Here is a 137,355-nt window from a genome sequence, read left to right as displayed (position 1 = left end):
AGAGACCTGGGTCTGTTCAGCCTGGAGAAGAGAAGACTGAGAGGGGATCTCATCAATGTGTACAAATACCTGAGGTGTGGGAGACAGAGGGATTTGGCCAACCTCTTTTCAGTGCTCTGTGGGGACAGGACAAGGGGCGATGGCCACAAAATGGAGCCCAGGCAGTTCAGCACCAACACACGAAAGAACTTCTTCACGGGGAGGGTGACGGAGCACTGGGACAGGCTGCCCAGGGAGGTTGTGGGGTCTCCTTCTCTGGAGATATTCAAGGCCTGTCTGGACGCCTACCTGGGCAGCCTGCTGTAGGGACCCTGCTTTGGCAGGGGGGTTGGACCTGATGATCTCTGGAGGTCCCTTCCAGCCCCTACAGTTCTGTGATTCTGCGATTTGGATTTTATTTCCCTCTAAATGCCATGTGGTACTGCCTCACTGTATCACTGAGAAGTAAACATTGGCCTTATCCTCGGTATATGTATGGTACACTGATGGGTCAAGAGAATGATCATGTAGAAGTTAAAGGAGTTATCAAAACTTCGAAAGGGATTTTGTGTCCCCAGAATAACCCTGGGTTTCCTAAGTCACAAGACTATCCCCCCTGCGATAACCAAGCTTGGAAAAGTCTGACCAAGGGCTGGAAGTCCCTGGCTGGAGCTCAGCTTGCAGCAGTCTGTGCTCCTGAGATGATCCCAGTGTCAATAAAGGAAATTGGTATGACTGAAAATAATACCTTTAGAGTGTGTCCAAATTGCAGCTCCTTTCTGTTTCCTCTTGTAAACAGAGGAATGGAAAGAGAAGGGTAGAGGTGAGCAGGAGGGACCTGTGGGAACTTGAGAAAGACATTACAGAAGAAAGCAATGAATGCAAAGGCATCTTTGGCACAGGTAATGGAGGAGGGAGTCGGAGAAGACACATTAAAGGTAGGAAGATAACGAAAGACAGAAGCTTCTAGTACAGAAACCTGATTTTTCCTGTCCTTCCCTCAGATCCTAATGCCAGTTGCACCATTTATGCCAACAGATTGGTAATGGGATTAGAACCTGAAATGTATGTATAAGCTGTGTGTCCAAAACTGCTTGTGGCTGCACTACTAACGTCACCTACATGCCTAAGCACATCCATGATTGCTTTCCAGACCAGATGTCATGCCATGGACACAACAGGACAGACGCACACGAGTTCTGTTTATCTTTACTGAAGCAGTTAATGCTCCTTCCAGTTGTAAGTGAACCTGCGTGGAAACTGGAAATGGCTTGGCAGAAGTTTGTGGCAGCCAGCAGTGGATGTTGAGGAGTGAAAAGCGCTCCTCTGCCTGCTCTTTGTGTGTTTTCTGGTGGCATCCGTAGTTAATGGGGAGCCATGAGGTTGCTCTGAGGTTGAGTGAGCTGAGAGATGGGGCTAACAACCTGCTCCTAAAGAAAATGAAGGCTGCCCCACTTGTTATGGCAGTTCTGTAAATAAATGAGAGCTTTAACATGCTTGCTGTCTCTTAAAAGTGGGATTGTGGAGGGGAGCACTGACACCAGCACAGCCTGGCCTCAGGGAGCGAGTGGAATTTGTCAGCCCTCTGAAAACCAGACCTGCCACAGGGAGAGCAGCTGTCAGAGCGGTGTGACGTGAGCTCGCCCAAGTTACTCCTGTGCTGAGAGCTCCCAGGCAGGCAGCCCGAGAGGCTGGAGAGCAAAAATAACTCTGTCCGCAGCGGGCTGACTGCAGGGAAACCACGGAGATTACGGCAAAAAAGCAGCAACATCTGTGAAGTATTTAGAGTGGAACCGAGCGTCTCTATCGAACAACAGGCTGTTTTGTGGCTGGTTAATAGTATATACTCTAAAATGTCCCTGGGGGGGGAGGGAAGAAGGATGAGAGAGCTCCTTTTAATTATCTTGTGCGTGTTCTGACTTAATTATCAGGAAGTTAAGCTCCAAGGAGACGGCAGCTGCGGGACCTGTGATCTTCTCCAGCCTGAGGACGCGGATGGGGTCAGTGGATGCCCAGGAAAGCTCTGGGGAGAGCCTGGCTGTGGAGAGACGTGGACAGCAGTCCACCAGGTGGCACTTCCCTCCTGATTTTCAAAAATTTACTTTTCCCTAAGAAAACATGAAATTTTGCAGTCCCGCTGGAGGTGTTGACGTTCTGCTGATGGCAAACTTCTATCCCCTTCGCTTGCCTTCATGAAAGCATCCAGGTTATATATAGATATATGCATAAAGAGGGGCTCCTCAGACTCCTTGCCTAAATCCCCAGAAGTGGTTACACCATTGTTATTCCTTGCACTGCTTACCACCCCCAAACTGCTGGGTTTTGGGCTGGAGGATGCAGATGACTTCAGGGTTTTCTTTAACACTTGCCACCCACTACAAAGGGCACACAAAAAAGTTGATTCCGGTGTCCTCATTGCTTCATAATCCCAGTAGCCAAGTGAGAAAGCAAGTTTGGTTAGTGGATCAGATGAATTAAATACTTGTCTTAATATTTAACAAGCTGAACAAAATGTTTTTATGGGTTGAAGGTCTGACTGCTCTCGAGTCATTCACTGCAGTCCAAAAAAAAAAAAAAAAAAAAAAAAAAAAAAAAAAAAGAAAAAAAGAACATATTTGGCAGAAAAAGTACACTGAAAGCTTGGCAGGCCGATCTGTTGAAAGGCTGGTATTAATGCCTGTAGGTGGCATCAACGCAGCATGTAATTGCAATGCTACAACTCATCTGCAACGCTGAGCCAGCTTGGCAGCTCGGCAGTTTGGGAGTAAAGTTGAAGCCAGATTTTTTTTTCTTTTTACTTACAGCAGAGTGCTTGTTAGAGAGTATCCCAAGAAAATTTTTATATTGTAGGTGACATAAAGCATCTTACACAACTATTTGTTTTTGCTTGTAAGTCAAGAAGGTCAGTTTTCTTCCTCTTCTTGAAAAAGCTTTGGGTGCCTGCAAAATAACCCATCCCTTATTGCACTCCACGTCACAAGCTTGATCGCAAAGTGGGCAAAATGTGGTTGCCTTCTGACCTGAACCACCCAAACCCTGGGTCATTGAGCGGTGTTCAAGCGGTGAGTGGTCAAAACACGCTGCAGTTCCTGAGGGATTTGGTGAGTGACTCCAGCAGGCTGTCTGAAAGCAACCTTGTCCTCTACAAACCTCTTCCAAGTTACCCTGACACATGTAGAGTGTCTTCTCATGGAAGAGATGCTCTTCCAAGTTCTCTGCCAGCATTCATCCAATTGCAGATTATCCTTGCGAGGAACAAGAAGGCACCGATGGCTAATTAAACATGGCAAATATACGTCCTAGCTAGAACTGAGAACTCCCACAAGTCGCCTTTGCAAAGGCTTTGTTGATGATTATGAAAGTCAAACACGTATGATTTTCTTCAGAGCAAGAATAAGCCCGTGCTACAGATAACTGCATGAAGTCTATGCTAATAAAACCAGAAATGGGCAATATGCGCATTGCTGTTTTGGGAATTGCTGTAGATTGTGTTAGGCACTGTCATCTCTAGGCACACTGATGATGGTCATGGTTGCCCAAAAGATTTTATCACTTACGTTGAGTCTGAGAACTTTCAAACATACTTTTTTTTTTTTTTTTTTTCTTTTTAATTCCCCAAGGAAAATAATAGAAAATCTCCAGATTTTTTAACATTTTTAACATCTTCCTTTTAACATTTTGGCCCTTTTCCTCTCCATGTCCCAGTTTTTCCATCTCCTAAACGATGCCAAAATCACTTTACAGGAACGTTGGAAGTCTTTAATAACAGATCAGAAGTGTGCTGAGCTCCTTGCTGGAGGGTGCCATGTGTTATGGTTAATAATGCAGACCCAAGTGACAACAGGAATTACAAAGGGTGCTGTGGTGCCATCCCAGAGCTCTGCAGGCACGTTCCAAGGTATGACATTCACATTTGTGCTCTGGTGGAAAACCTGGTGTTCTCTGAGCTCTGGGGTGAGTTTTGTGCTCTGTAGCACCACTTCCCTACAAAACCGAACAGCGTCTAATCCTTAAGATTAGGCAGTTTAAGAACTGACCACCAAAAAGGATCATGCTCAGCATCAGGTCGGTATCAGGACAGATACCTCAATTTGGGGCATAAAAACCGATTTAGGGGTGGGGGTCCCAGCTGGAAACAAGAAGTTAGTTCTGTGTGCTGTCAGAGATTTACTGCATGACCTCGAGGAAGTCATTTAATTTTACTGTTTCCTGAGTCCTGCATCTGAAAAAGAAACCCGAAGTAGCATTTTCCCTTCCACCTAAGGATAACAACGTTAATTAGTTGCCTGCTTAGAGGTGAGTGTTATAGGATGGGGTAGCTGGAACATCACTCTTGCTTATCTCTGCTGGCCAGTCCTGGTCAGTATCATGTCACCTAAATTGATTTTTGCAGACGGTGATTAAACACAATTAAATGTCCATGTTAAAACCGGCTCTGAGATTAGCTTTATTGAGCTGAGATGAAAGTGTTGATAGATTCTGAGCTCCTTTTATTAAAAAAAAGTGTTAACGGGATCCATACAGAGCCCACAGAACAAATTCCTTTCCCACAAACCCACCATTATCTGTAGAAGATGAAATTAGAGTTCTTTTTTTAAGCTACAGAGCCGTCTTATTTTCAATTTGCTTTGTTTTGTTTGTAAGTGTTAACGATCCCTGTCTTTAGCTAACTTGCTAACATTCCTTTGGCAGCTTTTCCAGTTTCTGCTGTTCGACTTAAGGTTTTTATTTTCCTGGTGCAGTATGTAAATTCATTTTTTGGACGGATTTTTACATTTCACTTAAAAGAAATTCAGATTTTGCTGTGGACGCCGTAGCTGGTCAGCAGCTGTGGGGCTGCCAAAGGAGCAGAGCAGCATCTGGACCCGTTCTTTATTTTTTTTTTTTTGTTTCAAGTTCTGAGCAAGTCCTCCCTGCGTGCCAGCATTTCTGATAGATATAAATCTCCGTCCATCTGCATTCAGGGGCATTCATTCAAATCCTGTAGTGACAATAATAACGATAATTGCTAGTACCAGAGGACAGTCCTGCGGCCCAGCGTGGAACGAATTTGGAGGGGTCTGCGTTTAATTTTCGGCGTACATGGCTCCGTGGTGTTGGACAGCCTCTGAAATAGGTGGGATGCTTTCCAGCAGCTTCCCCGGTCGTTGCCTGGGACCCCAAAAGGTCCATGGCAGTGGGGGAAAATCAGCATAGCTGCTGGCTGGTGGCTGAGCAGATACACCAAAATCCCCTTTTGCCTTTCCAGGCTGAACCAGGGGGTGCAGAGAAGGGGAGCACTTTAGGGCCGAAGTATTTCAAGCACCTGATATTTTTTTATGGTGTGATGTCCTTGTATTACCCACCCAGGTCCAGAGGGCTGCACATAAAGAAGTAGCTGTCATATCTGTGGGAAGCTCCCCGTGCTTTAGGACTCCAATTTTGGGGCAGAGGTGAGGTCAGTGCCGTTGGGACAGGCCATATCAGCTGGTCCTACTGCAGGAGCTTTGTGCAGCCATGGGGTTTATGGTGTGAAGGCTCTCTCTGCTCTGATGTTAATCTGTCTTTCTGCAGGGACTCCTCCCGTCTTTGGATGTCTCTTCCAGCACAGCAGACGCCACCTGCAGCATCCCTCCCAAGGAGCTCCGCTTTCAAGAAATGCACACGCGAGGTTCTCAGCTCTGGATTTTCCCGAGATACCATTGGGGGATTTTCCCGGGTTGTTCTCCTGCCCAGATGTTATTCTTCAGAGTTCTGTTCTGCCGCTAGAGCGAAAACACAAGGTCTTGAAGAACTCGCAGCCATAACAAAGGCGAGAAGCAAAGAAGAGAGCCAAACCAGCAGAAGGTCCCTGGGGAGCAGAGCAGCGCTGAATCAGCCTGGCCAGGGGATGTGCAGAGCTCTCAGCGGCTCAGCCTCCAGCTCCTGCCCTGAGAAGTGCTCCTTCTCCACGGGTCCAGTGGGACGGGTTAAAAGGGGAAAAGGCAGAAGGCTCTCACCCTCGATTTAAAACATCAATTCATTTAATTGCACGTTCATTATATCAATAGTCCTGTTCTCCCTCCCTCTCTGTTCAGACTACGCCGGGAGAAGCAGAGTTTGGGGTTTTAATTCTCACCACTCTCTGTCCGGACCCAACGTGCTGACGGGCACCTTCCCAGCTCTTCAGTGAAGCCGGGGAGGTGCTGAATCCTTGAAAGAGAGGCTGCCTGTTCCAGCTGAGCAGCTGCTAACAAAGGCTGAGGAGTTTTAAATAATCTTGATAAATGCAATCTCTGCTTCCCCTTCATTTAATTAGGCCTTGCTTGCTTTGCGTGTCAAAAACTGGCTTGCTTTCCTCTTCCCTGGACAGTTTGGTGGGACAAACTGGCTGTGGGACAAAACCAGCCAGTGCAGGGAGTTGGTGAAACCCATTTCATGTGGCTTCGTGTCCTGTGGTTCTGCTGCTTTTGTCCTAGCAAAGCACAAGGGCAGGCGTGAGCCCTTCTCCCAGCTGCTGGCTGATAGGGTTTGCTCTCCAGCCTTCCTCCTGGGGCTAGGAAGGCTGCGGGGAGCCCAAACCGTGGGGAGTGAAGGCAGACAAAGGAATTGGTGCCACCAGCATGGGGACACCGTGGGCCAATGAAGCACTGGGTCTAGGCTTTGAATATTTGGAGCACAGAAGGCTGGAGGGATGAGGGCTGCAAGGAACGGGGTGGCTTTTTCCTCTCTGGCAGCACAGAGGAGCTAAGGACAATACGAGGAGTTACGTGCTCTCCAAGACATCTCTCGCATTCTTTCCTCTCGCAGAAAGGAAACTGGACGTGAAATCCTTGGAGCTCTCCAGGCTGAGCGAGGCTGAGGTTGCTGGCAGGCTGGGAAGGAGCAGAGCCTGCGAGGAGGAAGCAGATCTCGTGAGCCTCGTTAGGGAGCCGGCCCCTATGTGTCCACGCAGAAACCCCAGGTCACACTTTCAGCTGGCGCCCGTACCAAGCCCATACCACTCCCAGATCCTGTCTAAAGGAATTGTTCAGGGATTTATCCCAAATTGCCTTTGTGACACTCCAGCAGTGCATGACATTTTCTCAAACACTTTCCAAAAAGCTCCCTAGCAGACGTGCAGCCATTAATTATTTACCTTGCAGTAGGTGAGCAGAGGACCCAGTATGCCATGACCTGGACACACACACACAGGCTGGTTTCCTACCTTAATTTCTGATGCCGTCCTGCCATCATAAAGCCACAGGAGAAATCCATAAATAAATAAAATTCGAGGGCTCTGCCCTATTACTGCCAAAGTCAAAGGTCTCCCACTGATGACACCGAGGGCAGATGTAGCCACGGGGTTTTTCTGGAGCACGCGGTGCTGTGGGATGGAGGTGGGAAGGAGGGAAGGGAAGCAGAAGGAGGTGAAAGCTGCAGTCCCTGCAGCTTGAGGTCCAGACCTGAGCTCGTCACACGTGGCAGGAGCGAGCACCTCGAGAACTGCGGGCAGCCCAGCGGTGTTAGGAGCGCTACCGAGTCCCTCGCAAGCAGACATCTCTCTTCCAGACATCTGCTTTAGCACAGACGGATCCCAGCCCATGTCCTCTGTTGTTTTTTGGCATATTGGGCAAATGAACAGCAGAGAAGTGCGGCTACTAGCCAGAGAAGGCTACCCAAAACTGCCCCCATAAGGCCCATGCTGCCAGGAGACATCTGCCCCACTCTGTGCCTCATCACTGCTTGCATGCACATACTCTCCTGATTTTCTTCTTCTTCTTTGCCTCAGACCCAGTAAGAAATCTCTGCTGGAAGCTGTCAGTGAACCTGTTCCTCCCCAGGTCCGTGGGCTGATGTAAACCCTGGGATCAGGCCCCTGGGGACGTCTGACCTTTGGAGGAGCAGGCGGTGTGTCCCACCTCCTGCTCTGCCAGCCTTTTGGGGAGGTTTCTTCCTTTCAGCAACACTGTTTTCCCTTAAATATCTTAAGGAACCAACTCACCTGCTTGTGCTAGTCCAACCTTGCCTATGAGGAAACCTGGGCAAAAAATTAATCCTGCTGAAATGATTTTTCTTCGGACAAGCTACGCGATGAAAGTACCTCTAACCTGGGTTTCTGTGTCAGTGCTGGGGAGCTCCATTGATTTACCATACCTGAATTTAAGTCAATGGAGCTCGATCAATACCCAAGCGGAGCGGAGATTAGGTTCCCCATTGATTTGCAGCGTGGCTGACACCGGCAGAGTTTGTAATTTACAAGCAGGAGATACATCGATGTGAGCAGGGCTTAAATCACTGCGGCCATGGGGCAGGAGCCACGTCCAAGCTCGGCTGCGGTCCGGGCTGGGAGTTGGAGGGGTTTTAACACTGATGAGTTCCCAGTCTGCTGGTGGCTGTCGGTACGTGAATTCTCCTGACGTGTATCTGCTTCCTTGTGCGCTGCAAGTTGAGCAAAAATCACCTTGGAATCTCATGCAGGGTGTGTGGCACCATAAATCTGTCTTGGCTTTCCTGGAAGCCTCGTGGCTTTCGTCTTGGTGGGGAAGGAAGAAGAGAGGGACCCTGCAGGAGACCTTTTTTATTATATATTACTGAATGAGGCCGAATCCTGGAAAAGAAACCAACAGCCTGACTGTGTTTGTGAAGTCTGACCACAGAACTAAGGTGTTCCCCTTTGCCCCTGGAATCTTATAACGGGCAGCAGGATCGATGTGGCATAAATACGTGCAACGCTCTAATTAAAACAAAGGTTTCCTACACCAGGGTGACAATGTGATACGCTCTGCAGCTGTGCAGCAGAAGCACAGACCAGTTTGAAGATGAGGACCTGTTTGATTTACTGGATTGCTCCTGCCAGTTCCTGCCTGATCTGTATTTGTGATTTACCTCGTGGGGATTATCCCATACTCTGTAGGTTTTTCCAGTTGGGGAATATTTCTTGAACAAGCCTGCATTTTATTTTACGTGTTGTCTTTGCAGCAGCTTGCCACAAATACCCAGTCTAATGCACTTTAGAAGCCATCATAAATTAAACCAGAAACTATTTAACCTCTTTTGATCCATCACAGAACTCTTTTAATCCATCTCTGTCCACCTTGGTGCATTATATTTCCCCCAAATCCATAGATATCCAGGGATTTTGCGACCTCATTTTACTCTGCTAAACTGAAGTTTTCAGAGGATTTCAATGTATTTTGAGCTCTCATCTCTCTTATTTTATTGGGGCTCTACCCCAACGTGCCCATCTTTGTGGGCATGTTTTCTGTCTCAGTGCATCAGGGTTAAAGAGCTCATTGTGCTGCTGTAACTTCCATCAGGCAATGATGCGGCCTCGGAGCAGCCCCACGAGCAGGCTTCATGCCTGTGCTCTCCTCAGAGGCTGGGCCAAACATCAGGATCCTTTTCCTATTTTTTATTTATTTTTTTCTTACATGTACCCCAAAGCAAAGTCGCTAAGATTTTTCAAAGGCCAGGGAAAGAATAAGAAGAGAATCAGGGTGCACCCCTGTAGCATAACCAGAAGGGAATAAAAGCATCTTGGCTCTATTCCCAGGAGCAACAAGCAAACTTCTAATGTGTTACAAATTAAGAAACGCCTGCAATCTCACATCTGAACCTTGGCAGCCTTGCACTGTCTGGAAGAGATGGAGAAATTGATAGAGATGGATAGAAAATTATACGTATATATTTGTAAGATATTTTGGTATATCTGCCCTAAACAAGGAGGTGCAGAACTGCACGGAAATTAATCTTTCAAATGTGTCTGAAGTACTCCAAGAAGCAGGTAAAGATGCTCAGTAGATGTTACAATGCCCTATATCTTTATTACAGACCACTTGGCTCATCCTTACCTAACCGGAGGGCCAAACCCACCTGCCCACTGGTGCTGTTCTTGCACGAAGGAGCGAGGCGTTGTGTTCACAGGGACAACTCTCCGGTCTCCCAGCTGGGAGAGGAAGGTCGTGGATGTCAAGGGTTACATTATCAGGGGCCATCAGCAAATCCATCCCCCTGAAATGATGATCTGTTATAATTCTGTGGTCTTCAGCATCAACATAGTTGTCCATCGGTTTCATTGAAATCAATTATAGCCCAACATTTGCAAATCTGCTTAAGATGGTTCACCCAGTTAGGGGTCTTCTGCTGTCCTCCTCTCCTTTCAGATTTCCCAAGGTAACCTAGAGAAGATGACAACTGCACTGAACTGGAAAAGAGGTTAAAAATACAAATTTCTCCTCTCTGAGAAAGAGACCAAGGAAACATCATTAATATAACATGGATTTTTCCATTCTGTGTAGGCTGAAGAAAAGCAAAGCGAGGCACTGAGAAGCACCAGGTTTCTTCTCTTCACTCATTAATTATCAGTTATCAATTAAGCTGCTTTCCTGATGAGATCTGCCTGCACCTTAGCAGGTGAGCAGTCACATCACCTGGTCTGGGACACGGCTTGGGGGGGCTTGGTGGGTTCTGCTGCACAGTAAGCACAATACCAAGAAACTGAGTAGGATTTACAGGCTGATGTGTGAAATCTTAGGTTTTGGGGTGTCAGAGCCGAGGGCTCTGTTTCTCAGCAGGCCACGTGCTGGTGGCCAGGGCAGCTCTGAGGTGTTGAAGCAGAGGAGGTGCTGGGATGGTGCCAGCCAGCTGCTGTGTGAGCACTCCTGCATCGAGGTGGCAGCACAACCCCACGATAATACTCCTATTAGTCGTGTTTTGGAGGGGACGGGGTAGCAACTCAGTATTGGCCAGACCGTGTAATGCAATCTTCATGCTGGTAAAGATAACTTTGGCGACGAATTGCTCCTACCACATCAGTAACGAGCCAAGGCCCCGCTTTACTGTTGGTGTTACTCGTCTCTCAGACATGCTCTGTTGCAGAAGTTAAACCCACGTCCCCCATCCTTCCAGCTTGTTAAAGCTTCCTAGAACTTTGTAAAAGAGCAGTTAATACTCTTACGTTAATACTACTCTGGGGACCTGGCCAAACACACCTTAAACCCTCCTGCCTACCTCCATTCTCCTCCCAGGTACATCTGGGTAAGATATTCTTCATTTCCTATCCAAAATGACAATATCATTTTGCAGTGAGGTAAAGCTAGGTACAAAACACACAAATGTGTATTTCCTTGCCAAAGCATTTCAAGCAATGAATGAAACTCTTTGTCTAAAGTTTGCAAAGGACCAGTTTTCCTTGTGGCCAAGAACATGTATTTATTTGGGGGTAAATATTTAGATCTCAGTTCAAGATGTCTTGTCTGCTCAGCCGTGACTTGATTTGCCTGAGGACTGATTGTGGAGCCAGGTGTGCACACAAGGATAAAATCACTGCTGCCACGAGTCAAACGAGCTCAGCAGAGCCCCCACATTTCCATTGTCCCGTGGCTCCGATGCAAAATGATTCAGTGGGAAAGGCACTCATCACGTACATGCTTAAATAGCAGTTTTAAAATTAGGGGGGGAAAGCAAATGTTTGCTCTGGAAATGTTTTGTGTACCAGGTGGGACTCCCGTGCCCAATTAAGTGATGCAGAAAGAGCTGCCATCAGCCTGCAGCGCCCCGGGGCAGCCGTGCTCTGTAAGCCGACATTTGCTGATGCCAGCAAATTCAGCGGCCCGAAAACGCATGTATTTTTTCCCCTGCTGCTGAGACCACCATTTCGGAGAGTCTGGCAAAAGAGATGCCTTCTGTCTCCCGGCATCCCGTGGCGAGAGCAAGGCTTTTGTCCACCTGCAGAGGGGCTGGTGGTGGGGAGGGGAGTTGGGAAGCACTGGTTAATGTGGCTGGCAAGTGAGCCGTGAAGGAGGATTCTGTCCAAAGGACACAGGCTGGGATCTGCCCTCCCCACTGTGCTCGTGGCTGTGGAAATCAGAGGTGGAGCAGCCTCCTGGTGGGAGCGATGGAGGCGTGCTGGGCTGAGCCAAGAGCTCCTCGGATGTGAAACTGTTGTCAGTGCCCCTGCAGAGGTCTGGGTCTGGGTTGGAAACACTGATAGTGCTTCCCTGCAGTCGTTTCTCTGAGGGGTTTTTGCAATTTGGGCAATTATTGTGGACCTCAGCTATGAAATTGGTAGCTATCCTAAAATAACTAATATCCTGGGAGAGGGGGCTTGGAGCAGAGGATGGATGCAGGACCGGGCAGCTTTCAGGCCAGCTGAGTTTGGCATCTGTTTTATTTCCTAGAATCCATCTTCTTAACAGCCCCTGTCTGTGCCTGCCCTCTCTGTCTGCATGCCAGCAGCTCCAGAGGGTCAGAGCAGTGGCTTTTAGGATGTTTGGGTGTAGGAGACGTGGTGCATTAATTCTCTCTGGAGCCCAGGAAGCTCAGCTGCTCCTCTCCCACCGAGTCACCCTTGCTCAATGCAGACAGACCCAGCGGGACATTGATGGGGTGGCCTTTTGCATCTGCTGTGGGGGGCACAAAGCACAGGTGACATCTCTTTGCAGCATGGGACAGCCCCATAGCACAGCAGCAGCAGGATGACAGCCCTACACCCGCTTGACTCAGCTCTTCCACACCTAAATCACTCCGGGTGGCCCTCACATCACATCTTTGGAAAACACATTGCTGCAATAACAGAGTTACTGCTTTTTTGGTTGTTATTTTCCTATTTGAGGCATGCAAGGAAATGGATTTTCCAAGATTTTCCAAGCCTGAAGCACCTGGAGTGTGCCAGTCAGTGACTTTTATTCTTGCCAAATATTTGTTCCTGAAGGTAGAGCAAAACACACCCGTGCTGTGGTTTATCATGACCTGATTATACCACTGTGAAGTTGAAAGTGAGGGGGAAACAGCTATTTCAAGCCATTTTCGTAGAAATCAGAGCAGTCTGTGAGATGAAGACAGCTGTTTGATGCGATTTGGGCACTGACATGGAAGTTCCTGCCTGGTCAGTCGGGCAGCCCACTGCAGGCAACAAAACCCACCCCGGGAAGTCAGGCGTTGGAAAGCTGCACCTGCAAGCTGTGTGTGTAAGAAAATAGGAGATTTTAAGAGTGGAACTCGATCAAACAAATGAAACCTGGAGGGTGGAAGTGGCATGGAGGTGAAATAGCAACAGCTCTGTCTCGTGGTGAGGAGCCATCTGTGCTTAGGCAAATTTCCTAAAAAAATCTGTAAAACCGACAACCCTCTGTTAAAACTTGTGTAGAAGGGTTACCGTGCCCACTGCCTGAAGTTCTGGATAATTAGTTTTTTATGAATATTACAATGATGTCTTTGGATCGTTGCCCGTGAGGGTTAAAAAAAGAACCGAGTCAGCAAAATGCCTGCCGAGGCATGAGCAAAACCCACCGTCTGCATTTTGTTCCAGCATGGTTAGCAAATGTTAAGCAAGTGCATTGCCTAAAAATATGTCTTTAACATCGTGGGTCCAATACTGCCTGCATTGCCCAGGCAGCCAGCACAGCCTCAAAGGGCAGCCCCAGCGATCAGGACCCAAATTTTGCTCTGGGAGATGAGGCCATCCATCCAGTGGTTGATTGCGGTGGGTCCTGGACTTGATGGATGAAGTTTGTTAAGTCTCCTGCTTCTACTTGAGATGAATTTTGGGCAGGCACTGGATGCTGTGCCTTGATGAAACAGAGAATCCAGCCAATGGCTCAGCTCTCCGTTGTCCAAGCATCAAGCATGGATGTTGTAAACTGAACAAAACCAAGCAATGTACAGCCGAAATTAAATCACAAGCACAATGGTTGTGGACCCTGTTTGGAGTCCTGGCTCTGGTCAAAGCCATTGGCATAATTTTTTTTTTAATTTTTTTTCCCCCCATAAAAATGCTTTTAGCAAGAAAGATGACTTCTTTATACAGAGGAAATAGAGAAGGTGTTTTTCTTTAAATATTGAAGAAAAGGTTGAATGGGGCTTTGGGCAGCCTGGGCTGGTGGGAGGTGTCCCTGCCCATGGCAGGAGAGTTGGAACTGGATGGGCTTTAAGGTCCCTTCGATCCCAAACCATTCTGGGATTCTGTGATAAATGAAACATCAACATTTTTGAAGTGTTTCTATAAGGCACCCAAAGGTTTACAGGAAAATACAAACCAAAAGGCAATTATACGTTCTAAAAATATCTCATTACGTTGCCCTTTTGATTTTATTTTTATGACTTACAAATCGTTACTGCGTTGAGATGAAGGTCAGGATTTGTTCAGTGAGCATACAGGATGCAAGGATCAACATATGGCTGATGTCCTACATGAGGGTGTCTTTTCAAGCCTAAATGAGGGAAAAAGGGGAATACAAACACTTCTCCCTGCATCAGGAATTTCAGAGGGTGATTTCGTCCCTGTATGAGGCACATCTGTGATTCCTGGTGGCTCCCAGACGTATTGGTTAAATCCCAGACCTATTGGCCATGGAGACTTGGTTGAAGATGGGATCTCAATGTCAAATTAATTGGGTGAATTTACATGGAGAGCTAATTGGCACAGTGTAATTAGCATAGTCAAGCAGCAAGAGGCAAGGAAGGGTCAGAGACAGTGACGATGCCTTGAGATGGCACTAATGGTATTTTTCAGGTGGATACGGGTAGGATTCAAAGAAGAGGTCAGTGGGGATGAAAAGATGCTGGAAACCAAATGTTCATGCCAGGGGAAATCCTCTGTGGGGATTGAGGAGTGAGAGGAAGGTGAAAAAAAATGGAAAGGGCATCCAGCAAGGGCAGCTATTGCCTTGGTGTCCTCCTCGGGACCCTTCATCCATGCCCTCAAAGGCAGATGCTCCTGGACCTCATTCCCTCCTTTTGCACACCCAATTTCTCTGCATCCTCCATGCCCGAATCCAGCTCACCAGAACTCAAGGACAGGACTGAGCCACAGTCCCCCCGTGCCTGTATTTGCATGCTGTGAGGGCAGAATGCGTTACGCCGATGGATGTCAGCTGCGTAACCATGAGCCCGCTCCCGGCACAGAAGGCCCCGAGCAGCTTTCCTCTCCCCATGACCCTAATTAGCCATCTGTTGTGTGAGGCTGGAAGGGGTTTGGCTCAGCCAGCAGTGCAGGAAGGGGCAGCCAGAGGAGGAAGCCCCAACCTCAGCTTGCTGGGTGTTGCTGCTGACACCGGAGTCTGCCCGTTGCTGCAGGGAGCAGGAGCATGCTCTCCAAGGGAAGGGTGAGACCCCCTTCCATGTGCCACTTGTGCAAAAGCTGTGAAAATCAGATCTATTTGGGAAAATCCCTGCTGTGAAAGCAGACATTGGTGTGTGTATTTCCAAAAGGGCTTCTGGTAACCTGCTGCAGCCTTATGCCAAGCCGTGCAAGCAGCACATCACCCCGCAGCCAGCTGGGGACTATTTGCCTCCACAGATCCTGATCCAGGAGTCACAGCAAGGTGCTTTGTGGACTGCTTGGGTGCTGGATCAGCCACGAGGGCCCCCAAATTCCCCTGCTGCATCTCAGATCCATCTCCAGTCTGAGGAAGTGGCAAACAACACAACCACCTTTCTGTTGCTCCTTGAGGGTGGGCTGCCTTTTGGATAAAGACTGATAAAAAATTAGTCACCAGGCAGGCCTGTGTTATTTTAAAAGGGCTGCACCGAGGCTGGCATGCTTGTTTGTAAATTCATGAGGAATCTTGCTCTAATATAAAACAATTGAAGCTAAGGAAGTGTTTTGCCATTGCTCTTTTGTTTTACATAATGCACTGATTTGCTGCATGGTCACAGCACGTTAACATTAGTGGGTGACAGTAAAACATGGAAAATTGCTAGAGATGTATCAAGTCGTGAAAGCTGGCTGTGTCGCTGAGGAAAGGGCAGAACATAAATGAACCTGATCGTTTACAAAGCATCAGTTATATTAAAATGTTCTTCTGCCTCAGAAGCTTCAAGTGTCAACAGTGCCTGAAAGGCCACTTAAAAACAATAAGTTTTTTAATCTTGAGTCCTTTAAACTACAGACAGAAGAGTTTCTGCTCCTGTCTCAAGGACAACCTGCACTCAGATGGAAGTTTTATTTCATTTGCTGTTAAACCAGCTGAATTTACACAGATAACTTCAAGAATGAGGCTCTAAGCCCACCTCAGAAACTACTAAAGCTTGGTATAGAAGAACTCACATATTAAGCACCCTTCAGATTTTCTCAGGTCTCGCTGATGGGAGCAAGCTGCCCAGCTGGAAGATGGCTAAGGAAACATTATCATCTCGCTCGGACCCATTTCAGCAGCAGAGCCAGGACCTGGGTCACAAGAGCTGCTGGCTTCTGGGCCCAGGACTTCCATCTGGATGAGTATGAACATTATTTGTGTGGCTGGAAATTGGAAATCTGAACAAGGATTCTCTATTGTTATTAAAAGTATACGCATGCATCCATCACACTGTTGCTGTCATCCTGCTTTTTGTTCAGTAATGCAGGATGGCACAATTTGTTGAGAAGGATTTAAGTTCAGCCCTTCATTGCCAGCTGGAATCCCACCAGCTGCTTTTGGCAGCTTTTTTTTTTTTTTTTTTTTTTTTTTTTCTTTCTTTCTTCCAGCTACACAGTGTCCAGCATGAATCCTTTAACAGGATGAGCATCTTCATAGCCCCTCAGCATGATGGCCCATCCCAGGAAGACAGAGAGGAGGTATATTTGGTGCCTACCTCCAGCTGCTCATGTAGTCTTATAGAGTTTTAAGTGCAGCAAGGAATATGAGGTTTTCACAACTTCCCAGGAGGAAGATTTTGGGGGTCACTAAACAGACCTGCTCAAGACTTTCAGAATTCAATGGATCAGTATTCACTTTAGGCGTGAAAAATGACCATTTTTTCTTGAATCCTTGACCTGTAGAGAATTAGGATTCTTTGAGCATTAGAAATTTCAGAAAATAGTCAAGAAAACTAATAAAGCTTCCTGCAATTTTCCTGCAATAGTAACTATGTTACTATTAACTTTTTTTTTTTTTTTTTTTTTTTTTTTCCTACTTGGCCTCATTTTTACCTGTCTAGAAACATGAACTGCCGTAACTGGATGAGATGAACGGTCCCTCTAACCCAGTCACCTATCCCCAGTGATCCCCAATAGCAGGCGTTATTGTTGAAAAGAAGTTGAAAGAAACACTGAAGATCTTAGGGAGTGTTTTGGCTACCATAATGAGCTTAAAAAACCTCAATCCTCACTCTTTCCAGATAAATATAGTGCATATTGCTTTTTTGTTGCATGTCCAGCGAAGCTCTTTAAACCTTCCCTTGGAGCTGGATGCTCTGACGTCCACATGGCTCTTCTCTGATCTCCCTTCCATTAAGCTCCAGCTAAGTAGTGCCAGGTTGTTCCTAGCTGTATTTCATGGTTTTGATACACTCTTTTCACATCCTACTCATCTTTTTCTATAGAACATAAATATTATGTATATATAGGAAATATATATTCAGGAGGGGAAGCCAGAACCTCGACCGACTTTCATCTAAAGCTTGGGTAGCCTACAAAAGTGGATCAGTGGGAGGCTGGATTCAATTCCTCTGAACATTGTTTCTGACCCCCATGCTTTGAACACAGTGGATCTGTACTGGTCATGAATAGCTCAGATTTAACCTAAAACATGCTTTGGCACAATGAACATTTTGTTTCTCCAAGCAGCACGGTGAGAGAAGATACAGGCTGGGGCTTAGAGCAGGATGAGGAAGAGGAGCAGCTGGGGAACACCAGGCTGTGGACAACCCCCGGCAGACAGACATGGCTGTGGGAGATGGCTGGAGAATCAGCGCTACTGTAAGGGCACAATGGTGTGGAAAGAAGGACAGCATTTGAACCTGCAAACAGGATGACGTGCTGTAAAACAGGCTCCTCCAAGGTAACTGAACAAACTTAATCCTTGCTGGAAGCATGAGATGCCTGAGCCAAATCTAGCCCAATGTCTCCTGCTAAGAGTATAATATCAACCACGGGAAGGAAAATTTTCTGTTGAAGGAATGATACTGAAGAAGGGTCAAGAGTTGGCTGAAATTCACCTTCTCCATTTACTCAAAATGTCCAACTTGCTGAGGCGTTAAGCCAGTACATTTTAGCTCATCAGTAATTTATGAGCACACTCAAGAGAAATAAAGCAAGTCTTGTCACTTGCCCTAATAATATCTCCTCACACGTAAAACTGTGGTTAGCACACTGCTCGATTGGTACAGGGAGATCTGTTCAAATGAAATGAACCTTGAATCATGTCTTCAGAGATAGCTAGAGTGATGGGCTCAAGCCAAAAACAAATAACCTCAAATTGGGAGAAGACTGGGGTGGGGGGGGAGGGGGGTGACTGCTGGAGCTCATGGCTGTCACCTATTTCCAGGTATGGGGCCCCCAGCACAAGAAGAATGTGGATCTGTGGGTCCAGAGAAGGGCCACAAAGTTGAACAGAGGGCTGGAGCACCTCTCCTATAAAGACAGGGTGAGAGAGCTGGGGTTATTCAGCCTGGAGAATAGAAGGCTCCAGGGAGACCCTATTGCATCTTTTCAATTCTTAAATAGAGCTTGTAAAAGAGATGGAGAGCAACTTTTTTCTTGGGCTGACAATGACAGGAAAAAGAGTGATGGTTTTAAACTGAAAGAGAGAGATTTAGATTAGAGGTTAGGAGGAAATTCTTCACTCAGGGGGTGGTGAGGCACTGGAACAGGTTGCCCAGAGAGGCTGTGGATGCCCCATCCCTGAGGTGTTCAAGACCAGGCCCTGAGCAACCTGATGCAGTGGGTGGCATCCCTGCCCATGGCAGGGGGATTGGAAATAGGTGATCTTTGAGGTCCTTTCCAGCTCAAGCCATTCTATGGTTCTATGATATGATTCTGTTAGATGCTATTACCACTTCATTTTGGAAGCTCTCCACTTGTGGTGATTTCTTATACTGTCTTTAAACTCAAGGCAAAACTCACAGGTTAATTACACATACCACTTCTGTATTCACCTATGAGAAAGGAGTACTTTGTCCTTTTTAATGACTGAAAAAGCAATTGATATCCTCTCTCCTCAGAGGTAATACAGGCAGACATCTTATTTTTAAAACAACCCCTCTTCACAAAGGTGTATATACATGTAGCATGGTGATCATGACTCATTTTTGTATCTAGCTTTCACAGAGCCTAGTGTCCCTATAAACTCACAAGGATCTGAGAAAAGGTGAAGAAAGGTGTTTGTAGGGCCAACTAAAGGGTTGGAAAGAACTGAATTGTAAGTTGTTGGCTGACTTGCTGATATAATTATTTTAAATCCAGGGACACCTTACTGTGTTATTAAAGATGTGTCAGATTGCCTGAAGTCTTGCTTCAGTATCACCAAAATTAAAGTTTATATCTAAACATCAAATGCTGTTCCCATAAAAGGAGCTGTTCCTTTGGTCGAAAATATCATATCTTTGGTAGAAATACCATATCTAGCAAAATCAAGGAAAAAACACTCATAAATGTAGAGCTAAGCTTAGAAGATAACACAGAAAAAACTCCTAGAGGACTTTACTAATTTCTTTCAGACATTTTTATGAAGCCTAAGGATTAGTAAAGGGAAATGTCCTTATAGGGTATTTGCTTTACAAGAAATGAGACAGTCTCTAAACTTGTTTATGTTTAAGCTCAAACTGAACTTCTTCTGAGGTTCTGAATATTTGAGCAATTTCTTGAAAACATTTTGCCTGTGCCCTTTGTCCTGCAGGGGCCCAGGAATGAGTGGAGGCACCAGAAATCCCATGAGAAAGTTTGTTTGTAGACATAGGGCCACTCTCACATCCTCAACAAGTCTGTAAAACTCAAATAAATAACCAGGCTTCTGAGTGCTTCCTCAGCTTCTGAAGTTCCCTGATACATGAGATTGATTCTGCCAGGCTTTCAGCTCTGCAATATTTGAACAACTCACAATTCTTAATGTCCTACTCCTCTGAGATAGATCAGTATTTATTTACCTTTGGTAAATTAGAAACTGAGGGACAGAAGCATCCAAAGCCAGAACTAATAAAAGGATAAAGGTTAGGAGAAAAAAACCTGCTGAACTTTCATCTACCTGCAACCCAAAGCAAAGCCCAAAACTTTCAGGCAGGGACCTATGGTGCCATGCAGAACAGGGCATCCAGATGGGTGCTGAACAGATCCATCTGCAATAGCTCTGCTCCCAGATGGATCCGTGTCCTTCCTGGGGGATGCAAAACAAGGGGAAGATGCTTCATATCACACAACCAGTTTTTTATCTCCTGGCACTCACTGAAGGGGAATACTGAGATTGCTGCTGCTGCCATCTCCTGCTGATGAGAGAAGCAAGATGGGTCTGAGCCAAAGTAATTTTATTCCGTGTAATACTGTCAGTATGTGACACTTCACTTAAAGAAATTCCAGTTTTGCAGCAGTATTTACAAATCAAGGCATGTGACACAGATCAGCAAGAGCCCCAGATTGCACTCAGATTGCACTTTGGGCCTTTCTAAAACCAAACTCTGGACAATTAGACAAGCTGATGTAAAGAGAATGGTCCCACCTAAGAGTTATGGGACCTGGGGGTTCTGTTTGACTTCAAGTTGAACACAGCCAGCAGTGTGCCCTGGCAGCCAGGAGAGCCAACAGCACCCTGGGGTGCCTCAGGCACAGCATGGCCAGCTGGGCGAGGGGAGGGATTGTCCTGCTCTGCTCTGCACTGGGGCAGCCTCACCTCGAGCACTGTGTGTGGGTTTGGGTGCCACGGTATAAAAAGGACATAAAACTGTTAGAGAGTGCCCAAAGTGCTACAAAGATGGGGTAGTGTCTAGAGGACAAGACTGAATGACTCAGGTCCCTTGGTGTGTTCAGCCCTGAGCAGAGCAGGCCGAGGGGGGGCCTCATGGCGGCCTGCAGCTCCCTTACAAGGGGAGCGGAGGGGCAGGCGCTGAGCTCTGCTCTCTGGGGACAGCGACAGGACCCGAAGGAATGGCATGGAGCTGGGATGGGGAGGGCCAGGCTGGGGGTTAGGGAAAGGTTTTTCATTGTGTGTGTGGCTGGGTACTGGGGCAGGCCCCCCAGGGCAGTGGTCAAGGCACCGAGCCTGGAGTTCAAGAAGTACTTGAAAAAACAGACCCATGGCTTGATTTTTGGGTGGTCCTGTGTGGAGCTAGGAGTTGGACGTGGTGATCCTCATGGGTCCCTTCCAACTAAGGATATTCTGTGATTCTGAGAGTAATACAAATACAATTATCAAATGGAAACGTAATGCCAAGCCTCATATCTGCCTCTATATCTCGTGACGGTTATATGTAGTGCTCCATTGCAGTGGGTTTTCAGGAGTTCTGTTAAGCATCAGAGTGTCTGACAGATCTCTTTAGTGGCACTCATCTTTTTCATTAAGACAGCTGGAATTAATGTGTGCGATAAGGAGTGAGGAAATCAGGACACGCTGATGGGTGAAGACAAGCTGCTGGATGAGGGACTTGAGATTGTTCTGTTGCTCTGGGAGCCTCAGGCACTAACAATTGACAAAATGGGAATTTAACCCTCAACCTTCTGTAGTGCAGTTCCTCATGATCTACTGGAAACATGAGTTTCTCTTCATATATCATATTTTTGCTCAATGTCAAGCCTTACAGTACGATCAAAGGCCCAGTTACATGGAGGCTCTGACAAAAACAACAAAAAAAAAACACCACCACCACCAAAAATAAACAACAAACAACCCACTAACAACACATCAGGAGTAAATGGAAAAGTACAGTTTTCTTGGGAAAAACCAAAATTCCAGATTTCACATTAGGTGCTATTAGCAGGTAGATGCCACATTGGAATTTGGAGACCTCGTATACCAGCAGCTTGAAAACAAATAAGAGCTGTTTCCCTCAAGAGTTTATAACCTTTTACAAAGAGACAGGAGCTGTATAGCATGTGGAAAAAAAGAGGAGTGATTACTCTCGTCCTTTATACAAAGGGAGATAGAGATTGAATAACATCATCTCTATCACACAGGAAGCCTCTGGCAGCACACAAAGGAAAAGACCAGGGATTTTCTGGAAGCAGATGCCCTAACTATGAACAATTCCTCCCTCCTTCCTTCCTTCCTTCCCTTGTATTCTTGTTTTAGCAGCCGGCCTCAAGCCACTGCATGCTGCAAAAGGAAACATCTCCTCTTACACCAACCCGACACTGAGTTTCAGTAGGATGCTGCCCTGGTTTTCCCCATGGAGTGGAGGATCAGGAGAGCTGTGGGTGTTGATGGAGAAGAGCTGGGAGCAGCGGTGCTGCATGGTGATGAAGGAGCTCCCATTTGTCAAACCAAAGGAGAGGGGCTGTGTGCTGGACATGAGCATGGGATGCCCGCATCTTTTCTTCTCCCCAGGTAGAGCCACTTCTCAGCTTCCCTTCTCAACAGCGAATGACCCCTCCAACAGCCTGAAAAGTACATTTTTGAGCTAAGTCATTGATAGATGAACAATTTTAGTGTTTCTGGCTAAAAATATCTGAGTGGTGTAACTGGAGCCAGTTATACTATTGTTATGATGACACTGATACACATGATGTTGCTATTATGGCTGGAGAGCTCGGGCTACATTATCTTTTTGCCTCCTTCACCAGGTAACTTGAGGCTGCAGCGCTATTGACTGAAGACTGCCTGATGCCGTAGCCTCCGCTTCTGTAACCGTAGCCCGCCGGGGTTATGGGGCTATTGTGAGGGCTTTGTTTAGCTGCTGACAGCTCAGAGGAAGAGCATGCAACTGTTGCAAACATTTTCATTGTGTCGGCACTTCTTTGGCTCGCAGACAATAGGAGCAGACGGCCGCGAGGAGGTAGCAGGCTGACTGCAGCAGAGGGGGATGCGCAGCACCCCGCTTCTGGGTGCACCCGACAGCCGAAAAGGGGGTGCTTGCTCTGGGAAGGCTGGAATGACATTGTGCCTGGGTGTAAATTCGGGGCTCTCTTCTGGATGTGAATGCAGCCTGTTGATTATGCTGATGTGGAAAGCAGGCTAAGCGGATCCGATAACCTGTCATCCAAGATGCATCCTTTCCCTTGCTCAGCCCTGCTCACCTGCTTCGGAAATGCACACGAAAACACCCCGTTTGACCAGCCCAACACGAGCCCTCTAGCCATGGACGAGCAGAAGACCGAGGCGACCTCAGCAGTGTGCCTGCAGCCAGCTCCAAGGGCAGCCAGCAGCCTCAGGCAGGCAGGAGAGAAAGGCAGCGAGGAGATGTTCAAGGCTTTTAGACACTCCGAAAAACACAGCCGCACAAACAGCAGTTCTAGCAACCATACTGCTGTTCAGTCAGCGTCTGCTATCACAGAGTCATCAGTGTTTGCTGCTAACGAGCTGAGCCAAGATGCTATTGTACTCTGTACCCACATCCCCAGACCATCCATCATCCATGTGCCAAAGGTGAGTGCTCTAGAAGTCGCTGTGTAACAAGGTAAGAGAATTGGCTCACTTTAACAAGGTACAAAAAAAAAGGGAGAAAAAAAATCCATAGGAGCATTTATCTTGTATTGATTGGAATGCAGTCAAGATGGGACTAATGGCTATTCTTACCAAAATAATACAATATGACAGCTATTGCTTTCCTGCACTCTTATGAGAAGCCTTGGGGGATGTTTGTAATAATACTGGGCACTTTTACTGCACTTTTCGTTCCCAGGCTTCTTCCTATCTTTTGGTGACCCTTACTTGTTTTGGACCTGATCTCAAATCCCTTGAAAGGAACAGGCATTTTTTCCACTGACTGGAGTGAACACTGCATGTTTGCCACTTCAGCCAGGTGTCCTGACGCTGCAGCAACAGTGGTTGCAGAATCCCTTTTTCCATCTTATTTTAAGCTTGTATGTGCATGGAGGCAACAGTAAGGTTTTGAGGACACTTGGTGAATTCAATTTGTTCTTGACTAAATACATAGATCTCAAAGCAGGGTACTTTGCCATTGGTACTACTGAAATAATGAATAGTGATAGGCAAATAGCGCTGTTCTCATTTTCTCTTGGTTAGGTAATTTGAGATCAGGTACTTTTTTTCCCCTCCTGATAACAGGAATAGAAGCCACATGCATGACTCAACTTCTTTATACCACAGCTTTTATTTTAATAGCCCATTCCTCTGGCAAGTTCCCTGCCAGATGACATGTACAGACTGCTTCTCCGTGTTTCCTCTTCCCTGTCAAGTAATATCATGCTTGGCAAAGATACCTATCTTTCTTGTAGAAGTTTTAGGAATACTTTTAATATGAAATAGAGCTGCTGGAATGAAGAAAATAAACAGAACCAGGTGACCTGCTGGCTTTTCAGGTAGTTTATGGTGTTGTTACGAGGACTGGGGGCTCTGTAGACCACTCTTTCAGTCCTGTTACCATCAACTGCAGCCCCTACATAGAATATAAGGAACAACTCTGTCTGACAGAGCAATAATTTGCTTCAGTGTAAAAGGAAGGGCTAGCCTTGGAGGTGCTGGGACCCCTCTCTCACAGGAGATTTTGGGAAAGAGCTAGCTGGCTGTTTTTTGGGGAGGGACTAAATGCATTCGGTGCTGCTGTCAGCCAAGCCAGAGGATGTCAAGGTCTCCTTCAGCAGCCCATTTCTGCAGCTTCACTTGTCCTGTCCTGTGGTTGGGCTGCTTCAGTCCACTGCTTCAGCAGTGGAAGGTGACCTAGCAGCAGCCTGAAACTGGTAGAAGGGCACTTCTAAAGCAGATCATCCCCAACGCTTCTCAGCAGCACCAAATAATAACGATAGGGGCAGTGGTTATAAATTTTGGCTTGGGGATTCATGCTGGGTGTTGGGAAAGACTTTCCCATCCAGAGGGTAGCACAGCATAGGAATAGGTGACCCAGAAGTGATGGGTGTGCTCTGCTTGGAGGATTTCAAGGCTTGGCTGGCAGAGCCAGAGCTGACCTGATGTAGGCAGAAGTCCTGCTTTGGGCAGAAAGCTGAAACAAGCAGAAAGCTGAACAAGAAGTCTCAGGAGGCCCCTTCCAACAAACATTTCTGTGATTCTGATGCATGGATTTTGATGCTTGTATGCTGCTTATACACACAAGGAAACGGGATCAGACTGACAAATCTCTTTGCTGTCACTGAGACAGCAACACAGCTGGTTCTGTGGATTTTACAACATTTTGGTGATAATTTCTCCCCTTCTGCCCCTGCTCCCTTCCAACCACTTCACATTGCTTTTGCTCACCTGCTGCTCTTCTCTGTGCTGTCAGTACCACCTCCAATACTTGTCTCATCCCATGTTTGTCTGCTATAGCAGAAGAGATATGCTGTGTTGGGAGCAGACATCGCTAACCTCCATGGGTCGGTGGTGGTGGAGCAGGCAGTGCTGAAGGGCTGAGGCTGTCCTGAACCAAAGATGTGTCCATCACTTTTATTTTTTTGAAGGACAAGCTACAAAAACATCTGTCAGGATGACGTGTGGTCCTGCCCTGAGGTCCTGCTGTCCTGCTGAACCTCTTCTTCTATGTGCCTTGATGTTTTCCTGTATTTGGGAGAAGAAACTCCTTGACACAGCTAGGAACTGGGTTTTATGCTGCCCTTTAGAATTGAGATCTTCCTGCTAAGGTCTGTGGGGTCTATGGAATGGGTGGTGGTGGCATGCAGGAGAGAAACAAGACCCACAAAGGTCTCAGTGTCTGAGTGCCTGCTTCCAGCTTTTCTGCAGGGGTCTAAATGTTGGAGACTTGCTTAGTGGCAGCTCTCTGCACAGCAGTAACTCTGCACAACAGTATCTCTGTGCCTTTCTACACAACAGTATCCTATTTCTTATCTCTGCACATCAACACAACTAGTTTTAAAATGTTAGTACCTTAAGTGATCGCCTTCCCAGGCAAAAAGACAAGAGAAGTGAAGCAAAATAAGAAAACAGAAATATTCACGGGGGCTCTGTGGTGGAAGCAGGAGTGCAGTGGGTGGAAGATGGCATGCAGAGTGTGTACAGCCTCTGATGGGCTGAGAATAAAAGCATGGACAATGGAGGTACCGGGGGATTTGGACTCTGCCACTGAAGGGAAAGAAGAGTGGTAAATTTTAGGAGGCAGAAGAGGGTGCCAGCAGTGGCACTGCAGCACAGAAGGGGGATGAGCCCTGTAACGAAGGGACAGAGAGGTCACGGTCGTGGTGCCTGGTGGGACGGAGGCCACCCACAGCTGCTGGCATGGGAAGGAGGAAGAAGATGTAGAGAAAAGGTGGTGGGAGGCACACAGGACATCTGGTATACATCTAGGGGAAGGGACTGGAACGTGGGACTGAGGGAAAATATGGGCCATGGGGTGGGAAAGAGGAGCACAGGGTCCTCCGTGAGCAGGGCGTGGGTGGCCTTGGTGGGAGGACAGAGAGGAAGGGGAAAGAGAAATCCTGGGGCAGCCTGAGAATAGGGGATGGAAGATCCCTGCAGGAGAGAGTTCATGCCTGTCCTAAAACTCGTTCCCTCAGCCCACCTCCTCCCCTCCCACCCCAGGAAACCTGAGCAAGCACATCGGTGGCTGATGGGCTGTGGGGGCAGCCCCCGAGGTCCTGCTGCCTGAGGAGTGTGTGTGTAGTGAAATACCACACCAAGCATTTACTGACCGAAAATACCTACTGCTTCAGCACTGATATTGCCACTGAACACATTTTTAATTTTCAGCATGACTGGTACACACATAAATAATCTCCAGGGATGGCTAAAGGACCCAGTGAAGCCCAGTGGAGAAGACACAAATTTCTGTCCCTCTTGGCACTGCCGACCTTCCTCTTGTATCACAGTTTCTCCAGCTGTGAAAGGGACAAGATCTGTTCTCTGTCCTACCCAGCCAGACTGAAACCATTGCATGAAAATAACATCTAACTGCTAAGTGGTGAAAAGCAAACGTTACAGGAATCTCACCGTACTGTTCAGGAGACTTTTAATTCATGATCTTGCATGAAATCCTTGAAAAGAAGTTGAAGTTATATCAAGAAAAATGCACGTATTGTTCTATCTCATTTTCAAAATGACATCAGCAAGGCTAAGGACAAAAATAGTGAGAACCTCCAAGAGACCTGCTGTCTACCTGTCAGCATAATCCCGTTCAGACAGAGGATCAGTCCAGTTTTAACTAATAGCAGCATAAAATTCTAATTTGAGCACATAATACACTAATTAACGAGTTCTTCCAGCTGACCCTCCCCACTGGGACATGTGGTCACACGTTTTGGAATGCAATGGAGTCGCACGCATGTAACCAAATCCAGAATTTGATCAATTATTCCTTTTATGAGGAGACTGCATCTGCTCCAGATGGAGCCAACCGTAAATCCGATATAAACATGATTCCGACAAAAATTAGATTTGAATATAATTACCAAAGAGATTGAGTTAGACCCTTTGATCACAAATTACTGTGGCAGCAATGTGCTTGTAAATACCTGACCGTCATTTTAATATTTAGAGATTGCCTCGGTAATAAAGCCTGATTAAATGTCAATGAAGTTCTTCACATTGAGCATCTTTGTCCCTAATCTGGCATGTAAAGAATTAATTCTTTTGTGTTTTCTGTGCTGCCTGGAGGGTCTTTATCAGCCTTTGCAAGGCCATAAATCAAAGCTGCCAGAACTACACACTGAAACTTGCTTGCTTAGTCTTTCAGCCCCTGCTACAACATCAAAAATTTTCCTATCTTTTATTTCCTAATCCAATTTTAGCCACTGATAAACTCGGGGGTGGAAACTTAGAAGAAAGGCTTCATTGTTCTGAACCAACAACTGTGGTATGACTCCGATAAATGTTTCATGTCAACGAAAGCATATTAGTGATTGCTTTATAACTAGTGATGGCATTCACCTGGCTTGAACTTTGTTGACCTCTGGACTTCAGCTTATTTTTCTTCCAAAACAAAAGAAACCCAATTTCTAATGCATCATTGCTGCTATCTTAAGCTCTCTGGGACTCCAAGAAACTCAGGATTTGTGACCTTAAATGAGAGATCCTGGGAACAATACATCTGGCGAAGCAAGCTGTGCTTCCCATTGCACCTGGGGAGCCTCACTGAGGTCAAATGCCCTCACCTGTGATTTCCTATAAAGTGTCAGTCATAGCTCTAGGGTAGGTAGATTTAATTAGAGATGTTTATGGTTCATTTCAAGCCTTGACTATGTAGCTATGTCTCTTTATCCCCTGTCCCTTTTTGTTGCCTAGGTAAGTTGTTTGCTAGAGAATCTAGAGAGGGGCTCCAACCCAACGAGGCTCATTTTCAAGTCCTTGGAAGTGAAGAGAGAGGTTGTTGATGCAATATTGACTCACATTGAGCAGGTTTTGGATCAGAACTGATCTGAGAGGCAAGATAATGATGACAGATTCCCAAATTTACAGATACAATTGCAGCTGTCTGGGAAATTGGAAAGAAATCTCATGAATATACCTTCCCCTTTAGAAGAAGATAAATTTCTGTTATCGTCCCTGTTTTGTTCTGTGGATCTTCCTCTGGGCAATTTGTAGCTTTTTGCCTAAGAGGATCAGGTGATGCACTACACTGAGGATTCAAAAGTTGAGTCCAACTGCTGAAGGGTGCATTTCAAGTACACTCTCCCAGATTTTGTGAGTGGTTAAGTGCTTTGATGACTAGTCAACAGCCAAAGATCTGCAGGAAATGAGCAGCAGTACTTGGTGATCTAGTTGATGCTGTTTCCTTTGCTTACATCCGTGAAGGCTTCCCTCCACCCTCCAGCAGAGAAGCATTACCACAATTTTATCATGGGAGTTGCATGTGGACAGCCTTTCCTCCATTGGAACAAGCAAAAACTCTACCTTTATTTTTTCCAAACTTACTCTGGTGCAAATTAGCTTTGATTTAAGCAAATTAAATGCCGAGGGTGAATCCCATCCCTTTAAAGTGCTCAGGCTGGGCTCTTGGCTATGCACTCTGCTTGCCAGAGAAACATTAACACCCTTGACTTCTCCAGTAGCTTAGCACCTCAAAAATGTTGCCATTTATTTAAACGATGTTTATATTTTAACACTTTGGCAAATTCAGCTGGGAGTTTATGATCTTGGCTAGTTGGGCAGAGCTTCCACGGAACCTGAAAGAGTCCTTGGATAGGATTCAGTTTTTGTGACTCTGCTTTTTTTGTGCTTTACCACCAAAACTGCTCTTAGTAGCACAGGCTACTGTAAAATTTTCCCTGCATCTCTTCCTCTTAATCTTTATTCTGTAGCTGTGCGTGTGGGCTGGGAGGTCTTGACTCTGTATATAAACAACACCTAAATGAAACCAGACATTCTCATTACATTTTTGCTTTGCTTTCCACTCCCACATAAATACAGAGGTAATGGCACTGGACGGCGCAGAGCCTTTCATCCTGACCAAGGCACAACTCGATTACTTCCGTGGCCTGCACATAGACAAAACCCATCCTGCTAATAGAAGAAGCAAGTTCTGATCAAAGGGAGCCTGGGCTGGTGTGCAGCAGGGCTGCTAGCACTCGGCTGGTACATCTCTGCGCTGCCACCCCTCTCCTGCCCACAGGACTCCCCATCCAGCCTCTCCCCTTTCATCTTTCACATGAAATTGCTTTAGTTGATCCATAACTACTCCAGCTCTGACCCTGACCAAAATGGTGCCGTTTCTTCTATTTGTCAAGAAACACTCTCCCCATCTCTCTCCCTCTCTCTCTTTTTTTCCTTTCTCTGCACCTAGCTCCTACCCCCTCGTTTCTCAGCTCCCATCAGCTGTGTTATTTTCGCAGAGGGGTCAGGCAGTTTTCAGCTGCTGCTCTGTGACAGCTCCTGCACACCCGAGTGATGAGGGACAGCCTGAGAGCTTCTTTCATGCCCCCTCTCACCCTGAAACCTATTCCAGCAGCTCTGGGTAGTAATGAGCCTCCCGTGTGCCAACAATAATAATAGAAATAGTAAAGCTTTCCGGGAGCTCTTGGGAGTCATGAGAGCCTCATTTAAAGGGGATTAAGGAGGAGAATTTGTAAAGTTTTCATGAAAGTACTTCTGAAAACAAGGTAATGCAACATGAGCTCTTTGAAACCTCCATGTGGAAACTGGAGACCGCATGAAACTTGGCAGGTTTTGGGTTTCATCACCGGCACAGGATAACCCAGGGTCACTGAGGGGTTCGTACACCTTCTACTCTTTGCGTGAGCATGAGGGTCTTGGGATTTTGCAGTGGAAGTAAATACTGGCATCCCATTAGCATCTGTTTTGCTTTTGCAGAGTTTAGCACCTGCAGAATTGGTGATTTTTAGCCTTCATAGGCTTTCATTCCCCGCTTTTGTGTGCTCCATAGCCCTGCTCTGCACACACCATGGCTGTCATGTCAGCATTCTCTTTCTTCCTGCCTCTTGGTAAATGAAAGAGTATTAGCGGCTCTCGGAGGGGAGATAAGATGCAGTTTGAATCAACAGAGTAATTACAGAAGAATATGATACTAATGGAGCTGATCTGAATGCGTATCTAAGGATGAGTGCTGTGGCTCCATGCCCAGGTGGCGCACCCTTTCCTCACGATGAGTTATTTATGACTTGACACATCATTGCTCGGCAGTTTTGTGGCTCAGTTCATGTCACTGATAAAGCAAACTCTGTCAATATTTTGCTTTTTTACTGATTCAGGCTTGGCTGCTGAGCAGCCTTCCCAACTGATACAGCCACGGCCACCCCCTTCCTGGCAGCAAGAGCTAAAGAGAAGGGCTGATGCTCTGGGGGCATCTTTCCTTGCTAAAGAAGAAGGGCTGAGCTCAGGATACCTAAAAGCACACATGGCTTCCCAGAAACCTTCAGAGAGCTTGGGAATGTGCAAGTCTTGACTGCTCTCCTAGCCAGAGGTCTCAGGTAAGACAAATCCAGCCAGGGAGCCTAGTGACATGCTTGGCTTGCACAGGAGCTTGAGGGTCTAGCTCCAACCACAAGGCTCTTTTTTCCCCTATCAGCTGCAGCAGCCTCCTGCTCCAGGTCCTTAGAGCAGCTAAAGGCAAGAAGACGATCAAGAGTCTGGCTCAGTTTTGATTGCAGTAGCTTGACAGCAGCCCAGCTGCACAGTGATGCAAGCATTCAGCCTCTTCCCAGCCAGCGTGCCTACACAGTGATGTTTAGAAAAGTCATATCTTAAACCATAAGAAGAAAGTTCAGATTTCTTGATTGCTTTTAATGGAAGCATTGAAACCACGAAATAAGTGTGCCAATGGTGGCAAAAATAAAAATAAAAATCATCTGAGCCACTAGTTCCCCTAATGAAACAACTGGGCACAGACAGACCCAGGTGTTTGATGTGGCCGGTCCTTTGCAAGAGGCATCATTGTTGACTTCAGTGCCTGAGCCGCAGACACAAAATGCTGTTTTTTTGAACTTTGCAGGCTTCAGAAAGCCTCAGAATGTGCACAGGGAGCTTTATTTTGGGTAAGGATTGTACCGAGAGACCAAAAGCCCTCCAGGAGTAATGGTAGGTTCCTATAATTTGGGATCAACCATACATTTTGAATGTAGTCTTCCTCTGTCACCTTCTCTTCCATACACTGGTGGTCACGGCTCTCCAGCTGCTCTGTTCAAACCAGTGCTTTTTTGTAACTCTTTAATTAAGCGCGACAATGTCACAGCAATAGCAGAAGGGACCCTTAGCTTTGCTGCCCTGACACAAAGCAGACGTGCCCTGGCTAACAAGATGATGCCTTCTCTGGGGACAAGACAGTCTTTTCACCTCTACACGTTCACTGCTGCCTCCACTCCTGCTGTTTTTCCAGCTCTGAGAAGAGAAGCTAAGCAAAGGTGTGTAACAGACTCTACAAATAATTCAGAGGGTAAAAGTTGTTGAATAATATTTATACCCACATATCATAAAACATATATTCTTTGCTCTTCAGTTTCAAATAATAATGGTGGAAATGGGTAAAAAGGCTTGCTTTCTTCTAAACTGTTTAATCATGGAATTTGTGCCTGTCCCTTGGCTTATTATGAACCATAGTTGGATGCCAAAATATTCAATTCATTTTTAGATACCTAAAGTGAAACTTGGACAGATATTTATTGCTGTTGAGGAACATTAGACCTTCACTCAACATCTGTAGGAAGCAACCCCAGGTAATCAAAATCGGGCATCTGAAACTAGTCATAGTAAAGGACCTTGTTGGCTGTTAACTTAATTTATCTAAAATCTAAAAAAATAAAATAAAATACAGAGTTCAAGCTTTACTTCTTCCTGTCTCTTATCATGGCTGATAAGAGTGATCTAGATACTTCTAAGGAATAATCAAAAATAGTTAAATGCAGTGTGGCTGCTGTCCAGGCTTCGTCTCAATGAGATTTCAAGCAGCTCCAATACAATTTCTTGCTTTCTGGTGTCTTCACTGGGAAGAGCAAGTGCTGAAGCACAGACTCAAACAGGTTTTGGCACCCACATGGGATGAGGCCCATCTCCCACCACAGAGGGGTATTTTTCAGGCCAGAATTTACTTGTGTGAGCACAAATTTGCCCTCTTCCCCATCAGCAGTGAGCACAGCCACGTGTGCACCTGCATAACCCAGTTGGAAGTATTCAGCTTTTCTGGCTGATTTTTTTTCTTTCTTTCTTCTTCCTGTTCCAGTGACAACCCCAACTTTTCCTCTGTTTCCACAAACCTCCCTGTGTGCTCTTCTGGCTGCTACCAGCCTCCTCTGTGCACCCACCTCTCTTAATATGTCAAAACTTCTTGGTACCAGCTGCCTCTTCTGCAAAGTTATGTGGCCTCGAAGAAGTTAAAATCAATCAAAAGTCCTGTACTGAAAAAAATATTATAATAAAAAAAAATCAGTTCTGCTTCTCTTTACACAACTGCAAAACCTAAGTGAACTTCAGTCCCTCATGTTGCCTTTTACTCCTCTCTCTGGAGTATGTAAGATTTTTTTTCCCAATGTCCTGGTTTCAGTACTGAAACCAGGACACCCAATTTGTCTGCAATTGTTCAATCAGAGATGATCCACAGACATATGTCCTCTTTGACAGACGATTCTAATATTCATTAAACTGTTACCACAGAGTTCCTCTTGTATACAGCCTCCACCCTTTGCAGCTTCTCTTCATCGTGGCATTTGTAAATGAATAATTAAAAACACAATAAACCAACCAAACAACAACAAAACCAGCAATAACAACAACACACACCAAAAAGAAAAAAAACAAAATGAAGAGATGTTTCTTGTTTCAGGCAAATATAATCATGTCCTCCATGTGGAGTGTCTCAGTCTCACAATTTTCAAGACAAGGCTGCTTCCCTTGCACAAGAATTCTGCAGCATGTCATCTGGTTTGTTCAGCAGAGAGGCATATGAAATCAAGTCCTAGATCTTGAAATCCTCTGCTCTGAAATCATGTAAACTTCAGAAAGGAAACAGTGGCAGTCCCATCTCTTGGGAAGGTCAAACAATTAACTCAAGCTGTAAGTGAAAATTATTTATAATGAGCCGTCATCTACTGGCAGAAGATTAATGGTAGTTTCACAAGCAGGATTGTGTCTTTTTGCACTTAACTCAGAATAGGGAGTGTTTGAAGTCCAAAAATGGTCACAAGGTGATACATGATGCATAGGTAAGGTAGGAGGGCAGGAGAAGAACATTTCTGTATCCACAAAATCTCTTAAAAGCCATGATAAGTGCTGACATACATCTTGACATGACTCTTCCTTGCTGGAGATGGGTATTTCTGGGCATCTTTCTTTACCTTAGAAATGGTGTCACAAAACCAAGCAGTTTCACCTTGGAAGTCTTCTCCTGCTCTTGGTTGTCACCCTGCCAAGCTGTGGCTGGCCCAAACTCAACAGCAGAAGTCATCCAGCATCACAACGTGTTGGGACGTTTCTCAGACTCTTCAAAAACAGCTGTGGCCTTTCTCGTCTCCCCACTCAAATCAGACTCTTCCAGCTCACAAGAGCATGTTTCAAGTCCTTGTGGATGCTGAGAAAAGCAGGAGGACCCCAGAGAGGCAGAAAGCAAATAAAATTAACATTGTTTTAGTATGAAAGCAAATATTATTCTGAGCATGCCTGGCTTTTCATTTGAGCATCCCTGGAGTCGAGCACATGTGCACACATGCGGAGAGCAGCGTTTGGAGGCCTCCTGGGAAGAGAACCCAGGTTGCATTTTGTCATCCTCAGCCCCTCAGGAAAGGGAGAGAAAACCCCCAGAGAGTAAAGGTGCCTGCTGCCCTGATCCTAATGCTTCTCCAGGGACAGCACGGGCCAGACTCAGCTTTCCAGGCTCCAGCTGAAGCTCGTGGCCTTCAGCAACTGCTCACCAAGAGCCTGTTCTTACAGCTTTAATTTTTGGTGGGCTTTCCAGTTTCCAGAGGGATTTGTCTTCTCCACAGGAGGATTCTCCCAGTGGGCTTTGCTTGTACGTGTGAGGGAAGAAAGCTGACACAAGCAGATTTTAATTAAACCATGCTTGCAGCTCCCCAGGCTGGCGTAATTTAATGTTTTCTCAGAGCTAATATTAACACTTGCGTCATTTTTCATCATCACTAGTTCTGCTCGTGGAGCTGCATTGGAGAGAACCCCCTGGATGCAAGCACTGGTTGAATCCCATTGTTTCAGTTTTTTTTTTTCATCCATTATTTCCCAGCCTGAGAACAAAAGTTACCAGCGGCAGGGAGGAGCTTCATTTTCCAACAAAATCAGCAGAATCACACATACGCAGCGCGGGCATAATTTCTCAGTAAGATCTGCCTGGTTAGGTCTTAAACCCCGAGAGGGAGAAATGCACAAATTCAGATGGAAAGGAGCATCTGGAGCCCAGCTTGCTTTAACGCTGATCCTAGGAGACTTACTCTGGGTGCTAGACAGAGCCATGTAGTTCCTGCTGACGTTATGAAGCCGTGCCTTGCTCTGCCCATAGGGGTATGTAACCAAAGGGGCTGTGCTGGAGCTCCTCCGTGTTACAGAGGGAAATTTGGGGGGTTTGGGGGTAGCCCTGGGCTCCCATTCCCCCTTCACACCCTGCCTCAAGAGGCTGGGGCAGCAGGAGCAGCCAGGATCCCTGTGTTTGATTTCCATCTCCTCACCCTAAACTTACACCCTAAATTTCCCGATCGTGCCCCAGCCTTTACCTGCCCTTGCTGTGCTCCAGCTGAGAGGGAGATATTTCAGACCAGGCTGTTTTAGCTCGTCCTGAACACTCCGTAACCTGCAGGACCCATGGAAATAATGCAGATTATTAAAAGAAATGAGGCAATTTCCCTGGGCAGGCTGCTGAAGGTTGCCCTGCTTGAGCAGGGAGCTTGGGGCAGAGGACCTCCAGCAGTCCCTGCCAGCCTCAGTCATACTGTGACTGTGGTTCTGGGATGTACCAGATTACAAGAAAGAAGTCTATACAACCTCAAATAATGAATTTCTTTTCTAATCTATAGTGTCATTAATTTAATCCTGCCTCTGCTCTCTTATCTCTTGCAGTAGGTGGATCTGGCCCCTTGGTGCTTTCCCACACGCCTTGCCTTCCCCTCCTCTCAGCCTGCCTTTCATCATTTATTTCTTCACATCTCTCCCTTAAGCACACTTGTTTCACAAGAGTCATAAACCCTAACCTGGCAAAGCTGTGCAATATCCAACAAGAAATGCTGACCAAGGTATCTGGAGGGCTGGGGCTCCTGGCGTGCTGGAAGCCTCCAGCTCTGCAGGGTGCAGCTCCTTGGGCTGCTACCAGCCCTGCTCATCCCCTCCAGAAGAGACCCAAAAACAAAGTAGGTTTGGGGCTGATGAGCTCCAGGAGCTGTTTTTTGCTCACAGCTTTAGAGCCAGTGGAGTTGGATCAAACACAAGGATGGAGGGTTTAGATAGGAAGGGAAGGGCTGAGAGGTGAATGCAGGGGGGTGTGAGCCTCTTAAGTCAGTGGGAGGGAGAGAGAAACTCCCTTAGTGCTGAAACCTGGAAATGAGGCAAGGTTTGGGAGGTTACTGAAACTGGTCCTGATCCTGCTTCCCCTCCTGCTCCTCCCAAAGACAACGTGGTTTGGTCAGGAGCAGCATGGAGACCTGAATATGGACTTTGCAGTTTCAGTTCTTTATTCATTTCCCCAATGCACAAGCATACATCATGTCTGAAATGATTTCTGGTTTTAATAAAGAATTTCTTGTTTGCTTGTTCTTTTTGGCAAACAAAACCAAACAAAAAGCCAAGATGGAAAACTTCGATCAGCTCTGATAAGATTATTAATATTCGCCATGGCAGTACATCCAGACCCTCTAATTTCATAATACAGCTTCAAAAAGTATTGGTGCCTGAAACCAGCATGAATATTTCATCTCCCTGCCTACATTTCTTGGTTGTATCGTAAAATGCAATGTGGCACCTGCTAACCTCGAGAAATACCCAACTGCAATGATGCTGGTGATTTTCTGTAAATGATTGGTTCGAAAGCTTTTAATGTGTTTTGGGCCTCAGTCATTATGGATTTCTGGAGATGGCAAAGGGTAATAAGATAATAGATATGTATCTGCTGCTGCTGTGCTTCACTCGTAGTGCCAGCCTGCTCTGCGCAGGTGGGACTGGAGGGCACGTACCCAAAGCTGGTGTCTTTCACATCGAGTTTGCAAGTGGTACAATGAGGAGAGGCTTTGCAGAGCTCCTGAACTGGTGTAGGAATTTGGCATCAGGTAGACTTTCTCACCTAAGCAGAGCGTGGTGTACATGTGCAACTAATGTTCTGGATCTTTCTGGGGATATGGGCAATTTAATATGGCATTTACATTTTTTTTTCGGGAATAAATTAGAGATGAACTACTCTGCTTTCCTTTTTAATTTGTCGTTGTCCTTCAGCTGGCTTGAAAACAGGGAGGGGATATTTGGGAAGGAATGCCCGAGGTAAGCAGGATGCTGGGGTGCGTGAGGCTCTACAACCTCATACGCTTCCAGGGCTGGCCTAGGAGCATTGAAAGTTTAGCTGTGATTTCAAAGGGAGATATTTAGCCAATAATCCTTTTCAGGCTGGCACAGGAAGGTGGAGGGGAGGTGTCTCTTCATGGAGGGACTGACAGATTTCTCACCCTTCTACAAAGCCCAATTTCTCCCCCATCTTTGGCTTGCAGATGGACACATGGCTCAATCTTACACGCCTCTAAAGTCCTGCTCTGTCCTCTTGTCTGTTCTGCTCCCCATGCCCCAGATTTCCTGGCACAACATGGGACCGAGGAGGTCTGGGGCAGGTTTTGGTGAGGCAGGGCACAGTCTTACTGTAGTAATCCATAACCAGAAGTTGCTGGTGTTGCAACAGAGCTCTGCTCCACCCTGTGCAAACACTGGGGTCACTGTGGTCATCGGTACTGTTTCTACAGGTTCTATAACAATAAGGTTCTATAACAATAAGGTTCTAGGACAGTAAGATGTCCTAAAGCAACGTAGGGGCAAATGGCTTCCCTGCTGAGTAGCCTTATAGCATTTGTGCAATACGGGTGAATCCCACCCACCTGGGAGGACTGGCCCATCCTTTTATTTCTGCCTTCCTGCCTTAATCCAGGATACGCAGGTCCTGCAGATGGTCTCCAGACTCGGATGATCCCGTTGGCCTCAGTCCACAGCTTGCACAAACTCTGCCAGGAAGTCTGTCAATAATAAATCGCCAAGTAATGAATCTGTAGCGAGTCCCTTTGATCTCTCATAGGATACCTGAAATCAGAGTGCTGTTGGCTGTTAAAGGTTTGTCCACTTCATGTTCTTGGGGAAGGAACTGCCTTCCTTTACATCTCGCACATCGGGAGTCCCTGATGTATGGCAATCCCACATCCCTGTGGGGTAAAATTGTTCATTTCTGCTGGTGTGGCCACGTGAAATCCTCTGCAGAATTAGAAATCACTGCCTCTCTCCAGAATCTTGATGTAACAAATAGAAGCACTCTAAAAGAAATCCATATGACAAAGTGAACAGCCTTTAAGGGCAGGAGGAATCTTTACGCTCATCTAATCCAATCTCTCAAAGAGCAAAGCCATTGACAATTGCATAGTGATAACCCTACAAAGATCAACAGGAATATTCAGCATAATTTCAGCTTGGTTTTGAAAGAGATGCCCATTTTGTTCTATTGGTTTTGAAAGGGGCATTGCTTAAAGCTAAGGATTTGCTTCTGGTACCGATAAAAAAAAAAAAAAAAGAGAAAGAGAGAGAAGAAAGGAGAGGCAGCCTTCTTCTCACTGCTGATGACTTGAGTTTAATTTTCTTCCTTGTCCAATTTTTTTGTTTTTTAGCCTCCTGTAGGCATTTTTTGCTTGGTTAACTCCCAGGAATTGGTTCCTTGGTAATGACGGATACATTTTTAGCAGCATCCTAACCAACACATTCCTGAAGGGACTTTGAACTCAGGGGAAGGTAACACCTTTTCTGGAAAGCAATTCTCCTGAACTGCAAGGAGCTGAAGGTTATTTGTGTTTGGAAAGTAGAATACGTTTGACAGGAATGCAGCCGCTTGTTCCCAGCCAAAAATCACACCTGTAAGCCTTTGATTCAGGGAATCCTATTGTGATGAAAAAGGATTTGTAAAATAGAAGTGCGGTCTCCCCCTGTGAAATAAAAGATTAAATCTTGATCACCCTGCTGTTGACTCAACTGTTAGCAGCTGAAATATTATTTGCTCAACACACTTAACTGGGTTATGATCTGCAGAAAGATGCTGTGGTTAGAGAGGCTCCAAAACACAATGAGGCCTCACAGCTTCCCCATTAAAAGCGAATTATTCATCTTTACCAAAGGGCAAAATTAAAAGCAGGTTTTCACGAGTAGCTCGAGCCAGCCCAAGTCTGCCTGGCTGCCAAAAGGGGCAGTCCTGCTTCCCCTGCCCCATCCCACCCCACCCCACCCCTGGCTGTGCATTCCTGTCACCACCCCGCTCACGACACCACCTGGTGAGGCAGGGCAGCCCATTAATCTGGCTGAAAAATGACCCACCGAGCTGATCCGACTCGCTGCGTAGCTGCACGGCACAAGGGAGCGTTATGTTGACACAAGGGAGCGGCCAGGAAGAGGTGGCCAGGACAAGGAGGAGGCAGGAGCACACCTTTTGGTGACAACGTGGCCTTCGGTTGACTTAACCTGGCTGTGAACTGGTGGAGCTGATAGGGCATACAGGTTTTGGTCCTGGTTTGGGGCAGCGAGGTTCTGTTTCGCTCAGGTTTATAACAGACCAGAACATCTCTTGAAGGAGGTCATGAGGAGGGACGGTGTTGACTGCAACCATGGGGAACATGGGCTGAGCGTGACGGGACCCAAACCCAGCACCCAAGTGTGGGATCACATCACCAGCTCTGCCCTGCCGAGGCTTGTCGTGGCCAGGAGCTGCTTGATAAAGCCCTGACCCTTTTCATTGATGTGGCCATAAAGTCATAAATCCCCTTGGCAGAGCTGTTGGTGTCTCCCTCCCAGTGGTGCATGTGCAAGAAGGAACACAGGGAGGCCCCATCCCCTTTCCTCTCATAAACTGCCTCTATTTCTGCACGCAGACACCAAAGGTGGGTTTCCTGGGGAAATAAATGAGGTGGCAACCCCTCTCCCCATTACTACTACCCAGCATAACACGCATTTAATGAGTCGTGCAATGCTAATGACTCCGTTCCCGTTGCAGCTGTGCCCTCCCCCACCACGCACACCACAGGGGCTGTTCCTGGCTCCCAGGCTTTTTTTTTTTTTTTTCCCCACACACCCTGAGTGTGGGGATGCCTTTCTCCAGATATCATTTCTCTGGTCTGCATTTTTGCACGCCCCGTGCCGTAACGCGTGCTGCGCTCAGCCCCCAGCTCTGCGGCTGGCGTCCTACGGCTCAGCACCCCGCGTGCCACCTGCACAGGAGGGGGCAGGAGCAAAAAAGGGAACAAATTGCTGAGAAGGAACTTGCCTGCCAACGGGGGACGTGACAAAGCCCGGCACTAAGATGCTGTGAGGCTGTGCATGTCGTTTGCATCTTTTTGGATGGTATTTCTACCAACACATCTGATGATTAAAGATGAAGGAGTTTTTCAAGGATGTTTCCCTTGTGCACATGCCCTCATGTTGTTCCCAAACCATTAGTGGGGCTTTTCCACTTGGCAAATCCCAGCTGGAAGTATGGGAGCCCCCATTCAGAGATGCAGGGACAGAGCCACAATGAAGCAAGGGAGCAGGCAGAGTGCTTGAGGCCAAGAAGCCATCCTTCAAGGCTCCCACCAGCATCAATCAGGTCAAGATCGAATTTACTCTTGTAAATAGCACCAGGAGGGGCAGTCCATGCCCTCTCCACCCTCTGTTTTCTCCTCATATCCCAAAATTGTCTGTGCTGGGACAAAGACCATTGCATTTATACCATGACCTGGAGCAGGGAACTCTTTTCTGGCACTGTCAGAGGGTTGCAAGGCTGCAAACGACAGCAGCAGAGAAATCCTTCACTCCAACCCGATTCGCTCCCCTGAAGCTCATCCTGTGGCTTTTAGTATGGGAGGAAAAGAGTGCATCCATCCGCCCTGAGCCTTCCCAGGCCCTCCCACTCCCCCCCAGGCTGTGAGATCACTGCCCTGTGGTTCCCAATCCCCACGTGTGGGTCACGCAGGACCCAGATGTTGCCCGTGCCTCCTGCTGGGCTGCCTGGCCAGCACTGGCACTGCTCTTGGCACACCACAGCAGCCTTGTTGAGAGGCCCGACCACACTCCCCACGCAGCTCTGGTTGCTCATGGGGGTGAGCCACAGCCTGAGCAGCAGGCACAGCGCCGCAGCTGGTTTCGGAGCTTTTATGTCGAGGGCTGCTTTGAAGACTCCGCTTTTCCGCAGTGAAATTGCAGCAGCCCAAGTTCCTCGAAAGCAGGTGGAGATTTCTCCCACATCTCTCTTGGTATTGGTCCGAACCCAACCCCAAACTCCTCGTCAGTTTTCCCCTATCCTGTTCAGAAGGCTCTGCTGTGAACTCCCCAGAGGATTTGTCTGCTAGACAATGCATTTACTGTTCGAAGCCTTAAAGCTGCTCTGCTGATAAATATCTCACCCCTCCTCCCCCTGGAAGCTCTGCCAAGCTCCCACAGACACAGGAGCACCAAGACTGCTGCCGTTTTGCTCCTGGCCGGCCCATCCCATGGTATATAGTCGCAGAGGGAGGTTGGGGTGATGCCTTCATGGCTCAGGAGTGTCCTTCCAGCTGGACACTGCCACATGCAGGGACTTGGTCCACCTTCAGCCCACCTCTGATCGAGTGTACAAGGTCACTGGCCTGCTCCTTCCAACCTGGGGGAAGAAGTTTCTTCAGGGCTGACATCTCACTGCCCTTTCCATGACCGAGGCTGGGTCAGGCTCTGCAGAATCAGACCATCCTAGCAAATGGAAAGAAAAGAAAACCTCATTGCAGCCTTGTTACACCATAAAATCAAAAATAAGTGCATCAAACCCTGGTTTCTCATTGCCATTTTTTCTGGTAGTCTCCAGGAGCTTTCTCTGCCCAGGAGCACTGGCCCATGTGTTTAGGCTCTGCTACCCACGGACCTCAGTTCATCTTCTGCACTTTTGCAGAGCGTGGGGACACTTACTGAAGAGTTTTTGATTCAACAGTGGCCCAACTTTCACAAGGAGAAATGATCAGATCAGAGAAGCTCCTATGCAGAAGACCGTAAGGGATTTAAAGCAAGTCACCTGGGGGACAAAAGCACAGGGACCTCTACCTCGGTGACTAATTAAAAGCCAAGAAGTTGTTACACTAATTAATTTATTAACAGCTAAGTACCACTCATGGAAGAAAAATATTTGCCTTTCACCGACACTTATCCGAACCTCTTGAAGTTGCATGACTAATTTGCACTTTCGAGCAGACCAAACTGGACATTAATCCCGGCCCGGTTTATGGCAGCACTTTTTCCATGGTGCGGTTCAACCCCAGTTTTTCAGCACTGTTAGACATTTATGATTGCAGAAGTGAAGCTGAAAAATAACCAGAGACTGCAGAGCGCTCTTTACCCTGGGAGTTTGGTGACTTGTACAGGCCAGACAGATTTATGTATTTCCCCTAGTGGAGGTCACGTATTTTTAGCTCACAGATGATTTGTGAGATGGAAAGGACCTGAATCCCTGGAGTCTGAGGCAAAAGTAACCGGAGACTTTTTAAGGTTGACTCTGGTGGCTACGGCTCTTGCTCTGTTTTCTTAATTATTCTCAGAATAACACACCACTGGATGCATACCTTGCCTCTAGACCTCGAACACAAAAACAAAGCAGTGTGGGCAAGGGCAAGCGTTGCAAGAACTTGGCGGTGTATTGATGGGGAAGGCACATGCAGCGATCCCTTGCAGCTCATCTTTGGACCTTGGGAAGGTCCAAATGCATCCAACCCAACACAAAGCACCTGGAGATGTCCCCATGGCAGGGGATGTAGGTAGAGAAACCTGTTGAGGAACACACAGAAGAGAGCCAGCGTGTCCCCCTGACCAAAGGGGAGGTATCTGCTGGGGGATGGTTTGTTCTGGAGAGGGGTCATTGAAAAAAGATACGAGGAGAGGGAGGCAAAGATGACAGTGTTTTGAGTTTTATGGCCAATAACCCAGATGCTAACGCAGCACAGGTGGCGTGTGCCTGCCACACTCACATCCAAATGTGATTAAGGCTGGTTTGGATGAGCCTTTGGGCTTCTCTGGTTTCCCTGGGAGCTGCAATGACTTCTTGCCTGACAGGAGGGGACAGTGTACCCAACGGGACATTAATCCCCTCTCTTGGCTTATCCTATCACGGAGGATTCTCAGGCAAAGGGGCAGGTGAGGCTGGGCTGGTGCAGAGACGCAAATGCCCCAAGCCTCTCTGCCCCTCTGTGGCTCAGCTCACAGGAAACATGCACGTATTCTCCTCTGCCATCCCCAAGCAGAGTTATTTCTTTCCACTGCTGTCACCTGATGGGGATCAGCTGAGTGTTACAAAGGGAAAAATGCAAAGAAAATCTCTCAGCTGTTCTCCCGATGCGCAGGAGCACAATAACAATTGCAAACAGGTTTAGCTCCAACCTTCTGGAAAAGGGCTTAATGGGAAATGATAACCACCCCCCCACATTTATAAAGCCATCAGGAGGCAATTAGGGGAAGGGCAGTGCTGCAGGCTTCAAGCTTTGCTTTTATAAGCTGATTACCTGTGGGGTTTCTCTAGGAAGGAGAGCCAAAGCGCAGGACCTGCACGCCCTTGGTAAGTCAGCCACCTCCACACCTTCACGTGGCCACTTGTCTATGGGTGAGCTGTAGTCAGGAGGTTCTGTAAGATCTTAATCTGCATATGGGGAAGCAACGGGTTTGATTTATCTAAAGAAAAAGCATTTTTTGAAACAGTTCCCCTCCACTCACCTGTAAACCTCTGAAAGCTCCGAGTCCTCCACCAAAAGGAGAAGTGAGACGTTGCTCCCCCTCCACCCATTTCCTCCCCTTTCATAGCAACACGAAGGGCAGGAAGGAGAAGGGAGCCATTCGTTTGTTCTTAAAATAAACTCTAATTAATAAATAAGACAGAGAACTGCAGCTTTCTCATCACCTCTTCCCCAGAAACCCCCCATCCTTCCTGCATTGATTAATAACCACGGGAGCGTCATGCTTGGACACAGAACCCGTATCCCTTTCTTGCTCCACCTTTCATGTTCTTCCACTTCTTTGATGTGCCTAAAATGCTGGAATCTCTGTTTCACAGCTCCTATGGGATCTGAGGACCTTCACTCTGCCTCCTGCAAAAGGGAATCAGCAAAAGGGGCTTTGTAGGGAAATCAGAGGTGGGACTGGGCCTGGGGTGGCCCCAGAGCTCCGCAGGGCAGGGGGAAGCTCCCCAGAGGAGGATAGGTCTCTGCAAATTTGGAGGAGCTGTGCCAGGGTGCCTGAAATTAAGCAGGTATGGCCCTGATGTGGGACCTTCCCACTCCTGGGTGTTGGGCAGTTGGGTTTAGCTCTAGGAACCAGAAACTTCTGCTTTCTCAATCTTTATTGCAAAGCCCTTTGCAGGATTGCACAACTTGGCCTTGCAGCTCCGTCATCTGGCAGCACTGCTGCATGAAGTGCGGATATATAGCAGAGGATTTGATGAGGGTTTCCTTTCTTTCCCTCCTCTTCTTCTTCCCCTTTTGCTTTCAACCCTGTCGCTCTCTTTAAGCCAACTGGTTTGCCTGCCTTTGGTAGCTGTGGGAAATTGCGGTGTCCTTTAACGCTGATACAGCCACAACCTGTCTTCCTGTAGCAGGATCTTCTGCTGTGATCGAGGCTGGATTTCATTTTGTGCTGGTGCCTAATTAAAGCACCAAATTAAAGCATTTCTGGAAGCTGCTTCTTGCCTGGAGCTCTCCCGACATGGTCAGTGTCCAAGTATCTGCAGCAAATCCAGATCCACGGGCGATATAAATCTTGGCATGAGCAGGACACCAGTGTGGGAGCAATTCCTTGTGCCTTGGCCCTTACAGTGGAGATTACCTCAGCTACAAATATGTGAGGGATACAAACAGGGGGAGGCAGCCGAGGGTGGTCTCAGCTGGAGGGATGGCTGTGCTGAGCAGGGCCATGTCCAGCAGCATCTTCCCTGAGCTCCAAGGCTGCATTCACACACAGTGGGGGTGAGAAGATGCAGTAAAATGTTTATTTGAGCAAATTATGTCAGAGGATGTGTACGCTAAATGTCAGATCTCTCAAATAAAGCCACACATTGGCGGGATCACCAGAAGTGATGCGGGATGCAACAGAAGTTGAAGGAAATGATACCCCAAAAAACAAACATAGCAGGAAGATTTGGAGAGAAATTTGCTGAATCTTAATCCTGGGACACAAATAGAGAATAATGCAACACAAATGTTGTATAGGGAAGGTAGATGTACTTATAACATGCAACAGAAAAAACAAACAAACACTGTAATATTTTAGATTTTGCATTCTGAGAGTCAAAGAAATGCTATCAGAGAGCCAGCCCACAGTGATCATTCATCATTCTTCAGAGATTAAAGATCCCAGCCCAGGTAGGGAGCACCTTGGCCTTTAGGAAGCAGAGAGCACGACCTTCCTCTGCTGTCTGCTTCCTAAAGCAGCACCGATACCCATGTGGCTAGCAGCTGGGCCAGCTTTGCTATCTCATGGCCAAACAGTGGTTAAACCACATCGGACCTTATCACTGAACAGTTTTATTGCTTCCAAGATTTCTTGCTGAGGAGCACTTCCCTCAGTCTATGTCCTGTGAAAGCTTTTCTTTGCTAATTTTGGCTCGTGCCTGGCGTAGGCTGTGGAGGCTTATCAGGTCCAACAAAGGTTCAGGAGGAGGATGAGGTTTGGTCATCCCTGGGGTGCTCCTTTAGCACACACAGGGACAAGATAATGTTTTTGAACTGATCATTCATGTTCAAATGCTTCCCAATGCCCCCTGCTGTGTTACCTAAAAAGATTAATTTATCTTTATGTTTCTAGCTTGAAATGGCGTTACACTTCTGAGCTTGGAAGTGGGAAGAAGATTTGTGAGCTTTCTTCTCTCTTTCTTATCTGGGAAGAATTCATTGTGGTACTGTAAACAGCTTAGAAAAGGGATGAAAAGAGATTTCTTTTTTGCACAAAAATTAAGCAAGATTTTCCACTGTAGCCTCCTGTCTCCTTAACTTCCCAAACTAACAACACACAGCTTTAATCTCTCCAACTCCTTCTACTTCACGGCTTTGGCCACTCAATCATCGTGAACAACTTGGCTCTTTCAGGCGGCTGTCAGTGAATTCTGTCCTTGGGGAACAGGATCAGCCCTCAGGCAGTTGTTTGTGTGTGTCCTTTTGCAAGCACTGAAGTAAGTATTGCAGGAAAGGCAGAAACTAGGAGAAAAAAAAAACTGAAATCAATGAGTTGAACCAGGGAATGTGCCATGTCATAGCAGTGAGTTGGTTGTAGGTGAGCTGTCTGAGAATCACAGGGTTTCTAGTGGGTACTTTTTTTCATTGAAGAATGAAAATAAATGAGAATTTGCTCCAAACTGGTCCAAAAGGAAGAGCTTTCAAAATGAATATTTTGAAAGAAGCCAGTAATATTCCAGGTCTCCAGGAAAGTTTGGCTTTAGGGGAAGAAATAAAAGTGCTTCTGACACGAAATGGTGGATCCAGCCACCACTCTGTGGTCACCTTGGACCCCATTGAGGTGGTTGTGGATCCCCTGCCCATGGGGCAGAGCTGCCAGCCAAGCCCTAGCTGGCTCCATGGGGTGCCCAGGAGCTGAAAAGGGTTGAAGCTGAGGGCCAGGGCTGCAGTGGTTGTCCCCAAAGGTTTGGTGAAAGGGTTTGGAGGCTGCCCCAGGACACGCTGCAAAACCCAGACTCCCCGTTCCCACCCATGGCAGCTCCAGCTGGAGCAATGTCCTGTGAATCCACCAAATCTTCCTCAAGGTACCCTGCTCTAACCCTTCAGCTTTAACAAATGCCTCCTTACGAGCATTTCCCAGGAGGTGGCATCACAGCTTTTTTAGGTACAAAAGTGGTGTAACTCTTCTGACTTCTCCCCAAAAGCAGCTCAGCTGCACGTCTCCATCCTCCCACCACTTCTCTGCTTGTATGAGGACTACCAAGTCCAGTCCACAGAGGTTCTGCTTCCAGATATAGATCTATTTTTCCTCCATTCATTATAAAACCAGACATCTTTCCCTATCATACAGTTTATACAAACCCCTTCTCAATATAGAAATACCCCCAAATTGCAGACTCTGCCTACTCCCAAGGCCACCTTTGAGACCCGAAGGGTGGAAACCCAGGATTTGCTCTTTCAATGTCTGCTCTGACACAAAGGATGGAGACTGGAATATGATCCCAAGCTGAGACATTAGTGCTAAGTGTTTGAGAAGCCTTTTTTATCTTGAGGTGGAATTAAAATTTGTTGATGCATTCAGTGCATTTTAATACAATCAAGAGGCTTAGAGGCAGCCAAAGTGAGGCTTTTATTTCAACTGGAAAGTGGTTTCTGCCCAAAGAAAATGTGAGAAAATGTGTCTGTAAGGAGACAAAGAGGTTTTCCAGGCAGAAAGTACAAAAGCTGTTTATACGGGCTTGAGCATTTGATCACAAAGCCCAGGGCAAGGCTGGGGAGAGCTAGTGACAAAGCATTCTTGCTTGAGGAAAACCAGCGAGGGAGCAAACTGCAGGAAGGGATCAGGCAAACCCAGTCTGACCAGCCCTAACCCCCCTGAAAATGCCTTCCCCCTTTATAAAAAACCTTTCTATCGTAAAGATGACACATTACAATGCTGGCATTCCCACTGACCTCGTAACTCTGCCAGCCAAAAAATAAACGAGGTGAAGAGTGAACCCTCTCAGAATCAAAAAGCTTCCTCCACGTATAATTTTGAGATACATTGGATGTTTATATATGTGCATATGTATATTAAAAAGAAAGAGAAGCAACCAAGAAGCCAGGAAATTCCCCAGTGACTTGCAATCAATTTTATGCAGAAAGAGCTCAGATCCCATCTCAATGGGCAGCGTATATACAACCCATAACACATCTGGAAGCTTCTTCTGGAGCTGAAAACCCCAAGCCAAGAACAACCTCTGGCTTCCACATGCTTTGGGCTGTGTGACTTGCATTGTTTGAAGAAAAATGTGTCTGCCTTAGACCCGCACCCTAAATTAAACACGAGGGGAATCTCTGCTTCTCAAGGACCGCTGACCCGGGTGAGAGATGGATGGCTGTGTGGCCCAGGAACTGCTTTCTGATCTTGAGGTGAGGATAGGACTTTGGACAGGACAGCAGATGGGAGACAACACTGGTGGCAGACCACATCCATTACTCCTTCAGAACACTTTGTCCCATGAGACTGCAGGGTTGGCAGCGTACAAAGGCTGAGCGCAAGGATCCAGATGGCCACGTGGGCTCCAGATGAAGGGGAAGAGCATCCCGTAAAACCAGAGGTGTAAGGAGGTGACCACGCTGGCACCAACTGCTGCTGCAGCAAAGGTGAGGTCAGACAATGCTTTGGTCCTTCTGCCACTTCGCAACGGATCCGAGACCTCCAAGAGGAGGAGGTGGGTGATGGTGTGGACCACTGCTCATTCTTCTGATGGCTATCATGACAAGTTGGGGTAAAAGACCATTATTAATTATAGCAAGTTGCTTTTTGGATAGTCTTCAGCCTGGTCTCCCATTTCTGTATAGGGGTGCAAAACCCTGCAAAGGTGCCTAAGGTATAGGTGTACAGATGCTGTTAACCTCTTATAAAGCTAACAGGCAAAGTGACAGTCATGATGTCTCTCCTCTTAACTTACTTTTGTCTCCCTCGTTTCTACACATCTTAGGTTTTTGTCAAACTCACTAGTCAAGACTCATTAGTTTTCCTGATAAGAGACCAAAATGGAGAGCATTACCTTAAAAAATAAATAAATAAATAAAAATCAAGACTTTTATATTAAGGGGAAGAGATGTGATTTTTTTTTTCCAGTTTATATCAAGTTTTAAATATGTAGAAATAAACTCAGTTATAACTAGATCAGTAAATCCAACTGTACTGCTCATCAGGCTGCGGACAGTGGTTATTGTGCACTGGTGCCCATAACATACCGCTGAAAATTCAGCTCTGATATGAGCTGGGCATGCCATGTGGGTATGATATTATGCAGAATAATTGTGTTAATAACCCGTCCTCAAAACAAACTGAACATCTGATTTAGCCGCCCTCAAGCCTACAAAGGCCAGTGTCTGGTCAACCAAATGCACAGCTCTGTTGGGCACAGTCTGACTGTTCCCACACTTTTTATTAATCCGCAGCACCCTGAGCAGCACATTCCCAAAGATTTATGGGCATTTCCTATTCAATTAGCAGGTTAAGCCCTTTTTGGTGCTGGCCTGAAAAGCATGAAGCCCAGCTATGGTGATACCAACCAGCAGTGAACTCCAGTGGGGCATTTCGGTGATCTGGTGGTTCCAACACTCCTGTTGCTGCCATGAAACCCAGCTCCAGATACACCACTGAGCTTTCACTACAGTATTCTCCAGACTCTGAGTGATGCAGAAAATCCAGAAAGGAGCCAGATCTGGTTAGGTTGGCTCCCTGTCCATCTCTCCATCTTCGAATCTCTCATTCTTTGCAGAGAACTATTCAGCTGCTGTGGTTGGTGCTGTGCCCCACCTCCTGGGTCCTGGGTTAGGGAGCTCAGCTTGGCTTTTGACACTTCTTTCGTGGTTCTTCTGAGGAAAATTCAAGTTTGCATAATAACTCTCAGGCTATTCTGAATTATTTGGATGTCAGTGTTGTGAGGGTCCATGCTGTAAATAAGAATCCCCATTGCAGTGGCATCTTCCTGCCCCACCAAGGAGAGAAGCCTTGCAGAGGACATGCAGAACACGTGTTGTCTTCAGGGGTTTTGGTCAGGATGAGCCAGAAAGTCCTTTCTCCTTAGCAGGAGTAATTATGGCAGTTCTCGGAGGAGGATGTGGACGTTTTGAGGGCAGCTACTAATCTCCAGGCGTTTGTGTGAAAGGGCAGCGTGGTTCCTGGCTGGGATTTGCAAGAGCCTGGGAGCGGAAGCTGGGAAGTGTGGGTGGGTGTGATATCCCCTCAGTGTCCCCTGTGGCCCATCCGGGCTGAAGGAAACCAGCTGTCAGAGCAAGTGCTCCCTGCTGGCCTGGTGGGCAGTGAAATGACAGCATGCATCTGAACAGCCACCCTCCAGCCTTTTTGTGCTTCCCAGTATCAATGAATTTTTCAGGATGCTGCGTATTTCTGCAAACTTTACTTTTATCCCTGAAGATTTGGTGGGTTTTGTATGTCAGCAACCAAAGAGTCTGTGTCAGAGAGAAGTGAAGGCAGATTTTACTAAGGGGAAGTTGCTGTGGCCTGCCTCTGAGCAGTAGGAGCACCTCAGAAGGAGATGGGGATAGAAGCTGGAAGTCCAGCCAGAGCCATAGTCCTCATATTCTTGTATCCTCTCTCTGCTTCCCCTTGACCTGGTCTTGGAGAAGTGAATTAGGAAGGTTTAGGGTTCATTGGTTTGAGCTCTGGATGGTTACCGATCTGCCACTTGCCACATCCTTGTGCTCCCTTTTCAGTGTGTGTGACCGAGGTGTCCCTTTCCTTGCTGGACCACATCTCAGGACCACATAGAGAATGAAGTCCTGTGTCCATGGGCCACCAAGCGAAGGTGTGTGAGAAGCCCACATTTCACACAATTTTGGTATTCAGAACAAGTGTAAAATTTATTTTGTGAATTTATTCGAATTTATCCAGCCCCAGCTTCCAGCCTCTGAATCTTATCAGGCCTTTGCCTGAAATTAAGCATCCCAAACCTGAGCTGAGGAGAGGAGCACAGCCCTCATCTGACTGGGGGAAGAGTGGATGCTGTGATCACATCCCACGGGGCCAAGGAGCTGCCCAGGGGAGCAGGAATGACTCTGGGAAGGAAGAGAAACACCTCTCATGCTCCTCACCCACTCAGCCCTGTTCCCATGCATTTGCCTCTCTCCTCTCCTCCTTTTTGTCGGGTTTTGTAGGGGTAACCTTATCACAGTTTTGCACAGGCTCCAGCAGCTCTCAAATAGGAAAACTGAGGGAAGAATTATTTACCCTACAGCCTTGTACAGCTCCGTGCACACACCGATACAATACACCCATCCTAATACACAGGGAAGAGGTCACCTAGCTCATGGCTGAGGCTCAAGTCTCAGATGAACTGCTGACAGCAAGGAAAAGGAAGCCCTGTGCCCATGTGTGATCTCGGGCATGGCACTGGAAGGTCTCCCTTGACTGTAAGCTTGGATTTAAGCCATTGTTTTGAGAGGCAGCTGAAGATGCTTCCCCAGGCAGAGCACTTTTAGGCTCTGGCTCTCTGTGGGACCAGTTGGTGGGGGGCAGAGAGCTCTGCTCCCAGGGGCTCTTGCCTTGCTTCAAATCTCTGCCCAAATTCCCAATGAGTTGCAGCTGCGGCACGGAGACGATGACTGCCTTTTGGATAGATCCCCAAATAACTCTCCTATGAGAAGGGTGCCACTGATGCGAGCTGGATATAAACCAGGGCTGGTGGAGGGAAACCAGAGGTGATTTACCTGGGGAGGTGGGTCAGGAAAGGGCCTGGACGGACAAATCCTGCTGTGACAGACGCGTGTCCCACTGCCAGAGCTGGGATCCAGCCCCATCCATGCGATGTATGAGGAGGATAATCTCTCACAGGGTTGGTACAGCTGCATGCTGTGCTCGGCGAGCAGCAGGACCAGAAGATCAGCTGTAATTGCTACAGCCCACATTACACAATGGAATAAGCTGATGGTGGAGCTTGCCTCTATGTCATAGTTGGCATGTGAACCAAATGCATGCATTTCTAAGGCTTACAGGCCAGAAATGTAGCTATTATAAATCCTCTTATCTATCCCAGAAGGCCTATAAGAAAACCTTTTCTTTTTATCTTCGAAGTGCTGAAATATGTATGAAACATTCCCTGCCCCGTGCACCCATAAATATGGCTCTTGCCTATCACCACGCTTTCACTCAAGACATTATTTCATCCCCTTGGCATGTCATTAACTGTGTTGTCCCCTCCTTATCAGCCCTTTCTTGGCCGGGAGGAACAGCCACGTTGTCTTTGTCCAACTTCATTTTCTGATCCATTTGGGTAGGGGACACGTCCCCAGCTTCTCACATTGGGGCAGAGGCAGGAGTGCATCCTGACTGGTGAGGCTGGGAAATCTGGGCTGCTGAGTCCCAGGGAGGCTTCACAATATCTGTGAATATTTTTTGAAATATTTCAGATACTGAGATGTGCTCCAGGAAGGATTCATTCTTCTAGATGTTAAAGCTACGCCTCCAACTACCTTTATGAACGTACAAAGGAAAGCACAGAGAGGCATTTCTTGCATCACTTTCAAGTAACTTTTCTGGAAGATGGGCTGAGCTGGAGGAGGTTTCTGGCTACCCTGGGTACTTGTCTAGCTGCACCAGGTGAAGCCACCCATCCTTTACGTCCTTCCAACTGCCCCTCTCTGAACATTTTCCAGTCCTGTTATAAATATATAACACAGAAATGTTCCTCAGTTCCCTCACAAAAAGGAAACGTTCCCTCAGATGAAGTCTGATTAAACTTTGCCAGGAGAAGGTGGTGGCCCTGTTTAGTGGTAAGCCACATTTTTCCAGATGCCTTGACATTACATCTACTTCTGATACAAAATATCACATGTTACGATGACAAGAAATGCCTCCCTTACCAAAATGCTTCTGTTTCGGTGTGCTACAGAGAAGGCTCATGGAATACAGGTCCCTTATCTCTGATCCCACTGTGTCCCAATCTGTGTCTTCCAGGATATCTGGAGTCTTTCTCCCAGGGTGCTTCACAGCCTGAAATTTTCACAGGCACTTCCAGCAAAAGAAAAATGGTTTTGGAGATGGCATGTAGCTTTGAGAGGAGAATATTTATAGCTTAACCCCCTCATTTACAAGCTCAAACCCAAACTAAACACCCATGAGGCATATTGGCAACATTTCCAGATAAGTACTGTTTATTTTTTTAATTTTCACCAAACATAAGGGTTTTCCATTGAAGATCTTTCTACAGGGAAAGTACAAATTGCAGCGAGTTAATGGTGGTGTTATTGGGGTGGCCAGGCAGCTATCAGGCAGGGGATGAAAGATGGGGTGGGTGACCCAGGAGGATGTGCATTAGATGCAAGACCTTTCTTTGCCTGAAGATAGTGTGGCTACCTGCTTGTCATTGCACTGGACACCATCAGCTTTAGGCTATTAATGTCACCGTAGCCAAGAAGTATTGCATGAGGTGAAATACCAGAGTGCTCTACAGCAGATACAGCATTGTAAAGCAAGGGAGATACTGGAGAAAAGGTTTTTCCCAGAGCAGACCACACTGAGTCTTCACCCAACATGTCCCAGCTGCATCAACAACTTCTCCTCTCTGTCATTGCTTTGGCCATCTACTCCTATTCACCGTTACCATTTCCTCTCTCACATCTCTCCCCTTCTTACTCTGCCTCACTAAGCTGGGTTTCCCAAGAAAATGCAGGGCTTCATTCTCATTCACAGCCATATTTCCCCACCGAGAGGTGATAAACAAACCTCCAAGCAGGCGTGAATGCTCCTTCCTGGCCCCGAACGCAGCTCCTTTGTGCAATTTCTGTCAAAACAGTGCTGAATAACAGCAAACTGTTCCCTGACTTGTCACTCGAGAGGTTGTTGTCGTTGTCAACAGGTTCTCCATAAGCACCTCATCCATCCTCCTGCTCCACTCGGTGGCTCAAGTGTGTGACAGGTTGACAATCCACGCTGCATTTTTCATAAGCCTCTCACGGATGTCAGAGGAACCATTCTGAAAGTGAAGCTCGGCCCCTCTGACCCCTCTTCTCTCTTATATTTAATCTGGAAATACAACTCTGGAAGCTGAATATGATCTGCTTGCTTTATGCTCCAGCAGCTCCTGCATGGTGTCATTACCGGGGCAGAGGCCTCACGGCTGGATCACTCACATTCGTGGCCAGCTCACCACCAAATATCCCACTGGAGGTGTATACAAGGCTTAAAGCCCGGTGTTATTTGCTTGTGGGTGGAAAACCGAGGCAGGGAGAGATGAAGTGGTTTGGCCCAGTGTCACGCAGGAAGCGTGTGAGGACGAGGGGGGGAAACCCGGCCTGCAGGCTGACCGCTGGGCCACGCTGTGGTTTTGATGCTTGAGGTCAAGTTGTCTGCACCACGGGCTGTAACGAGGCAAAATAAAGCAAAAAATGTACTAATTTTAAATACAAAATGCGATTTACACCAGGGAAGGGCTGCAGGCTGTGTTGCCAAAGCTGCTCCGAGTTCCCCAGAGCAACATTCATTGGCAGAGGGGCACCAGGGAGCCTGAAGCCTCCATCCAGATCTCTCGAATGCACCTCTTCTTTCCCTCTTTTAAGTCACACAGACACTTCTGGCAGGGCAAAAGGACCTGAAATACCTAAAGAGACTTGAAAGTGAGGACAGAGAAATCTCGATTTTCGATTTCTGCTAGCCTCCCATGCACTTCACTAAGGGAATTGCAGGCTGCACTGGCCTGCAGCCTTCAGGAGCTGCAAAGCTCCATCCACGCAGCACCTGCTCAGGGTCTGACACAAATTTATCTCATGGTAGAGGGCAGGGATTGCTGGCTGTGTCACCAAAGCCATCTGACAGCTTTGTCTGGATAATGACAGTCTCTGCTCTTCATCTTAAGCCACCTCCAGATTCACCCCACCCAGCAGAGGCCATCAGGTTACCCCACAGCTGACATTTACCTATTTATGGGAATTTTGGGGTTCCTCCTCTCACCTAAGATTCAGGACATGTCGGAAGTTTAGCCGTGATCAGATTTTTCTTCTGAATGTGGCAGATAGTCACTCACCAAGGGGCGATGTCTTAGAAGTAAAACACAATTGTTGCTTTTGCTTTGTTCTGCATTTGGCATCAATGGGCTTTTCAGATGACTGGAGTTAGTATTTAATAAGGAAAAGTTGAATAACTCTAGTAAAATTTTATTTCTTTTTCCGAAACGGACAGAGAAGCTTAACGTCTTCAGCTGGAGCATGAGACAGGCAATGTGGGGTTTTTATGTCGAGATTAAGTCTTGGATTTTCATCTCCAGCCAACTTCCATTCAAATTCTGGGTGGGTTTTATGAGGTTTCACATGATTTCTGGGACTCAGACCCTCCATCTGCATTAGTGGCATCAAGGAGAAATGAAGTCTGACACGGCTTGCTTTCATGTTAGTCACGAATTACAAAACTGTTTGATAAAAGATGTTTTTGTTGTAATTCATGTTTCTGTTTGTTCAATACCATTCAAAATCTTCTGTCTCTTTTTGACAAATGGTTTAATAACTTGTTTGTTCTCTCTCTCTTTCTTTTTTTTTTTTCCCGCTTTCTCTTGGGAAATACAACCTAAAAGGAAGAAGAAGAGGAAGAGGAGGAAACACAGAAGGAGCTAAATATGCCAGTCCTGGAGAACGAGCCCTTACCAGGTACACGTGATTTGTGGAGCTCTCCTGTCTGTGGTGTAAATTTAAACCTGTCTTTTTATAAATTGAACCAAGTCAAGTTGATAATGTGCTGACATCCAGATCATGGCAAACAAAATAGAGATATATCTGTGATAACAGAACAGGGACTCATTAGGTATCTCTTATAGCCTGTCTAGGATGCTATGATTTTTTTCAGCTTATTAACACAGTGGATCTGTGCCTGGATAACAACAGGACAGGCACTTGCAGCTCTCCTTGACCTCATCCCTTGCAAAAAGACTGTGACTATGAGCAGGTGCAGGATTTGTTTTCTCCTGCAATCTGTGTACCGCAGGGGCATGTCCTTGCAGGGGAAGTGGGGAGGAACTTGTCCATCTCTGCCTTTAAAAACTTAATTCTCTATTTTCTAATGAGAAACGATGGGCCACGAAATTTCTCTATAAAGTTTTGCATGTGAGTCACAGCCAGGCTGAAGGTTGTTCGCTCCGGCTTGGCAGAGCTGGCTGCGAAAATCATTGGCAGCTCCCAAAATGCCTGTTAAAAAGGTATCCAGCAGTGTCGGTTCCCTGCCACACCTTGCTTCTTTTGTTGGGGAGCTCCTCCTTCTCCTACCCTGGCCTGACCAGGCTTGTTTCTGGGAGACCTGCCAACAGCAGGAGGGATGAGATCCTACCTAAAGGTGATCCTAGGTAAATATGGGTCTGAACATCCATATTCCTCATGTGAACACATATAATCACAGCCTTCCATAATCTATACTAGTGCTGGGCACATGTTGCTGGCAGGAGAGCTCCATCTGTGAGGTTGGACCCCATTTAAACCCTCACAGCTTTCTAGAGAAGGCAGAACAAGAGGCCAGCCTGTTTCAGCTGTGCATGGTTCCCTTCTCCTTTCCCTCCATGGTTTGCTATGAGCTTAGCACCAAAATAAAAAGTCCTCAGCAGCACCGGCTGAGCTGCTGCAAGGCGTCCCAGGGCTGCCCATGGCTTGCCACTGCCGTGCAGTGCAAAGCTGCAAAGGGAAGGCATTCGTGCTGATGCAGCAGTGGAAAAAGAGCAGGGGAAAAAAGGCTATTTCTGTCTTCCCCACTCATGTCAGAGCTGAGTCTGCCCTGGTTGGACAGAAAGGGCTTTGTGTGCAGTGTCTGTACCATGTCCTGGAGGCAGCGTTGCAAGGCAGCAGTGATGAAATGAAATGTTTCTCCAATGTAATTTTTGCCTTTCATCGGTTAGAATCAGTCTCAAGGTCGCTTTAATTTTTTGTGGCAGACAAATGAAAGCAAACCTCCCGGGTCTTGTGTTTGCAATCTAACAGGCAAATTAATGAGCAGGGATGCTCTGAGAAGCACACGGCTCAGGGACTGCTGTGTGGAGGGTCAGCTGGAGATCAATACCAAACTGAAGTGTTGCCCCCCTGACTGGGATTTGTCGAGATTTCACTGGAAAGAGAACCTAGGCAAAACTTAGTTAATTTTCTGGGCAGAAGGGTAGCAAATCTTTTCCATCTGAAGTCTGAAAAGATCAGAAAATACATATATATATTTTGATGCTGCTGACAGGGATGTGTCGTTCTTGTAAAATGAAAATCCGCATATTTTCCTGCCCTAAAAACAGGATGGTGCCAAAAGAAATGAAATGAAAGTGTCCACCTGCATCTGCCTGCAGAGGGGTGCAGGGCAGAACAGCCTTTCCCCACCCAGATGTTGATGTGAGTTTAGGGGGAGATGTGCTGTGTGGCTGCGTACCTGCATATTGCTGTGGACCCTCCTGGTGATTCTTCTTTTTCTGTCCTCCCACCTTGCTGGAGGGCTGCTCCACCATCACTTGCGGGGTTTAATCAGGCTGCCCACAGCTCCTCAGCCTGCCCTCATTCACCCTGAGCCTCTGCTTCAAGGTTTGTGGCACAGGCATCAGTGCCAATGGCTTTGGGATAAGCCCATGTGATGCAAAGAGCAAGTTTCAGCAGCCTTCTCTGCCCTACTTTGCGATTGCATCTCCTTCACCAACCCCATTGCAACCCTGGCCCTGAGAGCAGGAGCAATGCCAACCCATGCTGTCGGTGCCACGAGAAAGATAAACTCCATGGACCAGCCTCAAACCACCCATCCCGCCTCCACGAAGCCTGAGAGCAAAGCCAGAGTAGGAAACCGAGGGAGAGGGAGCAAAAACAACGTGCTGGCTTCTTGCTAAAGAAAACCCACAGGGTGGCTCCTCTCTTCTTGCCGCCGTGGTGTGGCTGTGCGCTGCACCACAAGAGAGCTGGCTGCTGTCCAGGGAAAACAGAAAGCACGTTTTGGAGCCGAAATCAGGGAGTTCACAGGTAAATCACAGTGGACGTAGCTGCAGTGGTTTAAAATATTGAGTGGTCCAACTGGCCACACCACTTGTCTGCACTGGGGTTGGAGGATGAGGATGCTGAAGTTAATTTTATGACTATACGTAGTGATAAAGAGGGCAGGAATGCCAGCAATGTATGGTGAACTGCTCAGTAAGACATGGGTGCGAGGTTGTTTCTGCTGCCTTTTGGGCCAGTCTGCTGCTGGCAGCACAGAAACAAACACACGGTGCCTTATAAAATAAAACCAAATGCCTGCACCATGCATGTTCCTAAGCATTTCACGATGATTTTACTTTAAATGCCTTCCTGCTGTGCAGGATCAGGCCACAGGTATTTTTAACAAGTAATTTATATCTGCGTTGCTGTTTTCCTGGTGGCCTCGGTTCGGTGTGTCTGTCTGTCCGTCCGTCCTCAGCTCACGGCTTGCAGGACTTCTCCATTAAGCCACAACTTCCTTCTTCAGCTACCGGGGAATGAAACATTTTGCCATCTGGGACTCTTTCTGAGGTAGCAGCTTACTGAAGGAAGGCCTGAACTGGCCAAGATGTTTATATGCTTGGCAAAGAAAGAGCTGCTGTAGCAGAAGTGGAGCAGCAGGCTAACAAACGACACATGGAGCAGGGCCTAAGAGAGTATTTTGCCGAAGGAACCCACTGGTGCCAAACGGAGTTCAACCAGAGATGGATTTGGGTCCTGCAAACCAGAAAGTACTGCATGGTTCAGATTTATCTCCCTTCTGCTTCCACCAAGCACGTGTGAGGTTTTCTTTGTGGGTGCGAGGGGATGGTGAGAGCAGTGCAGCATCCACACCTCGTGTGTTTCTGTCTGCAATGCTGTGTACAGACTGAAAGCTGGAAATCACAAGAAGTGCTGGAAATCAAGGGGGAGATGGGGCACAGGGTACAGGGATGTGTTATTGAAAGGAAATCCTTCAACGTGGCTTACCACCCAGTAACAAAAGTTGAGTATTTTTTGTTCACAGCACTGGCATTATCACAGATATGCTTCCAAACTTTCACCCATTTGTTTATTTTGGGATAAAAATAAGAACCCCAGAGACCCTTCTTTTACAGTGTATGGAAGTACACATCGCCCACCTTGAATGCTATTTAAAACAAACCACCATGACACGTCTTGATCCAAAATCCAAATGCCATGTAACATGCCAGGGCTCAGACAGCAGATCCTTCCACATTATTTGCAGGTGAGCTATCCCCTGTTCTGCCCATCCCGAGAGCATGAGCCTTTCCAATTGCTTATTTATTAGAAAGTGAATGTGCAGAGGAAGGGGTTTCCCTGGTCCTTTTGGAGCACTCCACCAACACAAGTGCTGCTGAGGAGCTGGGGACACCTCCTTTGTGGGATTCCTTCTTGTGCCATCCATGAATGGCATGGAGAGGGTGCAGGGTACGAAGTCACTGTCCAGTGCAAGAGGGAACTGCATTGGGTATCAATTTTCAAGCATTTTCCCTTCGGTGTGGCTGACAAGCAAGCAGATGTTGGGGGATTTATCAGTATTTCTTGAAATGGCCAAGTGGAGTTGGGAATCTTGCGGGATTTCTGGTATTTCCTACTTCCAGTCAGGCTAAATGTACTCCAGGATGACCTTTATCTCGATATCTTAACCCTACCTCTTCTAATCGTGGTGTGAAAAACAAAGCAAAGAGGTTACTGGAAATGGAAGTTAAAAAAAGAAAAGAAAAAGGTGCTGGTCCATCTTTTTTCCATCTCTGGAAAGGGAACATGGTCATTAAGAGGTCTGGCAGTTCAGCCTGGTTATTATTTTATTCCATATAAATCCAGAGCTCTTTCATTGTGCTCAGCAAGGCTTTCTTCACCTCCTGCTTTTTTATAGAAAGTGGTATAAATCACTTCTTTTAAAACTCCTCTTGGACCACCACAGATCCCTTAGACATCAAAAACATCTTGCTGGAGAATCTGACACTCTCGGTTAAAACACCAGTATCCACGAAACCAAGTCAGCAAAACTTCTGACCATTTAAAAACTTCTGCTTTAATCTTAAAAGCCATTTTCCAAGGCAAATTCCAGGGGAACAATCTGTTGTCAACTTGGCCTTTAGGTAGCAATGAACCTTTGGCAGACCTACTACAAATCCTCTTCTGGAAGCTCCTCCAAGGAGTCTTCCTCCAGCATTTTGTACCGCACAGATCTGTCCTCTCCAGAATTAGGTCTTCCTCTGTGCCCAGTGGGGAAATTGGACATTTTGCCCCTAAGGACTTGGTTGATCCAGTGTTTTATTTCTTCCTCTAGCAATCCCCTTTCTTTTAACACAAGATCATCAAGTACTATATAGAGAGGAGCTGAGGTTCATACAATGTTCACAGATCTTGAATCCTTCAGCCTTCAGTCCCTATATTTTACTGGGAGATACAGGGCTTTAATGAAGCCATTTAGGGCAGAAGGGCTGTAAAGAGACCCAGCTGAAGTATTTAAAGTTATCAGCACTTCTGGAACAGAAATATAATCCTCGTGGCTGAAGGCACGTGCTTATCTGCTCCTGAAGTCACTTGTTTTGGCCTTATTGGAGACTGGATACTGAGCTAACTGGACTTCAGATCAGATCAGATCAGATTAGATCAAGTTCAGTGATTCTCATGTTCCTTGTTTTTCCATTTGCATACTGTTGTCTCTGCAGGTAAACATCCTGATGAGTCAGGTTTGTGCTTTCATCAGATCTCGCACAGTGTCTAGTTTCAAAATGTTAGTCTTAAAGCCATGTGTGTATGCAGCAGAATATATAGCTAAATACTCTATGGAGGTTGTATGAAGCACGACCTATATAGCGTTAGGTAAAGCCACTGGCATGGGCTCTGTCATGTCCCTTTGGAGACCGAGGTTTCAAAGGCAAAGCCATTGCTCCTACAGCAAAGCCTCAGGCCCAGCTGGGGCTTCAGTGTGCTGCTGGAAAGCAAATTGCAATTACAAGGAGCTATGTGCAGGATGTCCAAGGATTTGGCAGCTGTTCTTGCCCAAGTCAGGAGAAAAGAACATCGTTGTCTTCCAAACTTTGAGTGTTACTTTTCCAGTTCAGTGGTGCTGTGTTTACCAGGCAGTGCTGGCGTGATTTGTGAAAGGGGAGCTGCAAACACAGCTCCAGCCATCGCCTTTGGGAGGGAGGAAGGCTGGATTTCCTGCGGGGAGGAAACGGGGCAGGTGGTAAAAACCTTGTGGAAAGATTTGTTTTGCCAGCTGTGGTGCAGTGGGATACATCCCAAACACCCCACACCTACCGTGCCTGCTGCTTGTCATGCAGCAAGAACAAACCCCAAAGCCTCTGCGGGTCTGCTCGGACTGGAAAACAGCTTCTCAGTGCCAGAAAGATTAGCGGAGTATTTCCTGCATCCACCCTGCAGAAAGTGTGGTGCTGCAGAGCGGCAGCACCCCTCTTCCCAGCGCCAAGAAGAGGTGGAGAAAAACTGTGAGAAGTTGCAAAAGGATCAGAGAGAGCAGGACCTCCGTGTGCAGGACGGCTGCCCTCAGGGGTTAGCGTGGCCAGGTTGAACAGGTCTGCAAAAAATGTTCATTTTTTTCCCCAACCTTCTGTCCAACTGTGAGAGGAGTGGGAGAAGATGGGAGTGATGCTGAGAGGTACCTGCACGTCACCAAACAGCACTGAAGGAAGAGTAAGTAAAGAAGTAGGTGAATTTAGGTGCTCAGGCAGTGAATTAATATCATTATTTTTTTCCCTTGACTATCTGATGGAGAAAGAGCTCTCCTTGCGGATGTCTGGAACTTCATGAAGCCTCCCAGCCTCAGGTCCTGCCTGGAAGGGTACATGACACGCTCTGCAACATGCAGGCAGGTTTCAGGATCAGATCGGCTAAATATGCTTCCGAGGCAGCCGGGTCTTCTCCACGCTAGACTTTGCTGGTGTGTTTAAAATAGCTCCTACATTTCAGCAAAAGCCACTTCCTGCTGTCGCTGAGGCCCCCTCCAAGCTGTCTGAGGAGGGAGAAGCCTTCTCCCTGTTGTGGTACATGAAATAAATCGTGGGTCTGTGCTGATTTCCTTGGGAATACTTCTACACATGACAATAATACCCTAGACCATGGGAAGGGAAGAGCCACATCTGGGGAGCATGGTCTAGGGGTTAGAAGATCCCCAAATTGGGTTTTGGTGTGCCACGGATTCTCCATATGAACCCAGAGGACCAAAAGGGTACGCAAAGGGTCTCATGCTTTTGTGCCCCCAAAGATGTCCAAGCTTGGTGTTTGCAAAGCACCAGGCCATACAGAGGAGGCAGATGGAGGTGAAACTCAGCTTACCTGAGCCTCACCACCCAGTTCACGTCTCAGTGGCCCAGTGTTAAGATGAAAACACGCTGCTTCCAGTGCTTGAGAAGCAACACTGCCTCTTGCTGACTTCTGCTTGGGAAGCTCATGCTGGAGAAAGGCGTGATGTGATCTCTGAGTACCTTACCATGGCCTCGCTCTGCTACAGCTCTTAATGTGCACCTGGAGTACTGTGTCCAGTTCTGGGCTCCCTGGTACAAAAAGACAGGGATCTCCTGGGAAGAGTCCAGCGGAGGGCAACAGAGATGATACAGGGCCTGGAGGAAAGGCTGAGAGACCTGGGGCTGTTCAGCCTTGAGAAGACTGAGAGGGGATTTTATTAACGTTTACAAATACCTGAGGTGTGGGAGACAGAGGGATTCGGCCAACCTCTTTTCAGTGCTCTGTGGGGGCAGGACAAGGGGCAGTGGCCACAAAATGGAGCCCAGGCAGTTCAGCACCAACACGCAAAAGAACTTCTTCACGGGGAGGGTGACGGAGCACTGGGACAGGCTGCCCAGGGAGGTTGTGGGGTCTCCTTCTCTGGAGATATTCAAGGCTCGTCTGGACGCCTACCTGGGCAGCCTGCTGTAGGGAACCTGCTTTGGCAGGGGGTTGGACCCGATGGTATCTGGAGGTCCCTTCCAACCCCTTCAATTCTGTGATTCTGTGATCTCTCGCTCCTGATTGCCTCGTGCCACAGCCACTTTTGGGCAGCATCTGCCAACACGACTGCCCAGAAGCAAGCATCTGCCCACGCTCTGTGTCTGCAGAAGGACACAGCACTGCCAGGAAGGCCTCAAAGGTCTCTCTGTATTTCTGAGCATCTTCAGGGCTGCCTTTAGCTCCTTTGTGGGTGCCGTCCAACATCACTTTCCTATTTTCTGCTTCAGGAAACAGAAGTCTTTCAGAACCTCTTTCCCCTTTTGTCTCCTACCTCTTGCTCATGAGGATGGTCAGCCTTCAGGAGTTGCCCCAAAAGTCATGCTGGGAGGTTGAAGCTGAGGAGCTGGCCTCTGAAGTGACACCCCGTCCTCCTTGAGACCAGCTCTCGACAAGGTACTACGTAACGGGCAGGTTTTGTGTTGGGGCAGAGGAAACCTCTCTGGTCTTTTTGGCTCAACACAGGCTATTTTTAACTAAGTCTCAAGGGCTCAACAGCGTGCAAGTTTCGAGTTTGGGAAAGTGAAAATGAGCTGAAAGAAATCAGGAAGACAGCTTATCTGGGTTTAGAGTAAGAGGCAGGGACGGACGCCTAGATGTCAGTGGGGAAGGAGGTTTTGAATGACAAATGTTTGTCTTTCCTTGCTCATAAGCATTACTTGTGAGGAGGGGACGTGTGAGGAAGAACAACATGGTTTTATACCCTCTGAAGCCTCAGAAAGAGAGAGACACCTTGTTACAGCAAATAAACGTGCAAGATTTAACAGTAATGTGCAGCGAGGAAGGATGGAGCTTTCATCTTTTTTTTTTTTCCTTTTTTTCTTCTTTTTTTCTTACTTTTTTTTTTCTTTTTTTTTTTTTCCTTTTTCTTTTTCTCTTTTTTTTTTTTTTTCTTTCTTTCTTCCTTTTCTTTTTCCCTTTTTTTCCTTATTACACCCCAAGCAAACTCCCTCTCCACTCAGCCTCCTGCCCCGACGCAGCACCTTGGGCTGTTTCAATAGCAATCCGTGTTTTCAAAGCTGCAGAAGATGAAGTGCGAAGGACTTCCAGGCGTGCTCGCAGGCTGGCGCCCCGAAGGTTCGCGGCTGCTGTGCAGAGCGATGCTCTTCCTGCTCCACGGCTGTGAACACGGGACGAATGGAGGAAACAGATGTGGAAATCCCCCCCAGACCAATTCTCAAAAGCAGCCAAAAGCAGGTTCAGGCTCTTTTTCAATGTGGTGGCAGTGGCTGCTTCGTTTTGAGAATGGAAAAGGGCTGCTGATCCTGATAGTGGGGTTATCGTGTAGCCGTGCAAGCAAACAACTGAGGAGGAAAACCAATTTTGCTTTGTTCTCCTGTTGTTTCTGCCTTGCCATCAGTTAGGTGAAACTTCCACAGGGTGCCTGGGTGGGTTTGTGAGGTGCAGTCAGTGAAGCACTGCTCTCTGGTGCCACTGGCAGCGGCTGGGATTTGCCTCCTGGCACCTCGTAATGCCAGGGGATGCAGTGGGGCTCAGCCAGCCCGATGTGAGCAGGAGCTGGGTTTTTTCTCCGAGGGCAGTCAGCTTGCACTGTCAGCACCTCCGCTCACCAGAAGGGAACAAAGGCACCACTCCCGGGCACAGCCTGGGCGCATCAATCCCGAAACACTCATTGAGGTTTCCTCTGAAAATGACGTTTGACAAGCTTCTTGCAAATGTATTCTTGAAAGGAAGGGGGTTGCATTCTGCACAGCTCAGAGCAGAGATTTGCACGTGCTGTTCCTCGCATCCTAACATGTGACATTAGGGAAAAAACATGACGGAAATACCTGGAATTATTAGCTATACTCTTATAGTTAGTCTTGGTTTGTATTGGAGCGGGAGGAGAAGTCTGATAAGGTTTTGGGAAAGGGATTTACTTTCATCGAAGTATTTCATAGAGTATAAAGACATGAGGGGTACATACTGATTTTTGTTTGATATATTAGAAGGATGGTGGTGAAGATTACCACCTCTCCTAAAGGTGTAGCCAGGATCCAAGCTCTGCTGTAGAGAAAGCAACTGGGAGAGGAGCCTGAAGATCCCAGTGTCTAGTGAAAGGGAAGATCAACCAGCCCATTTCCCAATGGCAAATTTGACTACAGAGAGACACCCAGGAAGTGTAGCATTTCTTCCTGCAATGCCTGTAAGCACCCTATATCTAAGGGAACAGCAAAGGGAGTGTGACCCAAAGCCTGGGCCAGCTGCTTTGCACAGCCACAAAGGTCCTTCGGAGGTACCAGGATCAATTTGGCCAAAGTTTTGATTGGATGAAAGCCTTGACATGTAGAAAAGTCTTCTGTGAGTCTCTAGGTTAAATATCTGAGTGATCCTGAAGCACCTGTGTAGCTCTTGCTTTTGGTGAATTTCTCCCAAAATCCCCATTAGCTGGTGTAATCCTGCCCGAACACCTGGAACCCCAGAGTGCTCCCAGCACAGCCACCTTCAATCCGACAAATAATTGCAAAACTAAGTAAGCTCTGCTGTAGCCATCAAAACCACTGGAAATTTTATCTCTAGTGTCGCAGGAAGCTGGATGGGCCCCTTAATCTTCCTTACTCAGGGAGGAGTCGGGCTGGGAAAATACAGCTTTCGTTAAGGAAGAAAAAAAAAAAATGCTGCAGATAATATGTAGGGCTTTTGTCAGGTCCTTAGCTGTAGTTGCCAAGGAAATGTATCCTCCTGGGTCAGGGCAATGTAATGACAAAATGCAAACAGCTTGATTCATGTTTATAGAGGGACGGAGCCAAATTCATCCCTGGTGCAGCTCGGCCAAAACGTAGAGCTGGATTTGGCTCGTTACCTAGCTAGCAATTCTGTATTAGTGTGCTCTCCCGGGCTATTTTACAAACAACACCTAATTTATTAAAAAGGAAAGTTTAGGAAATGTTATTTTCATGATTTATTGCTACTTGCCTGCCAGTTGTTCGAACAAGGACTCCGCCAGTCTGTTCTGTGCATTTTTATATGCTAAAACAAATGCTCTAGCTTTGGGATTTTGAATCTGCCTCAGAAAGCTTTTAAATCAACAGCAGTAATCCTTTCGGCCTTGATTATCACTTATTTCTACATATTTTTACAAGGCAACATTTCTAAAGTAATCAACAAGTTATTAAGCTCCCATTTGCTGTATTGCACTGGCTGTCTCAAGATAAGTAAATACTTTTCCCACAAATTTACAGTACAAATGATCACTGTGGAACATGGCTATGTTTTTAAAACAAGGGAGTGTCATTAAAATAAAGCTTTGTTGTGTAGTAAGTATTTTCTCAGCCCCAGCTCTTTCGTACCCCAACCCACACGATGAAGATCCACGGGAGCCGTGCCATGCGTGTAGGATCACGTGCACCGGTCATGAAATAAGCTCCAGGTCTGCACAGGATCCTCTTTGACCTCAGTAAGCCCCCGAAGATGCCTGCAGAGGAAACATTTAATGAACAGGCTGGATTCCTGCAGCTCATACTGAGTATTGATATGGAAAGTGTTGGGGAGACAAAATCTTTCTCTAAAATGCCAAAATGAAGCCAGCTGAGAAAGAAGTCAGGGAGAGGTAGGAACAGATCATTCTTAATGAAGAGCTTTTAGCTGTGAAATGAGCTTGCAGTCCAGTTAGGGGGGAGCCTCCTGCTATCTTTAGGAAGCAGAGAAGATTAATCTTAACGTTCCAAAAGGCCTTGCTACCTCAGTGGAAAATGATAGAAACCATTGCGAACTTGACATTCTTCACTCTAATTGCCACCAAAAGTGCCCACAATGTTCTTGTGAAAGGTACTACTGGAAACGAAACTACAAAAATCCAGAAAATTAGTCAACGTATTATACAAAAAGAAGCTAAAAACAGTGAGAAGCGGCAGCACAGGTGCTGTTTTACACAGTTTAAGGACGTGGAACATAACCGTAATCTTTCCTACAGATGAAGGATTTTATAAGCAAGGTGGAGATTTGCTGCTGACCTGTTCTTACTAGACCTGCCCTTCATTTGTTCTGCAAATTGTTGTCCATATAACTCTGGTGGTGTGTTTGTGTAAGCTGCTGTTCAGTTATCTGCTACACAAGAACACCGGGCAAGTGTAATTCCAAGCACTTTGCAGTTTGCAATAATTTGGATGCTCTGGAGAGATCTTATTTTAGTGGTTTTGTTTTCAGTTTCAAGATGATGTTACATTTTATAGACATGTAATACCACATTTAAAAAAAAAAATGAGGGTCATATTAGGCTGGCTATGGGCAAACCTAACCAAGTTTTTCTATTTTCTCTCAGACACACAGGCTGTTCGGTGCAGGAATTTGTGCTTTTCAGTCCACGTTTAATTTCATTTGCTCTCTGATTTCTATTTATAATACACAGAGCGGTATTATTTGCCAGTAATACTTTAAACAATGCCTGCAATACCCCGCAATGTGAGCAGTGCAGGAAAAAGGAGAAGGCATTCCTAAATAAGTTAACTAACTACATTTCTGTCTCGTTTGGATGCTCAGGGAACCACAGGAATGAATTAGAAGTATTCAAGGTTTGCAGAGGAGCCTGATAATTCTGCATTGACGAGGGGAATAAAGATTCGGTGCATCGCATGGTGGTGGGGTGTCCCTTAAAAAGGGAATGCGTTTTCCTCAGTTTTTAATATTCCTATCACCTGGGACTTTTATTAATTCTGTGCACACATTCGAATTTCAAACCTTGCTCAAACCAACCTCAATCACAGTGTGTTTTTTTTTTTTTTTTTTTTTTCTTCCTCCAGCCCACTGGCATCTCCATCTATTACTACAAGTCTGCCTCTGCGCGTGTGCCTTCTCCAAACCTTTTCAGTGCCACTCATTTTCCCTCTGAGTTGTTTTCCTTTCTTTTTTCAGTACATTCCTCAACTTTTTTTTTTCTTTTTTTTTTCTTTTTTTTTTTTTCCCCATCATGTTTCCTCTCATTGTTTGAGCATCCAAACCTTTGTTGAGTTCTTCAGGTAAAAGCAAAGTTCCCCAACCACTGAGCTTACGACTGAACGTTCACATCTTCAGCTGATTTCATATCAGGCAGACCCTTCGAACACATTGGTGCTTTCCCCAAGGGGAGTCCAGCTTCAGGTTTGATGGCCAGCAGTCAGAGAGAAGTAAGAAATGGGACAGTTGGATCGCTGACTCTGGTCTCGGGAATAGAATTCTGTCAATTCAATTTTGCTGCAATCTGTGCTTAAAAGAAGAAAATCACCTAAATAACATTGAAGGTGTAGTAAGTGACAAACAGCACATACAGAACAAATGAAATGAAAGAAGAGAGCTCTTCATGCACAATTTGGTCAAGTAGTGGGATGTTTGTGCTGCCAGTGGTTTACATGAGTTCATAATGGACAAATCCATAAAAATCATTGAAATCACTAAAAGTTACTAAAATAAGTTACTAAAATAAGACATCATCTGTGGCTCAGCACGTGCCATAACTTACTGAGGACTGGGGAGGCATTGCAGGTTTGCTCTGCTCCTGCAGTCTTCTGCATACCTTCAGTGTTGGCTCCTGTTGGAGGCATGCACTAGAAAACAACCATAATGAGACCAGTCTCATCTTTATGTGACACTTAAATGACAACTAAAGACAAACTGCATAAAACAAAAAATGCTGCATGTTCCAAACCCTCAGAAACATGAGGCTAAACCAGTGGCGTCTTACGCAGGTTGGCCACCCCTCTTCGTCTTTGCCGTGCCTTTAGGTCTGCAGTTCAGTAACGTTATGGTAATTCGGAGCAGAGCCGCTCACAGGCCAAAGCAATTAGCTCTGAGTCAGGAAGTTCCCCCCCCTGTGTCACGAGCATAAATCTCCCAGCCCACGCAGAGCCGCGCATTCCTGGAGCACATGGGGCCCATTAACGCTCCCTGCAGCCCTCAGGAATGGCAGCACCGGAGCAGCTCTGCTCGGGTGTCGTTCAGCTGGTGCTCCTGCCCTGCGTGCCCCTGCTCCCTTTGGGGCTACCCCAGATTTGGTTAGTGCACCAGATGCTGCTGCGCTGGCAGACTGCTCGGTAAAGCTCCGTAGATTTGTGCTGCCCCTGAGCCAGTGCCACATGCTGCAGGAGGGGCTGGCAGCTCTCCTGCTTTGCTGGCTCTGAGGATGGTCCTGGTGGTGAATTGCTGAGCGGTGCCAGCAAAGCCCCTGATTCTGCCTCATTATGTTCTAATGAAGCAGGGCGCGATGGAGCTCCAATTCGGTGCTGTTCTTTTTCAGCAAGGCCGGTGGAGAAATGTATTTCGCTAAGAGGACGCAGCTCAGAGGACGCAGCAGTGTCTGAGCTTAGATTTGTCCTGATCAGATCAGTTCTTAGATGAAAACAGCTCTCACCATAAAAAAGTCCCAGGATGGCTGAGATAGGAAGGGACCTCTGGGTCCATCTGGTCCCACCCAGCTCCAGCAGGGCCACTCAGAGCAGGGTGCCCAGCACCACGTCCAGGAGGCTTTTGGAGGTTTGGCTTTTTTTTGGTGGTCTCCTCTCCAAGAAGGAGACCCCACAGCCTCTCTGGGCAGCCTGTGCCACTGCTCCATCACCCACACTGCACAGAAGTGCTGCCTGGTGGTCAGATGGATCCTTCTGTGTGCCCGTTTTTGCCCACTGCCTCTTGTCCTGGCACTGGGCACCACTGAACAGAGCCTGGCTCTGTTCTCTTTGCACCATTCCTTCAGGTATTTATAGATATCGATGGGATTCCTCTGAGCCTCCTCTTCTCCAGGCTGACCAGTCCCAGCTCCCTCAGCCTCTCCTCACAGCAAGGTGCTCCAGTCCCATGATCATTTTGTGGCTCTGCATTGGACTTTCTCCAGTATGCCCAGGTCCTTCTTGTACTGGGGGGCCCAGAACTGGGCACAGCACTCCAGGTGTGGCTTCACCAGTGCTGAGCAGAGGGGAACGATCACCTCTCCCAATCCTGAATCTAAGATAGGACCCTCACAGTCAAGGACTTGCATCAGCAAAGCTGTATGGGAGCCATTGACCTGCCTCATCCTCATCTTCACTCCTCAGCTGTGTTGCAGCACAGAAAGGGAACACAGAACACCTGGACAGGTGAAAAAGGGACAGACACCTCTTCATATGGCTCTGCAGCCAGGCTTCCTTCAGCTCCAGCTGGCCAGGGCTGTCTGCTGGAGCCTAGAGCAGATGGTTTCTTCTCACGTGGTTAGTCTCCTAGGGAGAGGGAACTGGGCTGTAGAAGACATGCACATGAAGAAAAATGCGTGCATATGTATCTTGCTACTGGAAAAAAGCAGGCAGCATACCCATGTAGTACCTAGACCCATCTGGACTAAGATTACCTGAATTTCAAAGTTATATGTGTTTGTTGACAGGCATCGAAGGAGACAACACTAGCAAAGCCTCTTTGCTCTGCATCAAGAAGGTGGGATGCATGGGGCGATGCATGATGTGTTCAGTGCTCTCAAAGTTTTATACCATTTTTGTTTGAAGAATTTGCTCTGAAGTTGTATGTCTGGGCTTTGCCTCAAGATAATATGCTTTTAGGCACGTTCCCAAGCTGTAAAGTGTATCGGGAGCTTCTCTGCTCAGCATGAACCCCCCCAAAACCCTAAGCCAACTATTGGAGGGAGGCAAGCGCCTGGACGCTCAACTCCATCATTTATGGCTTGTCAGAAGGGTTTGCACTTGCACCATGCAGGGTTTCACCCTGTCTAAATGAAGACACAAAAGACCCTCAGTCTTACAGACTATAAATTATAAGACTACATTATAAGAGTTATATTATAAGATTATATTATAAGACTTAACAAGTCTTGTGAGTACTAAGGTGGAGTCAGACTTGCTAGATTTGACCTAGTATTTTAGGTGAGACAATTTTAAAGGTTCTGGGAAAGAATTACGTAGAGCTTTGTAGAAAGAGCATGCAATGGAGATGGCAAGACTTGAGGATCAACTGCTTGTTCTGAATTAGGCAAAGCCAGATTTTGTGTAGGCACCCACATCTTCCACAAAGACTGCTTGCCCAGAGGGGTTGTGGATGTTCAAGGCCAGGCTGGATGGGGCTTTGGGCAGTCTGCTGTAATGGGAGGTGTCCCTGCCTATGGCAAGAGAGTTGGAACTGGGTGATCTTCAAGGTCCTTTCCAACCCGAACCATTTTTCTATTCCACGATCTTAAGCAAATGCTCTGAATTCTAAATTCTTGATATTCTAAGCTTAGAAAAGCCGATCACTGTGCTGTGTTTTCCCCAGAAATGCTGAAATGGGTGTGGACATTCCCTCAAGAAACCTCAGCTCAGGTACATCAGTTTTGTTGTCTGTTTCCCAGCAAAACGCAATCTCACTGGAAAATTCCCAGCCTTGTCTAAGCATTATCCTTATAGTTTGCACCCACATATACATAATTGCAGGTGTGCTTTGTTCTCCAGAACTGGGCACAAAAGAAGCAGTGCCTGCAGTTTTGTTAAGCCCTCGGAGAGGCACAAATTGTACTCCTGGATAACTGATGACAGCAAATCACGCCCACAACCCCTTGCAGGTGCAAAAAATAAAGATAAAAATAAAAGGAAGAAGAAAGTCAATTTGAAACACCGTTGAAATTTAGGATCTCAGTGGTCTGACAAAATGATTCATCTCTGATTTGCACACAATCCGTTTTCCATGAGGTGTCAATGTGCACGAAGACTGGCTGCTTGGGTCTGAGCTGTGGAGGATCAGCTCTGCTCAAACTGAAGCATGAAGTCCTCCTCCCCAGGCCTTTATCAGCCTCTCCCACAAGGCTAATGTTTGTTTTGGCACGTCGTGACAATGCTGTATGGCAGGGCCAGCCCCTCGTGTCTTCCCACTGTGTGTGCTCATCTGAAGGCGCTGGGGCATGGACCCGTGTCTGCCTGGTGTTTGGAGAGTGAAAGGGCACAGGGGAGGGAAAGATGAAGGTGTGGGTGGGAAAGAGAAGTAGCTTCATCAGTACTGAAAGGAATTTAATGGCATGACAGGGAAACAGAAAAACAGGAAAGCAAGCTGAGAAGATAAAACAGTGCGGGGGGCCGCATGCTGATTAATGAACTTCTTGTCCTTGACATCTGCCACTGACCAGAAGACAGTCACAAGAACGTCCCATAGCTGAGCATCTGTGCAAACAGCTGTTCAGTGTCTTTGTGAGTTTCTTTCACTGCACTAAAATCTCCATCCCTCTTAATTTATAACATTTGTGACTTTGGGAAGCCCAGCTCCTGCTTGGCCAGCAATGAATGAATGCATGTTGTAGTCCGGGTAGGAGAGCAAGAGTGTGGGGTGTGACATGACCTCTTCAGACCAAAATCAAGGTGGGAAGACCTATGATGGTGTCACTCACACATTCTTCCACACCTGTGCAAGTTTAAACAACTAGGACTCCTTTTCTTTTCAGGTTAGTTACCCTGTGTGCAGGGCACCTCGCTCCAAATGGACTGAGGATGCAAGAAATGCCTGAATGCTCAGATTGATGGTTCACGTGCAGGTCTTCTCTTGGTGGACACATGTATAACTTTGTCCTTGGACCTTACCCATGAATCCTGAGAGGTTGAAAACCTTACTCTTGTCCCTTCTTAGCTGCCTTTTCTCCAAGCTGAAGAGTCCTGCTCATTCCTGTCTCCCTTGCAAGGCTGCTGCTCCATCCATCTGTACCTTCTCCAGCTCCTCCAGGTCCTCAGCTGGTTTTGAGAGGTCAGAGCTTCCAGTCCACCACTGAGATGAGCTGTGCTGCTTTAAGTCCTGCAGAGCCATCTCACTCACTTCACACAGTTACACGGTGAGAATTACGACTGCCGCACAATCCTGCTTAGTACAAGTTGGATGCCGTGAATTGTCTCTAATTCATAACATAAACCAATTATTCCAACAATGCATAAATGTTTTCTTGTTTGTTTGTTTGCTTTAATTTTGCAATCTGTTCATGAACAGTTTGTGGACTTAATTGGTAAAAAAATCCATGGAAGAAAATACATCCTTGAAGTTATTTTCTTAGCTTTATGTTGGTTGTGAGCTTCCTGCCCTTGTTTTAGCTAAGTTCTCATTGTAATTTCTTGAGTGTTTCTTGTTTTTAATTGCAGCCTTGTGAGAATCCCCCTGGAAAGACCTTGCTTGCCCATTTCTAGCAACTAAATCAGCTTGCAGCTGGGTTTCAGTAGAGTTGATGAGAAAAGCATTTCATTGTTTCAGTCTAACTACCCCCTTCTCTTTGTTTCCTTCCACTGTGAAGCCTCCAGTTAGCAAAAGAGAGAGCCACGAGGCCTTTGGTGAGGCTCCAGCTGTGCTAGGGGAGCCGTTGTGCTGATGGACCCAAAGCTTCCAGCTCCTCCCTTTTCCTCTGCCCTTTCTTCCAGTTCCTTCAGCACATTCCCATGGTCCCCAGGACCCAAGTGGATTTGCAGACCCAAGCCCTGTATCCTGTAGTGGGACAGAGCCATACCGAGGGACTTCTATTTCCATCAATCTCTTTAGGTGCTGGTTTATTAAGGAAGTTGGAACTGTTGCATCACATCTGAAATACGCCAGCCTCCGAACCCGTAGGAGCAATTTATTCGGGATGGCTGAGATGAAAGAGAATAAAGTGACAATACGGATATTCATGCTCTGGAGGTCTGAAAGATCTAAAATGTCAGAAGCATTGAAATTTCGTCTGCTTCTGTAGATCTAATAGCTCAGGATTGTTTTAATTGGGTTATGTATTTAGTTTAAATGAGCATGAGATGGCTCTAAGCAGTCATTGAATAACAAGATTAACAAAGGAGATGGATGGAAACCAGAACCATTTATCTAACTCTTCCCAGTCAGGGAGCTTTGATTATGTCCCAGTCATTCCCACTTTGGATTTTGCAAAACAGAACTCATCTGGCATAGATTGTCGTATGCAAACAGGGCTTCAGATGCAGTGCTTGGGCTGGTAAAATCACGTTTGGAGGCAAGATTTGGCCTGGGAGAGCTGGGGAGGCACGGTAAGCTCCAACTTGCCCTCTCTGATCCCGTCTTTGAAATGAAACGTGTCACGAAACAAACTTTTGCCAGCCTCCACTTTATTACTAAAAAAACATGTCTCAACTCTGGACGCTGTAAGACCAGGACAATGAAATCAGTGGACAAAACCAAAGTGCCATCACTAAACACCACTGAGCTTCCCTCCCCAAAATCTGCCCCACAAGACACACGCACACAAAAAAACCCAAACATGATTTTCCATTCTGTCTCTTCTGGGAAGGTCATATGGAAAACCACTGCTCCTCGTAGGGGATGTGTGGAAGATCCCTCCACTGCCCAGTAAATCCGGGGAGCACAGACAACGGGATGCACACAGGGAGGGCTTGGTGTTAAAGACAAGGGATATTGGTATCTCCAAAAGAAGGTTGTTTTTTGCTTGGTTGGTTGTTTTGTTTGTTGTTGTGGGTTTCCCAGATTGCTTTTTTAAAGATTAAATGGAAATATTTGTCAACAGCTTTAGGAAGGCTTTTTTTTTTTTTTTTTTAATTGCATGAACAAACCTTGAAAAAATGCTTGTTTTTAAACAGAAACAAAATTGTTTTCAAATATTCATTTAAACACTTTGCAAGAAAACACAAAATATATGTCTAAACAGCTCCTTTTATCAGATCAGAGTCAGCTGGAGTATTGCATGTGCATCGATAAAGCCATAAATCTGCAATTCAGTCCAACAGGGCAGAGGAGTTTATGTAGTTTACTTTTTGCCAGTTACTACTGGCAAAAAGTGCCCTGTAACTATGAGTAACTAAGAGTAAGGGCTAAGGACCAAGTGCTTTCTGCAGGGCTGTGATGAGAACTAAATATACTGGGAGAACTCCCTCCGTTTCTAAAGGCAAGATGTTTGCTGTTTCCCTTCTGTGCCTGTAGTTTTCTAAAGGTTCATTTCTGATGTTTCCTAACAACACTTTATTATCACAGGACACTAAAGAAGAGAATTATTCCACCTCTGTGCTTCCAGGAAAAGCTAGCAGGAAGCTTTTTGTTTCCTTTTCTTCTTCTTTTGTGCTTATGGGGATTTATTTAATACAGCTGGGAGGCCGGGGCCCCCTGAGATCTATTTGTACGTAACGTTACAACTGACTTGCATTATAAAAGAATGCAAATGCAACACATATTGGCTATATGGGTCACGTTTAGTTTGGGGAAACATTTATATTATCTATAAATACATAAATATCAGAGTTCTCTTCACTCAAGTCTGCTGTACTTCCAGGGCACCTCTGCCGTAGTTAAGAGCACAGCAGCAACTAGCTGAGCAAAACCAGAATAAAACCGGTATAAATCTGAGGGAATTAGAAGGAGATCATCCAGATTTAAATCCTTGGATGAAAAGGGCCATAATTTAGCTAAATGTGCATGATAGCCATGCAAATGAGAACAGAGCTTTTCATTGGACCTGTTTGTTTCCATAATTGTTTCTAGCAGGGCAGCTCCGCTCACCATTCATCAGCATTAATCCTTTCATCTTTCCTTAAGAAACTCTTTGTAGCTTTTTTTTTTTTTTTTTTTTTTTTTAAAGAAAATCAACATTTTGATGCATTCTGCTAGAAAACAAAGCAGCATTATGAAGCTAGAGACAGTGGCTGCTTAGGGAAGGTTGAACCTTACTTTGACTAAGTCATAACTTTGAAAGACACTATTGAATTTTGAATCTTTTTTTTTTTTTTTTTTTTTTTTGAATTGTGGACCTAACTAAAATGAAGAATCTCTTAATGGTAATCTCTTAATGATATTGAAGGGACTCAAGTTAGACCATATTGTTGAGATCCAGAAGCAGAGAAGCCTGTGAAGGTTGCCTTCATTGACTGTAGGATCCAGTTTCCTATAAGATTTTACTAAATGCTAGTGATGAACATTTACAAAACATATTTCCTACCGGTGGTAGCAGAGTATCCTCTTCCACGAGAAAAATAGCGAGTTTTTATACTGAGCTAAAAAGGTATTGCTAACATTTTCCATGAATTTAAGGGGAGGCTGGGTGGTTTCACTGGGAGAAGACCTGTTGAGAGTTACCGGACTGATAGAGATCTGCACCCAGCTCAGGCGGCTGGAGGCTGTGGGATTTTTGGGCTTTCATCTGTGCCCTGCTCTTGTTCCACTCCCTGGGCATCTGTGTTTGTTCTCTGCCAAAGATGGGTCTGGGCAGATCTGCAGTCTGAACACTGCAGCTCCTCTAACCATCTTGTTATGTCATTAGACTGTGACCAACCCAAAGGAAATGCCAGAAAAGAGGTTTCTGAGAGGACAGACAGCTCTTCCTTGTGCTGGCAGTGGAGGCTATGGTTGAGAAAGGATGGTCTGTGTGTAGTCACAACACATCCCCGCAAGCACGCGCCTCTGTCTTTCATCTGGCATCTCAGTCTGGCTCGCCCTCCTTAGCACAAATTAATGATCTAATAAACAGCACACACAGATGATAGCAGCGATCAGGCAACATGTTCGTTTCCCACCAGAGATGGAAAAATCCACCCTGTATTTAGGGCTGGGTGAATAATAAACTTCCCTTAGAAAAAAAAAAATAATGCTGTGCAATAAACATAATTTGGGATTGTAATGCACAATTAGAGTAATTCATTAATGTTACATGGAGTCAAACTGCCTTCTAACCTTGGCTTGGCTTCACTGCTTCCATTAATTCAGTTTCTAGATGCAAATTTCCCCTCAAATGAAACAAATCCTTCTGTTTCTTTCCGGTTATCCAGATGAAAATATGAAGCTGTAAATAAAAGTCATTTACTGGTGTTGAAACATATCTTGTTAGGTTTAAGACAATGTGCCGCTTGCCGCTATCTCCAGTGAAAGGGTGCTCACAAAAGGAAATCTGGAGCTCAGTAGGGCCCTGCAAAGTTGTCCTTCTGTGTGGAAGGCCACAGATGGTGGTGGCAGTGAATTTGGTGGCTGGAACTTGCAGCAGGTGATGATTGAATGGGAGCACTGACAGGCCCGTTTACAAGCACAGTAGGATGCTGTTGCAGCACGAGGTGCCTTTGTGCGTGGAGCTGTACACTGGGCTAACACATCTCCATCAGCACGGATGTGTTGAACTCATCCCCCAGTCCTGGACATAATTCATCTGCCTAAAATACCAAGATAAGCTCGCTCCTTTTCCATTTGCTTATGATATTCATCGATCTCACAAATGAAATGTCTTCCTGCATCTTGGCACGGGGATGAAGCACCTTCCAAGGCTTTGCATGGCAGATCGGAAGGTCTAAAGCAAGTGGATTATCCAGAACATTTTGCAAGGTTATCACCTGAACCATCACCTTGAGGACAGAAATACTTACAAGCAATTCTGCTGACAGATGTAAGGACATCCAATTTTTAACTCACTTTTTTGTGGTGAAATAGCAGCCGACATTAACAGGCACGGTGATGTGTTATTGGGTTGGAAACCACATGGAAATCAGAAGGAGACTGGCCTGGAAATGCTTAGCTTCACTCTTGGGTATTCATGTTTACCCTACTTAGGAATGGTTTATCAATAGTTTATCTCATTTCGTGTTCGCTGGGGAAGCCACTTCTTGAATTGTACTCTCCAGTAATTGAAGAGACACGCAGGATTAGATCAGGTTTTATAATGAGGGGAGAGCAGCCCTGAGGCAGATGCTCTTAAGCAGAGCTATAATTTACTGGCAACCTTATCTAAGAAATGGTCAGTCAATAAGAAAGCCTCAGAGGACTTTGGGGTAGCCACAGCCTCAGTCAACCTGCTGATTTCTTTGTAAGGAACACCAGCTGGTTGCTAAACCACAGGGGGTGGAAAAAAAATAAGAATAATGAATTATTTCAAGTGGGAAAGCAGGAGAAATGTTGGCAACCTATTTCTGTCAATTGCTCACGTTCCTGTCATTACTTTTTATTATTCTTTGTATTCGAATTTGTGACTGGAGACTCAGCTAAGAACATAAGCTGATTAAGCTGAAATGGATCTATTGTGTTCACCGTTGGAGGCTCTGATACAACATTTCCCATGTTTTCCTTCTTGATTGTACACAGTACACTCTCACTTGACTTTGAAGCCATGGTTGGAAGCGCAGGTTATGGCCAAGGCTCTGCTTTTCCTTGGGATGCTAACTCATTCACTTTGTCTCATCTAGTTTTTCCCGTGTGTCTAGAGAACAAGACAAGTGTTCCCATGATTAATGACTCACCGAGAAAGAATTGGAGAGGCTTTGAACTCATTTTAGCACAACTTCCCCAGGAAGAATGACCCCAGAAGTCCTAGAAGCATGCAGTGCCAGAGATAATGCAGGCAGGGGGTCAAACTCAATGGGTTGACTTGGGTGCCTCTGTCAACTCTACCTTGTCTCTAAGTCATCTGCCATCCTGTGGCTCTTGTGCTCAACATCTGGAGATGGAAGTCTCTGCTTTTAAATATCAGATGTCAGCAGGCATGATTATTTTTTTTTCTCCACTGCTTTTATTTTATTTTCAGATCTGGTGACTTCAGCTAGAGGTGGCCATTCTTTGGAAATGAACATCTTCAGTCTCCTCCTTTCTAAAATAGACGTGCTTATATTTTGATTGATTTCTGCTTGATTTCTGAGAGTGGTTAGGTTCAACCAGCACTTTGAGGTCCTGTGATAGTGTAGAGGCTTGATCCATGTGCACGTTTCTCTGCAAGCATGTATGTGGTTCATGGAAGATCTTTGGTGTGCAATCATTACTAAATGAAAGATAGAAAAAAGCTACTTGCATGGACTTTGTGGTTCAGAGTGCGGAGGATATCTGTCTGTCTTTCCTTTCATGGAGGAAAAAACACTGTTATTTGCTTTTAGCGGGAAATGACAAGGGATGGTCTCCTCCTATTGCTGTAAGGCCGACCTGAGTACAGGATGCTAGCAGCCTGTCATCTTCGGTAAATAAAACAGCCTGGAAAAAAAAAATAAAATCGCCCATCCTGTGCAAAAATCCAGATGTGTCCTAGCTGGAGATAGGGACAGACCTTCTCAGAGGCCGTGTCACGTTTTCCTGTCTCTCCAGCTATCACAGCTGTGTTTTTATAGACTTTTCTGTGTCATCCCTGGGAAGACAGCTGGGTCTGTCATTATTGGCCCAATCCAAGCAAAATTCCTTGTGATCTTCATGGGAGCAGGAGCAGCTCCCAGGCCTTCACCAGGCTTTGCTGCTTCATCTCATCTAGGAGGAAAGCAGAAATGAGGGCTCAGACTAAACTCACCTGAGGGCAATCTTAGCAATGGCTTTAATTAGCTTCGGATAAGGTGTTTTGTGTTGGACCTGACCCTAGAGAAGTCAAACGGAGAGAAATCCTGGTATTATTAATCACCTCAAGGCTTTAACCCTGTAGCAGATGTTGGGGACATGTTGTTTGAATCTGTTACATGTTCTACGTCCCAACTCTGAGCCCAGCTATTTCCATATGTTTGAGGATCTCATTCCCTCAGAAAAGTGCAGCGGAGTGCTGTGAGCCGTGTATTTGTAATATATGGGACGCATTTTATGTCCACAGAAAGACTGTGCACCTTAAAATATAGAATTGGAATTTCTGGAATTAGAATATAGGCATACAGAATGGCCAAAAGCTCGACAATGACATGAGGAGGCAAACAGACTCTGTGGACACAGAATTGCAAGATAAGGTCAGAAGGAGCTCAGAAAACCATCATCCGAGTGCCCCTATGATTTCCTGACCTACTCCTATGAAAGCTCTAGGTTCGAAAGGTCAGTATTTAATTTTGTCTAGAGGTGGACCTGTTGTTCAGTGTCTCCTATCTGCAAACTTCAAACTGTGTCAGCAGGGAGTTATTTTTGTTGTTCTACTAGATCAGAAGCTGGGGGAAAATGACTTTTTTTTCAGGTTGCCCAGCCAGCAGAGACAGTACGAGAAGGTGCATCTTAAGAGTCCTAGTTCAGGAAGAGCAGAGGAGCTCTTTGGAGGCCAGGCTATAGGCAGGGATAAAATCAGTCTCCAAAAGAGCGATCAAACAGAATTCTGCTATTGGAAGGTAAATGAAATCCCCCTTTTTTCCTGCAGCCTGGGGAATGAGCATATTTTGGATCCAACTGTGCAACATTAATCACAATATGGAATATTTGAGCCAAAGGTCAGCCACAGGGGGCCAACTATTAACATATGGGATTTATCTGTCTCCTTCTTCCATAAAGATGCAGCATGCTGGATAATTAAACTTCTGAGTGCCAGCGTGGAGTGTACTCTGTTTTTTTTTTTTTGTTTTTTTTTTTTCCACTGCTCTTTGTGATTCGATCCAGAACCATTTCCTTTCATTTCCTTTCCTTTTCAGAAGGGGAGGAAACAAAGGTGGCATCCTGATCTTCATTATTAACATACAGGAAAACTTGGAGGAAATCCCTTTTATGCCCCTGGCTTTGTGTGAAGAAAACCCTGCAAACTGAAAAGTCACATTGTTCAGCTCCTATATATATTTATACATCTGTGTGCACAGCAGATGTTTCTTCAGATACTCAACTGACGTTTCTGCAGAATTATGGTATGGAAAAATCTTTATAGCAGCTTGCATTCCAGCTGATTTACTTTGATTAAATTAAAAAAAAATAATCTAGAAAAGGCATTTAAAGTGAATATAATTGAAGAAAGAAAATCGCTTTCTCATACAGTGTAAGTCAGTGCTTTTCCATGTTATCTGGAATAAAAATATTGGTATACAAGCAGCGCTCATCTCATGTTTATAAATGGAAGTAGGAAACAGGGAAACATTTTGCCACTTTGGGTAAAGGAATTACACACAGTTAAAGAATTTATGAGGAAGGCATCTAGGTGAAGCTTGTCAGGCTGCTGCCTTTTATAACTAGCAGAGGCAATTCCAGAAGCAATTAATCCAAATCTAATACAGACACCTAAGGAGCCACAAGTCTCCCTCTGGAGGTGCCTATCTCTCCCCCACCCTGCCTGACCTGCTTAGACTAGACGTCTGCTTTCAGATAGCTGAAATTAAGAAGGGGAATCCCACAGCAGCTGACTCTTTAATCCACTTTGTTTCTGCCACAAAAAGAAGAAAAAACTACTATTATTATTTCTGGTTATATTACAGTAACACTCAAAGGCCAGGTATGGTTCAGGCACGGAGTAAATCTCAATCTCTACATCTCTACACCACAAAGAGATCAACTCAAGTAGTTAAACAATGATTTTGCTTTTCATTCTGCACTTTGGCTGAAAAGAAATATAAAGAGCAACAGGCAAATAAAATACATACTATAGAGATTTGATTCATGAGATGCCAAAAGGCCAAACCAGTCACATCCTGTGACACTTATACAATAGAATGGCTATACACTTTTGGCTATAAAGTTAATGAAAAAGGGATTTATCTTAAGTATTTCCAGTGCATCATTCTGTCTGAGAGTTGTTCTAAAATGCAGCAAATTCATTCACGGTTTGGATTCCAGTACACCACTTTTCATCTAAAATAAAATGGTAATGGCTTACATTTATATAGTGCTTTTCATCTAGAAAGATCCCTGAGGCTTTCTCAAGCACCTTTTGGAGTTTCAGTATCCACAGTGTTGGAGGAAGAAGGCTTGTCATGAGGAAAATGCAGTTGTGGCCAAATTTCCTTATCATATCTATGATGCACTGCAATTTTCATGTGGTCAAAAGCCAAAGAAGCAAGGGGAACTCTTGAACTTGAGTGGCTCATGGCTGGGAAAGAATACCGACTGCTCACGAGACCCCATCCTCAGCTATGGGCTGGAGCTGTGCTGGGCTGACTTGCTTTCTCCCCATCTAAGGCTTTGGGATACCGAGCAGCTCTTGTGCAAAGCCAGGCAAGGAGGTGACACAGGCCGACCCCTTAACTTGCTTGTGAGATGTTTGACTCGGAGTTATCGTTTGACCACCGTTGTGTTTTCAGTAACCTCAGCAAAGTGTTAAATTCCATTTAAAGGTGTGGATATAAGGTATCTGCTGTGGAGATGGTACATATCGCGGCAAAATAGCTGTCTGAGCCCAGAAAGGGTTGGGAAACACTGATGTAAAGTGTCAGATTTCAGAGCAGGGACAACTGCCTGTGCAGTGTCTAAAGCAGTGGCGATAAAACTGGATCAGGACTACAAAGCGCCTTTACGATATGAATGGTTAATGCTTACATGCAGAATGATACGGAGAGGTCTGTAAGGTCAAGAATGTAAAAGATAGGGAAATCCAGCATTCCAGCTAGCTTTGCAGTTCATTTTCTTCCTTTGCTGGTTGCACGTCTCTGCTCATACACCATTTCCTTCCCTGTTTGCTTCAAACAGAGGGTTGTTCACAGAACAGGGAACTATTCAATATTTATGCTCCCTCACCCTTCTAGGCACATTATTTTACTGCATTTAATAAAAAATAATCAATTTTTACAAGGTTTTTCTCTGTGTAGTATCGATGGGCTCTACATACAGGAACAAATGTATCTCACAGCTATCTCCAGTCACCTGGGGCATGAGGCAAGTCATAATCCTGGCTGAAAAGGTGAACATGGACACCACCAATGGGTGTCCCAACTTGTGGAGCTGCTAGTGACTTTTTGAGGAGTGTGGTGGATTTCATAACATCTCATTTGTCCACAGCATAGCTCTGATTGCCTACGTTGGCACTTGGCAGCAGACTTAGATTGAACCAGAACTGATAGTGGCCACCCACACTCTGGTTGTCATCCATTTGCTACGTTTCACACAGGCACTTTGCAGCTGCCTTTTTTTTTTTTTTTTTTTTTTCCTAGTGAAAGAACAGCCACACACAAAGACCTGAGCAGACTTTTAATACATACCACCACTCATGATTTCAGCTTTCCCTCACAGAAAACATATTTCTCTGTACCCACTGAGCCCCCAAGACAAACTGGGGCAGTGGATTATTTAGGACGCAGTCAGTGGAAATAGCACCACCTGCTGAGCACCAACATCCTTCCTACAGGGACTTTTTGGGGCTGGGGGTTTTGGAGGAGTCTCCAGAGCCCAAACTATGCTGAATGCTCCTTGAGCTCCAGTCTGATGGTCCCAGAAGCTTTCCATCCCTGGGGCGATTCAAGACGCTTCTGTCACTTCGCCGTGATGCGAGTCATCTGCTCCAAAGAAACTCAGAATAATCCTGGTGATAAATATACAAAAGAAATTGATTCAATCCAAGCATGCACACCAATATATAAACATACATTTCATCCCCAAGGGTCATTTTCTGGTCCATACCCAAAGCCTCCGCACGCTATGTTACGGTCCAGATTCTGTCATGCCTGCATCGTTTATTACTTGCTATGAAACAGATTTCGAGGCACGTCTCACCATTTCGGACTTACTGCTGTGGTTGCCTGGCCTTTCTTCTGCCAGTGAATTGTGTTTGCATGGGTTCATGCACAGACTGGGGTTCTTAATTCTGATTTAGTGGATTATCCATAGGGGACAAGGTTGAGTTTTAGGGGTTTGGGACAAGGGAGAGGAAGAAGAAATGAAGACGGGGAACTGAAAAAAGCAGTTGGAGACTCCTGAGGGAAGAAGAGTCACTCCTGCAGGTGAAGGAGGCCACTGAGGGACCTCACCACCTCAGCATGTGCCCCAAAACCACCGCGACCGCTGCCCATAGCGGCCCGTCCCCTCTCCCCCCCTCAGCGCGGGGGGCCAGGGGCAGCCTCCTGCCGGCTTGGGGGGCCACCCCTTTTGACCCCCTCACTCTTTCGGGCTTTCCCCCTCGTCTCCCCCTCGCCCTGAGGGAGCCCGACAACAAAGGCGGCTCCGTGCTCGGGGCCGGAGGAGCCGCCTGGGCGCTGACTCAGCGCCGGGTCCGCCCCCGGCCCGCCCCCGGCCCCGCCGCTCCCCTCAGGCGAGGCCGGGCCGGCTCGGAGCGGGCAGCTGCCGCCTTCCCTTCGGCTCCCTGTCCCTCCTCCTGCCCTCCGGGTGTCCCTCTCTCCTCCTGCCGGTGCCTCTTCCCGGCGGCTCGGGGATAGCAGTCCCCGCCGAGGTAGGTTTTTTTTTTTATTTTTGTATTTTTTTGTGGCCGGGGATCTCCCGCACACAAAGGCGCGGCGATGGCGGGGCGGGACAGCCCGGGCGGCGGGGATCGGGGGAGAGCCCCCTCAGGGTGCACCCCCGTTTCCCTCAGGGTTCACCCTCATTTCTCTCAGGATTCACCCCAATTTTCCTCAGGGCTCACCCCATTTCTCCTCAGGGCACACCCCGCATCCCCTCAGGGCGCACCCCGAAGCTCCCCGGCTGCCTGAGGGGGCTGAGGGACCCCGGGGGGACACCTCCCTCAGCCTAATTTCTCTTATTTTAGGATGGGAAGCTTGAGGGGGTGAAATTATAGGGCGCCCCTCTGTCCGGGCTGCTCTGGAGCATGGCTTTTGCCCGTGTCGGGTGCTTTTCCCCTCGCTTTTGGGGCTGGCGGAGGGGGTTTTGCTCCGCAGAGTAACTTTTATTCTCTCTTGGGGTGGTTGTGGTGGCTGAGAAGGAAAGACAGTCTCTTCTGTGAAGAGAAGGAGAAACAATCCCCTCGCCTTGTGATGGCGGGATGACTGCTTTTATCTCCTGTCCCGATGAAGGTGAGCTTGGAGCAGCGGCCGCAGCTGAGCTTTGGGTGTGCGGAGTGGTTTTCTCCCTACAAACCCCCGCTTTTTGGTCAAACTGCTAGCCTCAGAGGCTGGCGAACTCTCCCTGTGCTTCCACCCCTCGAACTGCGGCTCTGTCAAAAGTTTCCCTGGACGGTCCCAATGCCTCCATTTCCCTACGTGCTAGATTGAAAGGCTTCACGACTGGTTAGCGTGACCGCACAGAGCAGTGTTTTCGGAGAATTTCAGCGTTCAAACGAGCGAGGGGTGCAACACAGAAGGTCAGTGTGACTTAACCAAGTGTTTCCTCCTTCTGTTTAATGTTCTTTAATAGTTTGAGGAGTGCTGGCGTATGGCAGTGCCTTGGTGTCGGAGCAGAGGCCGGTTCTGCAAGTTCAGGGCACGCTCGAGAAGGAGCCAGGAGCACGAGAACTTTTGGTTTTCACTGAGAATCTGCACAGTCAGACAAAAACGCAACAAAATGAGGAAAAAAAAAACAACTCGTTTGAATGAGCATAATGTGGTTGCTGGATGGGGATTGCGGTGGGGGTATTGTTGAATAACTCCCTGGCAGCGCTGTGGTACGTGGGTATGTGCGCTAAATCTGGGATATTTAACTTCTTTTAAACTGGGATGTTTAACTTTCGGTGACTTGGCAGTGAATTAGGAGCGTGGAAGAACACTGTTACAATGGAAATAATTACTTGTGGACGTTGTGGGCAATTGGAGAAGCAGTCAGTCTTTAATCTCCTCGTGATTTGAACAGGACACTGAGAATCTTCTTCCTTTATTGATGGTTGTTTTCCTAAGCAATAAATGGACAGCTAGTGTGCACTGCAAATGTGATAGCTGCTTGCTTATTGTCAGTGAGATTTGCTTAGTAACAATAAGCAATTGTTTGCTAGGCTTTATTAAAAACAACCACAGATACCCTATTTCTCCTAAAACAAAGCCATTATTGTCTTAAAGCAACTGTGGGCCAATTTCATGGTTGGGCTAGTTCCACTGATGTCAGTGGAGTTTTGCCAGGGATGGTTTTGGCAGGTGAAGTGTCATTTGTGTTTTCAGGGTCCAAAATGCCCCAGAGTAATGTTGCTATTTTATCTCCAGCAGTGAATTGTTGCTAATTAAAATGTTACGCTGATGCTCCCTGAAGGTAAGGGGTAGAAGTGAGACAGTCTCAAATCTCCTAAACACTCTCCAACTTGCTTTCTCCTTTTTGCTCCGTATCACTTTGTGATCTTCCTTCTCTTTTCAGTCTCGAGATCTTTCAGGACTTCTCTTCGAAAGGCAGAAGTTTCTGTAGCTCAAGTTGAGCGTTTAAAGGGTTTGGGATTAGCTGTGTTGAACTGTCCTATAATAACACCGCACAGCTAGGTCAGTGAAGAACTGCACGCAGCTGTAGTTCGGAGACCTTTCGTTTCTCACACATGCACAGGCCTCTTCTTTGCAAACTGATTTGTGCATGGTTATGGTCAGTGCACTTGCTGAAGCGGCAGATTGTTTGACAGAGTCGCTTTAGTGTAACAGCCAGGCTTGGGATGGACTGAGAGAGCAGATCAGGGGGTGTGGGGGGGAATTCACTGAGCTTTTATGTAGTGCCATGCTTGTGGTGCTGAGAAACAGACCTGTTTTAGAGTAACATCAAAACATGAGCCGTGTAACAGCATTAAAGAAAGAAAAATCATCTAAAGTGGGAGCAGAAGAAACTTGGTAAAGGTAGAAGCAACATTCTTGCTTATTAGCTGTGGGAAGAGTGGAAATGTTTAACCAATAATTGGCCTTAACAGAATTTTGGCTTCATTTCAGTTTCAAAAAATGATTTTATTGACCGGAATTGTTACCTTTGTATGCAGTTGACAATATTAAATACATTTGGCCAACGGTGAGGCTGTTCTGGCACTGTGGTAGCTTTAGAGAGAGCGAGTCAATACTCACATTTACAGAATCTTTGATGGACCGTTTTTATATCTGGCGTTTTTGCACGGTACAACTTTGGATCTGTCTGTTTGCATCTCCTAAGTACCCAAAAAGAGCACGTCAGACACAGTTCCCAGCTGATACTGTTCTGATGTTCTTTTGGTGCTTGCTTTTTCCAAAAATGTACAAGTTCCACACACAGTCTTAACTTTGGAGGGCAAAAAAGAACACACCACTATGCTTAATGCTTCTTCAGTTCAGAGACTAGTCAGAAGTTTATTCTGGTTTGGCCACACCTGACAAGTTCTTAAGTATAGTTTGAAGCTTAACATGCTGCAAAGAGCCTGAAACTCTTTAACTCTATTTACTTATTTATTTATTTATTATTATTTAAACTTACCCAAAGAGCGTGTAAGTCAAGGTTTTGATGTTTAATTCTAACACAAGCCAGAAAAAGATTAGACTGTGGAAAGGGAATTGGTCACATAACAACCTGAACATAGAGGTGCAAATTTGCTAAGAAAGAGTGAAATGAAGTCCTACTCAGGTGATTTATCTTCCCTTTTCCACATCTTTAATACTCTTGTCGGACTTATCTCTGTGAGTGCATTCTCTGGTTGTATTAATCCTCTCAAAACCATGCTGGAGGGGAAAGGTGTTGTGTCTTTGCGCAGCGGGGAAGACTCCTTCCCTTTGCAAATGGAGCATAAAAGTGCAAAAAAAAGTAACTGGCTTTTCTGTGATTGCACAGGAAATGTGCGGTGGTGCACAAGCTTGAACTTGGGTCTTTTGAACTGCTGGCTAGTGCTGAAACGAAAGAGCTTCCTTCCGCCTGCACAGAGCACATGGAGAGAAGAGAAGAAAAGAGAAGAGGCACGGTCCGAAGTGGCTGAGCAGAGGGTTATGAAAAATGACCTGGTAACCTGTCTGAGGCGCAGTTAGTGGGCAGCTGCTTCTTCAAGCATCAGCATGCCTGCTGTCTTTGTTAGGCGATGGAAAACGGGAGGGTTTTGTAGTTGTAAGTCCCTAAACTAAGACATTCAGCACCCACAGGGGAGGCAGAATGATAAAAACACTTTTCTTCCCCTTTCTACACCTGCCTCCATGTAGTGGGTGCTGCTCTCACAGATGTGTCTCTGGCTGGACCTTTGGGCAGGTCCTTCAGCTGCAGGTGAGCGAGCGTTGGCAGAAGAAAACACAGGAGGGTGCCTGCTGCCTCTGTGTGGTGGCGCTGGGAGTGCTGAAGTTTGAACTGGCGCTTGGCTGCGGCGCTGTTTGGTGACTGTGCCAGCTGCCAAGTCCCTCGTGGCCTTCGGTTTAATTTCAAAACATGTTTTGGGTCTACTTCCTGTGTTTATGCCAACACTGTAATGTTTTGTGCAATGAAGGCTAGGAAAATCCCAGGTGAGACAGCAGCCTTTCCAAGTTCTGAGTATAAAAGAACAAGCCCCAGTGATGTGGGGGCATTTGTGGCCTCTGGTCTGCCTAATATTGTCAAATCACATCTCAGCTCTGTTGTTACTCTTCTAACCTGGGTCTAAAGCAGGTCTTGGTGCAGTTTGCGTTCCAGTATGGATCTAATCCAGCTTGGACTTAATTGAGCCTTTAGCAGGTCATCAGCTTGCTTGGATGGGACAGGGCTGCTAGCTTCATGGTGTGAGCTGGGAGTACCAATGAGATAGGGCTAAATAAAGCAAAGGTTATTTACCCTACCAACAAACCTCCTGGATTTGCTTGCATTTTTTAAATTTCTCTGGCAGCACGGAACCAGAAGATTGCCTGTTGCGCAGATACGCGCTCTACAAAAAGAGAAATTATGCAGTAAGTTAGGAACAGCCTTTCTTTCAGCTTGGTTTCTTTATTTTACATTAATACTGAAACTTCAGGCAGTGTTCCTGCAGGATCAACTGTTAAACCCCTGGTCTGTCCTCTAGGAGATCTCAGCCTGACACGTTTAGAGCTGCACTAAGCATCCTCTGGAGAGCTTAGGATGATCAGGTGTGGAATGTGCTGGACAATGATCTTACGTGGAGCCAGGAGTTGGACTCGGTGGTCCTTGTGGGTCCCTTCTAAGTCAGGATATTCCATGATAGGTCTTGGTTTTATCCTCCATGCAGAAATTAAAGTCATCTGCTCGGACGGGGAGCCCAGCACTGCCAGTCGAAGGTATTCCCACAGGGCTGGCATTTAGTGGGTCTCCTGGTGGGCTGGCCAGAGGAGCAGGAGGACGGGAAACAACAGAGTGATTCTTTTTGTTCCCTGCCTGTGCAGTGAATGGGCATTCATAAGAGCTCACGGCTGTGCACAGGCCTTTGTTCTAGAGCTAACGATGAAATGGAGTTCACAGCTCCGAGCATTTCAGACGAAGTGACAAGAAGTGGGTCAAGACCATTCGTGTGTGCATAAATGCTCTCCTGATGTAGGCCAGGGGCTGTGCTGGGTGCTGCTACACAGCCTGAAAAGGTTTCAGAGGAGCTGGAGTTTGCGCTGTCAGGTGGGTGAAGTGCATATGCTTGGGGACGGGGATCAGAATGGATGGCCTTGAGTCACTTTGCCTGTTAATATGATGTAGAGGACAAGCTTTGCTGTTTGGTACCTCTGGAGAGCAAGAGGTTTAGCTGGAGCCAAAGGAAACTTTCTTTGTACGGGCAGGACGAGTTGCTGAGCAGCCTGTTCTATACATGCAGCGCTCTGCTCTTTCAGATGAAAAGCATCTCCGCTACCTCAGTCCCCTTGGAGGTGTCACCAGGGAAAAAGATGACCTGCTGGGCATCCCTGAGTGCTGCTGGCGCATCCTTCAGATTTCCTGTGGTAGCCTCCAGGTGTGCCTTTGTCCAAGTAAGCTGCACGAGGACGTGCTGAGCGGAAACACCCAGGCACAGGGAGTTTTGTGTGTTCTGGAGAGAAGCCCTGGCAGCGCCTGGTGTTGTCCTTACAGTTCTGTTACTGCAGCTGTGGAACCCTCCAAAGACAGTCCAGGCATGCCCATGGCTCTTCATTTACCCACGACATCTTCAAGTTCAAGGAGACCAAACAAATCATAAACTTCTGTAAAACACAAACATATTCTTTTTTTTTTTTTTTTTTTTTTTCTTCAGGAAATAGCTTTAAAAGCTAGCTTTAGGATTTAAGAAATGTTACGTCCCTGAAAAGCAGAAAGTATTCATCTCTTGGGCTGGTGCCGTATTGCACCGAAAAGAGGCACAAAAACGTCCCTGAAGTTCCAGCAACGAGGATCCAGCCTTGAAGCTTGTTATGAAGACCGTAGTTGTGGATGTCCATGCTAGTCACTTCCTTTTAGTTTAAAGGGCTGAAACACGTTACAGATGTCCTTCTATCAAAGCGTTCTCTCTTCTGAGAAAAATCAAATCCAAGCTCGTGAGCCTGGTTTGTTTCCTCTTTGGTTAGTGACTGAGTGAAAAGAGAGAGTTTTATGTGGCTGTTCTATGTGCTGCATTCTTTTCCTAATCACTCTGAAGTGCCATACCTTCAAAGTTCCCTTTAAATCCACACATTTACTGCATGTTCAAGGACTTTGATATATATATTTTTTTTAATCTAGTAAGCAAAATAAATCTCCTTGCTCAAGGATGTGAGGAAAAATTACTACCTCAAGTTAGTAAATAAGCGTGCCACCTATTGTTTTGTTTTGCAGGGGCCTGAGGGCCCTTCCTGCCTAGTACTGTCCTGCCACTTCTAGAGACACTGTCTGCCCTGGGAATTTTTAAATAGGGACGAGAATGGTGATCAGAAATGCAAAAAGGTGATCTGTGGTATTTTTTGTGATGCTAACATTGTGTTTTTGCAAACCTGGAGTAAAAATATTTTTTGCTTTTGCGATCAGTTTTGCACTGAATACGGCTGCTTTGCTGGACAGCCAGGTTGTTACAGAGACTTCAAATTTTAGATGTATCTTTATGTATCTCCCTAAAAGTGCTTTTTCACTCATGCTCATTGCATTACAAGAATAATTCTTACTCTGTGAGCTGTCTTACAGGAATCCATATACCTTCTAGACACTTCAGATCTACTTTTCTCTGTAGAAGTACTAAAAAGGCATCTCCCCAACCTGCTGTCTGCATCCAGGGAACTCATAGGATTGACAGATCCACGACCCAACATGCTCCTTTAGTTAAAGGTAATCCATTTGCCAGCATCAGCCAAAAGCTGTTGCAAGGACATATACGTGCATATACACCTGTATAGGAGCACAGGTAGTTAAAAGACATCCACTTTTCTAAGAAAATAGGACTTAAAGAACCCCAGAGCAGTACTTTTCACTGGAAAATCTCTGCAGTAGATGTCACTTTTATTGTGATATTTTCCAGCAGACCCCTCAAAGAAGAAGGGTCAGTTCTAGGGGCAAAGTCAGAGTTTAGCATGATCAGTGAGGCTGGGACAGCTTTTTAAAGGACCTAGGGGAAGAACTTTAAAAGAGAGGAAAGTATTTAAATCCTGGGAGACTTCTTGGATGCTCTAACAGCGGTATATGGAGCTAACTTTTCCTGTCCAAAATGTAATTCAGGTGTCAGCCTGGTCTCTTCCCAATCCTCTGCCCTGGTTTCCTACAGCGAACTAGTTCTTTACTTCCTTTCTTCAAAACCATCGTGCTGCTGCTGGCATGGTGTGGCACGGCATGCCTGCAGGCAGCATCAGCCACAGGAACTTCTGCTTCTTCCCATTTCTGTGGTGCTGAGCCTGTGGGCAGCTCTTTGGGATGTCCCTGGCTCTCCACCTGGGATGCCCAAGTTTTAGAATACCATGCTAATTAAGCTCTTAGTGGCTGCCATGTGAAATCCTTCATCACCAAAGCATCCCAGGATCAGATTTCAATGAAACTGCTTTTACCCCTCTTGGAATTATGCAAGAAAAAAGAGTCTAGCTGCTGAAGCTGTTTTACTTTTCTGTGTTTCTCTATATCAGTGTAAGACTTTGGTTACGTGCTTAATTCCTCTGACTTCCATCATCTGGTAGCGTGAGGGGGAGGGCTGCGTTTGTAAGGAGCTGTTCTGTGCGCTGAAAGGCAGGGGTTTAGTAATGAACTTTGGGCTAGAGGAACGTGTGCTTCTGAAGAGCCAGGATCGACTGGAAACCAGGTAACAGCGAGTCCCATTGAACAGGATACAGATTGCTCTGCTAAATAACTGCTCTGAGGCGTCATTCCAATGCCTTCCTCCCATTTGTAACAGTGGATTTTAATATCTTTATTATTAGCAGCAGAAGACTGGTAGAATTAAATATTAAAGTTTCAGTGATGAGTTCATTTATTTATTTTTTTAACCTTTAATGGTGCGGAAGCCTCGAGTGATTCCCTGCTTAGATCTGACAGTCCATCAGAACTAAGATTCATCTTTTCTTTTATCTACAGAATCACACTTCATTTGAAGGTATTTTTTCTTTCTAATGGGAAGTTGATTAATTGACTGCTAAAACAACTACAGATAAAGTTAGCTTACTCCCTAAGATATTTAGAGTGCCACGAAGCTGAGCTGGATTTAGAAAGCACCACGTTACACATACTGGCCAACAAAATACTGGATATCAGAGAGAACTCAGTACTGTAAAAACAAGGAAAGAAGGAGCGCCTACTCCCATTCTTACTGGATGTTTTCCTTCAGGAAGGGGACTGAAAAAATGCCTTTTTCTTTTTTTTTCTTAATACAGCCATTCAGATTCTAAAGATTTACAGTCTCTGTAATCAAGGTATCATTTCTCTTCTTAAAAGTTTCTCGGAGTTAAGATGCCTCAAACTCACCTTGGAGGACCATGGTTTGCAAAACAGGAGGCTTAGAGGTGTGGTGCAAGACACGGTTTCCTTCCAAAAACAGGAAGTGAGAGCTCAACAAGCCACTTGCAGAAAATGATCCTGATTTTATGTAGTGTAGCACAACCAGGGAATCTCTGCTTAGAATTTTACAGAGCCGTTGTGTACTTGAAAAACCAACTGTGTCAGGGTAAACAAATTGTTCCAGTATGTATTTGAATAGATAAATATTTATTGTTGTCCTATTTTATTTTTTTTTACTGATGAGGAAACAAAGACTGAATCGTCTTGCCTCCAGCGATAACTAATTAGTGCAAGGCTAGAATTTTAACTCAGGACTTTGAAGCAAGAGAAAAACAAACAGGAGGAGATGCTGCAAACAGGAACAGAACGGATGGATAATATAAACATGTTAAACTTTGTATTTCAGGCAGCAGCTCACTACCCCGAGACAGAAAGCCTCTTCCCATGAAGGCCTTCAGGCAAGTAGGCAGCCTAAAAAGCTTCTGCCTCGCGAAAACAGGATCTGCTTAGGTCATGGTCGCTTGTGTACGTGCCAGCTCTATGCCCCTTACGTTACCCTGAATAAGCTTGGTGCTTCTGAGAAGATTCCTTAAGACAAATGGGAATTCAAATCAAATTTCCAAATAATTGAAGTTCAAATAAGGAGCAGCAGGAAAATTATGCTTCATTTTGAAAAGCTGCAGCAGAATCACGCCGGAGATTTTCTTTGCTCATCTCCCAGATAGGTAATTTGTGTGAGTCAGTCACCCGAAGCAGTCGTGCTAAATGTGGAAGCGGAGCTGAGTCAAAGGCGAGTGATTGGCATTGTTTTATGGGATGGCAGCAGCTACAGATGCATTAAATTGCAGTGAATTTCTCTCTGTCCCAGCCAAATGTTACATTTCATTAGGATTTGGACTGAGCATAGGATAAACATTGTGGGGTTTTTTTGGGTTTTGATAAGTTCTTTGGATCACAGGGGCCATGACCCTTAATGTGTTGGGTTTTTTGTTTGTTTTTAATGCAGAAGAAGATTCATCTCAGCACGATGCTCACTTGCTTCTTTCCCTACCTTAGATGCTGGAGGGGTGGTAGCACTCCTGCAGTCACTACGTGTGGCAGGATCTGTGTTGTGAGAGCAGTGTGGTCCTGTAACGGGGTTTGGGATTTTTTTCCCCCTTTTCTAAAGAAGCATTTGGAAGGCCCGTGGTTCATTCCAGTACCTCGAGTTTGCATCACCGATGGAAACGAAGAGGTGGGGAGTTTTTCGTGGTGTTTCTGTGCAGTAATTTGGGACTTTCTTAATGAGCATTTCTTGTTTCTAAACGTAGTTGTTAAGAAGCAAAGAAAACTTTCTGTAGTTTTCTGGACAGTTAAATGTTTTCTGTGCTCGATGCTGTTTGAGTCAGCTCCCTTTGCCTTAACTGCCTGGTTTGCTCTGGTGCTCGTGGCTCATTTGAATCTGAACTCATCAGCACTTGGCTAATTTGAAAATCTAAGGTAAATAAGTGATAGGGCAGTGCTAGGGAATCAGGAGGTCCTGCAGTGAACCGTGGTGCTCTTAAAAATGATTTTAAAATATTTCTGTAACCTAATTGCTGAAAGAAGAGTGAAAGAAGTTTAAAAGCTTGAGACAATTCAGGGCCTTTAAAGCCTAGGCTGGGTTTAAGCCTGCTGAGTCTCTTAACGGGAGCCTTTAATTTAACTGTGCAATTCTCCCCTTTCACCTGTGTGCTTTTTGTTCAGAGTATAAAACTTTTAATGTGGAGCCAGCTGTTCACAGCTTAAATCCCAGCTTCAGAGCTGGCGGACATCCAGTGAAGGTGTGCACATACGGGCGCCCTAAATACCAGCGTGGAAAAATCTGCCCTGCAGCTGGTGCTGGTGGTGGCAGCACGCTTTCTCTCCTCCCAGCCCTGCTCCGGACTCCACGTGTTGATTTTCACAGGCAGGGCATAAAGCAGAGGGCAAAGCTGCGTGCTGCTGTGGTTTCCAGAGCCAGACAGCGTGACACTGGGCTGCAGCTGGGGCCCTGCCTGCTTCTGCTCCAGGCATGAACAGAAGAAGCGAGAGAAGTAAAGGCGAAGCAGACAGCAGCTGGAGGAAAGGCTTTCAGTGCCGGGACTCATCCTCCGATTACTGATCTCGGCTTATTCTTGCTGCAGGAGGGTCAAACCTTTGCATTATCCAGCATAAGACAATTTATTACAGTTTTTTAAGTGAAAGATGCCTTGGGGCACAGGGGTCAGTTATGGGCAGACACCAAAGTTTGCAAAAGGACCAAAAGTGCTTCTTTCAAGAACATGGATGAGAGTAACCAGAGCAGTTAGTGAGAGCAGAGAGAGGGTGGTACTTCAATCACATCCAGCAGGCTGGTGTGCTTTTCCTTGTAGGAAAGATATTTGTACATAAAGCTCAAATCATTTGGGCTTCTTGTGTGTTTCAAATCTGCCACAGAAGCCAGAGGTATCTAGCAAAGCTCCTTCCTCCAGCTGGAGCACAGGCAGGGTAAGAAGGCGAGTCAGGTTATGGGACTAGCTTATTACATAAGCCCAGAAAGAAAAGGAGGTGAGAGAAATTAAAAATAATAATTGTTCTTTGAGGTGGTTCTGTTTGTACCAAACGCATTTTTGCTACAAGCTGAAGCTGTGAACTTTCAGGCTGATCTGCAGGAGATAAGCTTGCAGGAGGCCTTCACACCAGCATCACAGGCTTGAAGCCTCCCGTGCTGTGTATCCAAATCCCTCCTGTCATCCCGTTCACCTGCACTCAGCATGCGGATCCTCCAGACTGGCCTTCCAGAAACCTTCGTTTTGGTTCCCTGCTGCTTCGCTTCCTCTCAATCCAAATTCTTCCATCAGAATTGTGTTTTTCTTTTTAGTGTTAACCTGCTTCGCAAGGCTGCCGCATGCACGTCCCGTCCCGCAGCGCCGGAACCAGCCCTGGCAGGTTTCCCTCCTGGGTGGAGCCTTTCTTGACTCAGCCACCAGCTTACAGGAAATCTGGGGGAGCTTCCATAGCTTCAAAACCTTGACAAATTAGGCTGAAACCAGCCAAAATTTCAGAGGAGAGGTCTAAGAAAGGCATTTACCTTAACTACCTGACCAAATCCTTTATTTGCTTCTCGGTTATGAATCAGTTCCTCTTTCTGTTTGTATTTCTGCTGCTTACCTTTCCATTAGGATTCCCCGCGGTGGCTGTTGCAGCCTGCCTTTTGCAGCCTGGTTTTGCTGATTTAACTAAAACGTTACCAGAGCAGCACTCTAGGTTCTTCCTACGGCGTGTCTAGCTGCTGTACGACGTGGCTGCTACCTTCTTAAAGAAAACCACACTGATTTCCTCCAGCACAATCTAAACTGTCATCTTGCGGGCAGCTGTGCTGGGAGATGCTGGCTAGGCTTTAATTCTCGTTAACTTTCTGCCCAGTGAACCGTACGAAAACTTAGTAAAGCTGAAGAGGGGTGGGGAAACCCCAGGCACTTCTGTCCCCTTGTCCTGTTACTGCTGTAAAGATTTAAGGCTCCTTTTTTGGTGTCTTCTTCAAGCCTTTGCAGCAGAGCGAGCGGTTCCTGTGATTTGGCGACACCCTGAGAAGCTGAGCGGGGAGGAAGCTTGTTATTCTGAACTGGTACGTGTTTGTAAACCAGCTCCAGGCCTTTGGGTTGAAAGCCCAACAGTCGGGTTCGACGTGCAGCTGGGTTGTGTCACTGAAAAAAACAGAACTTGCTTCTGCATGAAATGGAAACTCAAACACACCGGTAGGAAACGTGGTGAGCCCACGGAAAATACATCGGCCGTGCGTTCTGCAGTCAGGGATCGTGTTGTAAAGCAATTTCTTTGGGTCGTTGGCCTGTCACATCGCGCAGGATCAATCTTTGCTAAATGGGAAGTGCTTGTTAAGGAGCGGGTCTTGTAGCTGTGTGCTCTCTGCTGGCCACTAACCATCTGTTTTGTCTGGGATCCTTCCCAGGGCGTGAACAAGCCCGGTGAGTAAAGCATGACAAACAAATACAATCAGAATTGATACATTTGTCCAACGCCCGGAGTATGAGCATCTTGTTATTTTATCCTATTTCCTGCCTTTTACACCAAATTTCACCTTTTCCCCTTAGCAACCTAGACAAGGAAGGTTCCTGCCCATTTTTCCTGCATTATTATTTTTTTATTTTTAATTTTAGCAGCAGCTTTTTTATTTGGACCTTGCAGGGAGTTGCATAGGCTTTTATTTTTCTCAATTTTCTTTTTTTATTAGTGCATGAAAGGAAGGCTAAGGGCTATATTCTACTGGGGAAAAAAAAAAAGAAAGATGTCAGAAACATGCTACTTGCTACCTTCAATAAAACTTTAATTAACTAAATGTTCTGTCTGGCCCCCTGCCCATGTAATAAAGAAGGACTAGAGACACTCGCCTAAGTCATTATTATCTGTTAGCAAAAATACTTAAGTTTCCATTTTTATCCCACTGTGGAGCTGAAAGAAAATTGCCCAGCAAGTATCTCTATGCCAAAAAATCTTGATGACTCGGGTTGTGTGGTTCCCTACACGCGTGTGTTTGCACTGCTGTGCTAAAGGGTCGCTGTTACCAAGCTGTCCCGTGTTTAAACTGCCTCTGTGCATGCAACGTATGAAATCTGTGCTAGGACTCCTGTTGACTTCACTTGTAAGGTCTGCCCGGGGTTGTCCCGAGTCACTGCAAGATGTGGCAGCCCTCTGCAGAACTTCGTGGAGAGGGAAATTCCTGGTCAAGCCCGGTAAGTCAGGATTTACACCACCGAGCTGGAGCTGGGCTGCCTGCAGCAGCAGCAGCCAGCAGCTTGTGTTCCCCCAGGAGGTACCAAGCCCCCTGCTCCCACCTTGTATGAGGTTTTCCTAGGTCTGATCATGTTTATTTTTTTATTTTTTTTATAAAAAAAAAAAATGATGCTGGCCTGCCCCCCTCTCTAGGAGTGGCTGAATTGGTGTAAGGACTGTCTGTCTGTCTGTCAGGTGGTTTCCTCTGAGCGTAGTTGCAGTGAGGAATTAACGAGGAAGGAAATAAGAGCTGCTGCTGCCTTTGTTTACTTTTTTGTTCCTGAATCTCTTGCTTCTTATCTCTAATCTTCAGCCTCAGCAGACGGGGTTTAACTGCACATCCTACCAGTGGGCTCATTAGGTGGGGACTGCAGCCTCTGAGGCTGTCAGAGGGGAGCCTGGCATTTAGGTTGCGTTGCCTGTGATGAAACAGCATTCTGTTAACTCCCCGTCAGGAAGCGACACGTTGTGAGAGCAGCTTTGGTCCCAGAGCACCTCGTCCTTCCAGAGCACTGTGTGCTGCAGCCGGAGCTACGAAGGCCAAGCGTTTACAGGGTGAGCTGTGTCACTTTCAGGGAGATTCCTGAGATCCCCACAGCGCACAAGGGAAGGGCACGATGGCAGCATCCTCTCCCTGTTGAAGCGTGAGTTGAGACCTGGCTGCTGAAGGCTAAATCCAGCCTTTGCCCAACTTCGTGGCACTCGAAACACCTGCTCTGCGTGAGCCAGTGCACGCTGCCTCTCCTGGAGCCATCCTTGGGTAGGATGATGCTGGCCTGTGGTTGTGGTGGCCTTTTTCTAAGGGCCCTGCTGCCCAGATGGGTGGCTTCGTGCTCAGGTTGTCTTCTGGCAGTGTGGATGCTGATGGCCACGGCTGAACTCCAGGCAGCTGAGCTTCTCTGGCTGCCTTGAGCCTGCTCCTCTGTTCCAGTAAGTTGCAGATGCTGTCAGAGTTTCCCAGCCCTGCTTTCCTGTTGGCATCACTGCAGCAAGAAAGCATTTTAAGCACTTCTTTTCTCTGTCAGAATTATTACTTTGCTATGAATCAGATGTGACTTTTAAAAAGTGCAGATGCAGGATGGCTCCCTAAACCAGAGTGACTCTCCTTGCTTCAAAGGAGCTGAAGTCTACTGCGTGTGAGCTGTCCTGAGCTGCCCTACAGCTCTCTCCAGGTCCCAAAGAGGCATTCGTAGCAGCTGAGAGCAGCCTCCAGTGATGGCCAGCAAAGGGAGGGAAAGGAAACATCATCTTGAAATCCCGCTCCCTGCAGACAGACAGCCTTGAGACCCTTATGTGGGATTCTCTCCTGAGGGCAGGGACATCCCGGTGCTGCTCCTTGGGGCACAGGAAAACCCATTATTTTTTTCCAGCCCACTTCTTCATTTCCTGGTCCACCATTCAAGTACCGTTTCCTTTTAAGTCCTGTTTATGTTCTCAGCTTTAAACAAGTGGGAAATGCTCTCCCATGGCCGGCTGCAGCGTAGTGCTCGTCGTTATTTCGGAGCTGGCCTCTTGCCCTCTCAGCTGTCATCAGCTCACTCTCAGGCTTTTCTGAAATTTTGCCTTCCCTGCTGAAGTCCGCTGCTGATGGTGGCAGGGCAAGAAGTGAGCTCAGACAGGGCTCCAATTCCTGCCGAACCCGTTCAGGTCTCTTTAATGGAAACCTTCCTCCTTTCAACCATTCTGCGCTCGTTTTACTTAAGTCATAAAACTTTTTCTGTTTGAACTGTTATGAAAACAAACCCAAACCCTCGTCTGTGTTAGTTACGGGGCGCTTTGGTTCCTTCCCCTGTTTTTGCTTCATGTTATTTACTTAACTGCTGCTGAAGCAGCTTCTTGGGCTGAAAAGACGCAGCTTCGTAGCTAAATGATTTAAATTTTGCATAGAGGGAGATGCATAACCAAACCCTTTGTGAAATGACTTAACCATCCACTCCAGCTCCAGCTTTAAATAGGAAGCATGGATCATTGCAAAAGCCAGGAAAGTTTGGACATAAGAAAGTAAGGATGTGATAATACTTTCTAGCAGCTGGGGAACTGAAGGAAAACGTCTGACTGTATCTGGCAAAAGCTTGCATACGCTTGTAACGTGGGGTGCATACGCAGGAGCTCATGAGACAGAGCAGATTTTTGCAACCACATGCAACACCGAGAGTAAATATTGTCCCATATTTACAAAACCCTGCAGAAAGTATCTTCTCTCTCTTGTTTTCTTTTCTTTTTTTTTTTTTTCCTGAGGCTGAGATCTGCCAGGATCTATCATACACCTTAAGTAAATTCCATGTTCTCCTGTGTTCTTGTTTTGCTTTTTGGCTTTCTGTGCTGCTGGTTGATCTGCTGGTGATGCTTAAGTTTAAGGAGACATCAGTTGCACAGTCATTCACCTGGAAAAAGAAAATATATATATGCTTCTGAGCTTTTCTCTGAACTCCTTACATTTCCTGAGTGTTTTGAAATGGCACGGTGTTGCCCAAGTTATTTCAGCAGGTTGTGAAAAACAGTGTGAAATAATCAGCCTGGCGTTTTGGCAGGAAAAAGCTTTGGTATCTTCTACCTTCACGTTTCCAGCAAACCCGGGGTCATTGCAATCTGTGGGTTCTCTCCAGTTGTGCTCGAATTTCTCAAGGTACTGTACTTCTTTTTTTTAAAGGCATTTTAGCCCTCCGGGCTCGGTGCTGTGTCCACGTTCTGTAAATGACTCATATGGAGATCAATGGTTTCCTGTGTTTTATTAGCACTCCAGTTTCAGCTGGTCCTGTAATCTCATGTTTCTTTTTATAACTATTTTATAAGGAGAAGAACCCAATTAAACCAGTTCAGGTTTCGCTGTTCCTGCCTCTTAGCCTGCCTCCTCAAACCAAACCTGCCGTGGCTGTCTGCAAGCCTCTGGCATGTTCCCCCTCGCTTCTACACGTGTGCTGAAAGCTGCTGCAGCCACTTACAGCCCTTTCTGACCATCTCTGCCTCCTTTCATCCTGATGGTCACACAGAAAGCACACAACCTTGTGTTTGGTTTGTATTTTTTGCAAACAGAGACCTAGCGTCCTGCTGGTGTGGTGATGCAGGAGCCAGTCTTGTCCAGGATCAGGTCAGGAGCAGACTTTAGATCCTTTGCTGGGGATACGAGGCGTAACCACTAACTGTAAATTCAGGCCTGGCACAGAGTCATTCTAGGATGAATGTACGTGTGGGGGAAGCTCTCTGGAATCACATAGATCGAAACACTGAAGTTCAACTGGATTAGAAATACGTAAGTGTAATGAAGGGCAAAAAATCTTTTTTACAAATATGTTTGTGGCTAAATTTTGGATTTATTTCAATGAAACATTCAGTCTAAATTCCCTACCCCTGATCCTAGCAGCATGGGGCTTCCCTCCCACCACAAGCATCTGTGACCTGTTGGAATTTGCTGGTTAGAAGATTTGAACCAACTTTTGTGAGAACCAAGCAAAACTTGTCAGGAATCTTTCTGTCGAATTCAGGGAAAACATTGTCTTGATTTTCATTTCATGAATTCAGTAAGTAGTTCTTCCAATTCAGTAAGTATTTCCAAACTGCTCACTTTCTCAGCTTAGAAAGCCAGGAACGTGGTTAGGATAGCTCTACTAATTTCCAAATCTGGAACAGTGACAAAAATAATCAAGTTGTTAGCTTTAGATAACTTCATTCGTTTTATAAATTTGATCTGGAAACAAAATGTCTGCTGCATTTCATGCCCGGTCTGCGTCAGGCGACTTTGTTTAAGTAATTAAAATGTTTGGTGATAGAGATGTTGGGAACTTGCCCTGCCTTTGCTTCCCTTAGTGCAACCTTGGTATGAGTAGCAGCTGAAAACGTGTTTGCTTTGGACATTAGAACCGAATCGTTTTCTCTGCTGTGATAATGAGTTTGAGCAGGACTTATGTGTGACCAATTAGTATGTGTTTTACCTGCCTGCTGAGCAAATACAAGGCTCATTTTACAGCACCCTTTCTGCAGAGTACGGCTGAAATGTGGAAAGAGTGAGGAATATTTGACAGTCAAGATTTTGGCTGAAATCATTTTGATTTTAGTGTCTGTCCAGCGTTAGGACACAAACCAACACCGGTGTTTTCTCTCCTGGTATGTCTTCTTGAATCCTTTTAAGTGAAGTGGAAAATTGGATTGTTTTGAGCCCGTGTGCACCTTGCTCTTGTTGTAAACCATTGAAACCAACGGGCTACAAACTTTGAATATGCAGAAGTCACCCCGGCCATTCTTGAATGTATTTAGGTGTGCAGATCGTGAAAAACTTTGTGGTCTTTCAAGGGTCTGCCTTGGGTAAAAGCAGGTTTGAAAACTGAAGCTTGCTGTGCTTTCTTTCTTAGACCTAATGGATGCCTAGGTAAAGGGCATTAGTCATAAGAAGGAAGTCTTAAAGCTGGTCTGAGTTGGCTTTCAAAGGTGAGGGTGACGTTGGTGATGTAAAAGTTGGGTTTTTGCACTGCCACCAAAGCCAGTAAATGGTCACCTGCCGTCAGCTGCTGGCAAGACACTGGCCATTCTGCAAAGGCCTGCACGCGAGCTGAACCAGATGTGGTCTGGGAGCAGCTGAAGCCCATTGCACAGCCATCCACTGTGCGTCTGGTTTGTTGTAGGGTTGGCTCTAACGGGACTGTTTTTTGTGTGGCTAGGCCTTCGAGGCTGAGCTGGAGAATGTCCCTCAGCTGCCCCAGTGAGGCTCTGGTTGCCGATCCCATCCCAGCGCCTCTCTCTGGTACCCTTTGAGCTTTCACAGCACCACTTGGAAGACTCCTGGACGAACCCATTCCTCGTTCCCTTCAGCTCTGAAGACTGCTACCACAGAAGACAACACAACAGCGAGGAGCAGAAGGGACCCTTCTTCAGGTCTGTGCCTTCCCGTGCCATTACCAGCATCCCGTACTGCACATGAGACCAAGGAGCAGGAAGGGAGCAATTCCTGCACAGTTTCCCAGTCCGTGTGACCCTCTCACTTGCCTCTTTGGCTCGCTGGAGGAGAGCACGTGCTTCCTCGCACGTTTGCTCAGTAAATAAAGGAAACGGGTATCGAGTGCCTTATGTCCTTCCCAGGGCTCTAGCATTTTCCCCCCCTCCTTAATATTCATCTGAACGCTTGATATTAACAAAACCGCAGTAGATTAAATAGCATTTTCAGCCCCATCTGGATGTGATTGCTGTAATTGTTGCCAGGCAGCATTTGAAGCAGTTTTTATCTCCCCAAAAAAAAGCCACCCAATGGCAGGGGGCGCGGGAGACAGGCTGCTAATGGGATTACGGCGTGCAACATCCCCAAATGAAATCCTCCGCCAAAGGAGGAGAGCAAATGAGGCAAGAGGAATGCGAAGGGGCCCGGGTTTGCATATTAATTAAGGATTAAAATTTATAGTTTCAGCAATGGGCCTTAAAGCCGCGATTCAGCCAGCAGATTATGGCTAGCGTATGGGAAACACTCTGAGTTGGGAAGAAACGTTCAAAACGCAAATACTGAAAGCATTTAAGCCAGATGCAGGAGGAGGAAGGGGGAGAGGTAGGAGGCAGCTCGGGGCTCTCTTCATAAGGTGCTGCTCGTGCATCTGACTGACTTCATTTATTTCTTTCCCTCAGTCATCTGGATTACCGAACATTGGTTCTCTTTTAATCATTGGTTTAATCAAACAAAACACAACACTTTATCTGAAGAGAAGCCTTTCCTATTTTTTAACTTCACATTTTTAGATCCCAAGGGAGAAAGGTCACATTTTTAATAACCATTTTGCATAAGAGAGTAAAATAAAAAGCTCTGTCGTTAAAACAATAGTTCAAGACTTGCTTTGGATTTGTTTTCAGCTGCAAATGAATCAAATGATTTCCTCAGTACAGTCTGATTCTATGTAGTGCTTCTGAAGTTAAAGCTGTTGTAGGGTTCCCTACAACTTCAGGTGGCTGGGCCAGGTGGGAGGAACTCCTGCTGTTCAGTGCAAGTCCTCCAACAGCTTAGGATAAAGCTCTCCGTTGCCCTTGGAGGATACACAATGTGCTTCTCCTTTTCTTCTTCTTCTTTGAAGGGTGGTTAATAATAAATATGACTTCTCTGTGAAGCCAGGGACTGCTGATAGACCAATTAACCAAGCTTATCAAACGAAAACATTTTAATTTGCTTTGCAATTGAAAGCAGCCAAACACTTCAGCCGCCGTAGCACCCAGCTCCTATTGAATTGCTTCCCCTTCAAAAGGCTCTCCCTGGGGATAAGGTTTCTTTTTGTTTTACATGGCCCACATGCCACTTGGGTTCTTGAATTCTGCATACGCCTGTCTCTTGTGATCACCTTTTTCTATAGGACTTGCAGATATTTCTGCTGTTTCTCACACGTGTCCTTCTGTGCAGGCTCCCGGGGGGGACTGAGGCTGTTTATGACTTGATAGAGAATTGTGGTTGTTTTTGGTGTACTTCAGAATAAATCAGCCATTATTTCAGAAAACATTTGCACAGCGATGGCACCTATTAAGCACAATATGCTTCTAGGGTATCCACTGCAAAGAATATCCATGAATAAAAAATGAAGCACTCGAATCGATATTATTTCTTTTCATTCCCTGCCTTCCTAGTCTTGCCTGTTGCTTTTATATTTTAGTCTTTTTATTAGCTTTTCATGATGGTGGAGTTTTCCCTTGAAAAGAGGCAGTGTGGCCCTGTTTTTCTGCCTTGCTTTTTTCCATCCACAGTGCATGCAGCAGTGTGATAGGGAAGTTGGGAGATACAATTTCAGAACTGGGCGTGCAAAGAGCTGCTTTAAAACATCCCTTTTTTCTCTGCTTGTCTTGCTTGGTTTTCTCAGGCTCTTATTTTTCACCATATTAGCTCTTTCCCATTTCCTTCTTTTATTATTTTCTTTTATGGTTTGTTGTACACACTGTGCAAACACAGGGTAAGTCAGGGGCTATTACAGCACATTTGTAATCGGGTGAGGTCTCCTGGCCCTTGCTCATAAAAATCTTAAATAGCACAGAGTGCTTTAGATGGAAGCCCAGCGTTAATAATGAGACTTAACCCTGTGATTATTTCCTGGAGATCTCTGTCCTCGTAACAGCAGTCCTCATCAGGGCTGTTAACGGGGGGTTATAACTTTGAGAAGCTCACTGAGGATGTTTCCTCCCCAGTGTTCTACAGATTTAGCAAAATAACCCAGTTGTGTCTTCGCCACATCTGGGTTTGTCTCTTGTGCGCCTGGAGTAATGGTGACTCACTGACTGTCTGAATTCCCAAATGTTAAGTTCATTAGCTCACGTTCACTGAAGCTCTAAGCCTTCTCCAGTCGAGGGTTCATTTGGTAATGACACAGAAATGAGGACGGGGATGTCCTCACTGGTTTGGAGAACTGGGGAAGTGTTCAAGTGTGAGTGCAAGGAATAACGAGCATGCAATGGGAAGGTAGTAACCTTCCTGCGCTTCCTTCTGCTCACTCTGGTGTTGTTCCCTCATTCTTTTTGTGATCACAAAACCAGATTTTAACTTAGCATAGACTTTTTTTCTTCCCCTTCTACTTCTTTGTCAGCGTGGAGATGGACACAGCCCTGATAGCAATGAGCCCACGGGCTATACAAGGCAGGTGAGACAGTGGTTAATTGCCAGTGTGCTGAACCCTACTTAATTATTTTGTTTGTTTGTTTGTTTTGGGGGTATGCAGCAGCAGAGTGTGTGTTTTGTGATGCTGACAGAGCCTGTGGAGTTTTAAACGCACTTTCTTAGGGACTCGCTCTGGTCCATCCCTGTCCTTGTGCTGGGCCCAGAGCTGAACGCAGGCTCCAGCTGGGGGCTGAGGAGAGCAGAGCAGAGGGGGACAATCCCCTCCCTGCCCTGCTGCCCACGCTGTGTTGGTGCAGCCCAGCACACGGTTGGCTTTCTGGGCTGCAGGCGCACATTGCTGGCTCGTGTTGGGCTTCTCATCCACCACCACCTCCAGGTCCTTCTCCTCAGGGCTGCTCTCCATCCATTCCCTACCCAGCCTGGGTACCGCACCACACAGCTCGGTGTTGTTGGCCAACCTCCTGAGGGTGCACCTGATCCCACTGCCCATGCCACCGACAGAGATGTTAGACAGCGCCGATCCCAGTAGTGCCCCTGAGGAACACCACCCATCACTGATCTCCACCTGGACATTGAGTCTCTCACCATAACCCTTTGAGTGCAACCGTGCAGCCAGTTCCTTACCCACCGAGTGATCCATCCATCAAATCCACGTCCCTCCAAGTTAGAGACAAGGGTATCGTGGGGGACAGTGCCAAAGAAGCACTCTGTTTGCGTGACTTCTACATGTAAATTGTCTGTGTTCATCCCCAGTTTCCTGGTTTTAGTGCAAATTAAATGAGCAGTTGAGTTAGGGCTAATAAAGCAAATAGTAGGTTGCATTTTAGAGGGAGAGAGGATCTTTTGGTGTTGATGCTAAGCAGGCTTAAGTCTGATTTAGCCAACAACTTTAGCCTGCCATTCAGACTTTTTTCCCCCATGTATTTTTTAATGATTTGCACATTTGGGAAGTTGCTTCTAAACAAGACTTACTGTAAAAAGAAATCAAATAGCGGGGATTTATTAAAAACTGTTCCAATTACTCACACAAGCTATGCATGCATACAGATACAAATGCACATGTATATATGTGTATGTCTGTGGTTTAAAGCAGCAGGCTGCAGGCTTTAACCGCATGTAGAATGGGCTCACATTGTTTTTGCTTGGCCACAAACATCTTGGACTTAAAAGAAGAATAAATAGATGTACGCAAGGGGGAGGCTTGGGATCGTGAAGAAGTCTGGTCTGCCCTCCCGGAGGTAGGGGCGTCTCTTTCCCATGATGGAAAATCCAAGCTCTCTTCTGTGAGAAAGGGATAAATAGGCAGGACTGAAAATGTAACAGGCAGGATTTAAATTGCTGCACGTCCTGAGGTGTACCAGATAGCCAAACGCAGAAGGGCCAACCTCATGGAGCTCAGCTGGGGCTTGCAGGATCTGCCTTTATTTTCCTAACTTCTTACAGAGTTTGGATTTCTTTCTTTATTCTTGTTTAATGGGGTCGCTGCTCTACACTGGGTGCCTAGGTGTGCAGGGAGGGACCCGGGGTTGCACTGGGTGCAGCACCACATTGCATTTCTCATCGTGGGCTCCTCTGCGCTCCTGTCGGCTCTGCTCCTGCACTTTGTTCCTGCAAGTCACAGAATCGTTAAGGTTGGAAAAGCCCTCCAAAATCATCAGGTCCAACCACCCCCCTACCACCAGTGTCACCCGCTAAGCCATGTCCCTGAGCACCACGTCCAATCTCTCCTTGAACACCCCGGTGAGGATGGGTGAGCTCGCGTGAAGGGCATCTCTCGGAGCACTTTGTGAGCTGGAGGCTGACTTTAGTAGGTTCCTGTCGTGCTACCTACTACAGCAACAAACTAAACCCTTTTCTGAGCCCGTGTCCTCGATGTGCGTGCACGTGTGGGTTTGTCGAGGGGAGCTGTCCCGCTGCTACTCACACAAGTACGTGCTCCACAGCGTGGAGTGGGGAGCAATTCAAAAAGGCTCTTCAAACGAGGGCGGGGGGGAAGCTGGTGTCTAATGAGAAGTCTTATGCTGATTTCAGCGTGCATATGATTTGAATTGATTTAAAGAACTGTGAGAACACGTACCAGCAGAGCCGCTTTTCTCGAGACCTAATTGCTTTTAAGCCTCCAAAAACGCATCGTGTGCGTGCACGTCTGCAGCTCGAAACATCTCTAAGAGAAATGTAGATTAATGAAGTGTCTTGAGAGTGCTTGCCTGCACACGCGTTTAACCTAAACCCGTGATGAACTCAACGTGTGAATGCTTCGTTACGGAGGCAGAGGCGAGCCTGAAGTTTTTAATTTAAATGAAGGAAGCCGGGGCCGACTTTCATACGCGTCCAAATCGTGCTCGCGTGTCTCCTCGCGAGGAGTCTGTCACGCATTGACAGGCTGAGCTCATTCCGCTCCGGCGGGAGCAGATGGGGATTCTTGAACGGGGATCAAATTCCTCGAAAGTCGCCGCACTGACATCTTGTGAAGGTGCGAGAGGAGGGGGAATTGGGCTGGCAGAGGGTGCAGCAGCAGAGGATGCGAGGAGGCAGAAGCAGCGACACTTCCCTGTGCTTTATTCCCCTCTGCGGTGATGGCTGTGAATATAAAGCATCTCCCTGGGGTGGAATGGATGCTTCTCTCCCTTGCCACCTAGGTTCAACATCACGCAGATCCTCTGCTTGATTTCAGCTCAGAATTCCAGCTCTCAATGCCACTTTCTTTATGAACATCCCCAAATGTGAGTCTTTTCCCCTCCAGTTTGTATTTGCATGGGAATCTTGGCTGCCTCACAGCTCTTTTGACAAGACCGATGAAAACCACGGGGCTGAGAGACACATGTAGGTATTTTCTCTACCTCCCCTGCACGTGCTGGCACCTTCCCCGTGGCTGCAGTGCTGCTGCTTCCTTTATTCCTGGGAACAAAGTGCTCAGAGCCACCCGTGGGGGCCATCAGCTGTGCACTGAGGTGTTAAAAACTTTGAGCAAGAGGCGACTTTGCTCTGCCTGCTGGTATCAAACAGGACGAGCAGAGGTGTGTGTGTGTTTGGATTATTGTGAAAGAAAGGGGGAAAACGCAAACCACCGGGATGTTATATTCAGTCGTACCAAATCAAAAAAATTTCCAGATGGCGATGTGCTCCTGCCCGTTTTGACAGACTTCTCACTTCCCCGTCAGGCTGGGAATCCCGGGTGTCCGCAGCTTTTCTGACTGAGCTCCTCTGGCTCTGTCGGAGGGGCTGGAGGTCTTGCGAGCAGGCTTGCGAGTTGGTTAACCCTAATTTGAAACAGGCGGCATTCAAGAGCACAGCGTGTGCTGCCGAGGGAAGAGCTGCTCAACGCTGAATTTCTCGCACTTCGCTCCCAACATTAAAGATTCACACCAGAGGGGGGGCTGGTGGCTTTCCTGCAAAATGTGTGGCTGCAGCCGCAATGCCAGCAAGATTTGGGGTTGAAATTGCAGAATTGTACCAGGCTACAATCGTCCTCTTGTATTTATTAGATACCTGCTTGCTTGATGGGCTTTTCAGGGGAAAGTTAAGTGCTTTTTTTTTCTAGGTAGGATTAGCTTAATATGCGCAAAAACCGTGTGTGTGCATGTGAAGTCCTACTGAGTCACTGCTTTGGCACCGTTTTTTGGTTTTAGTCAATGCTCTTTTTTCTTTTTTAAAGTCGCAGTTTATCAGCTATCTTCTCCCACTCTCCCAGCAAAAAGCACACGTCGCTCTCTTATTTTTCAAGCCCCGTGGATCTGTTGAAGCTGTGCAGCAGAAGATTGAAGCCGGAAAAGGAATGGCTGCTGGTGGGCGACTGGCTGTAGGTGGGTTTTCGGTATCCAGCAAGAAAACTGGCAGACGTGGAGGCTGCAGACGTCTTTGTGTACCGCAGACTGCTTGAGTGCTGGTCTGCGATGCCCAGCTCTGGCTGGCGGTGGCGAGCTGTGCACGCACACCCACCTGCTGCACCCGTGAACATGCAGGTTTCTGCGTCCTCTTGGCATGCCCTGCATGCAGTACATAACACAGTCCCACAGTTTGTAGCCTGGTTTTCTTTTAAACCGTACGATGCAGTTCCTGTTACGAGGTTTAATTGAATTCTCATCCGACAAAGCTCCTCCTGTCGGGTTTACACGAAGCACATGCTGGCATCTACTCTGTTCTTTTCATCAAGGTTTTGGCAACATAACAACATGGGGTGAGTTGTTCAGACCACGCTGACTTGTACCTGCTGAGAGGTCTGCCCCCATTTGTCTGTGTCGGCGGGTTTTGATTGACTCAGGAAGATCCCTGCAAATGTCTGTGGGGAAGTGATGTTACCACCAGGACTCCAAGTCTGCACTGGGTCCTGTATTTCACTTCAAACTGCCAGGGTTGTGTTTAGTTTGGTAATATGGAAATGAAGGCGATCTCCATCCATATTCGTGGACTGAGAAGGGTAGGAAAACATTTCATGTGCGAAAAGGAACTGTGGGAATTCTGGGTTTTGGCACTGCGAGGTTGGTGGTGCGCAACTGAACGCTTAAAATTGCTTTCTGGTTTGGAGGAACTGGCCTCAAGGGAACCACTCAAATACAGGAGAGCCCCTGGGTCCTGCCTGCCCTGTTACTTTGTTCAACGGCAAGTCAGGACCTAAGAAGAGATCCCCTGGTGTTGTTTTGGCCTCTTGTTCATGGGGTTTTACTTACAGCTGACGAGCTATGAGGCTGCCCGAAGGCTACCCTGAAAATCCCCCGTCTTTTGCAGCAGTGAGAATCTCTCCCATCAGTTCGGTGCCTGTCCGAGCTCTGCACCTCTCCAAGACCCCATTAACACAGATGCAGAACTGGCAGGGGTTTTATGGAACAAATTTAACATCCGATACAAGGCTGAGAGCTGGGCTGAATGGCCAGGCTGTTGGTTTTCCCTGCGCATCTTTGCTCTAGTTGCGGTCTCTGCTTCTGAGTCACCATCGGACGGGTCAGGATCTTGAGGAGGAGCCCTCCAGGTTGGTACCACACTGAGGAGCAGCTAGGAAGAGCTCAGTGTCACTCCACCTTCTGGATCTTTTTGTTTTGCTTTTTCTTTTCCCACCTGTTTTATTTTTTAAGCAAGCTCCAGGCACGCGGAGTGAGCAAACTCAGCGCATGGGGATGTGCTCCCAGGGGAGATGCAAGGCGACTTTCTGTAGCTAAGACGACATCTGTAACGAAGAAGATTTCTGTGACCAGGATGAAGAAACATCACCGTTTGCCACTTGCATGGGCCGGGGCAGCAGCTGCCACTCCTCGGGGCAGCCCAGCAGTTGTCCTCGCTGCAGCTGCCGGGGATGGAGCGCTGGGGCAGGCACCTCCTGCCTCACTGGGACAGCCTCTGCTGCCTCTCGCAGACAGGACGGGCCTGCTGGAGGAGAGCAGGAAGGTGCCACGAGCAGGCAGCTGGGACAATTTGCTCGTGGGGAATTCGAGCCCTGGGTTGGAAAGGGGCCAGCGCGACTCCTGCACCCCAGTGATGAGTGCAGCATCTCTGCAGGCACCAGGGGCTCTCGTACTTCTCCCTGGGGACGCCTCGCATGCCAGCTGTACAGAAGGAGTGGAGCCACTGGAAATACTCCTTGCTTTGTCCTTCTGGAGATTTTTAACCCGGAGAACCAAATGGCTCCATTTTAGTTTTGATTTTGTGTGTTACTGCTTCTACAAAAGCGCTTCGCAGGGCTCCGTCTCCTTAGTGCCTCTATTCAGAGCGATGATCCAAGCGGGAGGACCAATAATAGAACTTAACACGGCTGCTTTTCATCTGAGAACTGCATAAAGAGCGATGTCAAATTAAAATACTCGGTGTTTTGTGTGTTGCCTTTTGTAGTCGGAGCCCTTTTTGTGACAAGCGACATTAATTTTCTTGCAATTCTGGAAGAAAGAAATCGGATATCTATTTCTAATTGCTAGTGCTTAGGAATATGATACATGCGTAAGGCAGGAGAGATTGATTAGACTCATTATGACATGAAAGGAAAATGTCAGCCTGCAAAAATAAGCAATAGAGTTGTTGCATTTTTTATTACACTTTCGCCTTGGGTTCCGTGTAACTGGAAAAGGAACGCGCACAAAAGAAAAAACTCCACCAAAAAACCCTGAAAAACAGAGCAGCAGAGGGGAAAAAATCTTCATTATTGGGGAAAAATTGAGTGCCAGGAGATTGAAGAGTATGACTTGCTTGAGTAATTGCTTGCAAATAAATATATGGAGGGGGAAAAAAGAAGGATTAATGCGTATTGTGGCTCGAAATCACAGAGAGGCTGGGTACATGCAGGAGATGGGCCCTCGCGGTGCTGTGCCAGGGAGGTGTGGGCCAGTGGAGGGCTGGTGAGCTCTGTGCCATCACACGGGGACTTCGAGAGGAGCTTTTAAGGGCCAGGGGATGGAAGATAGGCATTATATTAGCATTAAAGGCCAAGCACCTGAAGCTTAAAACAAGCTTAAAACCCAGCTTTTTGGACCGAGATCAAGAACGAAACATTTTGGCTGAGGAACTTGTGAGGACGGAGGTGTCAGGAGCACTTAGGTGCTGCCACAGCTCTCTGCAGGGCAGGGAAGGGCCGGATGACCTCTTGGAGTTCCCTCCAGCCCGATTTTCTACGATTCTTAAAAAAAAATGAGGTTACAACGCTTGTTAGCTGTGCAAATTGCTGCAGAGAAGCTGCTTCCAGCAGCCCCCATGTGCTTTACGGCTGTTTTCCTGCCTTCAGTCAACGCACTCGGGTGGGAGCAGCGTGCCGGCTGCGCTCCTGCAGGTCTCCAGCATCACGCTGCTGCACCTGAAGGTCAGCCGAGGCCGCTGCCCTTCCTGCCAGCACTCCTGCAGATGTAAGTCCCCAGGGACCCGTGATATTAATAATTGTGCTCGCTCCATCGGCGAGGCAGATAAGCCGAGGAAGATTAATTGAGTTTGGGAGACTGGCTCCAGCTCGTGCCAGCGGAGGGTCTAACCTTACGTTATTTACAGTAGGTCTTCATCTAGTTGTGTAATCTCGGTGTGAAAACTTGGAGTTTCTGCAACGCGTGGCTCTCCTCCAAGCAGCCCTGTGCTCCTCAATCCTTGGTACCCAAGCTAAGCTTCAGGTAAAGTGGCCTCCATTTAAGAGAGCAGGTGCTTTGCTGTATTAAAAAACAAACACAAAACCATCCTGTCCATACAAAAGCAAGAAAAAAAGCCTCCTAAATAAACCCCACACCTAGACTTTAAGAATATCAACTCTGGAAACAGAGCAGCGTAAAACGCTGCCTTCAGACTTTCCACCTATTTCATCCTGGGAACTCTCTGTGCCAATATATTCTTAAACAAGTGCTGAGGGAATGGCAGTGAAAACGTCTCAAGTATTTCCACGCAGCCCCGTTTTGGTCGCATTTATGCTGCAACTCATCTTTGTTGAAAAACATCTCGGGGCCAGATTTATCCCCGGAGTGATTTGCCTTGATTTTAATAGCGTTGCAGGAAGGGTGATTTTGGCTCGTGCTTTAATTTCTAGCACAGGAAATATGTATAGCTGCAGCCTGTCTTTGCCCAGGGTATGGTACACGAGGGGAAAACAAGCCGGAGTCTATCAGTACTTTGTTAATTTAATTATAACAACAGATGCAGCATTTAATCTGTTTGACTTTGCTATTGAGTTACCGAATCCTACTCGAAGAATATTTTTGTTTTCCCCAGCTCCAGCACTCGGCAGTAAGCCTCACAGCTTCTTGAAACGTTAAGCAGCTTTGCAACTTCCTCCCACTCTCTCTCTCTCTCTCTCTCTCTCCCCACATCAATAATCGAGTATTTTAGCTGATAGCACTTTGTTTTGAAACCAGGAGATGTAAATCTGGCTTCCTTTCTGCTCGTGCCAACACCTATTTCCTCCTTTATTCACAGAAAGAAAAATGCCACAGAAGAAACCTTCTTCCTCCTTTCCTCTGTTTTCATTTTTTTTCCTCCTTTTAAGCTAGAAAACACTGAAGTTAATCCCAAAACGGAGCTCGCTGCGCCACAGTTCTGGCACTTCTGTGCTCAGTGGCATTCGGTATGCGTTCAGGAAGGCCCTTCTCTCCGAGGCGGTCCTCCAGCTGAAAACCAGCACAGTAAAACGAGTATAAAGTGCTCCTCGTGTTCAGCGGGCTGGACAGAACAGAAATATTTCCATCGGTATTTCCAGCCGTGCAGTTCCTGCTGCCTGCAGACAGACATCTTTGCCTGCTGGCTCATCGGGATGGGGCAATGGGACATTTTCAGCTGCTGGCGGTAGGTGGCCACGTTTTTTTTTAAGGGAAGGCTGCCCTCAGGGGCTGGCAGAGGCGCGAGGGTCCAGGAGGGCCCCTTCTTGTTGCTTTCAGCACCTCTCAGCGTGGAGCAGCTTTTGGCAATCAGTACAAATGCTCTGGAAACCACGGTTCTGCGATCTTGAGATAAGTGGGGCGAGTCACTTCCTGGAGGTGCTGTCTTTTCTCTTTGCTTCTACAGGAGTGTAGATTGGCACAGAGCAGCACAGAAGCACCAGCTTAGCCCGGGTATTCTGTCCTTTCGTCAGTGGGGGATGAAGTGAGTCACAGGCGGTGACTTTTCTGGGGTGTTTTTACCCCCACCTTCTATGCCCTGCACCCAGTGTTTGACTGACCCCCTCTGTGCTAGGAGCTGAGCGTTTTGTAGGATCACAGAATATCCCGAGCTGGATGGGACCACAAGGATCACCAAGTCCAACTCCTGGCTCCACACAGGAGCACCCAAAAACCACCCCATGTGTCTGTGAGCGTTGCCCAAGCACTCCTTGAACTCCAGCAGGCTTGGGGCTGTGCCCACTGCCCTGGGGAGCCTGTCCCAGTGCCCGACCACCTCTGGATGCAGAACCTTTCCCTAATCCCCAGCCTGACCCTACAATGTCCCAGCTTCTGGCCAGGTGTGGGTCTAGGAAGGAGCAGCGAGCACGTCCTGTTACTGGTGGTACTGGGGAGCTCAGCACCACTGAAGCCATGGCACAGCTCTTTGGGATTCTGCGTAAAGGACTGAAAAAATGGTTTTCACCATTCTTACTGCCTGGTAATTTAACGTAGTGATTGATGAGGTGCTCGGGCTCCTTGCTGGATTTCAGATGAAGAAAAACTAGATGTGTTCCACTCGGTGACCTCTCCTTCCCCTCTATTCGAACAGTTTGTTTTCCAGGCATGAAAGCCCTTTCCTCTCTCCTCTTTTCCCAATCATGGGGACTTTCCACGGTTGCATAAAGGTTTAATTACCTTCCTGCACGGGGATGAAGGGGATTTTGTCACCCATGTGTGGCAGGTGGGAAGGGTTCTTCCTCGCTTCGGCTTCCTCCTTAATGCAGCAGATCGCAGGAGCACATCGCTCTGGGGCTTCAGGTGACTCCTTCAGCCTGACAAGCAACTGCTAGCTGCAGCCGTGTTGTTATCTAGGTAATTAATCCACAAGGCATTGGGGACAATGCGCTGAATAATACAGGAAATGATTAAACTGAATAATTTCCACGGTTTTCTGGTAGAGAGTGCGAGAAGCTGGGAATTGCTGGCATGCTGGAGGTACGATGGGAAGCAGTGACAAGCCGGATTTATTCGGTGTTGTTGTAATTTATGAAATTTGGGGTGGAATTTCTCACTATTGGGATATCTGTTAAAGGCACTTTCCCCACTACTACTAAATATCAGGTCTGGGAGTCTGCCCAGGCTCCCTAAACTCCCCGAAACCCCCCTGGGGGAAGGTGAGTGTCTCAGGGAGCTGATTGACAGCGCTGATATTTGATATTAGCACTCAGCATAGCTGCTTTGGTTTGCCCTCTGGATAACCATGCTAATGCCCTAAGGAGCTTGCTTTCCTATTTTAGCTACAGCAGTTGAAGGCCTAAAGGTAGGTGACATGAATGCTCCTATAAATATGGATAGTTTTAATCAAGCCTTTGTTTATGGTCGGGTAATATCATAACGGTGTAAACGAGAGAGAGTGGGGTGCATAAAAGGTGCTGGGCAAGACGGTGACAAGTGATTGATGCCTTCAATTTTTAGCTGAGGTCGGGAGTGAGATTAATGGAAGGTGGCTGCACCACACCGAGCCATCGGAAGTATTTCTTGCCCTGATGGAAAGCAGGGGAGAGTGAGACGTGAGGATTTGCAGGAAATTCCCGTTGCCTTGGTCTTGCACGTGTCGGCCTTATTCATTTAGCATGCTGTCCCCTCCTGGCAGGCAAAACATGTGGTGGAGTAACGCAGCTGTCCCACGGCAGATTTTTTGGGGAAGGGATTTTATTTCCTTTAAAATGGACGACAGCACCCTCTGGCCACGGAAATAACCCTCAGCTGAGATTAAGGGATTCTGAAAGGTCGCATAAATCTCTTTTCCCTGATAAGAGCCTGTGCTCCAGCCTCTACAAACTTCTCATTTTTGGCCGTGTGGGATACAGCTAGCAAATGTGCTCAGCTCCCTGGCAGTGGGGCTGGGACTTCTGGTGGTGGACACATGCTCTAGTAAACCCGCTGCTGCTGACTTTCAAAATTCATCCATTTCCTCCAGACTTCTAACAGTCCTACTGTCATTTTTATCACTCCGTGAATTTATCTACGAACACTGTTCTCCTTTTTTTTCAGAGGTAGTGTTCATGTTGAGTAGAAGCTGTAGGAAAGCCCCGAGCGCAGTAGGACGTGAATGAAAATTAATTTGCAGTCCCACACTTCCGTCTCAAAATGCGGACTGCTGGAGAGCCACAGAGGTTTTTTGTTTGTTCTGCAGGCCCTGAGGTGCAGGTGGGGTCAGGTGAGGGGGAAATGGCTCTTGAAAGATCGGTGCTGAGCCTGGAACAGGGGGGTTATCACCAAGTGATGCCGTGTGCGTGGGCTGTGCTGGCAGGGGGAGGTTTGGGGGTGAAGGTGTCAAATGACATTTTTTTTTCACTGGGAAATCTGAACTGAACAGTTAATTAAAACATGAGTGGGAATATATAATCTAATATACAATAATAATCATTCCAAACAGCCTTCTGTAACCCCTTCCTTGTCCCTGAATAAATCACCAAAGATGAAGGAGCTGGAATATTACATTTCTTTCCCGATGATATTGTTGGTAGAGAAATTTTGTTTTCCCACCTACACTTCCTAATCTGATCTCTGCCATTACAGGAATCCTGCTCTTTTCCTACAACTCGTACTGCTTTGTCTGCCGTGTTGAAATAGCACCATTCCCCGTGGTAGCTGGTCGTGTTTATGCTGGCACAGCTGTTCCCGGTGTGGAATAACTTTGATAGTGCTACAAGTAGACCCGTGTGCTGATTTTGGTTCCCGTGTTGCACAATCCCAGCTCTTTGTTCCAGGGGTTTTGCTTCCTTGCAGGGCCTGGGCGCAGCACCAGCTGCTGGCCGTGATAAGGTTTCTCAGATCTGGGACTGGAGCAAGCTGTCATCTGCGGTAAGAGATCTTTAAGACACGTCGGGTTGAGCTACACCCAGTTCAAACCACGTCTGCTGTGTTCAAACATTTCCCAGTTGGGTTTAGTGCAGGCAGTGCCTGTCACGTCGCCCTTGGCAGCCCAGGTGAGACAAGAAGAAGAAGAATTAAAGACAGACGCGTGCAGGGGAAGGCTCCTGGGTGACTTCAGGTAGCCTGTTTGCTTTCATAGCTAATGCATTGCAAAACTGTTGGGGGATCCTTTGCTGTCTGGCAGTAAACATGCTGTTTTTTTTGTGTGTTTCTTCACTTTTTTTCTGATACCTTTGTTTGGATTGATATTAAAACGGGTGGGACAGCATCCCCTGTGCAAACAGGCTGCTGGGTTAAATAGAGGGGGTAGGAGTTCTGTGCATGCAGCATCGCATATCTAGGAGATAAGGAATGAGAAATATAATAAATTAAGGCTGACTTCATAGCATTCGCTCCCAGGATGGTTATTAACATTCCTGTGATGAAATGGGACTTAACTGTGGCAAATGTTAACAGGAATCTTAGACGCTACCGTAGAAAGTAAACTTGTATTGATGTAGTGTCTGAAGATGCAAAATTTGCACCCTGCTGAGCCCTGAGATTGCTGAAGAGTGCATGCTGTTCTGAAGAGGACAGATTTTGATAAATGAGTCTCTGTCTTATTACTGACATGCTTGAGAAGAAAGTGCTGTATTCACCAGTGGGGTAGGAAAGCCCTCGGGCTCCCAGCTCTGATTCTTGCCTTTCCCTGTGGCCCTTCATCCTGGAGATGTTTCTGAGAGCGTATTTACTAGTGCAGCGTAGAAAAAAACATGTCTTTTATGTGACTGTGGTTGTTGCTTAAATGGTAAATCAATAGACACATAACGACAACAGCAACAAAGAAAATTAAAAAGAAAAAGCCAGAGACTGCTAATAACTCAGGAAGGAAGAAATTCGTAAAAATAGACACGGAGTGAAAATGTCAACACTGGTCCTTCGGGCACAGGAGCCATAAATCCCTGGCATTTCTTTTGCAGCACCGAGAAAACCTTCACAGCCCGTGTGTTGCTAACTCTAATCTCTTTCTTTAACTTCTCAGCTTATTTTAAACATCATCAGTTTCGTTTTCTAAACGCCATTCAGCGCGTTACCTACTTGGATTATGCCTTTCGATTCTAAAACAAGCATTTGTTCCAGCATAAAAAAAGAAAAAAGACTGCTTAGCATGAAACGGCTCCAAAACTTTTGACAAAATGCTGCCTATAATAGAACAAAGCATAGCATTGTCCTAATTTATGATGTTTCTTCCTGCTCCGCTCACCCAAAAAAGCCTGTTTTGTGCTCTCAGCATTTGGTATCCGACATGTCTTGTGCTGACAGCCTCAGCCTGTTCCAGCTGAATTTGGGCCCAAGCGGCTCGCTCGGCATCACGAATCCAATTCTTGGTGGAGCTGAGAATAGAGCCTCTCTCCTCTGTCGTAGCTCGGTCCCTCGCTGTAATTACGGGGCAGCTTTCCTTCGGAGCGACGGAGCTGCTGCTGCGACCAAGCCCATTGTAATGAACAGGTCCCACTTTATTTTCCCCTTGCTCAGCGATTCTTTTGCGCTTTTAAAACGCGTTTCCTCAGTGAAACTTGGTAAAAATAATGATTGCCTAATCTAACAAAAAATAATCTTAAAAAAAAAGGAAATGTTAAATTTCCGCTTTAGCAATATTTGTTAAGCAAGCAGGTTGAGAAAGGGATGATGTTGTAAGGAAATGGACAAGCTAAGGTAGGTGTAGGAGCTTGAGCAACCTGGGTTAAAGTTTTTACCCAGTTTTATGGGACTAGTAACAGGGCAAGAATTTACAGTAAAGTAAAAAAGCTTCCACCTCCTGTTATTGATAAAATAATGCTGCATTTATAGACCACCTTTCCTGTAGAGAAGTACAACTCAGCCTGGAGAAGAGAAGACTGAGAGGGGATTTTATCAATGTGTACAAATACCTGAGGTGTGGGAGACAGAGGGATTCGGCCAACCTCTTTTCAGTGCTCTGTGGGGACAGGACAAGGGGCAATGGACACAAAATGGAGCCCAGGCAGTTCGGCACCAACATGTGAAAGAACTTCTTCACGGTGAGGGTGACGGAGCACTGGGACAGGCTGCCCAGGGAGGTTGTGGGGTCTCCTTCTCTGGAGATATTCAAGGCCCGTCTGGACGCCTACCTGGGCAGCCTGCTGTAGGGACCCTGCTTTGGCAGGGGGGTTGGACCCGATGGTCTCTGGAGGTCCCTTCCAACCCCTTCAATTCTGTGATTCTGTGAACTCCAGAGACCAAGAACCCTCCAGGTGCCTCCCCCTGATGTGACCAAGCACGATGTGTTCACTGACGTGCTCTGAGTATTTACCAGTGACTGTTGCAGTCTCTTCTGCTTCCAAAACAGAGGCATGTGTTTAAAAAAAACATGGTCATATAGGCTTGGTGGAATCTTAATTGCAGCTTTTTTCTATTTGTGTTTTATAAAAGCCCTTTTAGCTATTGAGGGAGAGCAGGAAGAGGACTGCAGAAACACTCCTTGACTCTTCTTCCTTCGTTCTCCAAATATCTCAGACAGTAAGGTGACATCCTGCTGGGGACACCGTCTGGTGACATTTTTAAGGAATCCTACCATGCAGGAGGGCATTCCTAAGGAATCCTATTGCCAGCATATAGTTTGCTGGCCTGAAAGTTTCCCTCTTGGTTGTAGGCCCAGCGTGTGCTGCGAGCCCAAGTCCTGCGTTCAACAGGGGAACAAAGACTGGCTTTTGCATTTTTTATTTTTATTTTATTTTCTCACACGAGCAAGAAGAGGCAGGAAGACGCCCATTTTCTGTTCCTTTATCAGACAGTTGTGAGCTAGCGTGTGACTTGGGAATGCAGGGGGGTTGTTTTGACAGTTCACTGGAGATCCTCGCAGTGCCTCTTAGGGCTACTGAGGTTTTTTGGTTGCATTTTGCTCCGTTTACGTACCTGGGAGCTCTCCCAGTTCAGGTTTCAGCCCAGTTCCATTCCACTAGCATGTGAAGCAAGCGAGCATCCTCTTGAAACCCCCCGGGAAGGATGTGAGGGGCAGAGCTGAAGGATGTCCTGAGGCTGGTGGCACGCCTGGCTCCTTCCTTCATGGTGCTGGGGGACGGCAGCCCGGGACTCCCCTCAGGTGGTCTGTCAAGCAGCAAGGTAACAACAATTGTAGGAAATTCCTCTCCTGCCCAGAGCTCTCAAGCTCAACAAACAATCCCTTCACGGAGAGACTGGGGTCATCCCTCTGGTTGCTTATTTTCCTCCATTAACCCTTTGGAATTGGTGGAGCAGTTCCTTTCGGGAGGGATTAGGGAGCGATGGTTTCTTTCTCCCTTCCCGAACCTCCTCAGGCCTTTCTAAGGAACTGAAAAAGGCATTAATGTTCGAGAAACCGTCCTAGAAACAGTCCTGCATCACCATACCAGAGTATGAGCTGAAATCTCACCTGCGTACTTGCGGAGCTGGTGCGACTGCTTTGGGTTTAGATGTTGACATTTTGGGTTCTTCATTCGAGCGAGGCTAAAGGCCAAAGCCTCTCAGTTCGGTGCGGAGCACGTCCGTGTGCTGCTCGGATGGGGGCATGCTGCGTTGGAAAGCAACGCCCTGCCTCTGTCCTTGCCCTGGCTGCATCCCAGCTGATGCTCAGCCCTGCCCCGCTGTCAGAGCTTCCTGATTTATGGGCTCGCGTTGGAAGCTGCTGATTGTAGCTGCTCATAAAGACCGTGTAAAAAGGCACCAGCTTTGATAGACGTGACCCAAGTGTCAACATTTATCTTTATTTCGTTTACAATCCTTGTTTTCTCCCAAGTTCTTGTTTTCCAGGCCTCTCACTCCTGCCGTCAAAGGGTGAAAAGGTGATGCTCCAATAAACGCCCCGTGGCATGTCATGTTCTCTGCGGGTCTCCTGTTAATCACCCCTGCAGTTTAATAACTTCACGTGTATCTAACTTGGCTGTCCTAAAGCCGTATGATGTGTGCCTTGGCTCCCGCATCAGACATTTTCCAAGGGCTTGTTCTGACTGACATACATTCTTCCACCCACTGTTTCCCTGTAAATCCATTAGGGAATGATGGTACCTTGGGTTAAGGTCACGAGCAGGGTGTGAAGCAGCCTACTCTTTAATTTCTCACTCTGCCTCCCTTTAGGGAGATCAGGTCATGAGTTTTACTGCTCTCCTTTTGGCCTTTTCTTTTCAGGTCTTTTCTTCCTTGCCTTTGTAGTGGTGCCCTTTCCGACCGAGTCACAGCGAAGAGCCTCATACCCAAAAAACATCTCTGAGAGCTGAGAGCAGACAGAAACAGGTCTGGGCAAGGAAGGGTGTCTCGTTGTGGACACACTGCAGACTGGAATGTGGATGTAGTTGCCAGAGCCAAGACTCCCTTGCAGAGGTGAAGGCTTTAGTTCTTTCCTGTGAGTAAGCTGGGAGTGTATGAGCTTGGGGAAACGAGATGTGTAAAGAAAGTGTTCCTTTTTGTTTCCTTTTCTCTGTTTCTAAGAAAGGATATTCCTTGCATTAAGCAAGCGAAGCTGGATGCCATGTGGAGCTGCTTGCCAGCACACGGAGAAGAACTTGGAAAAAGCAATTTCACTAGTGCACATCTTCTTTATTAATTTATTTCCTTTAGCTAGGGAAGGGGTTTCTTCCTAGAAAATGAAGGGAACTGGAGTGGTTGAGCTGGCAGGCAATCAATTCATATCTGCCTGATCTGAAGAAGTACTTAGGCTTTGCATAAGTACCTGTGGATACGCTTGGGGAACTGGCACGCTGCGGTGGGCTGTGTGTTTTTCATTATGTCAGTTTTTAAAAAATTTGGTGAAAACAGCCCAATTTTCTGGGCAGTAGAATTTCTTCTCAGCTGTCGTTCGGAAGCGGCGTGGGGCCGTTATTAACGAGGGGAGGCGTGAGAGCCAAGCACATCGTGCCGGGCAGGATGCTGCTGTGCCCCCAGGACCAGCACGTGGCATGCAGCGAGGTCTGGAGGTGCACCAACCCCATGACACTTCAACAGGCAAGACCTGGAGCTTTACAGCTTTAACTGAAGCAGCATGTGAAAGGCTTAGCTCACACGGTCTCGTCCTCGCTGCTGTTCCCACTTCATGCATAACTACCTGATTAATGCGGAGATTTTCATTTTCAGCTTCCATTTCATATGCTTATTAATTGCATCCATAGATTTACAATTTGTAAGACTAGAAGAGATAATTATGATCTTGTAATTTGCTCTCTCCATGCAATCGAACTGCTTCTGACTTCTTAGCACAAGTCTTTCAGTAACTTGAGCATTTGATTTCCCTCCACGTGTGCCTTCTTTTTGGGGTGAGTTGTCTAGTCCCCATCTCCTGTCACTGAAATGCATCAAACCATCATCGGGCGTGTTGCTTGTAGGATAATCACAGCTGATCTTAATCTTCCCATTTTTTAAACTGAGCGGACTGAGCTCGTTTGGCTGTGTCAATACACAGCGTGTTCTCCAGTTCTTAGATGTTGTTGCTCTTCCGCATCCTTTTTCACATCCTATTTGTTTTGCACATAGCAAAGCTGTGCTTGCTGTGCCAGTCATGTGTACAGGGGTGCCAAGCAACCTGCCTTCTCTTTTATATACCTATTTTTATATATATATCAAATAGTATTTTGCCTTTCAGCTGTCCTGTGCTTTGGTTTGGGTAAATATTTACCAGGTCTCTTGGTCATCCTCACTGTTCTCATCCTCATGGCATCCAGAAGAGGATTTCCCCCTCGGCAGCACGACTCACCTTCCTGTGCTCCTGGCCCTTGCTTGGCCTCCCTGAGACGTGCGTTGTGCCCTCACCTCGCTCACCAGATCGTGGAGCACAAAACACAAAACAAATGCAGAAACAACCACCGCCAGCACGTTGCTCTCCTGTGTCGAAGAATCTTGCTGAAATCTTGTGACCTAGATCTGAAGAGCATTCAGGATTCACCGGTCTCCTTTTGGCACCCCATGTCAGGTGTTTGAAGTGTTTCCGCCCTCTGTATTAATAAGCTGCTGCTGGCTGCTCTGTTTTATTTTATTTTTTATCTTTTTTTTTTTCTTCCAGACCAGAAATACCTCTCCTTAGTGTTAAACCGTTCTATAACAGGGGAATGACTGGCCTGTAAAGCTGCTGTACTCGCAAACGGAATATCTTAAAAGTAAGATAGACCTTCTGCAAAAAGCTGTGAGATTTTTGTGTATTTGCCCAGAAGTTCAACAGCTTTGTACAAAAACATGGATTTTAGGCCCTCTCTCCCCCCCTGCCTTCTCTGTGGCAATGGCTTCTGCTCCTGTCTGTAGGAAGTCCTTTACCACTGGGTGACACTGTTTGATAGTTCTTAACATTTGCAACAGCAAAGTCCTGAAGAAACTGTCCTCTGGCTCTTTGGACTTCTGATTTTGAATCAATACTTCGTTTTCATATGAAATCCTGTGTTTTAATTTAGCTAAACTTCATTCGACCAAATCTGACCCGGTCTTAAATGTGGTGCTCCAGACTGACTGATGCGCTGTGGCTGCAGGGAGTGTGAACTGATCTTACTTGCCTTTTGAAACTTGTATTTTCTTGGAAAAAAAAATGGGTCATTTCAGAATTGCATCTGTGTTACTGTTGACCTGCGTGTGGGTAAATTGCTGGCTGCCTTTTGGGGTGAATCGAGCTGCCAACTATGCAGTGGAGTTTGTTTCCTAGGAGGCGTAATTTCAGTGACCTACTTCTGGACGTCGTGTTTACTGCGGTGTGCAGCCACTACCTGTGCAGCGTGCTGGGTGTGTGTGTGTTCAGCTGCATGCCTCTACTGGTGATGATTTATCCCTGCCAGGTGGATGACAGAGCTGGAAGGGAGGCGTGTGCGTGGCGTGCTGTGGAATGAGGCCATGCAGCAAGGCGGGAGGTGCAGGACATGCAGCACCTTTTCCTGGCCATCAGAACAGCTCTCCACATCCCCACGGAATCCAGGGATTTCAGTCATCACAGGGACCTTGGTTATAAATCGGTATGGAGAATAGAAATCCTTGATAAACAGGCAGGGCTTTGGGGGACTGGAAGGGATACATGGTGCACAGTGTGCTTTATTTGCTGTTAATCCACGGTGTGCTGGTGGGTTGGGCGTGGACTGGCATTTAGGAGAAATGGGTGCCCCTCATAGCCTGCTAGGCTTTATCCTGTGTCTTTCTGCCCCTCCTGCACGCTGTTAAAAATCAGATGCTAAGTGGTTTCACAGGGGAAGTCCCTATCTGAGTGTTGTCTATCTGGCAAAAAGGGGAGGGCGAACAAGTCAAAGTTTCCTTCTTCCCTCCCTGTGCTCTCCCAGCCACCTGTGTCTGCAGATCTGTGAGAGCCACTTCCTTCTCCAGCCTCTAATTGCGCAGCTTCCTTGGTACCTCTCCAGCCTTTTAACTGAGCAGGAGAAGAAACACACCCATGCAGGGCTGCTGGTGCGTTCATTCAGCTGCTTTCAAAGCTGCTGACAGAGAGCTTCATCGCAGAGCTTGCAGCTGTAGGGAGAATTCTCCTGGATCACCGTAAATTCCCATCCGTTGGTTTGTGTGAGTTCAGCAGAAGGTGAAATTAGCCTTAACGTTGTTTGTCTCTCTTTCTGCATCTCTTTTGGTGGACTGGAGACCGAGAGAGACGGGCGACTCTGCATTACCAGCAGCGCTCTTTGTCCCTCAGCCTCGGTGGGGCTGTGGCTGTCCCCTCAGCACCCAAACTTGGCTGAACTTCGGAGCACGGGACCAGAGACTGCTGGTGGGGTCAAACCTAGTGAGAGCCACAGGCAGGGCTTTGCGTTGAGAGAGCTGTGACAGCATGGGGCACTGCCCCAGATCTTGTGCCCTTTCCTTTCCTGTCTCGGTGACACCACAAACATCTTTAATTGGCCTCCAGGTTTGTCATCCAGTGGATGTTTTCGCTGTGAGCTGTTGACATTGCATTCTCAGTAGATCACAAGGGAAGCAAATGAATGTTAACTGGATGTCCTCGAGGTCTGGAGTGCCGCAGTTCATTTTCATATCCTCTAAAGTGACGATAGGAATCGTTTCAGTGGCCGGTGAGCCCTGCTTTTCTCCGTGTTCTTGCCATCGCTGAGATTGCTTTGGGCCGCCCTGGTCGAGTGAGCAGGAGCAGCAGCAGAAGTCTTTGTGGTCTCTCAGTCTTTTGGCAGCCTTGTAAGTAAATAAATAAACTGTTCAGTGCTGATACCATCACCTTGCTCCCTAGGTTTGAGGCTGGAGCCCGGCTGACCCTGCTCACTGCCATTCTAATCAAGCAAATGCTCGGAGATAATGTGATTGTGTTTATGTGGGCCTAATTGCAATGTCATCCATTAGGCTCCAACTTTTTTTTTTATGAGGAACGCTGCTGTAAGACCTGCCATCAGACTGCAGTGAATTAAAGGAGGAGGGTAAAAAGTACTTTTAACAAATTAACCATTTCTCTCTGTGTTTAACAGCAGAAGAGAGAAGTTGGGTGAGTTCAGAGAGTCCATGAACCTCTCAGTGTGAGGAAGGTGCTCCTAGTTAAAGTGTTCTGGCATCGTATGGACGAAAGAAATTCAGGCTTGCTGCTTCATTTGGTCTGCTGGAGTCTGGAGATTTTAAAGTGCATGGTAAAGAGCAGCGAGGTTGGTCTTGCAAGGAGCTCACGGTGGTTACTACAATTCTTCTCTTGTAGAGGAGAGAGCTGGGGTGTGAGGGTGAAATAACGTGCCCAGGATCAGGAAGGCAAGGCCAGAGCCAGAAACACGAGCAGCCAGAGGATTAAAAAGTCTGCCAGCCTTCGTTTGTCGGCAGGATGGTAACGCAGCAAGTGACGGGCAGCAGGAGGATGTAAAATGAGTGATCCCTGTGGCGCAGTGGGTGCCCGCAGCCCTTTATGTGTGCAGTTTTGCAGCAGGTTCATGCACTCTCTGGATCCAGAAGCAAATTTTTTGCTACTGGAAGGCAGCAGCCTGTTTGAGCAAACCATGAAGGGCTGGGAGGAACTGAAACCTCCAGCCCACCCCTCCTGTCCTTCTCTCTCCCCCAGGGGCAGGCTGTGCCCGTGCCCTGCCTCAACCCAAACCTCTCCAGCCGTTTTACCCACCAAAGACTGGCTGGATGAAAACCAACCTGTTGGGACAGCCGCTGGCTTCAGCATCCTGCCTGGAAAGAGTGTTTTGCATTCTGTTTTCAGCAGCTCTCACTTTGAATTAAAGGCTGAGCCGTGGGAAGTTATTAATGATGTCGGTAATCACGGATTAATCAAGTAAATCTCTCCAGTCAAGTGCCTCTCGCTGCACCGAGAGCGTGGAGATGAAGATGATAGTGGTGGTGAGCTTTCATGTCCAAACAGTGCTGAGGAGGTGACCGCGAAGTGCAGCGTGGATCGCAGCAGCCCTTTTCCTTTCCACCCAGGGCAGAGCTCGCTGTGCTGGAGCAGAGAAATGCCCAAAACATTTTATTTCAATTCCTCTCAAAATCAGAAGGGGGGGAGAGTAAAAACCCTGTTTCTTCCCAATGAATGCCTTTGGGTTGCTTGTAACAAACCGCAAGGCTATGCAGGAGCTTAAAGATCTAAAAATGTAAGCCTTAAAAAATGGTGTTTGATGGCTGGCCGTACAGCGCGGAGCAGATGTTCAGGCTTCTTCAGGACTAAAATCTTTCTTCGGGAGGTATTCTGTGTGTGAGCTAACGCTTCTGTGGAAGATATTAATTCCAGGCTTTATTAAGACAAAAAGGAAATGACATGAATTTAGCTTTAATGTAATTTTTGGATCCTGTTATTTTGATGTTCGCCTGTATGCTTAGGCATTTATTTATCTGCTTTTTGAGGGGCCTCAAGCCTACCTCTGCTTGCACAGCTGGAAATAATTGTGGGAACCGTTGGAAGGGTGAAAATGCCACATATAAGTATAATAATAGAAATACATGGTGTCTCCCAGGGATTTTTATATTCAGATTCCAGATGTGGAGGGCGATTTCTGGGATGAGGAATACCAGAGAGCAAATAAATGCGATTCCCTGAATGCCACATAAACACTGGGGTTTTCTTGGCATGGGCTCGCCTCTCGTCGTGAAGCCATACGAGCTCTGCTGTAGCAAAAGCTCTGGCAGCTGCAGGAACCTTAACCCGCTGTTGTTCAGGGCTGCTCTGGATCTGCTAAAAATTCTGGGGGCTGTCTGCGGCTCTCTTTGCATGCGTCTTGCAGCGTTGCTGTCACTTTGGGATTTTTGCTGAAAAAAAAAAACAAAAAACTCTTTAGGTAGAATAAAAAATGAAGAACATCAGAAGCTGATGTGCTTGTTGGAGATGTTCCTCCATGTGGAATTTGCATTCTTCTGGCACACCGTGGCTCTTTGCATTCTTTCAGTATTACCAATTTGAAGGGTCTCTGCTGCTCTCACCGAGCTTACTTGCAATTATTTCATGTATTTTCTTTGGAAAGCAAGTATTTGGTGGCTTATTCCTGGCTTTCCATGGTGAAGGTGTCACTATGGTTCTTCTTCATTGCTCTGAAAGCATCTTGGCATCTGAAAACATTACGTTTCTATCTGGAAGATCCTTCAGGTGATTTTTATATGGGGGCATTTTCTTTGCCTGGTGGGATATTGAAGTAGTTTTGTGGTTCTGTTTGAGGATTCAAAATTCCAAAATCCAAAAAAAAATCAAAATTCAGAATCCAGGATCCCCAGTTAATTCTTTCTGGATTAAAAAAAAAATAAAAAAAATCCTCATCTCCAAGAAGGCAGGGACAAAGTCTGAGCGAGTTACTCAGGCAGGACGAGACGCTGCAGGTGGATGCTTTTGTGCTGCTTGTGCAGCCACAGCTGATTCAGAACACGCACCGAGGAAGCACCTGCCAAATCAGCGGGTGTATGAAACTGGAAACAAGCTCAGCTAAAACAGACCCGGATCCACATCTCCGTCCTCGTGCACTGGAGTAAGCAGTGAGTCACCGAAATGGGTTGTGCCTTCGCAATTGATGTGTAGATGAGTGGAAGGAGCCTCAAGCTAAGGCTTGCAGAAGGTGTGAGGGGATTCACCCAGTGGGAGCCAGGTGCCCTATTTTGCTGGCTTCATTTGGAAATCCTAGCTGAAATCAGTTCCAGCCCAATCACACGTGGAAAGCATCCCCAGTCCTCCATGGAGCTTTATTCATTCACGTTTGCTGCTAGGAGAGTTCACGTTATGTTGGGAAACTGCGGTTCCTGACCTCAGAGCTGAATACATGCTTTTAAAAATAGGGATGGGACAGAAGAAAGGAGAAGAAATAGGCTTCATTTTAAGCCACTGCCAAAACCAGATCTACATGCTGCAAAATATGACATCAGGCTTTCTGAGAAATGATTGAATCCAATTGTTTTTCGGGGGCTCGTGTTGGAAGAGCAGTACGTTGTCCAGGACAGTTGTGGGTGATTCTGTTTTCCATCTAAGCAAAAGGAAGGCTTGTCTGAAAGAAGGACCAGGTCATCTGGTGTGCTTTTGTGGAGAATCGTGGATGTTGAACGCCTCCTGGAAGAGTCACAGTTCCTTCAGTGCAAGAGAAGTGAGAGGGGAACACAGGGAAACCAAAGGTTATATCCAAAACAAGCCTGCACTCTGAATCCCCAAGCTGTTTTACTTGGGAAAAACCTGATGTGAACACCAAGGAAATATGAACTGCTGCATCCTTATAAAAAAAAAAATGAAATAAAGTGTATACAGCATTGGTGATGGATACACTTGTACATACTTGTTCATGGCATGGAGCTAAGTGATGTACATTGAGACGTAGCCTGTGTTTTGGGTGTTTTTTTTGGCTTTTTTCATATGACATGCAGTTAGGATTGGAGACAGTTCATCGAGGGCCACCACATTGGGCTGGAGCAGCTGAGGGTGCTGGGCTTGCTCAGGGGGCAGCCTTGGGGACCTAACATTTAGACCTAAATTAGTTTTGATATAAATCTTCCAAGTTTCTTCAGGCATGAATTTTCCAATGATTCTGGATATTTGGCCTTTGTGCAGGTAGGTGCTTGCTTGTCATCTGTTGCTTAAAAGTGCTGTGACTTGGTGTTTACGTTTTCCGTGCTAGGACAGGAAAATGCCAGATTGGGAAATGATGTAAGTCATCAGGGTTTTATTGGCTTCAGATCAGTGGACTTCTGTAGACTTTCGCTGGGTGAAACATGGCCGTAAGACACATCCAACTTTTTCTCCCCGACCACTCTGCTCAGAAACTCCCAGCCCCCATCCCAGCACTGGCAAATTTGGCAATTTTCACCTGGACACTTTTGCTTAGTTTGGTACTGCTCAGGGCTAACCGACACGAGGTATTTTCTCATAGCTGGCGTGAGACTGATGGCAGAAAATGAGTGTTTATATGGCTTTGATGAGCATTCGTGGTATTTGATATAGTCACTATTTAAAACATCTTTTGGATCTTAGCATTGCTGATACAAAAATGTTTCATCTGGTGGACTTAATAAAATCAGTAGGGCTCTCTGCATGCTTAACCTCAAGTATTTCTGGTTCTCAGGATGGAAGGAATCTGTGCATCCAATCAAGGGATGAAGGTTTTCAAAGATAACCTTACGGAATTGCCATCTGTTTTAAAGGATGTTTGCTCTGAGCACCTTCACTTACTACAGACAAAATCTATGTAGAAAAGCATAAATGTTATCAGTGGAGAATGCTGCCTTGATGTGTTTTAAGACATCTTTTAAAGGCCTTTCAGTGGAGATTTACCATAGTTCTTCTCTTCCCTCTGTTTTGCAGATACTGTGAGTAAGGACACCGAACCCAAAGATCCGTATCCCACTCCAAGAAAGATTATGGCTGAACCAGACTACATAGATGATGACAATCCTGAATTAATTAGACCTCAGAAATTAATTAATCCTGTGAAGTCATCCCGGAATCATCAAGATCTCCATAGAGAGCTGCTTATGAACCAGAAAAGGTAAAAGCCTAAAACGCATGTGTGCCATCCCTTGACCCCAAAAGCACAGCTTGAGGTTTAGTTTCATCAAAATGACACATTTTACCCAAAACCTAGCAGGTGCATTTTGTTGATTGAAATCTTGTAGAAGAAAAGACTGATTCTCAGCCATGGTATTTGCTTGAATTTTAATAAATAGGTCTGGTCCTTCTTTCTGTGATAATTTTACCTTCTTTTCTTTTTTTAATTGTTAATTTAAATTAACAATTGAAGTGTTAATTTTATTTTCAAACACCTTTGCTATCACTGTAATGTAGGATCATTATTTTCAGTGTAAAAGCTTTGCCCATGTTGCCCCCTGATTGTTTCCTGTTGTACAATCAGTGGTGCCTACACCAGCTCCAGGTGGGGTACTTGCAAACTCACAACCAAACCTGTGTAGACCAAAAAAATCCAAAAAATGGTAGAATTTCTTACACAGCTGTGTAAGAAAGCTGTAGGCTGCCCCACTGTTTTATCTAGGTGTTGATCCAACTGTAGGCCTTCCATGTTTGGTCCACCACCAGACTGCGTAGAGGATATTGAACACAAGATCAGCTGTTGATAAGTGAAGCCCTGTAAAAGCTTCTTGTAAAAGGTTTTTCACTTTGTTTTTGTGAATACTCCCTAAGGGTCGGTTTCATGAGGAAGCAGTTCAGTTCTCCCCTATCGCATTCTTTATTTCAGGCACTGTCATTTGTCCTGAACTCTTAACTTTATCAGGTATTTGACAAAATTCAGTTGTTAAACATTTGATGTTGATCATCAAATCTGCGTGTTTTCACCATTCCCAGTATACCCTGAATTGATGGGGCCACTTTTTAGTCAAAGAAATCCTAAATTTTGTTTCATATGAAGTTGTTCTCTGGTTACTTGATCTTTCTTACAATGCAGCGTGGTAGTCGGGGGTCTGCTCTGCTGCTGCACAAGTGTCTCTGTGTATATTATGCAAATTGTGCTTCCTCCTTTCCGGGGTGGGATGCACAGCTGTTGCATTATATATTGCTTTTGAAGAAGTAAAGAGCTGGAACTTGATTTCATCAACTTCTGAGACGCAGGGACTCGGCCTCGAGGTAGCTGAGGGTTTGTTATTAAATCTCTCCAACAATGGAGGACTCATTTGAAAAAGATACTACGAGAACAAGCACCTGACTACACAAAGGAGAGAAAAAAAACCTCCAGGCCTGTGAGACTCCTCCATTTAAACAAACAAAAACAAACAGAAACAAACATCTATGTAAATGAGTGATATGGCCAAGATACTAATTGTTATCTTGGTGTCAAAAGCATAATCCTGCATGGCCATCCTAGCAGGAATAAGGGAAGATTTGGTGTCTTCCTGCCTATTCTGGCAGATGAATTAGAATTTACAATTCAGGAATCTGATTTATGAATCCATTAATAGCATACATAATTTGAGTCCTAATCTAGACCTTGGAACTCATGTTCCTTGGCCAGTTACATCCAGTGGAAGAGTAGATCATTTAATGAACATTTTCACGTCTCTTCCGATAATTCCAATGGTCCAGGGGATTACGGCTGTTGCTTTGGCTACTCCAGGACAGCTGGATTTGTGTGTTTGTCAGAAAAGTCTCATTCTGAAAACATCTCTTTTTTTCCCATCTGCTATGGTGGTATTTTGAGAGGAAAAAAGGTATTTTTTTCTATTTTTTTCTAATAGCAAAATCCTCACAAATGCTAAGCTTTGATACTTAATTCTAAATGAACAGCATTTCTTTAGTGTTGAAGTAGAAATGTTTTACAGAGTATCAACTGAATTGGAAGAAAGTGGCCTAAATAGGTGTTTGTCCTATTTTTTTTGTTAACGGGATTAAACTTCAAAGTCAGTTCCTAGCACCACGAAGTTTATAGGCATGGAAAGAAAGAAAGGTGTAAAGTTCCCCAAATTACAACCTTGCTCTGAATGATGTGGAGGCTTCACTAAATTAAGTCTGTGTTGTTGTCTTTTTTTTTCCTTTTAAAGTGTAGGAAAGTATAAAGCACTTGAAAACTGTGGAGTTTGTTTTCTTCTAGAAGAATATCCTATTACACCGAACAGTTGTGCTGCCCTCAGTATCTGCTCTTGTTTTATTGTGATGGTGGTGAGCTGCAGCTGTTAATTTGAGACTTGTATTTATTGGTGCAGAAATGCAATACTTTTTTGAGGGTTTCGCCAGCAGAAAAAAATGATATTCTTGAAAAGAGGGTTAGGCTTCTGTGCTTTATGCCATGCATTTTTTAATGGTAGAAGGCATTTCCCCATGCCAACATACCTTCTTCATGCCTACTATAAGCAGTGTCTGTTGGACCTTGAGCTGATGTAGTTCTTTACTAATCATTATTTACCAGAAGTGGTAGATGTTTTGGAGATGCGAAGATCAAGGTAGTGGTAACTCAAGGCATAGGTCACTCATGTTAATTATTTTTACTTATTAAGACACGGCCTTAGCTCTGCAGACTGGTCTCTTGCAGGGACATTAACCCCATCAGCTCTAACTCGTGGTATAGCACAGTTTGCTTACTCTAGACTAAACTTTTAGGATTTTTTTTGACAGAAAAATCATAAAGAGGTGATTCAAGACTCCCAGTTAATCCAGTAGCAGCCTATTTGTTGCTTGTCCCTTCTAAATATGGGAGTGAAAGCAAGTTCAGATATCTTTTACAGATCTGACTGCCGATCCCATTTGATCAGGCTGAGGGTTCTTCTGCTGGTGTTTATCATAGCTAGAGCACATCTAAATCAGGAAAAAGTCATCTTACTTAGCAGCTTGCATCTGCTTCATGGCTATCTTTATTGCTAGTCAGCAGCCTGGAAGTTCCCATTGATCCAGCTCTCACTTACCCAGCAGTAATAATAACGGCAAAAATCAAATTGCTCCAACTTTTCTCTACCTGACTTATTTTAATTATATTTTAGCCATTACAAATTAGCACGGAACATAAAATATTAACACAATCCTGTAGCTTCTGTTGCGTTTGGGGAATGAGATATTAGGAGAAATATGGAGCAGCATTTGGTGTTGCTAAATATTTGATTTTGCTGCCAGGAGATGTACAGTGATAGAGTGGCACATAATATATGGAGTTGGTCAGAGATGGCACCATAAAATGGTATTTGAATACATTATTAAACACGCAGTCAGATACACGTGTTACGGAAGAATTAGGCACCCACATATTAAGTAGGGAAGGGGTATAAATACTGTTTTTTGAAAGCTTATGCAGATTATTGAATTTCTTGATTAAACTTAATGCCAGATGTATTCAGATAATAATCGTCACAGGGAAGATGACAAGAACAGGCATGGGTTGGGTCTTTTTGTAGTAGTTGGCTTGGAAAATATTTTGTGCTGAAGGGACTCGAAGCGTTCAGTTGCTGTACTAGCTGAAATCTTGTGAGAGGAAGGATCCTCCGTCCTTTGTCTGGTCTCCAAGGTGACCGCAACTTGTTTTTTTTATTTGGGGTTTTTGTTGTCTTAGCCTCTTTCTGTGTGATTTTCAGTGTAGCCTGGGAGCTCTCACTGTTCTCAACGGAAATAACTTGGCAGCCAGGCATGCCTAAAGCTCTCGTATTTCCAAGGAAAGACAGAATTCATGATTTCCAGGAAAAATGTGACAAAATCCAGAGGGACACCGTGTTTTAGTTCTGCCCATGTGGTCTTCTCTGCACATAGTACCCTGTGTAGGACTGTCTGAACACAATCTGAATTATCAGCTGTCAAGGGAAGTGTTTTTTTTAATCCTTGCTGTTGTTCCCTCCAAAATCTGTTTCCAGCCCTGCTAGTGTCTTGATTTTTGATGTTTTTTTAATCTGTTTTTCTGGAATGGGGAGAGCAGAAGGAAGACTGACTATGAAAGCCATGGCAGTGAATTATCCCGGAGAAATACTAGCATGCATGTTGCAGGGAAATATTCTCAGTAATAACATGGCTTAAATTTCAGTTTAGGATTTAGATTAGAAACCAATAAAATTTCTGCCCATTTTTTCCTTTTAATTAATTATTTGTATTTCAAAGTGCCTAAATAGGCAGCCAGTTGACTGGAGAAAACCTGCATACAGTTCTGTGTGAATTTACGTGTATTAAAAGTGATCTCTTTCTCCCTTGTTTCCCCTGCCCCCCTACTCCTCCTATTTAATTTTAAGGGGTCTTGCACCTCAGAACAAACCAGAGCTACAAAAGGTGATGGAGAAAAGAAAACGAGATCAAGTTATTAAACAGCAAAAAGAAGAGGAGGCGCAGAAGAAGAAGTCCGACCTGGAAATAGAGCTACTGAAACGGCAGCAGAAGCTGGAGCAGGTAAGATGGGAAACAGCACCAACTTTACACATCTCCCTCTGAGCTCAGCACCCCATGCTCCCTTGGTAGACAGGAGAGAAGCAGCAGCAGATTTTTGGCGCGGTTCCTCTGACTGAATGCAGGCACCTCTTTTACAGTGACTCAAATCACACTCTACAATTACCTCTTTGTTTTCACATATTATTTAGGAACTCCGTGTAGATCTCTGCCTTTGGTCAAATGAATCCTGTTTGGAGCAACAGCAGTGTCTGTGGAGCACTGGCCACATGTAACCATTGAAACTGTGGTGAATTAGCCAACTTCTGTAGCCTTTATATCAAGAGTTGATCACTAAGATTGGATGTGAGACTCTACTGCATCAAAACTAGAAACCTGATGAATAAAACATCGATTGTTTCTTTCTCCTGGGTTGCGTACAAAAACTAGGTGACTTTTTAAGGCTGCAAAAGCTCTTTTGAATTAAAGAGTCTGTTGGCTTTTCCAAATGAAGGGAAACATTCTCAGACCCCAAGTGGAGAGATTATATGGAGTTGCAACCTTTTGCTGGGAAGCTTACTGCTAAGCACAGGGCCAGCCAAAGGTCTCTGTGCCTCTTAAGGCACTTTGCATACTTGAGAGGCAAATTTTTGTCAGTGAAACACCCCATCAAACAAGTCAGCGTGCATAAAACATTGCATTTACCTTTAAATAAATGAACACTTTAGAACAGGATCTCCAGTTTTTCTTGACAAAAATCAATTAAATCGAGTAACTCTATTGAGAATGAGGTGTAGTCAAATCAATGTTTAGGTTTAGTGTTTTTTATTATAGTTTTTAACGAGGCATAGAAATATTTTTGGGGGGAGAAAGCTATTGTAATTTGAAGTATATCGTCCTGTCACTGATCCTTTCTGCTCTTAGAAAGATAAGGCCAGCTTCAAAAGATGCCTGATTTGGAATTGAGCCACCCAAGGACGTATGTAGAAAAGAGAATTCTCTTAGAAGAGGAAAAGCCTGTCCCCTGCAAACAATGTTGTGACTTTGTAAGCGCTATGGGAATGTCATTAATTAACATGACACATGGAGGAATGTTGTCATGAGCATGTCATGAGCATGTCATGTAACAGAGCATGTTCTTTGTCCGCAAACCAGAGACAAAGGAGAGATTCTTTCAGAGAGCTAAACAGAACCAACAACATCGTCCCCATTAATCAGGGAGACCTTGGTTTGTTCTAAGAAAAAGCTCCTTTCAGAAGCTTTTGTTAGTTTTCTGAAGGGTTATTTCTTCCTTTCTGGTGACCTGACCTGTCTGCCTTCACTGAGGATTGCCAAGCAATCCTTACTCTGTGCAGTGGGTAATGCTCTGTACTGGCACTACATAGCTTTGCCCTGCAGTGCAGAGAGTCTGACCGCACAGGGTAACGTTGAGAGCACGAGCTTCAACTGGGTCAAAAATGTCAGTGAATGGACTTCAAAAAATGAAAAGCTAAGGGCCAAGGAGGAGCTGTATTGATCTCTGTGATAGAGAAGGCAGATCTACCAAAAGATGGTCAAGTTAGATACAGAAATCCATACCTAGGCACTCAGAAATAAATTCTGCAAGTATGCTCAGTAGTAGCTGTTCACACGTGTTCTCCCACAAGGCACATTTGGTTTCGTCCTGTTCTGAAAGCCAGAGAAGGGAATTAATTTTTTATTTTTTTTTTAAATGAAGATGTCCAAGAACTTCCTCAGAAATGCTTCATCTTATTCTCTTACTGGACGAGCAGAGTTTTTGTCCATCTGGCAAAGGCATTTGCAGGCCTGCTGGAATGAGCTGGAGACAAGGATTTGAAAAGACTGATGGTTTATGAGAACAGATACTCCCAAAGAAATACAACTTTACCTTTTCCATGAAAGAAAGAAAGGAAGCAGTTTAAATTGTTATGCATGGCCAGTTATTGAAGCTGTTAGCTTTTAGCCTTTTATGTCAATGATCTACTTTATACGCTTTTTAACATGCGGATTCTTTTTCAGCTTGAACTGGAGCAACAGAAGATACAGGAAGAGCAGGAAAACGCACCTGAATTTGTCAAAGTCAAGGGCAACTTGAGGAGGACGGTCCAGGAAGCAACAGAAGCACCAGACTCCTAGAGCCAGCACCTGCTAAGACTTCCAGCTTTCCTGTGGTGGCTGCAGAGAGGCTTTTGCAAGTTGTCTCAGATTTCCTTGTCAAGAGGGAGAAGAAAAGCATCCAGCTGACACTGAAGATGAGATTTTCAATTCTTGGGAAGCGTGGATTAAAAAGACTTAACAGAAATGGATCGACTTGCCAAATGCAGTCCTGAGATTGGCGGATGAGGAGTCTGCTTGTCAGTTCAGTGTCACGGACCGCTCTGAAGTGCTCACTCTGAGATTTTAACCAGGGATACTAGGGAAGTTTCTTCAGCGTTGCACTGCTTTATCTCTTGTGATCCTAGTTTAGTGGAGATACACAGATTATATTTTGCTTTAAAACAAAACAAAAGTCCTCCTGTGGTATCTTAATGAAACTTTTCTGTGCAGGTAAATTTCCTCCATCCAGACCTACACCCTGCGTGCGTATCACAATAATTTGTGTTCGGTCGGAATTTTTAGCAAGTTTTGGAGGAGATGAGGTATGACGATCGCTGCTGCCCATCCCCACCGGGATAGGCAGGTGTAGGCCAGATGGGAATGCTTAAAATTCACCAGCAGTGAACTGTTGAGCAGCCTTAAAGCCCAGTTCTCCCTGTTGAACGTGCAGAATTTGGGCTATGAAAGAGCAGAAATATGATGATCCTCTCACCAGAGAGAATCCAGAAGCTGATTTCTCAGTGTCTTCAAACTTCTTCCTTGAAATGTTGTGTGAAGGTCTGTGCAGTGCTACCTGTGTATTTACCTCTCTTATCTCTCAATGCAAAACGACCTGTCTTCTGTCCTTGTGTTTTGCAATCCTCCCTACTTTGCTGTCGTGGCCTTTCTCCTCCAAGAACACGCTGGCCTGAACGCGGTGTTAGCACATTACTCTCCGAGACGTCTTCAGCTGAAATGAGGAGTCTGGTCTGCCCTCAGTCCCTGCTCAGTTGTTGCAGGAACTCGTTGCAATCGCTGCAACAGAGCAGCGTTGAACCCAGACCAAACTGATCATTGCAATCTACCAAAATGGAAACAAAATCCCTAAAGCGAGGCATAAAGTGAACCTCACTTTATCCCGTCCTAAAAGAAGAGGGGAAATGTGTTACCACTGCGTCTTCGGGTCCAGTTCTGTCACCTTCTGCCTTTCTGCGAGTTGCCCCTGTGACTTGCTGTTAAATAAATGCTCCTCAGCTTGCAGAGGAATGGCAGAATCTGATCCTTCATGCTTATGACTACTAGACACCCAGGGAAGCCTGGGGGGAGGAGGGGGGAACAGGTGACTCACGTAGGGTTATAGGGCTGGGTTCTCACCTGGTGTGGCTGGGTGTGGATATTCTATCTTGAGAGTCTGGGGAAAAACCCTCCTCTTCTTCGACTGGCATATTCCTGGCTCTCGCTGAGGCTGTGCTCATCCTTATCAGCTGGGGATCTAATCATGGGCTTTGCCTTAGGATGCTAAACGAAATAATTTCTACTCTGTAATTACATTGGGCATAACTGTCGGAGAACACTTTTCCCTGATATCAACAGTGGCGTGTTTGTGTTGTAAAGGGGGGGGGTGGAGGGTTTGTTGGTTTGTTTTTTGCTTTCTTTTGCCTTTCCTGTAAGTATTGGATGTTTAAAATACAATTTCAGTGCAGCACTTGGGACGAAATGCTCATAATTAGCAATGTTTCCTAGTTACAGGCTTCAATTTGTCAAGATCCAGGCATTTGTTATGAGGGCATAATCAGATCACGAGCAAATTGAATTGCAGTAAGTGTATTGCCATTGATTCAGATTTGCAGCGTGACTCAAGTCTGGGAGATTAAACGTGAAGATGCTCTCCCAGGCCGTTCTGATCAGGGGCATGCAGCAGACAAAGGCCAAATGTAAGACTTTTCCACGTCTTTTCTCAACAGAGGAACACCTGGAGCGCTGCAGATGCTTCCCTCCCTCCTTCCCTTCCTTCCTCTGTTAGGAGAGGATCTTCCTTTCTGGGCAGCACGTTATTCAAACACTTGCACTGATGGAGTTCGTTTCGTACTGATGGCTGAGGCAGTGCTACATGATGGATTTCCATGCCACGCTCACCTTTAGCCATCCCCAGCCTAAAACACTTCACGTCTGTCAGCTTCCACTCTGCAGTTAACCTCCTGCTCAGCATGGAAGCGTCTCAAATCGGTGAGGAAACCCTCCCCTGGCTTGAGAAAACCATTTCTTCTCAGCCCCTTGTCCTCCTGTGCAGGCACAGCAGAAGGTGGGTGCAATCCACATGCCACCAGAGTCAGGGGGGGACACCGGCTGCTCCTTAACTCTGGTGAGTGCTGGGCTCGAGGCTGAAAGTCTGCTGCTTTCTGTCCTCATCACCTCGTGATTCAGGCGGAGTTTCTCTTTCTGAAACACAGGAGGCCAGGGAACTCCCTTGTACATCCAGTGTGAAGCAGATTTTTTGTTGTTTGTTTTCACTTGGAGTTAATTCTGCGTACAGCCACAACATCAACGTGTCTGTTACGGCATCTCTGAACCCTGCTGACCTTGTAGTGTAGGAATCAAGCCACCCACATCATTTTGACAAGCAAAAGCTTGTCTTTAAAGTCAGGATTGGGCTAGAAGGGGCAACCCAACAGTCACACCACGAGTGTCCTGTGCAGCTCCTCAAGAAACCCCTTGCCAGTAAGTGATTCCCAGCCTGCCCTTTAGCTCTGTGGGATTTGTAGCAATCCTGCAAATACTTCAGCAATTTGGAAATGGCTCACTTTTACCACTTTTGCCTCTAATAAGGCAGAACTTTTTAAAAATTCTCGCTTTTGATAGTACAGTAGTAAATTTTTAGAACTTTTTGTGGCTTTAACCTTCTGTTAATATCTGCACTTGTTTGAGTGTACATATATAAATATATATAAATATAAAAAGGGAGCCTTAATGGATTTGTTTTCATAATTTAATATTTTTTGTATTTGCTCTTGTATAATTGTTTTTAACTAAAAGTATTACAGAAACGAGGAACACTTAGAACCAAAGCTATGCTTAATAAAATCTACTACATGCTCGGAGAGTGCGGTGCTGTCTGTCACGTCCTGCTGGACCCAAAACCTCGGGGACCACCCTGAAATAACCCAGCTTTGTTAAACCATGGCAT

General features: G+C 46.2%; 1 protein-coding gene across 3 annotated transcripts; it reads left to right on the top strand.

The window, feature by feature from the left end:
* The first annotated feature begins 82,696 nt into the window (after nucleotides 1-82,696).
* Nucleotides 82,697-137,150, top strand: FAM107B (family with sequence similarity 107 member B). Of its 3 annotated transcripts, none has more exons than XM_032193891.1 (4): nucleotides 82,697-82,826; nucleotides 127,620-127,803; nucleotides 131,966-132,119; nucleotides 134,115-137,150. In XM_032193891.1, the coding sequence occupies exons 2-4, from the start codon at nucleotides 127,676-127,678 to the stop codon at nucleotides 134,229-134,231; spliced, it is 399 nt and encodes a 132-aa protein (XP_032049782.1). In that variant the 5' UTR covers nucleotides 82,697-82,826; nucleotides 127,620-127,675; the 3' UTR covers nucleotides 134,232-137,150. The 3 variants fall into 3 exon arrangements, with proteins under 3 accessions (XP_032049782.1, XP_032049795.1, XP_032049788.1); XM_032193904.1 differs by lacking the exon at nucleotides 82,697-82,826 and adding an exon at nucleotides 83,503-83,693; XM_032193897.1 differs by lacking the exon at nucleotides 82,697-82,826 and adding an exon at nucleotides 119,114-119,275.
* Nucleotides 137,151-137,355: the final 205 nt, after the last annotated feature.

Source organism: Aythya fuligula, chromosome 1 (genome assembly GCF_009819795.1).
Source record: "Aythya fuligula isolate bAytFul2 chromosome 1, bAytFul2.pri, whole genome shotgun sequence".
NCBI lineage: Eukaryota > Metazoa > Chordata > Aves > Anseriformes > Anatidae > Aythya > Aythya fuligula.
Note: the sequence above shows the minus strand (reverse complement) of the source record. Positions and strands in the feature narration are given on the sequence as shown.

Bases quoted from the DNA above. Each gene is read 5' to 3' on its own strand.
- FAM107B (XM_032193891.1), top strand. From the start codon at position 127,676: ATGGCTGAACCAGACTACATAGATGATGACAATCCTGAATTAATTAGA. The intron at 127,804-131,965 runs GTAAAAGCCTAA...TTTAATTTTAAG, and splicing joins CTGCTTATGAACCAGAAAAG to GGGTCTTGCACCTCAGAACA. The intron at 132,120-134,114 runs GTAAGATGGGAA...ATTCTTTTTCAG, and splicing joins GGCAGCAGAAGCTGGAGCAG to CTTGAACTGGAGCAACAGAA.